Source organism: Euleptes europaea, chromosome 2 (genome assembly GCF_029931775.1).
Source record: "Euleptes europaea isolate rEulEur1 chromosome 2, rEulEur1.hap1, whole genome shotgun sequence".
Taxonomy (NCBI): Eukaryota; Metazoa; Chordata; class Lepidosauria; order Squamata; family Sphaerodactylidae; genus Euleptes; species Euleptes europaea.
Genome location: NC_079313.1, coordinates 47,294,789 through 47,438,967, shown reverse-complemented (window position 1 = coordinate 47,438,967; position 144,179 = coordinate 47,294,789). Strand labels below are relative to the sequence as shown.

General features: G+C 43.1%; 1 protein-coding gene across 1 annotated transcript; it reads left to right on the top strand.

Annotated features, from left to right (window-relative positions):
• The first annotated feature begins 36,059 nt into the window (after positions 1-36,059).
• Positions 36,060-128,666, top strand: PLPPR5 (phospholipid phosphatase related 5). Its single transcript, XM_056844977.1, has 6 exons — positions 36,060-36,323; positions 76,305-76,437; positions 86,496-86,746; positions 108,693-108,869; positions 110,390-110,509; positions 128,478-128,666. Exons 1-6 carry the CDS (start codon positions 36,060-36,062, stop codon positions 128,508-128,510), a joined length of 978 nt encoding a protein of 325 aa, XP_056700955.1. The 3' UTR covers positions 128,511-128,666.
• Positions 128,667-144,179: the final 15,513 nt, after the last annotated feature.

Below are 144,179 nucleotides of genomic sequence, written 5' to 3'. Positions count from 1 at the left end.
AGTGACAACCGACTTATGGCAACACCTGCAAGGGGCTTTGAAGGCAAGTGAGAAGTAAAAGTGAGAAGTAGCAGTGGTTTGCCATTGCCTTCCTCTGATATTTCATGTTTACAGGCTCTAAAATGCTGCTAAAGGCATTTTACTTGGTTTTTAAGCAATAAATCCATAGGCTAAAATGTACACTGGCTATTGGTAAGTTAATGCTGGCAACCTCTGTGATGCATATGCACATGTATATATTGATTTTTAAGCGAAATTTTAGATCTAGAGTCTCAGACTATCTGTGTAATTATTTTAATTATCTGGATTTAATATTGTACTTGGGCATTTCAGGAAAGTAGCTTCTGCACTTCTGGTATTCATGCTACTAGGCTTATTTTTTCTGTTTTAGAGTCCCGTCCCCCCACCCCCGAAGGGCTTGAATCAAAGATACTTTTGGTCAGAGTATACGTTATTGCTCACGTATGGTAATTTGATTTGGATATGTATTTATAACTGTACTAAGATATGACTACTGCAGAAGTACATCTAGGACTATCTAACTGTATTACTTCACCACTGGCTAGTTTCTGTATGTGCAATGCCTGTGGAAACTACTCTGCCAGTCTTTGGTGCACAGCAAGATTCTATACAGGTTTATATGTGCAGAAAGCACAGTTCATAGAATCATAGAACCACAGAGTTGGAAGGGACCACCAGGGATATCTAGTCCAACCCTCTGCACAATGCAGAAAATTCACAACTACCTCCCCCACAGATCCCCAGTGACCTGTGAAGATGGCCAAGATCTTGTGAAGACCTGTGAAGATGGCCCAGAAGATGGCCAAGATGCATCACACTGCTGACTCGTGTTAAGTGTTTGGTCTACTAAGACCCCAAGATCCTTTTCACACACACTACTGCTAAGACAAGTCTCCCCCATTCTATAATTATGCATTTTATTTTTCCTACCTAAATGCAGAACTTTATATCTCTGTTGAAATGCATTTTATTGAGTAAAAAAATTCTCCAGCCTGTCAAGATCATCCTCTATTCTGGTTTACAATGTTCTACCTGCTCTGGCTGAGCTTATACTCCACTTGAAGGATCAGGTTTGCAGCTTGTGCTGCTCCTGGACTTGGTGCCTCTCTTTGTCCCTAAATAAACAGCTGATGGAAGTGGCTAGCACTGGGTATTTTCCCCAGGTTAGGTTGGTTCACTTGCTGGGGCCTAGAAAAAACTGAGTTGGCTATTCTGAAACATGCTATGAGTAGGGGTGTCAACCTCCAAGTACTAGCTAAGGATCTTCTGCTATTACAACTGATCTCCAGCTGATAGACATCAGTTCACCTGAGAAAATGGCCGCTTTGGCAATTGGACTCTATGGCAGTGAAGTCCCTCCCCTCCCCAAACCCCACCCTTCTCAGGCTCCGCCCCTAAAACCACCCACCAATGGCAAAGAGGGACCTGGCAACCCTAGCTATGAGGCTCCTCCCCCCGGGACTCCCCTCCTGCCTCTCCACTCTGTCCAAGTTGTGATCTTGAAGTGCCTCACTGGCCTCAGGATGGGTGGGAGTTGCTAGCAGAGAGCTACTCCCTTCCCTGGCTGCAAGGTTCCACATGCTAAGGACCCTCCCAGCCTGCTTTCTCCTTGGCCTTGCCTCAGGTTAAGTTGTTAAAGAAAAGTTGCTTCACTCCCCTTGTGCCCTCCACCCAATGAGCCCCCAATGGCCTTCATTTAGCTCCTTCCATAGGGGGATTTACCCCTTACATTCGCTTTCTGGGTCCTCCTGGTTAGCCCCTTTACCTTCCCATTTCCTGGTTTCTGGCCCCAGCAGATTTCCTTCTGACATTTCCCCGGCTTTTCTGGCCTCAAAGTGGAAGGTGGTAAGGTTTTCAACCGGCCACCGTTGAGATATCCAAAATGGAACCTTCAATTCATATGAAAAGCAGTGACCATCACAACGAACATTTAAAGTATATATTGTACTAGCTACATTAGTTTCTAATTTCTTTCCAGGCCTAGTTCAAAGTGCTGGTGCTTTGACCTTTAAATCCATAAATGTTTTCGGCTCAGTGTTCTTGAAGGACTGCCTTGATCTGAACGTCCTGAGATCACCTGAAGGGGTTCAGACCTCGCAGCAGGAACCTGCTCTTTCAAAGGTTGTTAGCAACCAGGGACACTTCTTGGTTGTCACCCCATGATTGTAGAATTCCTTTCTTCAGGAGGTACATCTGTCTCCTTCCTTGTAGGCCTTCCAGAAGAGCATAGAAACTGATATATTTCAGAAGGCCTCTGATAATGGTTCTGTCTGAGGATCTAATCTGTCACTGTTTTATAGTTTTAAGGACTTTGTTGATGGATGATTTTAATCTATTGTGCTTCTGTGTTTTATTGTAAGCTGCTTAGTATATTTGGTTTGAAAAAGCAGGGTACACATTTTCTAAATCAAACAGAAACAGTAAGTTCCAGTAAGACCACACAGAAGAGATGTTCTCCACACACAATATACTTAGTGAATGCAGAAGATGATAGCTAGGTCAAAGTCTGTTTTTTAAAATGTTCTTCAGGAAAACTGACAGCTCAACTACCTATAGTTCCCTTATGCACTCTGCAAACTATTTTATACAACTATTTCCCACTGAATCTTAAGATTTTTTTTTGCTCTGCCAAGAACCAAATTAACTTGGACAACGTACAGCTGATTCAACACTATGAAAGTAATGTTGTCCTTGACTTTATTTTTTAGGTTTTCTTGGCGTTTTACTGTCATGGAAAAGTTCTTTAATGCAGTGGTCTAAATGTGCATTCTTTTTATCAGACCAGAATTAGAGATTATGGAAACTGTTGCTAAATACTCCCTACCCTGTTCTTCCCAGTTAGTTAAAAAAAAAAAAAGGTACAGGTCCCCTGTGCAAGCACCGGGTCATTCCTGACCCATGGGGTGACGTCACATCCCGACGTTTATGAGGCAGACTGTGTTTATAAGGTGGTTTGCCATTGCCTTCCCCAGTCATCTTCCCTTTACCCCCAGTAAGCTGGGTACTCATTTTACCAACCTCGGAAGGATGAGTCAACCTTGAGCCGGCTACCTGAAACCAACTTCCGTGGGGATCGAACTCAGGTTGTGAGCAGAGCTTTTGACTGCAGTACTGCAGCTTACCACTCTGCGCCACGGTTAGTACTACAATAGTAATGATAGAATTTACAATTTAGAGACATTCCTTTATATTATACAGTGTTAAGATAGTGGAAATGTATAGACTTACCCTAAGATCACCTTAGTTTTGTTCTAGAGCAAGGCTTAGAAACTGCTGTGCAAAATACTTTGGTTGCTGTTCATATTAAAGTTGGTTTTAGACTGAAGAAATAACCCAAAAAAAACTTCATGAATGAATTTGTATATATAATTGTAAATAGAAAAGTATATATAATTGTAAATAGAAATAGTAACGTTAGAATGAATTTAAGGTCTTTATATATATATATTAGAAAGAAGAGTTGGTTTTTATATGAGGACTTTCTCTACCACTTAAAAAAGAATCAAACCTACTTACAATCACCTTCCCGCCCCCTCCCCACAACAGACACCCCGTGAGGTAGGTGAGGCTGAGAGAGCTCTAAGAGAGGTGTGACTAGCCCAAAGCTGAATAGTCATGCAGATTCAGGGTTTGTAAAGCTAACCAATTAGAGAAGAAGGAGGGGAAATAATGCTGATGTATTGGTCCCTTAGCCTGGTAAGAAAAGAACGAATCAGTCAGCAGGGAGAATATAGCAATCCATTGGCCTCTTTAGCAAATTTTGCTAGGAGCCAATTAGATGTTTCAATCCTCCCCTTCAACATATAAGTAGAACTAGCTTGGTCAGCCAACTAGACAGAGCTCTGAATGACTTTCAGAAAGCAGGGATAGAGCTGAAATGGAAATACCTGCAGCAAAGAATTTGCTCAGTAAGTGGAAGGTACCTGAGAGAGCTATAGACCAGGGTGGGCTGAATAGTTGTGGAGAGAACTAGGTCCCAGCAGCCTCACAACACCCACTCTCAAGGCAGTCCATGAAGGGAGCTGCTACATTAAAGTCCAGGGAATAGGAGAGTCCCCTTCCCATGAGAACTCTGGCAGAAAAGGCTTCAGGAGACTGTAAGTTGAATTAATATAGAATATGAACAAAGACAATTCTCCTGTACTCAGTTCTGCCTTTTTCTATTGTTCTTATTCCATTGGTGTTAAATATTAAAGAAAACAGTTTGTTTAGATCTGAAAAGAAACAAGTTGTTATTTTACTTGGGAAGCAAGTACCTAAGGCCTAATCACCAACAATAACCAACCCTAAGTAACCTAACATAGACATTACTCATTACGTTAGTCTTTTATCTGCGGATCCAAAAATATTCCAACAATATTGCTGTCCAACTGAAGATCCTAGATGTCCAGATGGGACTACAAAGGGCCAAAATGACTTGGGCCTTCCCTGAGCCATCTTTGACCACTTCTGTGTGGTCCTTTGGCATCTGAAGGAACCTCTGGGCATCTTGAATTTATCAGTGTGGTTTAGACATAACCTCTAAAAGAGCAGATTTCTGCTGCAAATTACATCCTGTCCAGATTATCTCAGGATTTAAATTGGTCATTCAATGTGGATTAGACATTCACTACTGACATTTTCCCTAAAGTAATCAGAGATAAGATGGCAATGAAGAAGATCTGTTTTGCACTGGTAAGGATACCAAGTGTGGAAATTGTAATCGAATACAGCAGCCATCCTCTTAATTTATCAAAGTCTTTTAAAAAATCTATTTCAATTAAACCAGGAGTGCTGACCAATCAGAACTAAAATACTTTTTATAAAATTCAGGCCAAAATAGTTTTTTACCTCACCACACTAGAGTTAGGTATTTACAATACAATCCTAAACAGAGTCTCCCATTAAAGGATTTAGAAGGGTGTAACTATATTTAGGATTCCACTTGTTCTCTTAGGTGAACATGACAACACTCATCTTTGCCGGACTGGGCAGTCCTTTTACATTCAACCATTAAACCTAGAATTTCAGAAAGTAATAGCAGGGACCTTACTAGCATATCCAAAAGAGACTTTGGATATGGTTATAATCTGAGTATACTCAAGGAGGGCTGAGAGAAGAATATAGTTTAAGAAATTACTTGTCTTCTCTTTGTGGCTCTTTCTCCAGCTTTTGATAGAGCCTCAGGCTTTTCTGTGTAGCACTGCTATGTGCTGATGTTGCACTAATTATCCAGACTGCCTAGTGGGCTGTATTATTTCCAATTTATGGCTGGATGAATTTAAGGAGGAGGAAAATCTTCTGGATGAATCACTCTGACTTCACGTTCATTTTAATGCAGTTTACGTTTTAAAAGTTATATATGGCAGCAGTTATTCTAGTTAGTCAATGTTGGACAGAGCAAGATGTTATTAGAAGATGCTAAGCTGTATTCAACTCGACCAGTTATTTTAACTTCAATAATGACGGGAAATTGGCAATGAACTGAAGAATTAAGTGGAGCACACATAATACAGCAATACATATTTCAGAGAACAATATCAGTGCTGATTATTGAAGGCAGAGCTTTTTAAGGCTTAAAAGAACTGATTAAAAGAACAAATTAATTTTAAAAGAACAAATTAAAAGAACAAATTCGGGCAATTTTTTTTAAAAAAAGTTCTACTAGGAAGGCCAGCAGTGGAAGAGGACTGCTACTTTCAAAATGGGGACAGACAGTAAACTCACATAATTACTGGGTGTTATACAATTCTCGCTCTGTAAACTTTTAATGTTTTTCAACCCTGGTAGCTAATAGAGATGATTGAATCTGATGGCTTGAATGTTCCAGAAAAGCAATTCCCCCTTGACATTTGAGAACCTGTTATGGAAAGGGGTCCAAGTTCTGCTTCAGTAGCAGCTGAGAGAATTTTGAAAAGAAGAAAAAACAGATTGGATTTCCCTCTGTTGAGAAAGACCTGTTGTTGCTTAGGAACTAGCCACCATCTCTACTTCCTGCAGCACTCCTATAAAATATCTGCTTCTTCCGTTCATTCCTAAATGAGATATTACAAAGTCACCTGGAATCTCCAATGCTCACTGTTATACAAGGAAAATGGGCGTGCAAAAGTTACCATGAACTCATCATGCTCTCAAAAGCATTGTCAGCATTGGATTGTAGATGTAGAGCACGTGGGAACCAAAGGACAAATCAAAGCAGGACCAATAGCAGAGCCAGCTAGGTCAACAGTGCAGGACTGCAAGAAGGTCAAAAAGGAGACAGAGGCAGTTGCAGCCCAGGGTCTAAAACCTATCAACAGTCCAATGAGGGTAATAAGAACTATGGAGAACAGAAATGAAGGGTAGGAACAGGCACAGTTGCTGTCAAATAAACAGTTCAGCTGCACCAGGGAGTGCAAGAGCCGGAGCGAAGGAGATCTGAGGAATTGTGATAAAAGTGCTGAAAGTGAGCTGGGAAACTGGAACCAGAGCAAGCACTGAGTGCCCAAGTCCCCCTGTCCCCCATATGGGCAGTAGACAGACATAGTCTGAGAATTCTGTGCTTGAAACTTAATTCCCGGGCATGTGCAAGCCTGATTCAGTTCAGAATGAGGAGAAGGTGAACTGGCTATATCAAGTGGGCCATGCTGGTAACTGAGACAGCAAAATGGCCATTTCTTTCACCAAAAGTGTACCTTGAGTGGTTCTCTACAAGGGAGCTCAGTGTGCACCCCTTGGGGCTATCAGTCTACATCCGGTTTGATCCTGCCTGTGTCAATGTAAGTGATAACTAAGTAGAGTTAGGAAAACAGATAAAGAATAACGGAGTAGCAACAGCGATGGAAGACACAGATTGAGGGAACAACAACCAGGAAGTAACTCACAACAATAGCAAAAAGGGACGCAAAGTAGATGACGAATAGTTTGTTTAGTACAAGAATGTGTTTTATATATGAAGACAGACTGACTTTTAATGGTAGGAAACAGTTCTTGTGACACTGACAAGAATAATATTAATAATCACCCACACACTGTGAAGTGACCAATTTAATACATACACAAATCAGCAGAACACCAGGTGTCCGTATGTGCAAAGAAGTTGGAGAACTTTGAGAACTCCATCCCTACATCATCCATATTAGAAAGCAACATGTAGGCAGGAATGATTCAACGTAAAATTGGTCATAAACAATACGTGTGTGTGTGAGAGAGAGACCTTGCTGTTCTAAATTATTCTGTTTGAATTGGCACAATGCCTTTGGCTGACAGGAGGCTGCAGAGAAGCATCTGCAGGAGACAGACTACACTGTTTTGCTTCTACTCTGTGGCCAATCTCAGTACATTACTTTCTTCCATAGGAGTGCCTGGCAGTGACTAATTTCTGTGGGGAAAAGCAAACACCGTTAATGGTGTTCAGTGACACAGCTGGGTAGTGGGCTGTAAACATAGTCCACTCCCAAGTAAGGTGGTGGGCTGTAAACATAGTCCACTCCAAAGTAAGGTGACTCAAATCTAGCCAACTGTACCACTGCCTATTTAGTATGACTTATTGAACTGAAAGAAGCCTTTGATAATCAAGCCTCTAGGATTGCCAATCTCCAGGTGGGGCCTGGAGTCCTCCTAGAATAACAACTGATCTCCAGACTATAGAGATCAGTTCTGCTGGAAGAAATGCCTGCTTTTGAGGGAAAACTCGATGGCATCACATCTCTGCTTTTCTCCCTCCCCAAACTCTGCCTTCCCCAAGTTTCACTCCAAATCTCTAGGAATCTCCCAAACCAGCAGTGATCTACGTAGCTCCCCCATGGATTCTATTTCTTAGGTGTGCATGACTTTGATGCTGGATTATAAAAAGGGATGGAACCTACAGCTGGCTTTTGCATATATTGTGCCAGGGTTCATGAACCTTTTGTGACCACAGGCCAATCATAACACTAATCCTATCATACAAGAAGCTGGAAATTAAATTGCTATTCGTTTTTGAAAAGAGCATAGGCAGGAAAGACAGGTAAAACAGATTATCTCTCTTAGATTTCTAATTTGTCTAACAAGAGGTACTGAATTGTATGAGTCGGCTATTAGACTTAGTGGCCCATCACTGGCCTGGAAAGTGATGCATAATAGGTGCAGTAAAAGCATCAACAAGTTGTCTGGAAAAGCTTGATCAAAGAGAAGGAAACGGATTACTGAGCCAGATTTCTGCTCATCTCTCAGATGACACAGATCCGCTAGAACAAAGGAATGGCTTTGGAGACAGATAAATGGCTTTACTATTTGATACAAATAGCAATAAAAGAGCAATCTTAAATCACATTTTTTTTTCAACACAGTGCTTGTAATGGAAGGAAGACAGACAGAGATAGAGACAAAAGTATAGGTAGAACGATGGCTGGACATAGTGACACAGAACAAAGGCTTCACTTTAGACCTGGACTCAAATTGACTCATAGGAATCATACTTCTTCAGTGAGATACATACTATATTTGAAAAGCACTGGAAATGGAACAATGAAACAATACCAATGGTGACAAATAATAGAACATGGAATGTGCTTTCTTGTGTGATCTTCAATAGGAAATTGTATGGAAAACGGCTGACCTGGTCGCACCACAGAATAAGAAGTATCTCGTCCAGCGCCTGGAGCTTGGCACTCCAAACCCTTTTTGAGCAGTGACAACAGAATTCTTAATGTCCACAAGATTACATCTTTATTATTTCTTCACACAAATGCATAAGGATTAATCTCTCAACTCATGCATCACTGAGAGGTAGATGCAGAACATGTCTAGAGTCTGTGAAAACACAGATGAATTGGGAGCCTCCTTTCTCTTCTGCCTCGGTCACGGCAGAACAAAGGATTTCATTTTTCCCGGGCCAGAGGGAATTGTGGGAAGAAGAAGCTCTGATAGCCAATTAGGGTTCAGTTCAGACACATCTGACCTAGTGTTGGTCTGGACTACATTTCCCACGAGTCTTGAAGGGCTAACTACTACAAACATTTCTCTTTTTGCTGGGGCAGCACACTCCCCGCCTGGAATTCCTATGAATTCCACTAACTGCATGCATACTATGGTTAATATAACAAGTCTAACTGGGATTATACAATACTACACACAACTAGGTTGCATATCCGAAGAACATGCACACGGTCTAACAGGATTCACCGGAATTAATCTTTGGTGCACAAAAGCACCACTTCAGTGATTGGTCTGGGAAGAGTCTTGGCGTCATCTGGCTTGATGACGCATACTTCGACCTTGCGAACTCACCCGTCTGCACTTGGCATGGCCTTCTCCACAAGTCCCATAGGCCATGCATTCCGAGGAGCTTCCTTCTTTCAGCAGGACCACATCTCCCTCGTGTAGATCAGGTGTAGAGGTTTTCCACTTGTGGCGTCCTTGCAGAAGTGGGAGGTATTCTTGTCGCCATCGCTTCCAGAAGGTGTCAGCTAGCACCTGAACCTGTCACCATTGCTGCTTGTGCAAGTCCTTGGCAACAAAGTCTCCTGGGGTGCTGGCCAGTCTCCAGTCTTCTGCGTCAGCAAGGTGTCTGGTGTCAGTACCGTCGGGTGGTCAGGATCTGAGGAAACCGGAACCAAGGGTCTGGCGTTGATGATAGCGGCAACTTCCGCCAGAAGGGTATTAGGACTTCGTGGGTGAGTGACTGAGTTCCCATCAGCATGGAATCTAGGATGCGACATGCTTCTCCTATCATGTGTTCCCACACACCTCCCAGACACATCTGACCTAGTGTTGGTCTGGACTACATTTCCCACGATTCTAAGTCTTAAAGGGCTAACTACTACAAACATTTTCTATGTAACACCTCGCTTTCTGCTGGGGCAGCACAAGAAGTATGCAAAGATTATACTAGCAATTGGGGAGAAAGGTGGGGTAGATGAAGTAGAAGAGTTGGTTTTTGTAACCCAATTTTCTCTATCTTTAAGGAGACTCAAACTGGCTTACAATCACCTTCCCTTCCTCTCCCTACAACAGACACCTTGTGAGGTAGGTGGGGTCAGAGAGTTTGGAGAGAACTGTGACTAGACAAAGGTCACTCAACAGGCTTTATGTGTAGGAGTGGGGAAACCAATCTGGTTCACCAGATTACAGTCCACCACTCAGGTGGAGTGGGGAATCAAACCCGGTTCTCCAGATTCAAGTTCTCCACTCTTAACCACTACACCACTATACCTATCCTCCTCAACACTGGAGATAGGGTTGTTATTAGGAGGAGATTCCCCACCCCCCAAAAAATCACTTTTTAAATATAGCCCTTGATTTTTTTTCTTTAAAGACAGGGACATTGGCAGAATACAAGGCTGGAAAGTGAGCAGAGCTGGTAATGGGACCAGCCAATGGACTGAATAGTGTTTGCAAGAAAGCTTCACAGAATTCCTTGTACACTCTCCCCTTCATCTTCTCTCAAAGATGATAATCCATTTTCTTCCTCCAGGTGGGAGTTTTGGATTAGCAAGAGCATTTAATTGTGTGATTCATTTAGCTTAACACCTTCAAAATAGGTGCTTCTATATGGGCCAGTCCTATCTGCCACCACCTAGCTAGCATAGAAGATACCAGAGTCACATGTACCTGTTATGTTTGTAGATAGAACAACTTATGCAGGTTTGAATTTGGCCAGAGGCACACTTATAGGTCTTAGATCTGGGCAGAAAAGATTGCTAGCAGCCCTTCCTCATGCAGAGCTAAGTCTGTGGTGGTGGAAAGTTTCATCAAGTCACAGCCAATTTATGACAACCCTGTAGGGTTTTGAAGGCAAGAGACCTTCAGAGGTGGTTTGCCACTGCCTGCAGTCTGCATAGCAATCCTGGACTTCCTTGATGGTCTCCCATAACCAGGGCTAACTCCGCTTAGCTTCCAAGATCTGACAAGATTGGGCTAGCCTGGACCATCCAGATCAGGGCTAGGTTCTTCTAGGTCCATCAAAATCAACAGACTTGACTCTAAGGGCCAAATGATATGTTGGGATCCATAACTGTTTTCCTCACAATGTTAACTGTAGCCTTTAAAAGCAGACACAGCAGGTAAGGGGACAGCTGAATTGGGATCAAAGTGCTGGGGAAGGAATTCAACCTTTTGTCCTCGGTAGTTTTCCCCATCATCCCTTCTGGCCTTGGCAGAGAAAATAGATAGGATTGTCTTTTTTCCTACTGTGGTTAATCAAGGACTCAACAATGGATGAGGGAGTTAAAGCCCTCCCTTCCAAAGAGCAGTGATCCACGGTGGAGTCAGTGACCCTGACCCAAGTTATTTTTAAAGTTCAGCTACATATCAGGAATTTAATCACAGATTTCCAACATAATTTAGTCCTAATATATTTTTGGGTTGACTTTTTAGGACCCTACTGTGCTGGTCTGGTCCTTCTTTGGGGTTAGGATCCCCTGTTGACATGATTACCTGCTTCTTACTTGCTCAACCTGCACATTTGTAATTGAAAAGGTATTACAAAATGGCACGAGTCTCTATACAAAACTGACCATGTAAAAAAGTCTGCTTTTGAAACTTCCTGGTATTTGGGATTGTAGGGAGCAGAAAGTAATACATATCACAACCAAGAGCAGCTTCTGCACACTTTCATTGCTTGATATAATTGGACTTCCACAGCTATTGTATTTTGTGCAGAGTTTTGTCCATTCCATTATTTGTTTCCGCTGAATAAGTTTAAAAATTGAATGGATCTGTTTAACTTCAGTATTTCAGCATCAAACCTTTCACTATTCATTACAAACTGCCTTTCTAGAAGACCAAAGACATTAAGACAAAGCATAGGAATTTTATATAAAGCAGTATTTTTAAGCAGAAGTGCTTACTACTATGCTAAAAGCAAGTCATGCTGGGCCTATCTAATATGGACAGAAAAAAGCCATCAATTTTATGTTCTGAAATTGTAAGGATTCTACATGGTATAGAGCTGCCTGACCAGAAATATTTTATTGGCCACAGAATATCCATTTGCAGAATAGCTTTATGTCTGCTTTTTAGGTGACTGCACAGTAAAACAAACTTGCAATCTGATTTACTGCTGCCCTCAAAATTTATCACTCAGCACATTTCTTACCATAATATTTAGTCAGCAAAACTCAGGGCTTTTGTTCTACCCTTGGCAATATTAGAATTCTGTTAGAAAACTGCAAAACTAGCCTGGCCCCCAGTTCAGTAGGTCAATGTCTACAATGACGCGGCAAATGTCTTACTGCTGCATTGCCTGTCTGTAAATGTTGCCCCTGAAGATTCTGCCAGTTTGTGAAGCTTTTCACAGACCCAGCACATACTACTGTGTATCTCTGTTATCTTGTTTCATAGGAAAAATCAGTCCCTGCCCATCGACATGGTCTCAAAAAATCTCAACTGTTCCCATTTATCTGGAACACCCCCTATTTTCCAGTCATTCTCTCTAGGATATTTTTCATTATTGGGATGCCTTTTTAAAAACTTCAATTTTGACTTGCTATAGTAGTTCTTCAATGTTCAACTCCCTTCCCTTTTGTCTAGCAGTTGAGTCTCTGAGCTTCGGGGCAGTGGGGGAATACATCTTGTTGCTGGACATTAAAATGCCATGCCACACCTATCATTTAATACACTGGGATATTACTTTTAATTGTTGAGAATGCATTGTTGGACAATTATGTTTTTGGGAATAGATTATTTACCAAAAAAATCAAAGACCCTCCTAGCTTTTAGAGGGTAGAGAGCTATAAGGTAAATGAAGACTCCCAACATTAAGCATTTTGTAATGATGGAGGTCTCAAGCAGTGATGCTTGATAAAGAAGAGACAATACTTACAAGAGTGTCCCTATTTTTTTAACTGATGAAATGTTGAAGGGTATGTTTACTGCTCTGTCTCTGCTTCTTTCCAATCAGCCTCTGTTGAGAGTAGGTCATTCTACCACATTTTTGCACTTGGTCATGATTAGATCGATCAACTACTCCTGAACTGATGCACCAAATTAGCCACCTTCAGAGCAGGCTGCTGATTCTCTGCATGAATCACTACTCAGGAAATCTTTGACTCTGTTCTCTGCCACCCCTTACAGCAAATCTCCTCAGAGTGAAAGGTTCTCAGGGCTATATCCGACATCTCCAGAGTGACTTAACACCTTGTCCAGACAGCAGTCAGCATGGGCCTTGCCTGTCTGCCCTCCATACTTGCTCTTGTTCCACTGCTTTCTAATTCTCCCCAGGACCCCATCTTAGGGAGTGGCATCCACTGTTCTCCATTCTACTAACTTCCTAGGCAGCCTATGATCCAGCAACACCACAACATGCTTAGAACAGGGCCTTGTGCAAAAACTCATGGAGTGGCCTCTTCTGAGGCAAGCGATACGACCTGGGGTGAGACTAAAATGCTTATCCAATTTTAATTTAGGAAAAAAGTGGGCTTTTGTTATCATGTTTTGGCAAAACACTGTCAGATCATTAATGTGTTTTACTGCCATTACATTACCAGTGCTCACTTTCATTACCTTCCCAGGATGTGGTTTTATTTTGGTTTTGTTTGCATTTCGTTTGATTAATTGCTCTTTATTTAAATTAAGTATTTTTGTAAGCCACTTTGGTTTCCTATCAGGAAGAAAAGGGGGATAATAAGTTGCCTCAATAAACAATGCAAATTCTGTCAGAACTAAAGCAATTACGAAGCACTTAGGGGGAAGGGGCCTTCCAAACAACTTTATTGCAACTCAGTTGAGCCTGCCTAAACATCAGGAGAATTTGAAAAGCTAGTCAGTTATCAAACATGGCAGCTATTTCTTAAGGCTATGTTAGCACTCTGGACAAGAGGCCACATTTAGAACAGAATATGGGGAAGTGGAATGGTTTCCAATTGGCAAAGGCGTTAGACAAGGATGTATTTTATCACCCTATCTCTTCAATCTGTATGCAGAATATATCATTAGGAAATCTGTATCTCTTCAATCTATATGCAGAACATATAATCAGGAAAGCTGGATTAGATATAGATTAAGATGGAGTGAAAACTGGAGGGAGGAACATTAACAATTTGAGATATGCCAATGATACTACACTACTGGCAGAAAACAGCGAAGACTTGAAACGACTACTGCTGAAAGTTAAAAGGGAAAGTGCCAAAGCAGGACTACAGCTGAACATCAAGAAGACAAAAGTAATGACTACAGGAGAATTACACAACTTTAAGGAAGAGAATGAGGAAGTTGAAATTGTTGAAGACTTTCTATTCCTTGGCTCCATCATCAACCAAAAGGGAGACTGCAGCCAAGAAATCAGATTGAGACTGGGAAGGGCAGGCATGAAGGAGCTAGAAAAGATTCTGAAGTGTAAGCATGTGTCACTGGCCATCAAGATTAAGTTAATTTACGCCACCGTATTCCCTATTACTATGTATGGGTGTGAAAGCTGGACTTTGAAGAAAGCTGATAGGAAGAAAGTAGATTCCTTTGAAATGTGTTGTTGGAGGATAGTGTTACGGATACCGTGGACTGCCAAAAAAACAAATCAGTGGGTTATAGATCAAATCAAGCCTGAACTGACCCTAGAAGTTAAAATGACTAAACTGAGGCTGTCGTATTTTGGTCACTTTATGAGAAGACAAGAGTCACTGGTAAAGACAGTCATGCTAGGAAACGTTGAGGGCAGCAGGAAAAGAGGAAGAACCAACAAGAGATGGATTGACTCAATAAAGGAAGCCACAGCCCTCACTTTGCAAGATCCGAGCAAGGCTGTCAAAGATAGGACATTTTGGAGGACTTTGATTCATAGGGTTGCCATGAGTTGGAAGTGACTTGATGGAACTTAACACACTTAACATGTTAGCATTGGCATTTTACATTCATTTTAAGGCAGTATTTACTATGGTAGCATCCACAATTTGCAGTGGCAAATACTATGCTAAGTGCTGATTTTACTTAATGCTGTAAATAATGAGGATAGTTGTAGCTCCCTCTTTTATAGTTACATTGTGGAACTTCCTGCCCCAGGATGTGGTGATGGCTGCCAACTTGGAAGGCTTTAAGAGGGGAGTAGACATTTTCATGGAGGATATGGCTATCCATGGCTACCAATCAAAATGAATACTAGTCATGATGCATACCTATTCTCTACAGTCTCAGAGGAGAATGCCTATTATATTAGGTGTTGTGGAACACAGGTAGGATAATGCTGCTGCAGTCGTCTTGCTTGTGGGCTTCCTAGAGGCACCTGGTTGACAGACTACTGGTGTGACAGACTACTGGACTTTATGGGCCTTTGTCTGATCCAGCATGGCTTTTCTTATGTTCTTATACTGATATAAAATGAATGGATTATCCTCAGAATCGGGTTTTTCACTGCTTTAGACAAATGATTGGCAACATCGCCCTGCCATTTTTCTTCTCTCTATTAGGCTGTTACTGGTGGTGACCATCCAGATTCCCCTTGATCATCTGGGGATCCACCTTCTATGGCTTTGGATCCATTTGAATGCTGGGAGACCATGGTGTGTCCCCTTTGCTGGTATGGTGCTCTGTCTGCCTGGTATACATCGAAGCAGATAATTGGCATTTTCTTCCTGGTAAATGGAAAAGATTTAATTTGAATATTATCTCTGGGTAAAGTAGCAAAAGTCACCTTAAGTGGCCTCATGTTTTGACACCGTTAGCCAAATCCTGAAAATCACAGTGGGCCGAGAAGTGATGAGGTTTTCTTTTGAACATATTATAGAATTAAAATGACTGTTTGTGAAGTGTCTTCTGATCCCTAGGACTCAATCCTGTCACATTTTTCAAGAAATCTTTTACAAACACAATGGGTCCAATGCTTAAAATTTTATAATAAAGCTGAATAGGTTTAAAATAATGGTGATATTAACATGTTTTTTAATAAGAGTGGAAGGGGTTCTAGGCAGGCTTGTGTTTCCTGCCTGCCTTTGTAAGTTCAAACCCTACTGTTGAGAGGGTATTAAGTCAGTACAGACTTGTATCAATAAAAACTAGAAAGGTTTCTGTGAAGGGATAGAAAATGGTGTTTGAACATCTTCTTCCCAGAAATAATGAAACCTGTCTCCTTAGTTACAGTTAGCTGGGCCTCAGAAATTTATCTTCATTTTATTAATAATTGGCTAGGTCTCAATATCAATCTTCAGGCAAAGGGCTTAAGACCTCTGCTGTAGTGTTGGGAATTGAACATTACCATGTATCCATGGATGGCTAAATACTGAGAAAGGACGTAAATCTTCAGACAACAAGGTGACTACTGGGGACAAATTATTTCTTGGATAGGAAATGCAGAAATTTTTGAAGTTCATGAGGTACTCTTTTCTCTAACAGATAGAATGGCACATACAGGCCCATTTATGTTCCTATAAAATTTACTTAAATTATAGGCATTGTAGTGCAATCCTAAACCGGGTTATTTTTCTTTTCCCATCTAACACTTCATCTGCCTGAGAATTCACTAAAGCAGAAGGTGCATGCTGAACTTGAAAGTCCAACCACTGAATAGTTGAGATGTAGCTCCTGCCCAGAGGAAAGGCACTTTAAAAAGTTTGCAGGAACCACCAATATGGGAAGGATACAGAGGCCTTGGCAGCAAAGTTCAGAATCCCTGGCCAAGCTTGCCCTATCTCACTTTGCCCTGTTGCAGAGACTGGCTCAGATCAGGCTGTTCAAGAACAAGTGGAGCGGCTCTCTCAGTTATCAAGTATTGAAGCAGATATTCATGGTGAATGATGATGCTTTGGCCTTCTTCCTTCTAAGGAACACTGGCTTTAAGGGAGATTATTTGGGAACAGAGCAAAATCCATATAACCCATATAACCCAAGGTGTTGAGAAGGAAGAGAGATGTCCTTCTTTCAAAAACTGACCTTATAATACAGGCCCATCATCTATAATTGACTCATTACTTTTGAGTTATGAGATTGTTTCTGAGCTTTTCCATGATTACTGACTCAGGAACATGTTCCATTCGGTCTCTAATGAAATGCGGTGAATGTAATTCGATGGTCCCCCAGGTTAGCTTGATTAATTTGTCTGAAAACTCCTTAGACTCTGTCTAAATGCAGGTGGATATTTACCTGTGAGTAATAACACTTCATGTATGCTTACGTATTTGCTTACGGCTTTGTTAATGAGCAATAAACCAAAACACTTCTTGTAACTGCTTGGTCAACTGGTTGTATATATTGCTTTGCCAAGTGGTGAGGAAAATCTTATCACCACTTGTCTGTACTTGCCCAGAAATCTAGAGGAATGCAGAAGTGGCAAAAATGGTGCTTACCACTTGGCAGGGAGATAGGCGCTCCTCTAACCAGGTCATTCCATGCATGGTATGATAGGTTACCTTTTGATAAATAGGCATCTGAAAAAAATCTGAACTTTTCTGTGGTAAAAAACACACACTACTAAATAGCAGTGGCACCGCATATACAGACTGAGCCATATAGCGTGTTCCTGCAGAGCAGTTGATATCCTTTCAGTTACACATTTTGCTACTGCATAAAGCAAGCAGTCTGCTTATGTCAGCTTAGTTGCCAGCCTGCTGTCTCATCACCCTGGGATAATGCTATCGTCCCCAAGCTATTTCTTGCACCCCCCATGGTGGACATAATTTAAGAGAAATGACTTTGCATTTATTTAAGGTTGATGAGATTAGGACACTTGTTCTTAATTATTCCAACTGAAAATTCAATTTTTATTCTAACCAGCAGTGCCAACAAGGAAGCCAGACTTTGACAAATGCAATGCAATTTACAGCCTTACATCCCGTGCCAATTTGTAAATGTGGTTCAATATTATATTCCACATCCTTGGCAATAATTGTACAGTGGTTGTAATGATTTTCTAATTAGTTTTCTAATGTACACTTCTTAAATAAGCTGGAATAACTGCTGCTTAAAATAAGAATGGGACCAAGACAGACAGCAGTCCTAGGGTGCTTTCACACATGCAGAATAATGCACTTTCAATCCACTGTCAATGCACTTTGCAGCTGGATTTTATTGTGTGAAATGGCAAGATCCACTTGGCAAATGATCACTAAAGTGCATTGAAAGTGGATTGAAAATGCATTATTCAGCATGTGTGAAAGTGCCCCTACTTCTATCTGGCGGACCACTTGGTGCATGCTAGTTGCTGGGATATGTGCAAAAGCAACTGCTGGTCCCATGCACTGCATCACTCTCCCAACCATGCACTGATCTTGGTTTAATTTAGAGGAGGGACTAGTGGCAGCCAGTGAGATGGTTTTTGCTGGCAGGAACTGCCCGATGCCACTGTAAGCAATCTATGGGGGGAGAAGGGAAAGCCTGGCCTTACCAGTAAATATCAGATGGTTGTAATGGAAGCAGTGGAATCTCAGTCAACATAATGCAAGCATTTGGCTACTGACTGGTTAGCAGGTCCTGGTACATGCTACTGATGCCAGCAAGAGATGCTAGTCAATCAGCAATGAGCATGTTGCTGACTGAGATCCCCCCCTCCCCACCTACTCTGCCATCAGCAGATGGTTATTGTTAAGGATGTGCTTTCTCCTCCCTCTTTGATTACCTCAAGGTGGTGCCTGCCAGAGAACTACCTTAACTGTTGCTGTTGTGTGGGATAATTGTCTCGCTAGAAAGATTTGTGAGCAAGCAGCTTCTGCCACTATGCTGATTACCATTTGAGAAGCAGAAGGGAGAAGGAATTGGCAACAAATGGAAATGTCCTGGTCATGCCTTCTGAAAGGAAGGGTGGGAGAGAAGTGTTAGACAAGTTCAACAATAAAAAGTCAATCAAGAACCATCATTTCCCAAATGAAGAGATGTAGGACTTTCAGGAATGTTGAACCATGGGTTTTTTTGGTAGGGCGATTTTAAATAAGTGTAACACTCTATTATCAATCCTTTACTACTTCAAAAAACATGAAATATGTTGTGTATAACTTTGCTGTCAGATACAATTGTATTGTTTGATATATTCATGACACTTAAAGGTGTAAATATCTTTATTCAATCAATCATTACAAATCCAACCAGTGATGGAGATGGAGCTGCAACCTGCTGCACTATAAAGCATCTCCTAGAAGTTCGTTTTTGCAATTTGAAGACTTAGGAATAAGAAAACCATCAACACTAACCTAAACTAAAGGGAAGCTTTATTATCTGTGCCAAGAAAGAGAAACTTTGATCCAAAGAATCAGGCAGTGGTCTTAGAAGGGTGCAATTCTGTTTAAGGTTGCACTGTAAAGGATTGTCACGTTTGGTGGCAGGCAGACTTCTCTGGGGAGGGAGTTCCACAGCTTTGAGGTCACTACAGGGAAGGCCCTCTCCCTAGTGAACCCATACTTCACAATTGTGAGCATAGCACTGTATTCTGCTACACGGCAAGGTTGTATGTTGGTAAATAATTTACAAATAAGTTGCATCTTGCAGCTGCTTTTGCAAACTATCTCATTTGCCAGAGAAGATGTAAACGTTCCTTGGGGTCATGATCTGGTCATTCAATTGACCTACTTTTAAATTATGGAATTAAAAGTTTGATCCCTCTTGAACCTGTACAGCTTGACCTGTCCCTAAAGTTGGATATGCCTTTTGTACCTGTGTTGTCATCAGCATCTATAAAATGAAGTGACAGCAAGAAGTTATTGCAAGATTAGAAGAGACGTCAGGCACACAGAGACACAATAGTAATAAGTCTTAACACCCAAATCTCAAACTCCCCCCCCCCCCCCGCTTATAACTATGTGCATTTCAAATACTGGAGGTGGCAGTGGATGATCCTAAGATTTCCCTTATCAAATGCCTGGACAATAAGGTTTCCATCTAACAAACTAAACATTGTATAGCAAAGCTTTGATCAGTTATCAGCTCAGCCGCCCTGAGCCTGTCTGTAGTCAGGAAAGGGCTGGATATAAATCTAATAAAATAAAGTAAGTCTTTTACCCAGGTATGGTTATTGACAGCTTGGGGGATAGCATTTTGATCATGGAAATGGTGCATGTAGGTGGAAGTGTTACCTCTGCCCTCAGTACTGCAGCCCCAACCCAATTTGACCTCTCCATTGCTTTAAAGCATAAAAAAGTGTGCAGAGTTTCTTTATTCCCCCCTAAGAAACATTTAAAGATCTGATCTTATTCTCTGAAAGAGTGACAGTCTCAACTCGCAGCTCTTTCTCTGATTCCGTGCAAAATATATGTGTTATCTTGCTGAACACTTGTCGACAACATTACTCTCTGCTTCTGTGTCTGAGAACCTCCAGGAGCTTTGAAAGCATTAATTACTGTAGTCATTTAATCACTTGCTAAACAGCCTATGGGCTGAGATTGCAACTCAATATACCAGCCTCAATTTAGTTCACTGCTACCTCACCCTCTCCTTTCTCATCTTTTATCTGCCTTTCTTATCCTGTGCTTAGACTGTATACAAGGTTTTTAAGCTCTGGAGGGTAGGGAGAAATAAAGGCTGGCAGTGTTAAAAATACAGTATTGCAGACAGAAGCTTAAAAATGAGCAGTAAGCTTTAATGTAACTGAAATGTTAAAATTCAGCACTATGTTTGGTCTTGACAGCTCATCCCACCAACAGCATACACATGCATGAGAGGAGTATTCCCATATGTCTCTGCTTTAGTTTCCCCAAAGATGGGGACAAGGAAGCTAAGGGACTCAAAATCTGTTTCCTTTATGCAGCCCTTCCAAAGAGCATGTTGTTTTAATATGCCCCTAAACCCTGTGCAAGGGGAGGCAGCATGGTATAGCCCAATCTCATCAATCTCAGAAGCTAAGTAGGGTTGGTACTTGGAAGGAAGACCTCCAAGGAAGACTCCACAGAGGCAGGCAATGGCAAACCACCTCTGCTTAATCGCTTGCCTTGAAAACCCTACCAGGGGTCACTAGAAGTTGGCTGCAACTTGACAGCACTTTACACACATAAACCCTGGGCGAAAACGCATGGTCGTTTTAGCCTCCTGTATTCCCTGTTTCAGCGAGGATTCAGCCAGGATCAAACGCACGTTCGGAGAAATGCATGCATTCGATCCTGGCTGAATCCTGGCTGAAACAAGGAATAAAGGAAGCTAAAGCGACCGTACATTTTCAACCCCTGTGTGAGGCTTCTATCCTTGAGCTCTCTATGATATCACAGCACTTCAGCCAGGAGATGGGAAAACTTCCAGTCCTGTTTTCCTTCCAGCCTCCTCTTTCAACAGCTCCCTATCTTCTGTAGTTATCCCTTTCTTGGTTTCCTGCTTGATTCTCACCACGAATGTATCCTCTACTCACAACTGTAGTATCTGGTTTCTCTGTGGATGTAGACAACAGGGGTTGTATTATGTGAAACCTGTGGTGGCTTGCTAGTCAAATACAGAGTTATTCAGTTTGTAGTATTAAATGTTTCCAGCCTTTATGGTTCTGAGAAATAACTTTGACAACATCACATACAATTTAGCTAATGCACCTATTTGCTGGTATGTACATTTCTAAACCAGATCTTATTAAGTAGCCTGGTACCCATGACAGCCCCATGCATTCACTGAATGCACGGGGAGGGAGAGTGGGCAGGAATGACCTGGTTTTCCGTCCAACCTCCATGCGACTGCCTGCTTGTCTGCAGGATGCAACTGCATAGAGAAAGTTGCCATGCATATATCCCCCTCCCCATGATCAGTGATGCTGCTTTCCAGAAGTTGCTGATGACAGAGAGGGAGAGTTTGTGTGGCTGCTTCCTCCATGCGGTCACCCCTGCAGATGACCAGGTGTTCACAACAAGCCCACTGCCCTCCTACCTCCTCTCTTCCCTGCCCCTTCAGTAAACATGTGGGGCTGTTGCATCTATTTTTTTTTTATTTTTTTTTTATAAATTTTTTATTATTTTCATAATAAACACACAAAAATAAAAAAAAATAAAAAACAAAAAATAAAATAAAAATTACATGTACATAAAAAAAAAAAAATTACATAATCAGGACACAATTTATCCATTATTACAATATTCAAATCATTTTATAAAACGTGTGCCCCGAATACAAAACCCCTCCGCCCACCAGTGCCCTCCACCATTGGACTTCCGATGAAGTGTTATGGCATATAAAAAGAAAAAGCTATTATTATATCATATTGAAAATCATCTTATACTATAATTCGTTAACTATACTTTTAAAATCCGTTTTTGCCACTTTATCCCAATATGCGGTGGCCTTTGCCCACGTAGCTTTAAATTCCTCCATATCTTTATCATATAGAAATGCTGTAATTTTGGCCATCCGCATATACATCCATAATTTCTCTCGCCACTCTTTAATTGAAGGTTTATTTGACTGCTTCCATTTTTTAGCAATTATAATTCTTGCTGCAGCAAAACTATATTGGCATATGACTCTGTCACCTTTATCCAAATCTTTTTTTGGTATTCCCAATAAACAAAAAGCGGGGTCTTTCTTAACTTTTAATTTAATCAAATCATTCGTTTCGATCAAAACTAATCTCCAAAACCTCCTTATTTTTTTGCAAAACCACCAAACATGCATAAATGTACCTATTTCTGTACCACATTTCCAACATATATTTTCCTCATCTTTCTTCATTTTACTTAATAATACAGGAGTTATATGCCATCTGTAAAACATTTTATACAAATTCTCTCTTATTTCATTTGAAATTGTAAACTTAAATTCTTTTTTCCATAACTTTTCCCAAATTTCCAAATCTATATTATAACCTAAATCTCTCATCCATTTCAGCATCACTAACTTAATCCTTTCTTGTTCTAAATTTGTCTCTATAAGTAATTTATAAATCCTACCTATCAATCCTTTATTACCCTTAAATAGTATAACCTCAAATTTTGATTTGGTTTGATTAAAACCTAACCTATTATCTTTATTAAAAACATCTCTTAATTTATAATACATAAACCAATCTTTAATCAAAATTTCTTCTTTTGATTTCAGTTCCCATATACCATCTTTATATTCTATTATTTCTCTATAATTATCACAATCCAAATTTAAATGTGCACCTCTTCTCATAAATGCTTCTATAGGATTAATCCAACCAGGTGTTTTACTTTCAAAAACTTCTTTATATTTATTCCAGATTTGCAATAAATTTTTCCTAATAATATGAGAGTTAAATTCTTTATTTACTTTCTCTTTATCATACCACAAGTAAGCATGCCACCCGAATCTCAATTTAAAACCTTCTAATTCTAATAATTTCGGATTCTCTAAGAGAATCCAGTTTCTAATCCAGGTGAAACATGCTGCTTGATAATACAATTTCAAATCTGGTAATCCAAATCCACCCGTATCTTTTTGCTCAATTAGGTTATTGTATGCAATTCTATGTCTTTCTTTACTCCAGAGAAAACTCATAATATCTTTTTTCCAAACATCAAATATCTGTACACCCTTAATTATTGGGAGATTTTGAAACAAAAAGAGCATTTTAGGTAATAGCATCATTTTTACTACTGAAATTCTTCCCCATAACGATAATGGCAGTTTTTCCCAACTTATCAAATCCTTTTTTATCTGTTGCCATTGGTTCACATAATTATCTTGAAATAAATTAAGGTTATTATTTGATAACCATATACCTAAATATTTAACTTTATTTTCAATATTAAACCCCGTCTTTTTTACTAATATTTGTTGTTGTGAGAGAGTCATATTCTTAGTTATAATCTTAGTTTTAATTTTGTTAACTTTAAACCCCGAAAGCTTTCCATAAACCTCCAAAATTTTATTCCATCTGTCAATTTGTTCAATCGGATCAGTCAAAAAACATACTACATCGTCCGCATATGCTTTAAACATATAATGATTTCTACCTATTCGTACACCAACTACATCACTATTTCTAAAATTATGCAATAATAATTCTAATACTAAAATAAACAGTAAAGGGGAAAGAGGACATCCCTGTCTCGTTCCCCTTTGAATTTCTATTTTGGGTGATAATGACCCATTTATAATCAGATTAGCAGATTGTTGTGTATATATACCTTTTATAGCTGTTTTAAAATTCTCACCAAAATCCATAGAATCTAATACCTTAAACATAAACTGCCAATTAACATTATCAAAGGCTTTTTCAGCGTCCAAAAATATCAAAGCTAATGGTGTTGTATCCTGCTCTGCATATTCTAAAAGATCAATTACTACCCTCACATTCTGACTCATCAACCTTCCTGGTAAAAAACCAGCTTGATCCTCATGTATTACTTGATTTAATACTCTTTTTAATCTTGTAGCTAAGACTGTTACAAATAGTTTATAATCAGTATTTAATAATGATATTGGTCTAAAATTTTTAACTTCCGATGTATCCGAATTTGCCTTTGGTATTAATACTATATTTGCCTGTTTCCAAGTTTGAGGGATAATCCCTTCTGTCAATCCTAAATTCATTACTTCCAACAGATAAGGGGTTAATTGGTCTTTAAATATTTTGTAATAGGATGCATTAAATCCGTCTGGCCCGGGAGATTTGTTTAATTTACTTTTCTTTATTGCCTCTTCCAACTCTTCTTTAGTTATTGGCAAATCCAGAAAATCTTTATTTTCTTGTGTTATTTTCCCCCAGTCTCCTTTAGTAAAATACATCTCCATTTCTACCTCTGAAGGTGTCTTTTTGCTATATAAATTTGTATAAAATTCTACAAATGTTTCTAGTATCTCCTCTTTTATTCTTGTGATTTTACCCTTCCTTTTAATTTGAGTTATTGGTATTTTTTTCTCCTTCTGCTTAAGTTGCCATGCTAACATTTTTCCCGGTTTATTTGCATGTTCAAAAAATCTTTGTTTATTAAACATAAGTTTTCTTTCAATTTCTTCTGCAATTAAAAACTCATATTGCTGTTGCAAATTTCTAATCTTCACCTGTTGTTCATATCTACTTGCTTTATCTTGCAGCCTACTTAAATGTCTTTCTCCTTGTTTTATTTCATCTAAAATATGTTTTCTCTTATTCTCTCTTTCCCTATACCATCTTGTATTTTGTTGAATTAATAATCCTCTAATTACTGCCTTACCGGCATCCCAAACTATATCTTGACGAGTACCCTTATCTGTATTTTCTTTAAAATAATTCTGTATTTCTATCTTCAATTTAGCAACTATTTTAGAATTTTTTAAAAGTAAATCATTAATTCTCCAGGGTTTATACCCTCTATTTCCCACTTGAATTTTAACTGAGACAGCATTGTGATCGGACAGAACTCTGGGTAAAATTTCTGGGTTTTCTGATTTCTCTATTAGGCCTTGCGAAAGCCACAACATGTCTATTCTGGAACATGTTAGGTGTCTTTGTGAAAAGAAAGTATAACCTTTTTTATTTCCATGTGCCAATCTCCAAACATCAAACATGTTCCATTGATCAATAAGAGTGTCAAAAACCCCTGGTAACTTTCCTTCATTAAGCGCTTTTTTCTTTTTCCCAGATCTATCTACCTTAGGTAATATAACACCATTAAAATCCCCCATCCAAATCATCTTTTCTGTGGCATATTCAGCTAATAAAATTGCTAATTTATCATAAAACATTTTTTGATTTATATTAGGAGCATATATTCCCACAAGCATTATCTTCTGAAATCCAGATGTTATTTCAATCATCAAAACTCTTCCCTCCATATCTTGATAAACAACTCTTGGTTCGAATGAGACAGGTATATACATAGCTATTCCATTAGTCTTTTTAACCCTATTACAAGCCGTGAAGAGTGTACCTAATCTTACATGTTCCAGTCTGAATATATCCTTTGGGAGTATATGCGTTTCCTGTAAACAAATAATGTTAGCATTACTTTTGAGTAGATGGTGAAATATTTTTCTTCTTTTATTAGGAGAATTCAGTCCGTTAACATTCCAAGATAGGACCTGTAACATATCAAAGATCAATTAATTCCCATAATTTTCCCCATTCAACATAAACAACCATGTCAGATATTGCCCCCCCTCCCCCAATTCTGCAGTCTTCAGTCGTCAGTTGTGGAGTCCTCAGAGGAGTCTGTTGGTAAGTCTCCACCTCCAGCTGCTTCAGATGCCTTTTCTTCTTCTGTAGATTCTCTAGTTGGAACTTGCTTGGCTGATTTAGTAGGTTTTACCAGGTCTGCCTCATATCTTCTCAGAAACTGCTCCGCCTTATCCACTTCTGTATACTTGAACCTTTTTGCCTTGAAAGTAAAGGAAATACCCTGTGGGAATTCCCATCTGAATTGGATTCCACTAAGTCTTAAACATTGAACAATCTCCGTAAAATCTTTCCTTTTCTTCAATAGTCTTGCCGGTATTTCTTTCATCAATCTCAAAGGTTCATCTTCAATTTTTAATGGAGTCTTGTAGTGTGTATTTAGTATCAAATCCCGATGACTCCTTGAAAATAGTTGAAGCAGGCAATCCCTAGGTACCTTATTTCTGGTTGCATATGCAGAGTTGATTCTATAGGCTGTCACAATCATCCCAGCAGTTACTTCTTCAGTTTCCTGTAAAAAGTCAGCCAGCAGAGTTGATAGGTATCCACGTAAATCCTTATTTTCCACTTTTTCTTTCAAACCACGTATGCGCAGCGAAGATTCTTTTATCTTAAGTTCGATCATAGCCATCTGGTCTTGTTGTCTGTCGTCCCTGTCAGATGAGGATGCTATTGCCATCTCAAGAGTGTCCACCTTCTTCTTAGTTTCTTTAATTTCCTGTGTATTTTTCTTAAGCTTGGTTTCCACTCTATCTTGCCTGATAGTCAGGGATGAAATTGTGTCTTGCAAGGTAGCTATTGCAGCAGAATTTTGAGATGTTGTTACTGTATTCTGGGATAACTCCTGCTTCATTTCTATAACATCCTGATGGGTCTTAGTTAAAAGTTCAAAGACAGAAGTCAGTGTTACTTCAGGTTTCACTTTAGGAGGCATCTTGGCACTGACAGATGTTGAAGTAACTGGAGATGTTGTCTGTTTGGCTGGAATTTGAGTTATTGAAGGTCTTCTGGGAGGCAGTGGTACAGCCAACTTTACATCTTTGAGAATGTCTTTAGTATGTTTCTCTTTTTCTCCCATTGGTAAACTGTAAAGGCTGAAGGCTGAAGACAAAACAGCTGGTATTTGTAATCCAAAGGAATAGAGGAGGATGGGGGGGGGCAGAAATTTTCTTTTATCTCATTGCAGAAAAATTATTTCAGATGGAAGAATCCATATTAGAGAAAACAATCACCATGACATCTCACTTGATATTATTCCATGTCACTTGATTGCTCTCCAACTCTTGGTTTTTACTTCCAAGTTCTTAGTTTGATGAGAAACTTTTTAAAGTACGTCACACAACTGGCAAAAAGCCAAAAGTCTCAAAGCCAAGCGTAACTGAACTATAGATTGTTCTAGTTAAAGTCTTTGAAAAAAAAATACTGCCACACACCCCAAATTAATTCTTTAAATGTGAAAATTTATTTTAAAAAAAATTTAGAAGAAAGTCGGATCCCACCTCGCTTGCTTCTTGCTACTCCTGAAGATGGCGCCGGCCATTCAGCAGAGCCCCGTCAGAGCGACTGCCGCCGATTTCAAGGCGGCTATCGCTCGAATGACGGGTCCGCCACCGGCACCCGAGTCTGCACCCCCTCTTTCACCGAGGGGTGCCGTGCCGGATCTTTTAAGGGGCGATTACATGCCCCGCGGCAACGAGGCAGCAAGAGGCAGCTTCGCGCTTGCGGCGGGGCAGCTTCGCGCTTGCGGCGGGGGGGCCGTCCGACCCGGAAGTCGGGGCTGTTGCATCTATCAAGGTCATGTCACTTCAGATTTCAATGAACTGATGGTCCGCTCCAGATATGCTATAAACTGCCTCTTTCAGTCTCATCCTTAAAAATGTACACCTGGCATTGCAGAAGCAGCTCTACACACCTGCCAGCTAAATGCTTTAAAAGGAAAATAAATGTTTGTATTATAGATGATTGGCTGTCCAGCAACTGAAAATAAATACTTCTTTCTAAACTGATGTTGAATTTATTAAAAGGTCCTGAATATGTAAACTGTTAGAAGGAAATACCCAGAGTACAGCACTAATATTAGATACACAATGATACAGAGAATGTGATAATGGTTGTTTTCTACCAGTAGAAAGCCACTTATTGGTGGACAAGGGCTCACAGTTTTTTACCAGTTCCTCCCTACTACTGCATATTTCTAGTTGGCCCTTCATGTTATTTATGAGAACCCCCTGAGGCCCAGAAGCAGAATTATAGGGGGGCACAGTGGGTTGCAGCAGAGTGAGGAAGAGGGGAAGTCCTATTCTTCAAGCTTTGACCTGCTTGGGGTTTGAATACCACCAGTTATGTGTTTTGATTCTTAATTTCCATCTTCATTTATATTTTGCATGAGAGCACAATGTTTTCTTGAAGGATATCTTTTATTGATGTCTTCTTCATTGTCAGCAGGGAGGAACATTTTCTCACCTTAAGGTTAGTTACAGCAGTGAGCATTGTAGTATAGAGCAGTGCATGGCCTCAGAACGTGTTTGATGGGTACCTGACATGGCAACTTTCCCAAAACTCAGCAAGTCTGAGTCAATAATAAGGGGAGAAGAAGATATTGTTGAGTCAGATGTGGATTCCAGATTGTCTACTGATGAAGAACGTTGTTTCATCCTGCAGTTGTCTTCCCAAGCAAAGCTTGAGAGAATTCATTCTAGGTAAAAATTAATTAATAATAATAAAGTTTAAATGCCATCGAGTTGCAATTGACTTACGGTGACCTCTCCAGGGGTTTTCAAGACCAGAGACTAACAGAGTTGGTTTACCATTGCCTTCTGAATGGCAACCCTTATCTTGCTTGGTGGTCTCCCATCCAGGTATTAACCATTACCAACCGTGCTTAGCTTCCAAGCTGTGACAAGTCTGGGCTATTCAGGCTGCTAGGTTAAAAAAAAAAAGGCCATGCTAAAAAGTGATCTTGTGAAGTCCCTTCCTACATCTTTACCTGAATGGATCCTTCACAAGCGAAGAGTAACTCTCCAAACTCTTGCTAAATTCCAGATGATTCTGGGGTACACTTTGTCTATGTTGGGAACAGGCTGTGAAGGAAAAAACTTGGTTTCTTGCATTGCTTCAGGTATGGGGAATAGTCCTTGAATTGTGCCATCCCAAGTTACTGCCTTGTATACCTGTATGAAAATGATGGATAAAATGGCTGGGCTTGTGGCTAAACATTTGCAGACATGGATCTGGTTTTATCTTGGGCCTACAAGAGTACAAATCTTCTGTTGTGAAAGAAGAACTTCCTCTAAGTATAAGTGAACTGAAGACATGTCTATGTTGAAAATTGTTTGCTATACCTGTTGAGTTGATTTTTTTTCAATACAAAAATGTATTGCTTTTCCAGTGTGCTGTTTTCCTTAAGTAAGGTGCACACAACAGCTGCTTATCAGCATCTGATTTTTCTGCACTCTCTTTAAGAACAACTTCACGATCACATAGCTGACCTGAATATATTTAGATTTGCTCTTTATATTCAGCAACTATGGTTGAAGGCTGCCAGGTGATCCTCACTCAACTTGAAACTCTGCTTCCCTGCATTGTTGAAACTCTAGCTACTAAGAAAATGACCTGTGGGTTCATTATTTTTTTATTCTCACTATGAACTCATTCCACTTCAAAATGCAAAATACATTTCGATGATGAATTCAGCACATTAGGATGCAAACTTACCTAGCTTATTCACAGCACATTATAACATTGCTTATCTGAATGGCCTATGGGATATAAAAGCCCCTTCAAATAATTGGATAAACACAAGTTTTTTTTTTTAAAACAAAACTAACAGAGCTATATGGAGTCATATAGAAATGAGGCATCTCAGAAAGCCATGAGGCCAATTCTGAGATTTTATATTCATTATGTAAACTATTTCTCCTCTGATGTTTTGTTGGGGTTTACCACCAATTAAAATAATTGTTTAATAAAGCAGCACTTTATTTTGAGTAGTGCAGAATCAGGTCTCCAAACCCATTAAAGTTATTCTCTTGGTCACATTACTGCTTTATTTGGATGGAGACAGTAGTCTATTCTTCCACAACAATTAATGAGGCTTCGTTTTTTTCCTTTTGCCCTGAGGTAATTCTAGTGGATTGTAACAATATACAGCAGGAGTCAATTCATTTCTTCCATAAGGAAGAAAAGAAATAGAACATAATAGGAGGTAGGGGTACACTGATACATTCCTTGTTTAAAACTCATGTTAATCAAGAATGTACTAAATGGCTTTAGGCAAGGAGCTCTCTCAGCCCTATTTTCAGTCAGCAGTCATGCATGTTAAGGCTGGGGCCAAATGTACTATTTGAATGCCAGTGCAGCATTGAGGGAAGAAGGTTCAATCCTAACCCAGGCCACTGTTTGGCAGAGAGAAGGGTGACCTAGGGTGCACTGTGCATCCTCCACACATGGGAGTTGGTCAGTATCCAGCATGCCCAAGCCTGAGCCCAGACAGTGATTCAGGGTGGTATTTGGGGTGAGTAAAGAAAGCCCAGGCTTAAAATCTCTCAGTTGCCTTGAACCTGACCTGGAGTTGAACTCCACACCACAAAGCCCAGCATCCAATCCAATCCCAAACAAGGAGAAAAATAGAACTGATGGCAGGTGTAAATGCATTGGTTTTATGAAAATAAGAAACAATGTGCGATTTAGCACCATGTTTAGCAGAAACACAATATCATCTTACAATCAGGCATGCAGGTAAAGATGCATTTTGCTGACCCTTCTGCCTTATCTGTGAGAATTTTTTCTCTTTTCCTGTAGGTCTTGACTAGATGAACTGCTGAAGATCTACTAAAGCAGCTACGGGTGGGGGATTTGGATTTAGAAGTATGTCACTAGTGTAGGGGTGTTAATTGTCTACCCTGCTCCATTTTCCAGATGCAATTGACCCTCCTTACTGGGGCTACTAGCTGATTGGGTGATGGGGCACTTATTCTATCCAGGAAACAGGGTGTGGGATGTAAGAGTTAACCACCCATTTTAGTGGCATGACTCTAGTAGCTGCCTTAGACCTGTTGTAGGGCCATCTGAGGCAGTCTCGTATTGTCTTATGGGAGGAACATTTGGATGAGGCAGAACCCCACAGTTCCCTTGCTGTATTTCCTCTGCTACCATAAGACGTTTTCCCTGCTGGGAAATGGGAAATGAGCCAAGGTCATGGGCCTTGGCAAGTACCTCCACCAGGTCCGTCTGTGACACAAACCCAGCAGGCATCTCACTAAGTACATCTAGTTCATGAAAGATTATGCCACAATTAATCTGTTGGTGTTTACAGTGTTGCAAGGGTCTTCATTATTTTTATTATAGTAACTATGGACTTGCATCATAAAATGTTTTGTGGCATCACAAACATGAACAGATTTATTGTAGCACAGATAATTGATGAATTAGGATTCAAGCAATGGATTTAATTGTAGAAAACAGGGTTTAAACAAACCCCATTACGGTTGTTGTAGATGGTCACTGTGCTGATCTTGCACTTTTTGTACTGTACTTATCTTGAACTTTTAGAAATGTTACAAATTATACCTCTTGCCTTCAATGGCCTTTTAACCCCAATATTCACAATGTTTCCATGTGAGTATATAAATCAACCTTTAATGGCATAGGAATTACAGTTGCAATCATTAATAATAGTTGTATCCAGATAAAATACAGTTTATATGATAATGAAATCAATCAATCATAACAACAATCAAATAGGTTTACACTTGGTTCCTTGAATCCTCATAGTGGCTAAAAAAACCTCTGCTACCTCCTCTGTAATACAGGGGTGCTCATCAGCCAGGAGGAAAGCCACTTTGCGGATAGACAATATCCTGCATCAGCGGATCAATGTAGGTTACCCGTAAGGGCAGGTAGAAAGCACAATGAAGCAATACATGAGCCACTGTTTCTGGTTGGTCCTGCGAGCATGGGCAGGTACGATTACAGACAGGGATGCTCTTAAATCTGCCCCAAAGAATTTCAGTCAGGAGGATGTTCAGGCGAGCTAACATAAAAACTCGATGAAGTTGTGGAAATGTTAAGCAAGAAAAATAAGTTGGTAATGCTCCAAAAGTAGGGTAAATACCCAGTTCCAGTGGGGAGCAGACCCTGCGAGCTAATGAGAATATGGTTTGCCTCTGTATGTCTAGTATTCTTTGTTTCAATAGCCTGTAGGCTTGCTGTTCGTCAGACGTGAAGAGAGCATCTAATGGGACTCTTATTGCTCTGAGTTTGAGAGTGATCTGTTTGGACCATTGTAAGTTAACATTAACCAAACCAGGCTGGAGGGGTTGGATCTGAAGAATATGTGGAGCCAAAATTTGATTTTTATAAGCCAACTGCTTGTAACCAGAGAATTTAGCCCTGATTCGAGGCACAGCGTTGCGTATGCTACCCAGTTTGGCACTCCTAGCAGGTGGTGTAGAAAAAAAGATTGGATTTGTTCTAGACTGGAGTTACTGGAGTTTATTCAGATTGGGATCCCATAAAATAACTGAGAAAGCATTTTGGCTTTATAAACGTGTATAGCAGCTGGTACGAACTGGCTGCCTTTAGTATCAAAAAAACCAGGAAACAGCTGCTGATTTTAGTTTTGCCTGGTTTGTGGCCTGTTTCTGCTGTATAGTCCATTTTAAATTATATTGGGGGGAAAACTCCTAGGTACCTAAAGTGCTTTACATGCTTTGTCCTATTTCCCTTAATTGTTCAATTCTGTGGCTTCCAGGATTTTGAAAAAACAAAAAAAGCACCTTAGATTTATCAAAATTGATGGTTAGGGAATTCATTTCACAATATGTCACGAAAGCCTGCAGAAGGCGATCAAGGCCCTTTTGATAAAGCAGGACTGCATCATCCGCATAAAGGAGGAGGGGAACTGCATGGGTAGCTAACTGAGGAAAGTGGATGTCTACTCCGAGCAAGTTGGGGGCAAGGTCATTTAAAAATAACATAAAAATATGGGGAGCTAAAATGCAACCTTGTTTAACCCCTTTATTTGGCAGGATTTTGGGGGTTAGAAGGCCGTTGTTGTTGCAGCAAATTTGGCAAGTAGAGGAAGAGTATAATTTACGTATAAGGAAAAGTAGGAGAGGATCTTTTCCCATTTTTGCCAATTTTTCCCAAAGAAGTCCTCTGGGTATTAAGTCCAAGGCGCTTTTCTGATCTAAGAAGGCAGAACAAAGTTTCCTCCCCTGTAGATCGCTATATTTTCCAGCCAGGCATGTCAAAACTAAACAATGATCAAGGGTGGATTCACCCCTAGAAAATCCTATCTTCCCCGGGGCAATGATGTGTTGCGACCAGTTGGTTAGCTTAGTTAAAAGGTGGCCAGCATATAACTTGCCCACAACCAAAAGCAAACTGATGGGGCGATAATTTGCTGGGACACTAGGGTTGCCTTTTTTAAAGATAGGAACCACCGTGGCAAAGGTCCACGATTCGGGAAGGGAACCATATTTATCAGTTGTGGAGAACAAAGCTACTAATAGTGGAACCCACCAAACTGGGTACTTTAGGAATAATTCTGGGTGCAGACCACCAGGACCAGGGGCCTTCCCAGGTTTAAGGTGGGCTATTAGGCCCTCGGGGCTAACCTGAGGTCACTCGGGCAACCATGCGAGTAGTGATATCTGCTGACTGAAGATTTGCTTCATGCATCTGATGCATCTGAGGTTTTAGTAGGGTTATGCATATTGATATACCCGAACCAAAAATAAGCCCAAAATTAGCCGTTTATTGTAAGAGAACATACTAGATGATAAGGGAGAGTAAAGGCTTCTAGCTGTCTATCTAAGCTGGGATGGAGAGAGATTGTAGAAAGTATGTCCAGCTCTCATGGTGGACAAAGAGAGAGACAGAGAGAAGAGAGGTTACCAGAAGGAAGGCACCCCTGAGAGTAGCATTCTGGGTAACAAAGGGACAGAAGCAGGAACGGACAAAGGAAAAGTCAGAGAGCCCCCTTTCTACTCCTATACTAACTCCCTACTGCTTTTCCCTGAGGCTCCAAAGTCTGTGCTAGCATGAAGTGACTGCGCACTCCATTCCTTCCAACAGGATTGGTTTCAGTGTAGGAATTCAATCTTGTTTGAAGTATCTCTGTCATAAGCTCCAACCACACATCCTTGGATATTGTACTACTGTTGGCACCATAACGTGGACAATCAAATTTAGAATGGTGGCTATTCTACAATTACAGCGTAATATCCCACAATGTGTGGATGTGGATTTACACAAAGCTAGGCATACATATGTGCCAGCATCTGGCAAGGCTCTGTTTGTGTTCCTCTTACCAAGAACACCAGTGCCCAGATTAGAAATGCTCCCAAAATTTCTCCACAAATCAAGATTTCTGCAGAAATTACTGAGTTTCTTTTCCAAAGTGGAACTGATGGACTTAGGGATCCTCCATGGATCTCTTTGTCAAATGCATGTGCGCTTTATGTTCCCCATGCGCAGTAACAAACACTGTGAAAAAGCAATCTTGATGTGATCTGATATGGATGGAAAGTGCCATCAAGTCACCGCTGTCTCATGGCAACCCTGCAGGGTTTTCAAGGCAAGAGACGTTCAGAAGTGGTTCGCCATTGCCTGGCAATGATCTGATATACAGGGCTAAAAATTCTTTTTGTGGTTTTACCAGTGCCCAGGAGCAAAGGTAGACCCGGAGTAAAACACCACACAGAACTAATCTTGATGAAATCACATCAACAATCCTATCAACATTGCTTTTGGGATGTGTGAGTTTTTATCAACATGCAAATCAGTAACCCAGGGGAAAATTAACAGAAGGAATAGAAAACTGATGAAATTTGCAGATGATCTAATCCTGTAAGTTATTTTAGTTCAAGTGGAGTTAAGGAAGCCTGGAATGCTGCAGTGAAAAAGGCGAGGGCAATAAACGCACAAAATGAAGGAAATCTGCTCATCCCTTGCCGACGCCAGCAGTATATAAACGGAGGCTGGAGTGATCCCAGAGGGCTTGCCACGCTGGGAGCCGTAGCAGAGCAGGCCAACTGCTGCGGTCCCGCTTTCGCGGGAACCCCTCCTCCCCCCCCCCTTTCACACCAGTCGGAGTGAAACCGGTCGGCGCTGATAGATTCCCCGATAAGCCCCTCTTTTATGCTGCTCCCGGTGACGCTGGGCGCGAGCCGCAACGGCAGCGCTTGCAAGCAGCTAGTGACAAGAGGGGGTGGAGAAGGGGCTATATATATATTGCACGCGGAAGGCTGTGCGGCTGACGAGCATGGGGGAGTCGCTGCTTCCGCTGCTAGTATGCTATATATATATAGCATACTAGCAGCGGAATATATATATATATTCCAAAAAAGAAACTCAAATTCGTAACAGGGGAGGGGGACAGGAAGAGGGGGAGAGAGAAGGCATCGTTCTCCGCGATCCGCCCCCCTTCCTGCCCCCCCCTCTCCAGCTCCCAGGCGCCTTGGAAACGGCGTTTGCGCCGCCCGCAGGGGGGCTGCTTCAAATCAAGGCGAGGGGAGTCCAGCTCGGCCGGGGAGCGGCGGCGGCGATCGCGGCGCTGCCGGCCGTCCTACCGCCGGACCGTCCTGGGCAGGCCGGCAGGGAAGAGAAGAGGAGTGGGAGCGGGCGGAGCCGGCTCCGCTGGGCGTCCAGGGCAGCTGCCCAGGGAGGGGTCGCTCCGGGGTCCTCGCAAGGCGGTTGCATCTGGAGACTTTTATGCCTTTGGGACGGAGGAAATCTCGGTTCGCCGGCGCGGGATCTCGGTTCTGGGGCTGGATCGGCCAGTTGCCCGCGCCCCTGAGCCTTGGCAGCTGGGGGTCCTCCTCCTCCCCGCCGCCCTAGCGTGGGCACGGGCTTGGCCGGACTCGGGGAGGGGAGGGGAGGGGGGCAGCTGCCCGCCGGCCGCGGCTCCCTCCCTGCCCACGTGCGAGCCCCGGCGCCAGGGGCTGGGCAGCCTCCTCCCCTTCCCCACGCGCCGGATCGCGCGCCCCGGCGCCTGCCCGCCGCCGCCGCCGCCTCCTCCTCCTCCTGCAGCTCCCGCCGCATCTGCCTGCTCCTCGCCGCCGCCGCCGCCGCCGCCTCCTTCCTCGGTGGATGCCGCCGGGCAGCGGGCGGAGCGCGCAGCCGGGGAGGAGGGCTGCCGCGGCCGCCGGAGTACATGCCAGTGCCCTCTCCTCCTCCTCTTCTTCGCCGCCGCCTCCTCCTCCTCCTCACCAGAATGCTTTACTTCCAGATGGTGATCATGGCAGGGACGGTGATGCTGGCTTACTACTTCGAGTACACCGACACCTTCGCGGTCAACGTGCAGGGCTTCTTCTGCCACGAGAGCGCCTACCGCAAGCCTTACCCGGGCCCGGAGGAGAGCAGCGCCGTGCCCCCCGTGCTCCTGTACTCCTTGGCGGCGGGGGTGCCCGTGTTGGTGGTAAGCCTCGCCCAGCCCCGCCGGCTGCCCTCCTTCCACTCTCCCTCTCTCTCTCTCCCCCCCATCGCGTGGCTGACTGCCTCCTGCCCCCCCCCCCGCGGGGGATCTCAGCTCAGAGCATGGTTTTTGGTTTTGTTAAATTAAAAAAAAAAAACCCCCTTTGGGGTTCAACTTGTTGACCCGGTGTCATGGAGAGGGCCTGCGATACAAAGGAGCGATTCTTACACGGCTGTGTGGATTTCCCCCCCTTCTTTCTTGCCACTCCCCATTTGCGGGGACTTCTTCGTTGTCTGATCGCTCCTGATTTCCTTAACACAGTGGGTAGCCCTGTTAGTCTGATCTGCAGTAGTAGAAAAGGGCAAGAGTCCAGTAGCCCCTTAAAGACTAACAAGAATATTTTCTGGCAGGGTATGAGCTTTCGTGAGTCTTTAAGGGGCTACTGGATTCTTGCCCTTTTCTACGATTTCCTTGTCTACGATTTCCAGGAAGCTTAGTCCAGGCTACCCATCACCACTGGGAACCTCATCAAGTGGGGGGGACCCAATTCGGTCCTCGGAAGCCGGTTTTAAGACTGATGTTGGGAGTGTGTCCCCTTTTTCTTTTTTGGCCAAGGCACTATAAAATCGCCACTTCTTAAAAAAAAAAAACCCAACACATCCCCCAGCCTGATTACCCCCCCCATCTTGTGTTAGTCACATAGTGGTGGGCAGCATTCTGTTACTGCTGATGGCCGCATGATAATGTTTCAGCTAGTAGAAATGGCAAGCTTTGGCACTTCTGACAGTGGGTTCCTCTTTAAAATGGAGCAGGCGTTGTTCTGGATTTTTGCATCGGTGTATTTTTGGGGTGTGTGAGTGGCAACACTTAATGGGGCGTGTACCTTTCGTGTTGGTGTGCCAGCTCAATCAGGTATGCTATTTGGTCTCCTGCAAGTAGTGTGTTCGTGTGCGCGCACTTGTAGAGAGGTGTTTTAGTACAGTTCAGCTGGCTTCTTCTATGTGGGGTGGGAATACCAACAGAAAAGCAATGAAACATCTGCCTTTAAACCGCTCAGGATACAAGTTGTAATGTCCGCTGATGAAAACATTGTGTGTGTGTGAAGTGCCGTCAAGTCACTGCCGAATAATGGTGACCCCTTTTTGGGGTTTTCAAGGCAAGAGACTAACAGAGGTGGTTTGCCAGTGCCTCTGCATAGCAACCCTGGTATTCCTTGGTGGTCTCCCATCCAAATACGAACCAGGGCTGACCCTGCTTAGCTTCTGAGATCTGATGAGATCAGGCTAGCCTGGACCATCCAGGTCAGGGCGATGAAAACATTAGCATCATTTAATAATCCCTGACCATATTAAACAGAAGAACAGAAAGGGGAGCGTGTGGTCATCTAGCTTATCTATAGATTCACACATACACACACTTATAAAAGCAAGATGCTGCATAGAGTTATTCTTGTACTCAGTTCATTGGGATTCCCCGCCCCCTTTCTCATGAAGGTGCTACTGATGACAGTGTTTCAGCACTGAAAGTGCTTTTTAATGGGGAAAAATAGGGAAATTTTGGGAACCACTGCAAAGCTCCTGTCAAATATGTTTCTCTGTTGGAATGAGTGAATTGTCCTAAGATAAAACAGTCTGCAACAGTTTGCAGCTCTGCTTTGCTTTTGCATTGAGTGTCTTTGCTATTTGGCTGGTAGCAAAACAGCATTTATACTGGTATAGTATATAAATATGCCAGTTAGTACAATTTAATATGCTAAGTTATACATGATTAATTTTATATTGTGAAAGCAGCAAAAGAGAGATTTAGGTTTGACCGGAAAGTATTGCATATATTTCAATCCCCGCCCCCCAAATTTTAGTTTTTCATCAGAGAAAAAAGCCGAGAGAAAATGGGGTTTTTTGCCCCATGGCTTCAAGATTTTTCAAAACTTTGTAGTATAGATTTCTTTCAGCCATTGTGGTGTTTTTTCTGATGCTGGTACTTTGAACTCAAGCATTCTAGACAGTAGAGAAGGAAGAAAACACGTGGGAAAAAACCTAGTTCTTAATTATCATGTCATGTGATTAAATCACTGAATCCAAAGAATTCTGGCTGGCAGACTGTTTTCCCCAAGATATTAATTTTTTAGATGCTCTGTTTCTAAGTTACATATTAACAATATGCTTTTACTAGGCAATGTTGTTTAAAAGTGGCCATCCAGTACATCTTCTTCCCTTATGTATCCCACTGAACACAGCATTACAAATTGCAAGTAGCATTATTCATTATAAAATTCACCTCACTGAGTTGAAACTGAACCTTCTTGGTAAAGAAACAAAAAAATCTTCCGGGCCTAGGGTATCTTAGCCTGCAGATGTTGTGCAGATAAAATGCAAATAGTTGTTGTACAGATAAAATGCAAATAGTAATAGTAGACATAGGGGTTGGGATGGGTGTAGTATATATGAAACAGATTGCTATTTGGGCTGCAGGTGTTAGTCAATTAATTGGTTAGATTAATCTAAAATGTTCAATGGACTCAAAATGTGCCCCTGATTAATCAGGCAACAAATTTAAAAATATTTATAATATTTTAGAAACATGTTCTTCCATTCATACAGGAGGAATGCCTCTTCTAAGAGAATACCTGCCACAACATATTTCATTGATACCCAAAATAAAGTACAGCATTAATCAATCAATGCATTGCTTAAAAACGTAAGAGTAGTCAGCCCAGGTATCTTTAATTGAATGATGGCTCTAATTGTGATGCAAAGTAGCAACCAGTCCAGGGAGAGCAGGTTGGAAGAACTTGCATCATTAATTTGATCAAAAGGTCAGAGTAATTTGAGATACAATCGATTGCCTAATTTGATATTTTTTCTCTTTCCCTCTCCTTTCAGTGCCTGGTGAGAATTATATATCTATCAGTTAAAAGTCTGTTGAATTTGGTGGGCAGGAATGGAAACGGGTTTGTGACGTACTCTGTAACCAATCAAGGTCCTAGGATGTTGTGGAGTTGTTTAAGAGCTCACCAAGCTTGGTGCTGAGAGTTGCATGAAGGAAACTCCCACTGTTTCTTGTTCTCTAAAAATCAGAGATCCAGGTTGGGAAACTCCTGGAGATTTGGGGAAGGAACTTGGGGGGGGGGCAAGGACCTCAGTGGGGTACAATGCCATAGAATCCCCCCTCCAAAGTGTCCATTTTATCCAGGAGAACTGATCTCTATAATCTGAATATAGACTCTTAATTCTGGGGGTCCCACCTGGAGGTTGGCATCCCTAAGATAACCCCCCTCCCCATGCTGCAGTCCTAATCTGAATTAGATTTCCCCAAAATATATACTTAATTTTTTTAAGAAAAAGGAACATGGACTCCAAATATTACATCTACTTCTTTCCCTTCCTGCCGAAGAGCCTTTATCCTCACCTGTTTAAATGCTGCACCCTCAGCAGTATTAAACGGAAGATATAGAAATCTACCATATTCTGACAGACTTTGCTCATGCAATTCAAAGAAAATTGACACATTATCTCATGAGATGATGGAATCCCCCCTCTTTAAACACCACCGAGATAAATGGTTTACCCCCATATTGGCGAGAATTCCTGCCCCCATAACAAGAGACTATATAGTCCCCTTGTTATGGGGGCAGGAATTCTTGCCAATATGGGGGTAATCCATTTATCTCGGATGGATAGAGATCCAAATATAACATTAGCCGTGGCTAAATATCTCTCCATCATATTTTCCACTAAGAAATAACTGCTCAGGACCTATGGGTCATAGCAGCAAAGAAGGAAAAGGAAAAAGGACATCTACTTCAGCCCTAAGGTTTTTAATAGATGTTAACCAAGTGCCCCTTTCTTTCGGTTTTGCAAGATGTGTCTGCTACACACCACTTTAAAGGTTATCTGTTGGTGGAGGTTGGACTACTTATTGGCAGGGGCAGTTTTACTCCAATCACAATATGGTTCCAAGTTCACATTTATCCAAAGAAATGAATTCATGGGGTACTCTAAAGGAGGTATATTGATTGCTGTGCAGGCTAAGAATAAAAATTGCTACAGTTTGCATAATCCCATCTTGGGTTGAGTTTATTGGTCATGCTAGAGTGTTGGGATTAAAAAAAAATTACTCTAATTATGAATCATAGAGTTGGAAGGGACCATACAGGCCATCTAGCCCAAATCCTGCTTAATGCAGGATCAGCATAGAGCATCGTCCAGCTGCTGCTTGAGGACTGCCGGAGAGCGGGAGCTCACCACCTCCCTAATAACAAAGTGGGGAGCCCTGTGGTGATCAACAAGACAGTAGAACCCTGGGTTCCTGTTGGAGAAAGAGGTGTCCATGACCACAAAAAAATGCTTCCCTCCCCACTACATCTGGTTAGGAAGTTAACTTCTTATTGGACACATCTGATCTGGCCCGATATCCACGCTTTGGTAACCTCGAGGCTAGATTACTGTAACACTCTCTACCAGGGGCTGTCTTTGAAGATGATCCAGAAACTGCAGCTGGTTAGCTGAAGCTAGCTGACAGGACCATGGCAATCCTATTCTAAGATCCCTTCACTGGCTGACCATTAGTTTCTGGGTCCAATTCAAAGTTTTGGTGCTCACCTTTAAAGGTCTCCATGACCTCGGGCCCATATCCTTGAAAGACTGTCCCTGGCAATGTGAACATGTGTGGCAGCTCTGCTCTTCTAAGCAATATCTGTTATCAGAACCTTCATTGTCAAGGCATGCTCTTTCAGAGTCCATGCTTTAACTTCCTTGGTGGCTGCCACATGCCTGTGGAACAGCCTGCTGGAAGAGGTTGCGGGGAGGGGGTGTCCTATCCTCCTAGCTTTCCTGCAAGGATACAAACAGAGAGCTTGTCTGGAAAACCTTTGGGGCAGAGTGAGCCTGAGCAAGGGGAAAATAAGCTACTGGTTGGGATATAAGTTGTTTTCGGTCTTGTTTTTAATCTGTTTGAATTATTTTTTTTACTGAATTGTTTTGGATTGCTTTTACTTTATTACCTGCCTTGGGTCCTGGGATGCCTGGGATAAAGGAGCGCATATAAATACTTTAAATATATAGAGGCCACCCACTGAGTGGGGAGGGGAGAGTGGCTTTCTGCATGTTCAAAGGAACGAAACAAAGTCTGGGACTTTGGGACATCTATTTGTACTTTGAATTCGGGATGCTAAATTAAGACAATTTAAATAATTAAGTGAACATTTCTCAACATAGCCCTGAAAAATCATTGAAAAAGAATTACTTTATGATGATTTCTGTAATTTTTTAAAATAATTATAGCTCACCAAAATATTTCTAGATGTGGTTTAATGCATATCTTGCCCTGGCCTATGGAATCAAGTTGGGCCATAGCATATTTGAGAAGAAAGAAGTTGTGTTACCCATAAGGAGACAGGTGTGAATTAGTGGAGGAGACACTAAAAATGACACTCTCGCTCACCCTTCTTTCTTGCCTGCCTTCTTGGCTTGCGCTTTTATCTATAGGGAAGCATTGTCAAAAGAGTGCTGTTAGCCAGTTTTAGAGATGGTGGCAAAATGTTAGCTAGAGAAGCCCATTTCCTAGTGATGTGATGTCCACTCCTTTTAGGGTTTTTCAGGCCCAAAATGTGCACTGTGAATTGTACCCAGAATGTCAGAAAAAAGCAATGCAGGCTACGCAGAGTAAAGATCTGAGAATTTTCTTTACTTTAAGTGATTGAAGTACTTAATCTCCAAAGGTCACAATATGTCAGGATGTTTTTTAGAACTTCTACTATGTCTTGAAATCTCTATAAGAGAAAATAAATGTGTTCATGCTGGATTCATATCTGAACTAGAGAAATATAGAAAGGGAAGTTTTTGGTTCAGCGTTGTTTATGATGTTTTGCACAGGGTTTTTTCCTCTGCTCAGTGGGGATGGTTGCTTTTTTAGCTAAGCTACAACATCTAGGAAATATTCATCAGCTCAATCTTTTTGCCTCTAGTTAAAATGATTTGTAGGGTTCCTCCCTCCCCCTTCCTCTGGTTTCAAGATAAAAACAAATTCATTTTTGGACTTCAGTGCAGCCCCACATGCTTACATGCTAAAAATTTCATAAGGGGGTGCTCCTCCCCTAGACTGCCCAGCAACAACTTCCCACCAAAGCAGTCACATGTCTAGGGGTGGAGCATCCCCTCCTTCCCTCAGTTCCTTTGTTGCCACTGCTTCGTCTGGTTCGTCTGAAGTGTGCTTAGGAAAAGAAGGAGTTTTTGATGGTTATTTGTGAGTAGGGTTGAGGCGAGTCTGTTCGGCCTAGCCAAGAGATAGATAATTTTCACCCTGATTTACCTTTTTGGAGCAGTCAGGGATCACTGGAGCCATTGCTTCCAAGGCTCTGTTTAAAAAAATGCCAAAAGTGCTCTACAAAGATGCCCCACTCGGACGAGCACCATCTGTGCCTCCTGTGCTTAGGGGAGACACATAATGTACAAAGTTGTAAAATTTGCATGAAGTTTACAAAGCTAGAGCTAGAGGGGACAGAGCGGCCAGACTAAAAGCTGCACTTTGGCAGAGCGCTATGACAGCCCAGCCTTCCTACGAGGCCATCTTCGGCTCAGTCTGTCCCTATGGGTGTGACCGAGCATTCAGATATTGAGATGGCTTTGGTGAGATCGCTAGCATCTCTAAAGTTGGTTCCGGGCTTGATTCTGTCCTTGGAACCGAAATCTCAAGCTATGCAACCACTGAAGTCAGCTCTTAAGCGGAAGGAGCATAAACATCGGTCCTCGTCAGAACCGACAACAAAGAAACACCGAGACAAGTCTAAAATCAGAGAGAAAGGCGAGTGCAAGGACAAGTCTCCTAGTGCCTCCTCAGACCCCTTCGCTGCGCTCCACCTCCCCGGTACCATCTTTTTCTGATGTGGTCCCAGAGGTCTCATTTAGCGATGAGGTCAATTCGATTCCAGAAGGTGCAGAATTGAGGACGGTTCCATCCCAACCCACCTGCTCGGTTCCAATGCTTAAGCCTTTCCAACTTCAAGACTGGCTTGAATTTTGTAGATTCAGAAAAACGGAGAGGGGTATTATAGCGCATCAACCTTTGCTCCCCTTGCAGGACTCGGATGCCCAGGCTCCTTTTACTCAATTATCCAACTTTTGACCCAGATCCTTTTAATGGTGAACTCTGAGAGTTGTTCGAGTACCTCTCTGGATGAGAGGGTTGGGGACCCTAGCCCCACTTCACCATCGGAGGATGCAAGGCTTCATATTGATCAAATGCTTAGAATCGCTGAAGCACTTGAAATTGCCGTTTATACAACACAAGAGAAGGCAAAGGACAAAACACTAAGTAGGCTTCACCCTGACACCCCTTCAGTGGTGGCCTTCCCTTTATTGGAGGGATTGGAGGATCTAAAGGAGTCAAACTGGAAAAAGCCTACATCTGCTCCTCCATCGACAAAGAAGTTAGAGAATTTATATAGGATAAAACCTAATTCTGCTGAGTATCTCTCGATCCATCCCCCACCATCATCCATTGAGGCCTCCGAGAGGCAAACCAAACAAAGAACTGAGCAACATTCCACCCCATGGGATAAAGAGAGTAGGAGGGTAGATGTTCTGGGCAGGCGTTCCTATACAGCAGCTGCACTAAACCTTAAAATTGCAAATTATCAGACAATTATGGCAGGATATTGTCGAAGGCTTTCATGGTCAGAGTTCATTGGTTCTTGTAGGTTATCCGGGCTGTGTAACCCGGATACCGGATGTGTAACCCGGATACCAAGACCACGGTTACACAGCCCGGATAACCTACAAGAACCAATTATGGCAGGATACCAACTTTTTTTTTAATGGGAAAATTTGTCCCTGCACATGGCCAGTATCCCTGAAGAGACCAGGCCCTTAATTCAGGTAATCCAAAGTGAAGCTATCTCCCTCTCTAAGAAGGAAATCTCGGCTGGCAAACATTCAGCGGAGGTGGCTTTCAGGACCCTGACATCAGCTGTAACCCTCAGAAGGCACTCATGGTTATGCACCACTGTCTTGCCTATTCACACCTGGGCTCAAGTCAAGGATTTACCCTTTGAGGGTGACACCCTATTTGCTGCAAATACCACAGAATTTCTTAACGATATTAAGGAAGAAATAAAGATGGCTAGAGCCTACGGGGTTGTACCTTTTACGTCCCAGGGAAGGGATCGACCACAGTACCAACGACAACAGGGGTACTCCACCCTGTTCTATACAAGCCGAAGATTTCAACGTCCCCAACAGTTTGGGCAGTTTCCTAATAAACCATTCCAGCAGCAATATCAGCAGCCTTATCAGGCTGGAAAGAACAGGCACACAAGGACCAGCAGGGCCAAGGCCACATATTCTGACGCCATACCTTGGGCATCCATTTGAAGAGAGATTGACCCTGTTTTATCCACGTTGGGCTGAGATGTGTTCCGATTTACGGGTCCTTAGAGTTATAAGTTAGATTTTAAGAGGTTACCTGTTTGTTCTTTGCCTGAAACAGCAAGAGACAACCCGTTTCAGGAGCTGGGGCTCTAGTGCCAGGAACTGTTGGCTAAGGGAGCTGTAGAAAAGGTTCTACCTGAGCACCCTACTTGTGGATTTTATTCCAGGGTCTTTGCCACTAACAAAAAAGACGGTGGACGTAGACCCATTCTTGATTTAAGGAGACTCAATAAATGTTTGCATATTTCCAAGTTCAGAATGGTTTCTCTCTCTGATGTGTTACAGTTGTTAACCAGGGAGGCCTGTTTTGCTGTGTTGGATCTCAAAGACGCTTATTTCCATATAAGTGTCCATCCTGCACATAGACATTTCCTCAGATTTCGTTTTGAGGAGCACACTTACCAATACACTGTCCTTCCGTTTGGTTTAGCCACTGCTCCCTGGGTTTTCACAAAGTGTATGGTATGGCAGTGGTAATAGCCTACCTTAAACAGCAAGGCTGCTGCATTTTTCCATATTTAGATGACTGGCTATTAGTAGCTGAGTCTCGAGAGGTGCTTCAGATACACACTGAGCTAGTCATAGACACTTGCATCAGTCTAGGATCAGTCTGGGAGAAGTCCAAGTTAATTCCAAATTGGATAATCCAGTTTGTGTGAGCGGTACTGGATTCTGAGGTGGGAAGAGAGTTCCTCCCTAGGGATAGAGCCCAGACAATCATTAAACTTGTACTAACATTTGTAAGAGTTAGGTGACAATTGGCCAAGTCAATTCAACGCTATTAGGCCTCATGGCCTCGACTACAGTGATAATTGAGTGTGACAGACCGCAGATGAGAGACTTGCAGAGCTGGTTTATCAGAAAGCATGATGCCCTAGTGGCCCCACATTATAGACAGTATTCAATTCCAAGATATGTGGTGAGAGCTCTAGAGTGGTGGTTAAATGAGGATAACCTGCTAGCTGGTGTCCCATTTGGAGTTTGGTTGCCTGATAAGGTGGTAACCACAGGTGCTTCACTTGCGGGTTGGGAGTGCATTTGGATGACAGATTGACTCAAGCCCTGTGGGATGGGCAATCTTTGGGATTGCATATAAATGTATTGGAAATGCGTGCTGTTAGATTTGCCATAACTTCTTTTGTAGACATGTGAGGTTCCAAGGTGCTGATTCAGACGGACAACATCTCCTTGGTGAACTGTGTGAACAAGCAGGGAGGTACAGGCTCCCTAACGCTCTGCAGAGAAGCCCAACGAACATGGCAGATTGCACTGCTGCACAGAATGCAGTTAAGGGCAAAACACATCACAGGAGTATGCAACTGGGTAGACAGCTTCAGTAGCTGTATCCAAGCGAACTACGAATGGTCACTCAGAGGAGTATATTACCCCAATTTGCAATTTATGGGGTTTCTTGGGAGTGGACTTGTTCGCAAACAGATTCCACAGAAAGGTGGACAAGTTTTGTTCACTAGTGGGTCATGACCCATACTCCCTGGGAGATGCGTTTCAGTTGACTTGGAAAGGAGACCTGTTTTACGCTTTTCTCCCTTGCCCTTTGTTACCAAGGTTGTTAACGAAGGTGGTCCAAGATCACATAACATGTATATTGATTGCCTCCTTTTGGCCAAGGCAGATTTGGTTTCTTCTCTTCAGCAGGTTGGCTGGTCAGGACCGACTTCATCTGCCCAAGAGTTGGGACCTGCTGGGGAGGGGATGGGGCATCATGAGGTCAGCAGTCTACACTTGACAGCTTGGCTAATAAAGCCAAGGACCTAGACATTCCACAAGCTGTACAGAATATTCTTTTACAATCTAGGAAGCCTTCTACCAGAAGGTCCTATGGTAAAAAATGGGAGTTTTTTGAAGGTTGGGCACACACTCATGGTTACTCTTCTTTTACCTGTCCAGTGGGTCAGGTGTTAGAATATCTACTTTCCTTAGCTCAGAGGGGCTTATCTGTTTCGTCAGTGAGAGTGTATTTAGTAGCAATCTCTGTGTTCCATGAGGAAGTTAATGGAAAATTTATATTTGTACATAATTTAGTTAAGAGATTTTTAAAAGGCCTTTTGAATGTTTTTCCTCCAGACCAAGATTGGTGCCTCAGTGGTCGCTATCGCTAGTCCTATCCAAGCTCATGGCCCCTCCTTTTGAGACTTTAGCTTCCTGTTCCTTGAGTCACCACTTCATGAAGGTGGTGTTTTTAGTCACTGTAACCTCAACCAGAAGAGTAAGCGAATTAGCTGCCTTATGTATGGACCACACTTTACTGAAGGTTTTTCAGGATAAGATTACTTTACACCCCAGTTTAGAGTTTCTACCCAAGGTGGTATCTAAGTTCCGTTTGCCCCAAGATGTTTCATTACATTGTCGAAGGCTTTCACGGTCAGAGTTCATTGGTTCTTGTAGGTTTTCCGGGCTGTGTGACCGTGGTCTTGGTATTTTCTTTCCTGACGTTTCGCCAGCAGCTGTGGCAGGCATCTTCAGAGGAGTAACACTGAAGGACAGTGTCTCTCAGTGTCAAGTGTGTAGGAAGAGTAATATATAGTCAGAAAGGGGTTGGGTTGAGCAGGACAATGATTCAGCTCAACCCAACCCCCTTTCTGACTATATATTACTCTTCCTACACACGTGACACTGAGAGACACTGTCCTTCAGTGTTACTCCTCTGAAGATGCCTGCCACAGCTGCTGGCGAAACGTCAGGAAAGAAAATACCAAGACCATGGTTACACAGCCCGGATAACCTACAAGAACCGATGTTTCATTACCTTCCTTTTTTCCAAACCCCACTTCGGCAGCTGAAAAGACTTTACACACGTTAGATGTGAAAAGGGCTGTTCTTTATTATCTTGATAGAACTAAATCATTTAAAAAACAAAGTTCTTAATTTATTTGTTATTGGGGCCCAAAGAAGGGAAGGGCATCATCATCACAGACTATCTCCCGGTGGGTGGTGTCTGCTATCCTGGAGGCATAAGGGTCAGCGGGTAACTCCTGTCCTTTGGGTGTTAAGGCTCATTCCACTAGATCATGGAGAATTTCCGCAGCATTCCATCGTAGAGTGCCACTTGTCGTTATTCGCAAGTCAGCCACCTAGTTGGTAGAAGAGACGTTTGTGAAGCACTACGCTTTGGATGTTGAAGCAAGGAAGGATGCTGAGGTGGCCAGGGCCATGCTACACACACTGTTTCAGTAAGAGAGTGCCCTCCTCTACAGGGTAAACTTGCTATAATCCCCATGTGGGGCTGCACTGAAGACCAAAAATGAAAATAAAGTTGCGCTTACCTGTAACTGCTGTTCATTGAGGTCTTCTGTGCAGACACACATCCCTCCCTCTTACCCTGCTGCTAGCTCTCTTACAGATCAGTTTATTTTTAGTCAGTTTGGGAGCATCGTCGTCAGGTGGGAACTGAGGGAAGGAGGGGATGCGCCACCCATAGACATGTGACTGCTTGGGTGGGAAGCTGTTGCTGAGCTTTCTAGGGGAGGAGCGCCCCCTTGTGGAATATTTAGCATGTTAAGAAGAATCAGTTCGGTGGCAGGCCTGCGCAGGTGCAGCCCCCCATGTGTGTCTGCACAGAAGACCTCAATGAACAGCAGTTACAGGTAAGTTCAACTCTGTTTTCCATCTTTTTATCAGACTTATAACATTGCTTTACTAATCTTGGAAAGAATTATGTGAATTAAAATGTCTTGAAGCAATGAACTATTTGTGGCATATCTAATGTGACAAAATTATTCAAGCAGTCATAAACTTCAGGAATAGTTTTTTTTTTAATTTAGAATTTATCTTTGTAATTGGCTACTTTCTTGAGGCAAGTAGAAGGGGGTAAACTTGGCTAGCTATTGTCTTGTGTTAGTGCAATCTTAAACAGAATTACATCCTTCTAAGGTTTAGAAGGATGTGACTCTGTTTAGGATTGTGCTGTCAGAGGGTTATTAGTCCTTGGTGTAATACTCGGAGTGCTTGGGACCAGAGAAACACAGGTGCATGTGTCCATGAAGCTCACCTTGGTCCAGTTGCTCTCACTCAGCCTAACCAGCCTCACAGGGCTGTTGTTGGGATCAAATGGAGGAGGGAAGAACCATGTACTTACTGAACTCTTAAAAGGTTTAAAAGCATAATGGACAACCAGACAAGGCTGCAGAAAAATAAGCCCAAACTAGCCTCTATGCGTTCACATTCTGTAGACTTAAGGCTACTCACAATTCACATTTCACACTCTTAAGATCAAGCTGCACATGTTGCTGGAGACCCATGTGTGGTTCCCTACTGGTGTATTTTAGCTCCAGAAAGAAGTCATTGTGTGTGTGTGTGTGTGTGTGTGTGTGTGTGTGTTATTAACCCCCCCATTGTTTCCTACTTTAAGCCCCATGATGGCAAAAAGGCAAGGATCTGTATTATACCAGTTTTTTCTTCTACCCAGAGTTGAAGGCTGCTGATGAATAGGGTTGCCAACTGCCAGAGATCTGCTAATTCAACTGATCTCCAGCCGACAGAGATCAGTTCACCTGGAGAAAAATGGCCGCTTTGGCAATTGAACTCTATGGCATTGAAGTCCCTTCCCTCCCCAAACCCCACCCTCCTCAGGCTCCACCCCAAAAATCTCCTGCCGGGGGGGAAGAGGGACCTGGCAACCCTACATGAATAGGATTTCTGATTTGGGGAATGATACAGGTGAAGCACTATCTTTTCCCAGTGCCATGCTTGTGTCACATAATCACTGCACGGACCGCTGTTTTTGAACCCAAAATAGATATCTTGGGATCCAATTCCAGACACCCCCCCCATAATCACATGATTAGCTTAGCATTGGTTGCTACCAATGGCAAGGAAGTATAATCTTCAGTAAATAGTTATAAGGCTGTTATCACGCAACTTCAGTCTTATGAAGAAAAGAACCATGACAATTTAATTATGCTGGTTTTCATTTTAATTATTGTCTTTTAAAAATTCTACTTCTATTTGCTATATTCTACAGATTGAGCGCTGCGGCCTTGAAAACGTTTGTTATGGGGTGGGGTATAAATATTTCAGCTAAATAAATAAACAATTGCTTCCTCACAGAACAGTAACAGTGCCATCTTATAATGTATGTTTTGCATTCAGAGATTTCAAGCAAGGTATAATGGGCAGGTAACATAAGATATAAGAACAACTATTTCAGCATCAAGTGATTACTCACATATGTGAAGCAGTGATCATGGATTAAATGTCAGTCAGATCTTCCATATTACCCTCATATTGCTTGACACAGTTCCTTTTAATGGAGGCTGTTTGTGTGAGCTAAGAGTCGATAAATGTGTTATCAAAAGATATACAAGTATGTGTCAATCAGCCATTGTTTTCATGCACTGCAATGTGCCTTTTTCATGGCATGTCAAGTTTCAGCTGGACTGAATATTTTCATTAATGTGTTTAGGATCAGGATGCCAATCATTATTATCTCTGCCAAATGGGCACCAGAGATTATAATGACTGGCAAATTGATTCTTTTTATAGCTTATTTTAGATTTTTATGCCAGCCTGTATGCTGAGGGTGGAGTTTGCCAACACTGATAATATTCTAGTGTTGTGGATGCATAAGTCAATGTCTGTCTATTTATGGTAAGGCTTATTAGTGTTATGTACATGTGAAGTGTGTGGTAAATATCCATGGTATGAGCTGAGGGACCCATACAGCACGTTTTGAAATGAATGGGTACCATAAAATACAGTGTATTTCTGTAGAATAGATTGTCCGTGTATACCAAATGAAGGAACTGGGGACCCCATTGGGAAGAAAGGCAGGTTATAAATGAAGCAAGTAAATAAATGAGAACATTTAGTTGGCTCCATATTGTAGTCATGTATTTCCCTTGTCTCACATAGCCTTGTCTCTCATACAGTTGGAATGTGATACCCAACTTCTTAAACCTTTAGCAATTCAGCAGCCAGTCTATTCATGCACTTCTCAAGGGAGTATTGGAATGGCCAAGATGTTGTCCTAAGTGCTGAAGCTGGGAGGGCAAAGGCTGGTTGTCCATGCTCAAGAAAGGGATTGCTCCACTAGGAGAGGAATTTGCTTCTCAAATATGTTATAGGCATTTTACCATCTATAATTACATTCTGGTTAAAAACAGACACCATTATCTTGCATGGCTGCCATTGCCCAGGGTTCATTGTCCCTGAGATAAACTAAAGAGATTTTGATGACTCAGAGGTAGAGGTAGGTCATGAGAAGGGGAGCTATCAGGTGTTCCAAATCCAATGAAATCCTTGTGAGTGCAAAGATGTATCAGATGCAGCTTCATTTGGAAATCCATCCACATCATTCTTGTCTCTAACACTTATTCTTGTCTGTTATCCACTTATACTAAGGAAAAGATATTTGGGTGATGTGTGCTTACCTGAAATTTGCATGTTAATTGAGTTTTAGCTCAAGTTAATTAGTTTTAATATCCACCTCAACTCTCACAAGGAATCAGTGCTTAGATTGCTTCAATTGGTTGAGGAAAGTATGTGGGTCATGAGGTCACCAGAACAACCTCTGTGTGTCTTGCCTTTATAAACAGAACATATACCTTGCATTATTGTCTTGGTTGAGCACTGAGAGACCTCTGACTATGTATGTTTCAATGGAAACTGAAAATCTCCTTTGTTTAGCATAGTGATCAACATCTAGCTAGGTTATGATTTACAAGTGAATCTAATTTGTATTTTCTCTAAATCGGAATACTTAAAACATTAAATCTGTTTTACAAAGTTACTGTGCTTGCATCTGAAAATTCTGATAGCATTCTCCAAAGTCTTGCTTAACTACCATCTTTTGAGTTATTGTGCAATTCTGCCATAGAAAGGCGTGGAGGTAGAAGGACCCTCCTGTGTCACAAAGAGGGTACCTAAACTCCTCCTGCCCTGACCTGGATAGGCCAGGCTAGCCTGATCTCAGAAGCTAAGCAGGGTTGGCCCTGGTTAGTAGTTGGATGAGAGACCACCAAGGAAGTCCAGGGTCACTACGTAGAGGCAGGCAATGGGAAACTACCTCTGAACATCTCTTGCCTTGAAAACCCTATGGGACTGCCATAGGTCAGCTGTGTCTTGGTGAGGAAAAAATATCCTAGAGGATCTTCTCCTCTTTACAGACCCCTGACCAGCCTGTATGTCAAAATAATTGGCAAGCAAGGATTAAGGTCTGACTCAGCCTCAGATTACTAAGGGCTTCTTCATGCGCAACATTGACGCTGGTGTTTATCGTATACCCTTGACCGAAGAACGGTATACTCCTTCTATCTGGGTTGGTCGTCCTCTTCCACTGAGCACGCAGCCCCGGGAGGGATGCACATGGAGCGGTGAGGGAGGCAGGGGACACCCGCCTAGCCAGCCAGATCAGCCAAATCAACCCTGGCGATCAATGGGGTGACAGATGTCGCAGCCAGGTCGCCTTCACGTGACTAACTTTTGGAGACATCTGCCAATAATAATAATAATCTTTTATTTTATTATAATAATAATAATAAAAAATAAACTTTTATTTATATCTCGGCCTGCCCTGGCAAAGCCAGGCTCAGGGCGGCTCACATCATAAATTAAATACAATACATAAAACAAAATACAATAAAATATATAGTACAATATAATAAAATCAATTTTAAAGGTAAAGGTCCCCTGTGCAAGCACCGGGTCATTCCTGACCCATGGGGTGACATCACATCCCGACGTTTCCTAGGCAGACTTTGTTTACGGGGTGGTTTGCCAGTGCCTTCCCCAGTCATCTTCCCTTTACCCCCAGCAAGCTGGGTACTCCTTTTACTGACCTCGAAAGGATGGAAGGCTGAGTCAACCTTGAGCAGGCTACCTGAAACCAACTTCCGTTGGGGTCGAACTCAGGTCGTGAGCAGAGCTTGCACTTCAGTACTGCAGCTTACCACTCTGCGCCATGGGGCTCTTTTGAACCAATTTTACAATGCTGAAATCTGTTCAAATTGTCTATTCATGGTGGCAAAATAATCCCCAGCATGAAGAGATGTTTTTACAAGGAGCCCTAGTTAGCCTGAGTTCCACAGCACATGACCACTATGTGTTGGCAGAGCACTTGTGCCCTTGGCATTGCGTTTAGTGCAGGAATTTCTATAGTACAATAAACACAATGATCTCCTTTATGGCACTTACCTTGTAGAGGTAAACTTGAGCTAGGGTGGTTAAAAGACAAGACACACACAGCCCTTAGTGCCTTCTTTTTTTTGTCACAACTGATTTTTTACTTTATTTAAAGCATTTTATGTCACCTTTCCAACCAGATAGGGTCCCCAAGGCAGAGAACATGAAAACGTTTCAACATTAAAACAGCATTTAACATAATATATAACATAATTAAATAAAAACTTAAAAATCACCAAAACCAGGCAAGAGGGCCAATAACAGTTTTGGGGGTATGCCAAACAAAACAAAAAATCTTCCCTTGCAGGTGGAAGACAACAATAGAGGGAGACAGACTAATCGTCCTCGGGAGTGAGTTCCAAAGTTTTGGTGCCATGACCGAGAAGGACCTTTCTTGGGTTGCCAGTTTTATTTTAAACTGACTTTAGAGCTAATGTATGAATACAGGAAATAAATCATTAAACGAGTAGGCACTCTACTCCAATAGGGTTGCCAGGTCCCTCTTTGCCACCAGCGGGAGGTTTTTGGGGCAGAGCCTGGGGAGGGCTGGGTTTGGGGAGGGACTTCAATGCTATAGACTCCAATTGCCGAAGAGGCCATTTTCTCCAGGTGAACTGATCTCTATCAGCTGGAGATCAGTTGTAATAGCAGGAGATCTCTAGCTAGTACCTGGGCATATGAACAGGGGTTGCTCATTGTGTTAACCAGTTCTGTTCCTGTAATCAATAAACGCGGTTGTTGTTTGAACTCCGTCTCCAACCTCGTGAATCCTTCCCACGCGGACTTAACACAGTGCATATTTCCCTACTTATTTGGATCTCATAAAGTAGCTTATAGTCCCTTAGCCAAAAATAAAAATAAAAATCAGAGTTCCATAACAACAGAGGGATACATGCACATCAATCCTAAAATCTTTGGTCATGTATGATGTACACCAAAACTTTTGGTCTGGTTAAGTAGTTTTCATATTTTGTTTCAGATTAAAAGCAATAAGGCATTGGATCTGGTACTTTTACATATAAAAGCAATAAGGCATTGGATCTGGTACTTTATACATAGGTATGAACTGACAATGTCCCACTCCTCAATGCCTGCACACTGCAGGAGAAAACCAATAGTTGTAGACACCTGTCTTTCAGAGAAACTTGTTCTCCCCTACTGACCTTTTCATTGGTGAATCCCTGATAAATATTCTGAGGAATCTCAACAGACGCCTGTGCTGTAGATTACTAGGTATAAGGTACAACAGTATGTTTTCTGCCATGTATGGCCCTCAGGATCCCATCCTAAATGATTTATGACAGCATAGATTTTTGAGGCAACAACATATGAAGTTTATACCACAATAAACCAGCTAGTCTCTAAAATGCTGGAGTACTTTTAAGATTTACTGTAAGTCGAAATGCTGCCTGCTTTGTGAATAATATTGATATTTTGTTAGGCATTTGGTAAAATTTTATCCTTTAGGTTTATGAACGCTGGGTGGAAGTTCTGATTCAGCTCTTGTTATACACATTCTTCACTCCCCAGTTTGGTGAAATAAATAGAGCACAAACTTGAGAGTGATATCCTTTCTATTAAAAGATATAAAATACTTGTAATCTGTCCAACATTTTCCACAGCTGGATTTACTCATGTGTGTTACCCTGTGGAGAAAGTGATGTGGACCTGAGGCTTCCCCTCTCCCAAGTCCTTGTGCAGGAAAATCTGTAAATTAGTCTTAAAACTGTATATATTAAGGGTTTACCACGGAAACATCTGGCCTGTGGGACCCACACTGCTCCATGTTTCTTTATGCCTGTGATGAAATCAGAGTGCTTAAGCAGGGATTATTTGTCGTGCTTCAGTGTTTTCCATTCCTGATGAAGCAGGGATGTGATGGTGGTGCAGACACAGCCAGATATAAATTCAGAAGGTCAGCTGCTCTAAATCTGTGTCAGCAAAATGCCAAGTCCATGGATTGAAAATAGAGTTACATTAAAGATAAAGATAACCATAACACATCCTCAGGGCTGGAACTCTAAATACGTGAATGCAGAATGTAATTTCCATTTTACTTACCTTTTGTAGTGAGTGAATCATTCCTTGCCAAGACCCTGAAAATTGCTGTCAGAATGAGTTCCAGACTCAGATTTTCCTATTTTAGAATCCCATTGTTCTTTGAAATTCTTGGCCAAAGTCCTTTTTTTTCAGCCTCATTGGCTTTAGTGGGGGGGGGGACCCTCTAAATACCTAAACAACTTCTCTTTTGAAATTTGACTGTCACCCAGTTCATCTTTTCTATCCATTTCCTCTTTGTATGGCAGATATTTACTGTCCCTCTGGATCTCCACTTTTTTTCTCTGAGACCTTCTTCTCTTGAGACCTTGCTCTCTTTCTCTATTCATTTTGATTTTTATCCCACCCTCAAGACTGAGCTCAGGGCAGCTAACAACATAATACTTAATACATAAAATGCAATAAAATACACTAAAATAACAATATAAAAATAAAATAATATAAAAATAAAACAATAAAAATCACCATATTGAAATAATAAACAGACGGCGCTAATTTTTGAGGCATAGGGACCACTGTAGGGTCTGAAAAAACAGTGAGGATCCCCACATTTTAGTAGAAACCATTTACTGCAACTGGGAGTGGGGAGGTAGGGAGGACAACCCTGATGGAAAATGGTAGCTGTCTTCAATTTAGGCCTGGTGGAATAACTCTGTTTTACAGGGCCTGTGGAATTCATTGAAATCTCATTAGAAAGGGAATTCCACCAGGCTGGGGCCAGGTCCTAGTCGAGGACAGTCGGACACTCTTTGGGCTGGGGATCATCAGGAGGTTCTTATTAGCTGAACACAATGCTTTCTGGGGGGCATACCAGGAGAGGCAGTCCTGCAAATAGAAAGGTCCCAGACTTCTTTTTCCTCTTCCACTATTTTAGACAGTTTTAATATCCACTTTGATTTAGTTTATCTTACTTAGTGTTTGCCTTCTTAGTTCCTATAATCTCTGTGTTTCTAGCACTCTTCCAATCTATAAATGTGAAGGCCCAGAAAAAAAATGTTCTGGAATAATTTGAACCCCCCCCCCCGGTTTTCCAGTGGAAAAATTAGAAATTTGGGGGAGCATTGGAAAAATCTATGAAATATTTTCTCTTTTGGAATGAGTGAAATGCTTTCTAACACAAGGTTTTACTCAACCAGAATGTATAGTATGTCAGACAACCTACAACATTAGAGAATACATATGCTGTAGACATACAACATATTTTCATGCATATATGTATCATTTCAATGTGACTACTTTTGTTGACAATATGCTATAATGGTTATGTGATAATACACTATTGAGGCGTTCAGTGTTCTCCTCTGAGACGAGGACATTTTGAGCTGTGGGTTGTTTTCCTTGCTCTATCTGGGGAGGCAGGACCAAAAACCTCTACTTCCTGTCTCCCTTGGCGGGAAAACAGCCTGCAGGAACTCAGTTCTTCATCCTGCCTAGAGGGGAGAGCAGTGTTTTGTACAGCTCTGTGCTGTAGAATTAGGTTAGGGCTAGGAAATTCTTGTAGTTCTTGTCCCTTTGTGAGTCTCTGTTCTTGTCTTTATTATCTTTCTGCATTCTTATCCTGCTTGCCCATTTCCCCCCTTCCTTTTGTCTACTTATCCTCCAGTAGTATTAGAGCTTGCAAACATGGCAGTCGCCATTTCTGCTAGGGAAAAGGACTTACTTTCGATGAAGGATTATCAAACTGGGCTGGTCCATCCGCCCAAAGGACATTGCTTCTCCCAACGGCCGCAAATGCAGACCCTTAGGGAACAAAAGCCAGCCAGGATCGCTGACGAGTACTGAGGAGCTAGCTCCGTTGCGGCCGAAAGTTAAAAAGCCGCGAAAAGCCGCACCGCTGAAATCGGGGCATAGAAAGAGGAGCAAGGCAGTAAAAACATCGCAGCTTCAAAGGTCGGAGGGAAGAAGCCCAATCCTCCCTCACAAGCTTCAAGCTTGTCCCCAGGCTGTTTAAAAAACCCCGTGGTGGAGTTGGTAACGTATTCCCCCCTCCCCCCCTTACTGAAGTGGCGGCAGGGCGGTTTCTCTCCAGGGAAGAGGCTGATGACCCTGTTAATACCACTCTGGAGAAACAATGGCAGGCTTTTCAAGCCTTTCAAATGCGATTAGCCCCTTCTTCTGGCCGAGTCATTGCCAATGTCCCACCACCTCTTCCACTCACTCCCTTAACAGCAGGGAGGAGGAGGAAAATTTTAACAACCCTGAGGGCCCCTCTTCTACACAATGGCCAACTAAAGCGGCCATGAAGGCCACTTCTGCAGCCTCTGCTCCTGCTGGCCAGTCCAATTCCCCTTCCTCTTCCTCGACTCAGGGGAGGAAGACCAGGAAGAAGGTGAATTTGATTTTGAAGAGGGGGCATCTCACTCAGAAGAGTAGCAGCCCAGGCTGTTTTCGGATTTTCAGGGTTTGCTTGCCAAAGCCCTCATAGCTCTGGATCTAAATGAGGATCAGGAGACCTTGGAGGAGTCCTAACCAAATTTAAACAAGGAGATAAGGCTGTTTTCCAAGGAAACAAGTGCAGAAAAACCTGGTGCCCTTTTCAGAATTCTTCTTAAGGGCAGTCAGAGACGAGTGGGAAAAGTCCCTCCTCAGGCAAACAGGTTCCACCAAAAAAAATAAAAAAAGTTAAATAAAACATTCTCTGGCTCCCTATGCCATGAATATGTTAAAGGTACCATTGGTGGATGCTCTAGTAGTGGACCTCCAGGCCCAAGGTCTAGTTCCAGAGGATGGGGTGGGTTCACTCCGGGACCAACTGGATAGAAAATTGGATTCCTTAGCCAGGAAAGCACAGGAAATCCACAGCCATGGCTATTCAGTCTAGCGCTACCCTCTAACTTTGCCAGGGCTTCCTTCTTTGGGTGAAGAAGCTTATCCAGCTCATTCCTGTGGATAACCGTAGCGTGGTAGGAGGCCTGGAGAGAGTTCTGAGTGCGGTCACGCTAACGGGAGATGCCTTTTTAGACACTATGTTGTTTACCGCAAGATCCATAGCCTCGGTCCCTTCTATCAGAGGGGCCCTCTGGCTCAGAGCCTGGCCAGCAGATTTTAGATCCAAGACCACCCTTATGCCCTATCCCATTCAAGAGGGTAGGCTGTTTAGGGAGAAACTGGATAAAATCCTGGTTGAAACTAAGGATTAAAAGCACGTGCTCCCGAGACAAATAATTGACCTTCTGCCTACCCCTCCTTCCACTCCTCCAGGGTTGCCCCCAGGTACAGGGCAGACCACAGGAAAGACCCCTGGAATGCCAATAGATCCTTTTGCAAAGGAGGAAAATATCAGAGGCAAGGGCAACATTCCAGATCTGAGAAAGGGGACAAGCTCCCCAAAAATCATCTCCCAGTGACTCCAGGTCATTAGGGGTAAGGAGGAGGTTACAGGAATTCAGCGCCAGGTGGGCCCCGTTGAACCTGGACAACTGGGTTCCCGCATAATGTCACAGGAATACCTTCTAGAGTTCTCCTCCAGGACCTGAGATCATTCCCCAAGTTCCCCTGTATCCCACAGAAGGTCAAAACACAACAGAACTATCAAGGCCATTCAACATCCATTACAGATAAAGGCCATAGAACAGGTCCCCTCTGCCGATGGGCACCTAAAAATCTATTCAATCTTCCAAGGAGGACGGGGATGGGAGGGCCATCCTCGATTTAGAGTACATAAACAGGAGGATGGAGAGCAAGCATTTCCGAATGGAAATGTGATGCTTCGTTGGGAATCCCTCCGACCCGGCACCTTCATGATGGCAGGGGACCTCACGGAGGACTATCTCCACATACCCATTCACCCCATACACAGAAGGTATCTCTGGTTTGTTTACAACCATAACCATTATTACTTCAGGGCTCTTCTGTTCAGGTTGGCCTCCGCCCCTCCAGTCTTATAAAGGCCCTGGTCACAGTCATAGCCTCCCTCATCAGGTACGCATCCAGGTACATCCGTACCTGGACAACATATTGATCTGTGCCCAGTCCAGGAAACAGTCAACCTTACACACGTCCAGGGTGATACAGGTCCTTCAAGATTACGGGTACCTGGTCAACTTTGGCAAGAGTTCCCTGTGCCTATCCCAGGTCATAGTACACCTGGGGGTCCTTATTAATTCCCAGGAGAGGGTGCAGAAGCTAGTCTCTCTCGCCTTTTCCATCTTCAAATCCAAATTGGCTCGGCTTATGTCTCTGGCAAGGCTCTTGGGCCACATGATTTCCTGTATACAGTCGTACCCTGGACTCTCCTTACTCCAGACCGTTAACAGTGGCTTCTCCGGCCTTTTCAAAAGACATCACCCAGAAGATGGACAGAGTCATATTCCTTCCCCTCAAGGTCAGACAGAGCCTCCTTTGGTGGTCTCGCCTGGCAAATCTCCGGGAAAGTATTCAATACATTCACGAAGAGCTGGTCCAGCTCTTCTCGCATGCCAGCCCAGAGAGCTGGGGGGGGGCACCCTCAACGGTCATATAACCCAGAGTCCCTGGACATCAGAGGAAAAACCACTACATATCAATCTTCTGGAGCTGAGGGCAGTAAGGCTTGCGCTATTCAAATTTTCCCCAATGCTTCAAAACAGCATGTCCTAGTTAGGACAAACACCACCACCAACAAAGCCCTAGCAGGGGGACACCAGTTCATCCATCCTTCACTGGGAGTCAGTGCTGATCTTCAGGTGGGCCCAACTAAACATCTAATGCATCTGGGCAGAGCACATCAATGGAGCCCTCAATGTGCAAGCTGATTGGCTAAGCCGGCAGTGCGTGGATGAAGGGGAGTGGTCCTTGGATCAGGATACCTTCAATTCATTGTAAGAAGGTATGGGGCCTCAGCGGTAGACCTGTTCGCTTCGGCCGACAACCGCAGGTTACCCAGATTCTTCACAGGATACTGCCATCCGAGGGCAAAAAGAACAGATGCTCTGCTAAACCCATAGTCTCGAGAGCTACTCTATGCATTTCCACCTCTGCCCATAACACCCAGTGTTCTCTGCAAGATCCAGCAGGAGAAGGCATACATTCTCCTACTGGCTCCCTTCTGGCCTCTCAGGACATTGTTCACCATGTTGCATCAGATGTCTTCCCAGGATCTATGGCAGATTCCATCAACATGGGGAGTCCTCCGACAGGTCTCTCTAGTTCACCCAGGCCTTCAATGGTTCTTCTTGACCGTATGACACTTGAAAGGAGGAGTCTTATAGATCTTGGCTACTCTAAGGAGTTATCACTACCATCCTGGAACCACGCAGACTGGCTACTTGCCACATTTACTACGCATCTTGAAAGGCGTTTGTCAGATGGGCCCCCAGGTAGAGAGTCATTCAAGATCCTAGAGTCCCTTCAAGAAGGTGTGCAACTAGGTCTCAGCCTCTACATTGAGATGGCGTTGCAGCTATAGCCACGGTAATTCCCAAGCCACCTCTAAACATAGACACATTGTCGTCCCTTTGAAGGGGGTCGCTCAGACCCGACCCCCCATGATTCATCAGTTTCCTACCTGGAACCTCAACCTGGGGCTTACAGCTCTCACCGAGGACCCGTTCGAGCCATTGTGGTCAGTTCACTTAAAGTTTCTTCGGATGAAGGACTTGTACCTGGGCGCCATAACCTTAGCACAGCGCATCTCAGAAATTAGAGCTTTGTCCATCTGAAAGAGCCCTTGAGTATTCCACTAATAAAGGTGGTACTGAGACCTGATCCCACCTTTCTTCCAAAGGTGGATTCTTCATCGATCTCAGGAGACAATTTTACTTTCATTTTGCTCAAGGACCTCCTCACCAAGGATCAGCCTGGCATTCCTTGGTTCTACGCAGGGCGTTTCACATTCTGATTAACAGGACAGCTGACCTTAGGAAATCGGTCTATATGTTCATAAACATTTCCAATCCCAACAAGGGTCAGAGGATGTTGACGGCGGCTATTACTTATACCTTAATGCAAGGCATAGTGGAAGCTTACAAAGCAAGCAAAATCCGTGTCCCGGATGACATCACAGTTTATTCCCTGCGTGGCCTCTACCACAGCGGCCTTTGAAAGACAAACTCCAGTCAATGAAATGCAACCACCTGGTCGACAATATAACCTTAATCATACACTACAAAATCACTCCTGGTCCTTGGCACAAGCAGCCTTCAGTCAAAGAGTTTTGCCACATGTAGTCGAAGAAGGATCTTAACCCACCCTCTTGGGAGCTCTTGTAGGTCCCACAGCTCAAGATGCCCTTGCCTCAGAGGAGAACGGAGCCTTGGCTACTTACCTTGAGGGCTCCTTCTCTTCTGAGGTGAAGGGCATCTTGCCTGCCCGGGTGAAGACAGATACTCAACAGACAAATTAATCTAAAGATACAAAACCTTCTTACCGACTACACTTCAGAATCTAGGCCTCCTTAGGTCTCACCTAGTTTCTCAGCCACAATCTCTCCTGTCGGTGTGCCCTTGGGTTCTCTGTTCCACTGTTGTTATTGTTATTGTTACAAGTTATAGTTTTTATTCACTCCTGTCTATTTAGCTAGGCAAGCCTGTAACTGAGTTCCTGCAGGTTGTTTTTCCGCCAAGGGAGACAGGAAGTAGAAGTTTTTGGTCCTGCCTCCCCAGATAGAGCAAGGAAAACAACCCACAGCTCAAGATGCCCTTTGCCTCAGAAGAGAAGGAGCCCTCACACTAAGTAGCCAAGGCTCCATTTTCAATTTGTCACTCAATATCCAGATATGACTCTAGTCCTACTGTAATTGTACCTAGACCCTTTCTGTCCAACTGTGCAATTGTTGTGTACCCTTCTAAGCCCATTGACTGCAGTGCACTTGGAAGAATGTAAGCTGGTTTAGAATTGCACTGCAGACCAAACACTTTCTTTTTTGTAATACAAAATTAACTCTCCCCCCCCCCATTTTCATCCTTATGTACATGAAAAATACACTCACTGCCTGCTTAGATAATACGGCAACTGCACATATCCGGGGCATTGTGAGTAGCAAGTGTTCTGGATATGTGTAGTTGCTAGGCTCCCCATATGCATAGATGCAGTGTTTGAAAAGGATTTCTGTAAAATGACTTTCATGTCAGACAAGGGCTTGCTGTATTCATAATGCACTATGTATTGAGAGGATAGTGAGACAACATATATTACACTCAATGAATTGGTGCATGTTATAAAAATTTAGGATCTCTTTTATTATGAACCTTTAAGATTATAATTTGGGTTTGTGTGTTTGGAATCTGAAAGGACAACAAAATGACTGGTTATGTACAGGCAGCCTTGCAGAAATTAACGTGCTGATGGGTCTTTTCTGTTTTTCTTTTTCACATAGCATTTTGAAACTCAGTTATGAAGCTTTTTGAAGTCACTCTGGCACTCAATAAAACATGACTCATGATTCTATTGTCCCTCAACAATTCATGATTCTATTGTCCCTCAACAATTCAAAATAAATTTCTGTATCCTTCCCTTAGTAAATCAATACTTCATCTTTTCTAAATTAAGAATTGAACAGAGGAATCCAAAAGTAGCACTCAAATGCTACATAGGATTATCTTGCACAACAAAAATTTGTTCCACTTCACTCAGAAGCAGATATCTTCCTTGGCTTGTCAGCAAGCAGTGGGACAACTTCCAGCTGGTACGTTTATCCACATGCAGACCTTTATATATTTTGGGTAAGAAATTAATGGATGTGTGTGTCAGGGTAAGAAATTAAATTGAGCGATAAATTAATTGAAGGACACTTAATTTACATAGGGGAATCTAACAGAAGTGTTTTTCCCCTAACTATATTTACATTTGGAATTTTTATTTATGCATCTAATAATGAGAATAAGGAAGGTAGCATGGTATAGCCTGATCTTGTCAGATCTCGGAAGCTAAGCAGGATCAGCCCTGGTTCGTATTTGGATGGGAGACCACCAAGGAATACCAGGGTTGTTGTGCAGAGGAAGGAACTGGCAAACCACTTCTGTTAGTCTCTTGTCTTGAAAACCCCATAAGGGGTCGCCATAAGTTGGCTGCAACTTGATGGCACTTTACACACACACACACACACACACACACACACACACACACACACACACAATAATGAGAATAGGATCAATAGTTTGGGATCTGTAGGGAACAGCTTGAATGCCTTACTTCATGGTTGCTGATGGCTCAATGCTGCTGATTCTTGCAATTTTTTTCTTTTGTCTGTAGAAAAGCTGCTCGCATCCGTGGCAGTACTAGGTGTACCTGTGGTGTGTGGAATTCTAGCTTAGCATCCAAGAGTCTGCCTGTGAATCTGATTGGGTTAGTAGACGCTTGTGATCTTATTTCACTTCGAAGTTCCTGCTGAAAATAGCAGAAGAAATGGTACTAGAAAACAGAATAGGACTTTCTACTTTTTTTCTAGTGTTTTAAGTACTATTTGCCAAATGATTCTCTCCCACTATAAATAAGAACGTAAGAAAAGCCATGGTGGATTAGACCAAGTCCCCTCAAGTTCAGCAGTCTGTTCACATAGTGGCCAACCAGGTGCCTCTAGGAAGCCCACAAATAAGATGATTGCAGCTGTATCCTGCCTGTGTTTCTTTCACAGCACCTAATATAATGGGCATGCTCCTCTGATACTGTATAAGAATATAAGTGATTTGATTCCCCTGAAAAGGGGAAGGGGCGACAATGACTTCAGAGCTAGGAATTCCCACATCCTGTGAGCAGCAAATATTCTGCTTCATGAGGGTATGGATTTGTTTCTGCTGGCCCCCTATGAAGGCCAAACTCCATGGCTTTCTCTCGCTCTGTCCCTTAAGTGTGTGTGTGTTAAGTGCCATCAAGTCGCTTCTGACTCATGGCAATCGTATGAATCAATGTCCTCCAAAATGTCCTATCTTTGACAGCCTTGCTCAGATCTTCCAAATTGAGGGCTGTGGCTTCCTTTATTGAGTCAATCCATCTTTTGTTGGGTCTTCCTCTTTTCCTGCTGCCCTCAACTTTCCTTAGCATGACTGTCTTTTCCAGTGACTCTTGTCTTCTCATAATGTGACCAAAGCCTCAGTTTAGTCATTTAGTCCCTTAATTAGCATACCCAAATGGAAAAAGGTTGCTGGGATCCACTCAGCCCTTCCAGACCTCTGTAGAGCAAGACACCCCCCCCCCGAAATTCACCAAAGTTGTTTGTAAGTGCCAAAAGACAGGCTTCCTATGCAAAAGGAGCTGCGAGCCATTTCTGCCTCTCTGTTCCACCTGCCCCAACCCCACACAAATGGAACAGGGACTTTAAGATCCAACCAAGCTCCATGGACCCATAGAGTTCCTTCCCAGTGTCCCCTGAATCAATTGGATTCGATGTCAGCCAACCTTCAGTCTGAGCTGCCACACTCTGCACTGAACGCATGAAGCTGCCTTATACTGAATCAGACCCTTGGTCCATCAAAGCCAGTATCATGTACTCAGACTGGCAGTGGCTCTCCAGGGTCTCAGGTTGAAGTCTTCTGCATCACCTACTTGCCTAATCCCTTTGACTGGCGATGCCCCGGGGACTGAACCACTGTGGCCCCAGCCTCAAGAATCCAGATATTTCTCAGCAGATTACACTCCACTCCCTGCAGTCATTGTTTGTGCTTTCAGCTGAGGGTCTACAGTTCAGGGGCAGAGGGCTTAGCACCCCAAGGTCTACCCATGCAGATGTTTCACCATCATTAGCAGGAAGAGCTCCATCTGCTCTGTGGTAAGATTGTAGCATCTGTAGGGCAAATCAGCCTCTGTACCCACCCTCCAATAATCTCCAGACACACTCAAACACAGTTGTGGCCAATGAAGACACTTTATTGTAGGGCTATAGGGCAATGGAGTTGAGAATACCAAACTCCACCTCAGTGTCATTTTTGGGGAAATGGGTATGACTCTTCTGGGATGGCTTCCAAATGGGGTGGAGGACCAAGAGGGGCCTTCAGCTGCATACAATCAATGCCTTCCAAGGCAAGCTTGTTCTTAAGCCAGGGCTCAGTGTGGCATGGTGAGTACACTCAGACGCCCTTGGGGCAGAACTCTGCCATGTGCGCTGCCAATCATAAGCCAGCCCCACCCCCAGCAAAAGGCTCTCTCCATCCAAAACACCTTCACTTGTCTAGCACTTATCCATGCTAACAGCACATGAGGGGTCCTCCTTGGCATCCACTCCATGGGAATCTGCTCCTGCAAGGGAATGAGTTCAGGGATGGTGTGGCTACCCACTCCACTCAGCATGGAGGGAATCCAACTTCCCCTTGTGCCCTGTCTGAAGGGAAGCCTGGCAACTACCTGAGCTGCCAGTCCAGGGCAGCACTGACAGCTAGGGTCCCCTTCCCCAGTAGCTGTTCTGGTCCAGTCTCCATGCACCATAGCCCAGTGTGTGTGGGGGGATGGTGATGGGAGACTGGGGCTCCTGCTGGCTGCCAGGATTGGGTCCAGGAGGCAGCAGTGCCGGGGCATCTCCCAGCCATGAGGGAAGGGAGGAGGTTTGGGGAACAGTTCCCTGCTTACTTGTCAGTGTGCAGCTGCCCTTTTGCATCCTGGCTGAGGAGATGGTGTACCTGTTAAGTTCAGAAGTGGGAGAGATCAGCCACACGGTGGGGACTTTGCTCTCCCTGTTGGTTGTTTGTGCAAAGTGCTCTCCCAGTAGTGCTAAGAGCCCTGTCTGTTTTTACCTGCAACCGAGGTGCCTCAGTGCTTGCTCTAAGTCTGCATAGCTGCATGTAAGACAGCATCTCATGCTGTGTGCCCTGTTTACTGAGTTGTGGGGCGTCCTGATTGGGTTTTTTTGTAGGACGGGGGGGGGCTGCCATTGGTTGCTGGGGAAGGGGTTTGGCCATTGCAGGGAAGAGAGATGATTGGTTGTGCCCTTAGTGAGCATCCTGAGCTGCTTGGGGCTTCGTGGGTGTGGCTGCAGCAGTGGGGGGGGGACTTGACTTTTCAGTGTAACTGGCCCTTAGGCCAGCGTATCTCCAAGGTCAGTCTGCTCCCTGTGCTCATTTACACCCCCCCCAGATTGCGCTGTTAGTTTCTTACGAAGAAAATAGCATAATAAAATCTGAAGGGGAACCTTGTACTGGAAATTCAAAACTTTTCAGACCTGAGTATTCTCCTACATGAGGGGTGGCTTCATTTTAAGTTCTAACTCTGTTCAGCAGTTGAGGTTTTCCACGGACCATTTAATGTACCAAATCACATCTCTTTTATAGGTAAAATATAAGGGCTATGTTCCTTGAAAATGGAGTGCCACATGTGTATTATTTTTATGAGCTGGAATGATAGGTAAGCAAATGCCATGGGAAAAATGAAGTAACGAGCTTCCATCTGTTCTACTTGGCATGGAGCACTGCAGAATTTAATGGCAATTTTGCTGTTTAAGGAGAACTGATGAATGTTCCAGTTTGTTCACAATGACATGCACTCTTCCTTAGTACCTCTTAGGTTTTTCCAGTGGAAAGAAAGATCTATGAAATTGTTCACTTTTCTCTATTGCCAGTTTGGTTGTACTAGTGTCAGTACTAACAATGAATAATGCACCAAAATTGTGGTGTTCAAAGAGCTGTTTTTTAAACTGTGGCATTGGATTAGCACGGTCTATAATGTAGAATCATAGAGTTGGAAGGGACCACCAGGGTCATCTAGTCCAACCCCCTGCACAATGCAGGAATGTGCTTTCTTATAATCAGTGATGAATACAGGATGAGGCTTAGTGCAGTGAAAACCATAAATACATGCTGTAAGTTCTTTTATGCTTTGCAGTTGCTGAGGAAATGCTATTGATGATCAGCATATTATACATAGTATTTATTTTTTATAGAACAGTTATACTACAGATGTAAATACAGTAGCCACATTGGTCTCTTGAAACAAAAGCTCACAGGACCAGTAAAACAAAACTTTTATTAGGACCAACCAGGCATTATGCAGGCTTTCTAGTTTCACAGAATGTTTCTATGATTGTAATTTCTGTTTTTTTAAAGCCAAAAATTGCAGGAAGATATTTTTGGGCAGAGTGATAAGTGGTCTGTTCAATTTATTTCATTCTTAAGATTGTAATGGACAGAGTGCTCACATTTACTAACTGGGCTAGAACTGTGCCCTGGTGCAAATAATCTTAGGCTATACAGAGTTGTAGTGGCCCATTTTTCCAATCTGATGGATCCCCAAGGAAGGCAGGCTAAATTATATATTAAACAGTATAAAGCCACAATAAATAATACAACATGAAATACAACACAAGCAGACTATAATTTATTGCACATTAAAATGTGAACTGGCATAAGCCAATTATTATGAGAAGCAATTCCACACTTCAGCAACTAGACGAATGTCAAAGAGCTTACAAACTGAAATTGCTCTCCAAGAGAAGGATCGGTCTTCAGCCTACTGGTTAAATGTCTGTAATGCTAAAGCCAAGCAGACTTCCTTGAGAAGGTTTTCCTGAGTCCAGCGACTGGGAAGGCCTTCTCTTGCGCGGCCCTCCTGACTTCAGATTGTTCCTTCTGGCGCTACAAAACTCCTCAACATAGGGTTGCCAGCTCTGGGTTGGGAAATACCTGAAGAGTTTGGGGGTGGAGCCTGAGGAGAGCGGGGTTTGGGGAGGGGAGGGACTTCAATGCTGTAGAGTCCAGTTGACAAAATGGCCATTTTCTCCATGTGAACTGATCTCTGTTGGCTAGAGATCAGTTGTAATGGCAGGAGATATCCAGCTAGTACCTGGAGGTTGGCAATCCTACCTCAACAGGTATATTACTAACTCTGTTGAAAGATATGTAGGGAACAGCTGTTGAACCGTTGTAGATTATTTCGGGTCTTTATTGTTGCAGTGTACCTTTTTCCTACTTATTTTTATTAGTTTGCAGATGTTGCTTTCATAATTTGTGTGGTTAGCATTTTCTTTGTTTTCTTTGTTTTCATTCTGATTTTGTCATATAATTATCCCACTATGCCAATAAAGGTATTTGAAATTTGAAATTTGAATAATTATCTACATATTACATTTGGAATTTCATAAATCATGCCCACAGTGTGAAACTGCAAACAAGGAAGTATTTAACAAGAGTTTTCTCACCATTGAAAAGAATAGGATTTTTTTTGCACAGCTCCTGGGGGGGGGGCATTTTTTGAGGTAGAGGTCCCAAACTTCCAAGGTGTCTTGAAGGGACTCTCCTTGCAAGAACCCTCACGTTTGGTGAAGATTGGGTCAGGGGGTCCGGAGTTATGGGGTCTGAAGGGGGCACCCAATCTTCACCAAACTTGGGGGTTCTTGCAACTACCATTGCCTCAAACTTTCCTAGCCCATTTTCTTCTTCCCTACCCTAACAACACAACCACCAAACAACATCACAAACAAGCTACCTTACTAGAAGCAGAACAACCGATAAGCATGACAAACTGCACTGAGAAGTCTATGGCGCTGACTCTTAAAACCCCCTAAACACAAAATCAAAAGTGGGGGCCCTTTTGCCCTCCCCTACCAAACCTACATCATGTGCTTGAGGCTGGACACAGACGCTCTGGCAGCACACGCCCCGCAAAACCCACGTCCAGCCACACAACGCCAGGTAGCTGGAGGTCCCCCCCCCCAAAGTTAACCACTAGCAAACAAAACAATCAAAGCAGCTGTGTGAGTTGGTAATCCAAACTCAGCCTTGCTTGAAGCCAGCCAAGCCAGCCAACCACAGCAGAAGCCCCCCCCATCAGTAGCCTGATTTCACTACAAACACTCACTGCCACGAGGCAAGTGAACTGGATCCCCCACAGGCAGAAATCACACTGGTAAGGCAAAGGCTAGATTTCAATAGGAAGCAAGCCTATCTAATTCTGCGCTCCAAATGGATCCTTCAGGAACCAGGAGGAGTTTTCTCTGTAAGGACTTGCTCGCTTCCCTCACCGTTGAACTGTAAATCTAATGGCAGCTGTCCCTGGCAACAAGACAGGCCAGGTCCAGGAGGCTTTTCGACAACTGTGTGACCTATTGATCTATTTAGAATTCAATAATATCCCTCGCTCTTTTAAAGGCCTAGCTGAGGCTACTTGGTCAGAAGCTGAGGCCCTACTGCTAGAGTTTAAACGTGACCAAAATACTAGCCCAGACACTCCCTAACAGATCTTATTAATTCTGGTCAGTGAAGTCACCTCCCCCAGCCAGAAACCAGGAAGAATCCCACCAATCTTATAATTAAAAATAAATAAATACAAAGCACAGAGACCCCAGGCCAGGGCAAACTCTGGGCTATGCCAACTCCAGCCCACAGCAGGGATTAGAAAGCCAGAAGTCTTCTTCAGAGCCCAGTGCCCACCCCGCACACAGAGCCCAGAACCAAACAGCGACTTTTAAATCAAGAGACCCCAGGCCAGGCAGGCAGAAGAAGGCTGGGGCTTGTCCCAAATCAATACAGCAGAATCTGCTTCCCCCCCACCCCCAAGTTATAAAGAGAAAAGCCTCAAATAAAGTGAAATGATTAATTGGGTCAAACTGTGGATGTCTTCTCTTCTCTTCCACAGGAATCAGGCAGGCAGAGATTTATAATCCAGTTGGATAGATCCGATTCCAGCAGAGCAGGTCAGTTTAGAATTGAAGCAGCATCAAAATGGAAGGAACACAGAGCCAGGCAGGAGTTTATGTTCTTTAGACTGGCCAGTTCAGAAGTTGAAGAATCCCTTCTCTGATTGGCCAGAAGAACCAGCTGGCCACCTCTGGTTGGTTCTCCTCGAGAAATGCCCCTGGGCCTCGAGGAAAGCTTTCTTTGTTTCAAATTGAAACAAATTGAAACAAAGAATGCAGGTGCCACGGCTGCATTCCCTGAACCCAAACTTGCCGAATTCACATCGGCGATTCCGCCGAAGCTGGTAAGTTCGGATTCGAGAATCCCCACTGTTTTTGCCTTCGGTTCGTCCTGAACTAGGAAGCCCCGAATCAAGCTTGAAATTTCCAGTTCGAGACGAACCGAATCGACAGCCCTACTTGAGACCAAACTCTGCAGGTAACCTGGCTTTGACTTCAGATTTCTCTTGACCCTGAATGGGTTCAGGGCCTCATGGGTATCACCTTCTCAACAGACCAACCAGTAGATAAGGCTTCCCTAAAAGTAGGATACTGTGAAAACCAGAGACAAACAACAGCAGAAATGGTAGCCTCCAGATACTTTTTACCTTCGTTCTTTGAATCTATCTAAACAATTACAATGAAAGCTTTGTTTGTTATCTGGTACTCATGGGGAATGGGGGTTGCCAGTTAATCAAAAGTGCCAGGTATTCAAGCTTATTTCTCTGCCCCAACTCTTACTCATAAGAATCTGCAGTGACTAAACCACACCCTATTGGAAGCACAATGGTGACAGCCCCATACTTAGTGAGACCCTTTCCGTTTACCCCAACCTATCTTGCACAGCAGGTAGATAAATAGGGCAGCTGCCTGGGAACCCTCTAGCAATCTGGCTCCTGACAGCTTGAGGAAGGCTGAAGGGGGTTAGAGGCACCTGAGGATGATGTCAGCTGACTACATCAGCTGTCCAGCAGAGGCTGGAGACATCAAGCAACTATCTGGAGAGACTGAGAGGGGTGCCCAAAGATGCAAGTGTCTGGTGGCTGAGCAGGAGGAGCTTGCCCTCTGAGTGATGCTAGGTAAGTGAGTAGGGCTATTGAAAAAAAAATTCGGTATAGTTCGGCTTCGGCAAAATTTGGCCCGTTTTTATTCGGGCTGTGCCGAAGTCCTAACTCCCCCACTTCGAATCCCCGGAAATTCAGGGGGATCTGGAGTTCAGGGGAAAATTTGGCCCCTGCGCGCCTTCAGGGGGCTTCCCAGAAGGCGTGCGGGGGGCCCTTTAAACAAGACCCTCTGCGCTGTCTGCGCAGGCAGTGCAGAGGGTTTCCAGACCCCCCCAACCCTGCTGGGACTCCCGGGGGGGGGGGGCTTTAAATTGATCTGCGCCTCCCGCAGATCTATTTAAAAGGCCCGCCGCGCTCGGCAGGTCTTCAAACAGATCTATTTAAAGCCCCCCCCCAGCCCTGCCGGGACTCCCGGCAGGGCTGGCGGGGGGCTGGCAAGACCCTCTGCGCTGTCTGCGCAGACAGCGCAGAGGGTTTCCAGAGGGAGTCCTGGCAGGGCTGGGGGGGGGGGCTTTAAATAGATCTGTGCCTCCCGGCTGGGAGGCACAGATCTATTTAAAGGGCCCGCCGCGCGCCTCCAGGGAAGCTCCCTGGAGGCCCGCGAGGGGGGGGAACAGATCTGCGTCTTCCAGCTGGAAGGCGCAGATCTGTTTAAAGGGGCCGAATTCACCGAATTTATTTGGGAACACCCCGAACTCGGCAAATTCGGCTCCCCGGTTTCCCCCCTTTTTGAGTTCGGTTCGTCCGAACTGAAAAACTGCCGAATTGCAGGAAATTCGGCTGTTTTTCGGTTCGGACCGAACCGAATCAACAGCCCTATAAGTGAGCATTCTGGTTAACCAAGCACTGGGTAACAAGAGTTTTTACTGTCCTGACCAAAAAATGACTCATAGGATTGGCGGTAATCTGATGTGGAAGTAGATGAGAGAATGCTTGGGTTTTGTTTGATGGTACTGCATAATGGGTCACAAAATGTGTCACAAAAGTTTGCTTCTTGTCTCTCTCGCTCAGCCGAAAATCAGATGAAGCATTTTGGCCTAAAGGTCTGTACAGTCCTCTTCATTCTTTCTCTTCCTTAAGCTGAAAGATAGTGAGCTAATTTTTCTGGAGACTGAGTTATTGGGTGGAGGAACCCTAAACAAAACACCTTACTAGAAAAAACATGTATATAAGAAGAAATTTTGACTTGAAGGACCTAGACCTACAGTGGAGACGTCACGTGGATGGAGATGGTTGTTGCAGGTTCTGAAGAGAATAAAAGTTTTCTGAGAGAATTAAGAGCTTTGAATAAAATATAGTAGTTGGCTAAACCAATCAAATAATGTTCTTTTCAGGGAGCACCATGAGCAAAATTGTAAACGGAGGAGACAAAGAGCTATTCCCAGATTCAAACAATATGTAGAGTTCTACAATCTTCTACAATATATATTTTTTAAAACACACCAAACTCAAAGCAGCCTAATTAACTGAAAAATTGAGTAAAGATGCAAGGTGAGATGACAGGTCATTTAATCCTTTTCCTAATCATCCTTTTCCAGCATAAAATAAATCCCCATAGATTAGGGCCACTGAGCGGGGGGAACAAGGGGACAAAATTCTGAGGACTCAAGTCAGCTTGAGGGCCCATGAAGCTGGAATTGTGATGCATTCAGCCACAAGCAAAATCAAGCATTTTAAAGGAGTGGGGAAAACCCTGCCCCTCACTGCGCTGCTTTTACAAGTAGCATTTTCCTGTATTCCTTAGGGAGAGAAGCTTTGGGCTTTCGTGATTGACTGCAAGTTGTAGCTAGTAGAATTGCTTACATATGTGAGGTATTACAATCCTGAAGGATACAGGCTGGGACTTTGAAGCTGATGTTTCAGTGACTGTTGCTCTTTGTATATGTGTGAGTATGAGTGTTTGGGGCTTATTTATTCAAGCTGTCTGTTACTGTCTGGAATCTTCCCTATCAATTCTCCCATAGACTTTAAAGCTACACCTGGGTGCCTTTCATTGCTTCTCCCTGAAATTTGGCAGTGTGGATGTAATGGGGAGTATTGCAGTCCTGAGGTTTGTCCAGTTTGGATGCAAAACCTGAGTGGGAGTGTCTTCCACTGAAACCAGTAGGGAATAAAAATGAAATAGAATTATGAAAATGAAACAACTATAATGAAAGAAACAATAATGAAGCATAGCCATGTGAAACAATCCAATAACTAAATAGACCTTTTTGTAATTAATAATGAAGATGAAGGAATAATGAAGATGAAGGAAAGAAAACAAACTCCCATGCACAAATCTATTTTACTGTTCTCAGTGGTCAGTATGCATGCATGTTTACTCAGAAGTGTGCTTCATTTTATTCAGTAGGGTTTCCTCCCAGGTGACCCAGTGGCCCTGATTAAGCCGAGTCACTTTTCAGGTTTGAGCGCCTTGGTGGCAGAAGGCATAGCCTGCCCAAAAACTCAGCTTTGACAGTGTTATTGAACTGTTCGCTAGCCAAAAAGCTTGCTACTCACTATGAGGTAGATTTTTTTCAAATCTGCCTCTTCTCATTTAAAGCTAACCTGGACTAGTTGGTTGTTATTTGAAAGTGAATTTTTGCACTATATCCTATTGCAAAGTGCACTGTGTAAATCATAGGTTAAATAAAATATGTTCTTTAATAATCCCGTCCCTTTTCCTTCAATGTTTCTTACCTAATGAATGCTTATATTTCTTTTCATGGCAACAGCAAGCCAAGTGATTTGTTTTGCTATGATATTTGGTTTGAATCAGGGTTAAAGGGAGGGGTCCAAGTGGAATCTTGGTCTGGGGGGGGGGCCTATTGTGTCCTGATGTAAAGTCTGCTTGGATTTCCCTTGAGGTTTGCCAAAAGGTCCCAACTACCAGTGGCCTATCATTCTTCAGCTGATCGTAAAGATGAATAACTCTGACCTCAGCTTGAAGAGGAAAACCTATGTAATGCCAATCTCTTTCACCCCTTCTTGAGAAGTATATTCCTAAAACAACCATTGCCAATCATGGTTGTCTTTATCAGCCAATGTGCAACACACCAGAGAGGAGGTATCTGTCTTGTGCTGCATATAAACAGAGTTTTGTTTTTGAAGGTTGCTAGGAAGGAGACTAGTTTACCTCTGAAATATATTATGCAGTCATAAACACTCAGATCTTCACATAATTAGTCATACTTAGAAGTGTTTTTGATGAGAAAACCGTAGAAATAGATACACTGAGCTCTTTTTACTATTTTTTCATCATTCTGACTAATTCACATTCCAAGTTAAGATAAATGTTATCCTTATGTGTTCTGCTTGACTCATGTTCCACAAAAGGATTTCAAGCAGCAAACGTGCATGTCTCTGAAGTCCAAGTCATCAGACAGGAGTCAAGTTAGTCAATCACTGACCCTTACTATGATTATAGATATACGTAGTAAATCTTATCTTTTTAAGAAAAAAGTCATTTACTAAAAGACATTGATAATTTTGTGCTACGACTTGGGTTGTGCAATCATAATACTCAAAATCTGTGTGCCAGAGTTATCATGATATGATTTGAGAAATTTGAACTTCATTGTTTCTTTTGATCTCACTTGCTGGCTTGCTTTGGTGCAAGAGGAAGCCTGAAAATGTTTGGCTTACAGGCTCACAAATCAGAAATCTCTTGATTTCTAGACAGTTTATAGTGTAGTACAGTAAATGTTCAGATTCATACTGATTTGATTTTGGGGTGGGGTCTGTATCATCCAAATATTGTCTTTTGAGATATCACTTCTGTTGTGGGAATACTGCATATTCACAATACTCAATTTGCAGGTCCTTTGGTTGGTTCTGAGAGGCACCCTTTCCACATTCTCCCAGGTGTTTGGGAGCTGCTTAACTATGAATGGCTCCCATGCATTTAGGAGAATGTTTAAATGATCCAATGTTAGAAATACATGGACAGCCCAATCATAACGAGGGTGAAGGTGTTAAACCGGCTTAGGAGCCAGCATGACCCCAGCGCTGGCGCTAGTGCCATTTGTGCTGGCTAAACTGACACTATCACTGGCTCCAGGGAGCAGCATGGCAGCACAAGCCATGGGCGCTGGCGCAGCAGCGTTTTCCTGGCACAAGGGCTTGCACCAGCATCACAAGGGGCATTCCCAGGGGCGGAGCTGGCTTTATTCAACTCCCACAGCCCCTTTGACCCAGGAACACCCCCTTTTGATGACAAAAAGGCAGGCATAGCCTTGTGAAACCCTCTGGAGGAGTTTCACAAGGGAAGGTATTAATGACTAAATTCTGAAAGACCATTCTACAGTTTTTATAGATTAAAAGAGGATGTAAACCAGAGATAATCAGAAATTACACTTCAGTTGAAAAAGCAGAATGTGGCATAATTTGCTTGTAGAAAATATGCTACATTGAATTATACATTGTCTTTTACCTAAAAGTCATTTCCTTTATAAATCTACAGGCTGGATTAGATTTTTTTAATGCTTTCACATTTTGTACTGTATCACAGATTATTCTTGTTGATAACATATTGGTAACATTGTATTGGCAAAGCTAGATTCAAGTCGAGTAACACCTTAGAGACCAACAAGATTTTTGGGATAAAAGCTTTAGAGAGTCAAAGCTCCTTTTGTCAGTACAAGACTTTGATGCAACTATCTGGCGAAGGGAGCTTTGTCTCTCGAAAGCTCTTACTTCAAAAATGTTGTTGGTCTCTAATGTGCTACTGGACTTGAATGTAGCTCTTCTACTGTAGACCAACATGGCTACCCTCTAAAACTGTATTGGCATATTCTCAAAATTTTAATCTTGTTTGGTTTTTTTTTTTTTTTTTTTGTCTTATAGCTGAACTACCCATGAGCTGTAAAAGTCTTAAATGGCTACTTTTAACCATAGTTCTCAGATTGCGCTATAAAAGACTGAAAGTTTTTTTTTAGTTCATCCAAATTGCAAATTAGCAAATGAGAAATGGTAAAAGGCTGCTTCAGGGTCACTCACCAAGTGTGCAACATCAAAGATGCAAGTTGATCTCTGGTCTTCAGTTGTATTCTTGTAGGCCAGAACACTCTCATCCACTGAGGCTCATTAAAGCCACATGAATGTGTGTGTATGATAAGTAGAAATTGTTAATGCTTTATTCCCATTTAGTTGTGGAGTAGCTTTGGATGTTCAACAAGCAGGGAAACAGAGTCCTTGATTCAGGCTTTCCCAGTTGGCACTTTTCAACTCCTGTGGGTTGCTGCCCATGCAGTTATTTCAGCTAGCTCAGAATAGCATGCCTGATCCTGCAATAACTTTCTTCTTGAGTGCTTTTTGGAAAGAAGCCCATGAATGCTCTCAGAGGAGACACATGCAGTTATTGGTTCACACCTTATAGCAATGGTGCATTCTTTAAAATGTTTATATTCTTGTCAAACAAATGTGTGCTGTTAAGGATGCCATTTCCAGTAGAATTATCCACAGTGTTCTTCGAGCAGGATGAACAAAACTACCAGTTTTGTCTAATCTGAGTTTTAACATATATAATGTATTGGTAATTGGTGAAGTCCGGCCCAAATCTTGAGATGCATGTTATATTTTCACTTCTTACTGTCACGTCAAGAGATAACCATTACTTTCACATAGCTACAGGCCTCAGGCCCATCCCTGAGCAGTAGATAGTAGTAATTTGTTAGAATGTTGATAAATTCTATTGAATTACAACTAAGGGTAGTTACTGCTTGTGTAGCATGGGGATGCTTGGCAATCAGCTGTCTTATTTACTTGAAATCTGATGCGCCTTTTTCTTCTTTATTTTCCCATCAAGATAATTGTTGGAGAAACTGCTGTATTTTGCCTACAAATGGCCACGCGGGATTTTGAAAACCAAGAAAAAACCATCTTAACCGGAGACTGTTGCTATATAAATCCACTGGTGCGCAGAACTGTCAGATTCCTTGGTAAGAATGTTGGGTATTACTTTTAATTCTTCATTAATTATATGACGTATGAATGAAGACAGGATACAATCTTTTTTATTTGAATCTCAGTTATCCAAATTTCTTGTTTATTTGAATTCATGATGTACCACTATGCATCCTATAACATTGTTAGATGACATGACCTGCACTCTTGCTTGTCCATACTTGTGTTTTTTTCCATGATAGTCAAAAGATGAATAGTTAAACAATGCATCAATTGTGCAGGTTTTCCAAGAACAGAAACTAAACACAGTAGTCTACTCTAATGGAAAAGTACTTTATGAATTTCTGTATTTGTATTGTGTTGAATCCAACCAGCATATTTGCTAGTGCAAAATGGAGAAGGGGTGACGTTGCCCAATTCTGCTCATCTCAGCAGCCATCCTGTGTAGCTTTTCATCCAAGCAGGTCTCACTATTTATAGTGTAGTCTTTTTAGGGATCCAAAGGGCTTCTCCTTCCTCTTGCGCCAGCAGACAGCTGATGGGATCTACTCCATTGTCACTTCCGTGATAATTACATTACTGTTTATCCTTGCCTTATCTCATCTGAGAAAAAAAGCAATGGTTGTGGACCCAGGGGCGAGGAGGGGAGCAAGACAAGGGGAGGAAGAACCAGACACACTCCATGTTGAGGAAAATTAGGACAGCTTTTATGGACTACAACTGTGGGAGCACTGGTGCAGCAGAGGGATGGATGCCGCATCGGGCGACCTACCTGCCACCCCCCCCAGTCCACCTGCCAGGGGGAGAACCATGGAGTGGCAAGTCTGGGATCCACTTGGGCATCAGCTGCTGCATGGTTCCCTTGCCACCTGGTGGTGAGAGCCAGCTGACAGCCCCCAAGCTGGGCATGCTGCTGAAAGGCTCCACCCCAAGACCTCTTATCAGGGTCCCCAAACAGGAGATGGGCCTCCCCCTAAATGGATCCATCCCAATGCCCAAATCACCACAAGAGCAGGGAGACCTGCCCAGCTCTCGCCAATGCTCCTACAACTGCAGCCAACAATACAGATCAAATTGATTCTATGAAGCCAGGTGTCCAAGCCCCACTCCAAAAGACTTTAGTTATTATTTGTGTGCACCAAATGCAAACACATGGCCTGTCTTCTTTGAAGACTTGTTCAATTCTTGGAGATTTCCATAGGCCATAGGTACTCACTGTGGGCCTCCATCAGCCAAAAGAGCCACATGTACTTCCATCACTGGCATGAGGCCTGTACTTCAGGGAGACTCATAGCTTACCTCTTTTTCCAGTGGCAGGTATTTCAAGGTGGAAACCACCTGTCAACCTCAGGTTGTACCAGGCGAGGGCCTTGTTAACTTTTCTGAGACATGGGGCCTCACCCGTCCGAGGTGGCATTTAAGGAACAGTGCTCATAAGAGCCATGTGGCATTTCAAAGAGCCATATGTGGCTGCCAGATCATTGAGTATCATTACCATAGGCCAGTGATGGCTAACCTTTTAGAGACCGAGTGTCAGCGAGGGCATGCAGTCGAGCCCCGGATAGCAAGCTCCGTGCACCGAGTGTCCAAATTGCAACCCAAAACCCACTTGTTTATCGCCAAGTGCCAACACGGCAATTTAACCTGAATACTGAGGTTTTCGTTTAGAAAAAACAACTCATACAGTCACATATTTTGCCACTCACACTGAAGTAATTGAAGAGAAGCTCTCTAGATATCTACACTCTGCAGTGGCGAAGGAAGGACTGAGGGTTGGACGACGCCCCTCCCCCTCGTCTCGTTACCATTTCAGCGGGAAGAGCTGTTGCCAGGCAAGAAATGGGCGAGGGGGGGGGAAGAAGTTGTCCTCTTTAGAAGCTTTCTACTAGAAATTTCTCCGTGGCTGGCCTGCGCCGATCCCATTTGGGACTGCACAGAGGCCATGAAGATGCACATACACATTCACTGCAACTTGTGAACAGAGCTATTGTCTCTAGCAGGGCCGGATCTTTGAGGGGTCTGATGGGGGCACTTGCTTCGGGTGCAAGGAGAGGGAGGGCACCAGCGTGGGCATGGGGAGAAGGAGCACCGCCCTCAGCACCCTCACCGCAGCAACACTGCACAGCCCGAGAGACGACGACGATGGGAACCGCGCCGTGACAAGGCGCTCGGCCACAGCCTCACCCATCCGAGGTGGAGACGGGCGGGGCAGAGCTAGAGAGGCAAGCGGCGCCGAAAAACAGCTGAGCTGCGGCCGTCAGCTGGGAGAGAGGGAGGGGCTTGCCCCGGGTGCAAGGAGAGGGAGGGCGCCAGCGCAGGCATGGGGAGCATGGGCATGGGGAGAACGAGCACCGCCCTCAGCGCCCTCACCACAGCAACATGGCACAGCCCCTCGTGTGCCCGCAGAGAGAGCTCCGGCACGTGTGCCATAGGTTCGCCAACACGGCCATAGGCTGTACTGGAATGACAAAGGGAGAACAGTTCCACTCTTTGTCCCAGATGTAGTATTTATTTAATATCAGAATTGGAAGGAACCACTAGGGCAGGGGTGTCAAAGATACGGCCTGTGGGCCAGATCAGGCCCACCAAGGGCTTTTATCCGGCCCGTGGAGCTGAGGCAGCAACCCCTGCTCCCTCCCCCACTCCTATTGCGTACTCGCCAGCCAACAGGGCTGTTCTTGGTGGGGGGTTAGATATGTGATCACAAGCCAGAAGCTCCCATCACACTTGCTTTCCATTTCTCTTCCAGCCGCCCCTTTCCCCTCCCCTCTCTTGCTGTAGCTCACCTTCTCTTTAGCTCGTCTTTCTTTCCCTCTCAAAGCTGCCTTTGCACTTGCTTTCCATTTCTCCTTCCAGCCTCCCCTCCTCCCATTTTTTGCTGCAGCTCGCCTTCTCTTTAGCCCTCCTTTCTTTCCCCTCTCAACGCTGCTTTTGCACTTGCTTTCCATTTCTCCTTCTAGCTACCCCTCCCCTACTGTAACTCGCCTTCTGTTTAGCCTGCCTTTCTTTCCCTCTTGAAGCTGCCTTTGCACTTGCTTTCCATCTCTCCTTCCAGCTGCCCTTTCCCCCTCTCTTGCTGCCTGCTCTTTCACTCGCTCTGAGGGGCTTCTCTCCGTTTGCTTTTCATTTTCACACAAGAACACACTGAAAGAGAGCCAAGGATTGGAAAGGTACTGGGAAGGAGGAGAAGTAGGTAAAGTATGGGAGAGACTCAGGCTGGCCACCTCCGTGACTGACAAGGGTTTTGCTACTGGCCCTCGCTCCCCTAGCCAAGGGGCAAGTGAGGTGGAAACATCACCATGTCCTGCCATTTGTGTGGTTAGAAAGCTGGCACTGCTATTGTTCAGATTTCCTGCCGTCTGTATTTATAGGGCACCCCCTTACCTTATAGGGCACCCCTTACCTAATTTTTAAAAAAGAATTACCTATAAATGCCTCATAAGGAGATGGCTTTATAAAGCAAGCTTTTGCTTGTGTGTTAAAAACTTTAATACAGGTATGCACAAACAACTCACCTGAGAGAAATTGCAGTTATTGCTTTATGGAAGCAAAAATGACTGGAATGCTGTGTGTATTACAGAGTTAAATACACACACCAATGGGGTTTTCTAGGAGGCATGGTAAAGAATACATTTTACAAATGACCTTAATGGGATATGGTAGGTTGGAGCTAGTATTGATCTTTCAAAATAAGGCTTGTTTTGGGGAGAAGTTTTTCAGCTTTTTCTCCATTTTTGGTTAACCAGCCACCTGCAATAAAAGTGCTTCTTCAAGTGGCACAGAGCACCAGCCTACAGGAGCAAGACTCTGATCTCAGCCTAGAGCCTCTCGGATAATATAAAAGTGTAATTATTCATTAAAAGTTCATGGAATTCAGCACAATTTATTCTATTGCTTAAAAGAGTTGGTGATTATATATGTATATTATATATGTATATATAAAGAAAAATATGTTTATAATATATAGGGACATTATGTTGTACTTTTGCCCCACTTCAAAAAATATGTAGAGCCAGCTCTGCCAGCTAAGGCAGTCACTCTCCAGTCCAGATCAAATTTAATGCCAAGAACCAGAGATATAGAAGACACAGGGAAAGCCAATTAATGATATTATTTTTTACTTTTATTTTTTATTTAAATATCATTAATTGACTTTGCCTGTGTCCTCTGTTAAGTTCATTTCTCCGGTACCTGGCGTTACATTTTATGGTGTTTATTTATTTGTTTCTTTGCTTATTTGATTTGGTGCACATGGCCTGACCCGACCAAGTGACATTTATGTCATATCCTCTTAACAAATGAGTTCGACATCCCTGCACTTAGTGTCATCTAGTTCAACCCCCTGCTAACGCAGGAATCACAACTATAATATCCCTGATAAGTAGATATTAAATCGATACTTAAAAAACTCCAATGGTGAAGAATCCACCACCTCACTGGGAAGCCTCTCCCAATGTCAAACACACCTTACCATCAGGAAGTTCCTCCTCAAAGAAGAGGGCCAGTGTGGTGTAGTGATTAAGAGTGGTGAACTCTAATCTGGAGAACCGGGTTCGATTCCCCACTCCTCCACATGAAGTCTGCTGGGTGACCTTGGGTCAGTCACAGCTCTCCCAGAACTCTCTTAGCCCCACCTACTTAACAAGGTGCCTGTTATTGGGGGTGGGAGGGAAGGCGATTGGAAGCCACTCTGAGACTCCTGAAGGTAGAGAAAAGTGGGGTATAAAAAAACCAACGTTTTCTTCTTCAAATGTAGAGGAAACCACCTTTGCTGTAGTTTATGTCCATTAGTTCAAGTCCTGTCATCCAAAATGACTGAAAACATGTCCGCCCCATCTTCCACATGGCATCTCTTTAGGTACTGGAAGGTGGCAATCATATTCATATCACAAGTGTCATTTCTCCAATGTAGATATTTCCAGCTCCTGGGGTTCTTTTTGTTCATCTTGATCGTCACCAAAAATATTTAGATATAATGCATTGAAATCTTACGAATCTGAGATTTTCAAAAAAAGAAAAAATAGGCATCAGTGAAAATTATTTCTGCAGTGTAGCTTTGAGGCATTTCAGAAAACATGTATTTGTTCTTGTAAAAAGTTTTCAAAGTATCTTAAAGTAGATGTGATGCTTCTCTACTTCAGTTGAAGTGTGATGGAATTCTAAGGATCTCGATAATGCTCCTCCCTGCTCGCGTAATAGTACATCTGCTTTTTCATTTCAGTAATCAGATGAACACATTCCTTCTTGATGAACAATGAAAACCCAAGGCCTAATGATGCAGTTTTCATAATAAACTATTTGGAATAAATATCTCCTCAGTTCTGTTAGTATTTTGTTGACTATGCAATGTGGAGAAGTTTATTCAGAAGCAGAGAAATTATGAGAGTGTGCATCTAGCAATATGACAGATTCAGCACTTCATCTAACTTTATTTGGTTGGGGAATAAAGTTGAAAGGAGGTCATCCAGTCCCCCAAATACTGTTTTAGGTTGGCAGTTCTTGGGGCAGGGCTGATGAAATAAGAGACTTTCTTGCCTGTAAAATTATACTTCCAGAATTATAATATCTGATCTCAAAGTTGTCTTTGAGAACAGATTTAGGGCTAGCTTTAAATTTTCGAAAAGATTTTCTGGGATGAATACACAAAGCTGAATTACACTCTTCTAAGCATATTGATCTTAGTGGACTTAGGGCCCATTCCTGAAAATTGGGACCAAAGCCCTTAGGAGGCCAACTACAGCCTCCGCCGGCGCAAGGGCCCACATCGACGGTGCCGGCATTCAGGGCCAGGTGCCGCTCCCCGACTGCTGCCGCCGGCTGCCGGCACAGGTTGCTGCGGTGAGCCGGGAGGCGTTCCGGCGCCCTGGGAGGTGTTCCGCACTGCAAAGGTACAGTGCGGACACGACCCAGGAGGAACATGGAGGAACAATGTGACCTGAGAGAAGAAGCTCTGGGAGGGTTGATGGCAAATTTGTGTTAGCTTATACATGTGAAGAGGCCATGAAATGCATTGAGTTGCTCAATAAATGCTACCTATTGACAAATGTTAAACATGGAAAACTAAAATATGAACTTGTTCAGTGTTAAATTGATGTGAGATTCATTCTGTGTTTTATGTCCAATATAAGGAAAGCAATGGTTTACTTTGCAAGTGAGTTGCAAAAAGTACCGTAATCCCACTTCCAAAAGCCTGAGAACCAACTATGTAGGGACATAGAATTATGTAGCAGTGCTGGAATCCTATGTTAACCTTTTAAAGCATTTATAGCCTGCCTTAATAGCTCAAAACTGTGGTATTATGTTCCTTTAATAGGAGCAGTCTCCCAGTACAGGCGTAAAGTACTTATTACCCTAGTGTTTTCTGGGCAGCCAGCTGTCGGGTGCTCCCTGATTCTGTGTGTAGCCTTCTTCAAGGAGGCTTCTTGAGATGCTAAATAAACTAAACTGTTTGCTGTGTGGGACACCTGAATATTTCATGAATATCCTCTACACCCTCATCTGATATAAAGATATTAATTACATGGTGTCAGAAATTATGGATATGGATTTTTTTTTTTACCTCCACCTCCACTTGTGTTGCAAGGCAATTTGGCTGAAAAGTGGAAGTGTTAGGACCAAGCTTTTTCACTATATCTTGCTGGAGCTGATAATGTATCTAAGAAACGGCAAGTAGCTATTTTGTTGAACTGTGGGACAGGAAGCCTTGTTGCTCTACAATACTTTTTGTTTTTCCTGATGGAGAGCCAAAAAGATATTGATGAAATCCTTGAACAGTTTAAGAAATACTGCACTCCTCAAAATAATGTGACATTTGAACTTTTTTTCTTTTTGGAATCACTTATGGAGACATGGCGATACCATCAAACAGTTTGTTACTGAACATAAAGCTAGCAGCTGTGAATTTGGTTCTGCAACTAATGAGATAATCAGAGACAAAATTGTTTTTAGTGCAAAGGAGAAGTTAAAAAAGACTTTCGAAGGAATCTGATCTTAATCTTGAGAAAGCAGTTGAGATATGTCAATGAGCTGAAGTAACAACTCAGCTGCAAACCATGGCAACTTTTTCTAAGTAGCCGTATGAAGTGTCTGTGATAGATAAGGATTGTGAGGGGATTACTGTCCAGCTACTTGGACATAAAAAGTCGCATTCTGAATGTAGACATGATTATGTTAGAGGCAAAGAATGCTTTCAGTATGGTATTGTGAATAAGTGTCAAAAATGCCCAGCATTTGGAAATGTGGCAGAAAAAAAACACTATACCAAATTCTGTAATGAAGCATCAATAAGTTGTAATGAAAGTCAACAAAGATACCATATTCACGACGTGGATTTACATAGCCTGTGTATAGGAATACTGTCTCATAATGCTGTTGGTTCTGTTGTAACTCAAGCCCCTGGGTGGTATGCTGATATAACTTTAAGAGGAATCTCAGTAAAGTTTAAGTTGGATACAGGGGCTGAGGCAAATGTTTTGCCACTTAAAATATTCAATGATTTCCCCAGCCAGAAATCATTAATTAAAAATGATACAGCACTTGTAGCTTATGGTGGAACATGAATAAAGCCTTTGGGAACTATTGTCCTTGAAGATTGTACTTCCAAGGGAGAAGCTAGACTATTGTTTTACGTAACAGGTACATCATGGATTTGGTTCGTTGAGTTGATATTATATGTTCAGCTGAACTTTTGTCTGCAATGTATTCTGATGTTTTTGAAGGTCTTGGGGAATTTGAAGGTTCTTAGCATATACATGTTGATTTATCAGTTCCCCCAGTTATTCGTGGTTGTAGGAAGGTAACTTTTGTACTACTGGATAGGCTAAAGGAGACTTTATGTCAAAGGGAAAGTGCAGGAGTGATATCTAACGTTGTGGGGCCTACGGATTGGGTGAACAGTTTGGTTATTACAGAAAAAAAGAATGGGAAGTTACGCATATATCTTGATCCACATGACTTGAATAAGGCAATCTGTAGGCAGCATTATACTATTCCTACAGTGGACAATGTTTTGAGTCGATTAGCTGGAATGATTTTTTTTTACTATTATAGATGAGAAGGATAGGTATTGGCAGGTGAAACTGGATGAAGCTTCATTGCATTTGAGTACATTCAGTACGCCATGGGGAAGATATTGTTTTCATTGGTTACCATTTAAACTTAAATCCTCCAGTGAAGTATTTCAGCAAAAAAATGAGGAAGCTTTTGGGCATATAAAAGGAGTGTATATGGTAGGTGATGATGATGATATGATCATAGCACAAAAACCTCTGAAGGGTATGATCAGATTTTACATCAAGTCATGGAAACAGCAAGGGCTAAGAACATCAAATGTAATAAGGAAAAGATTCAATTTAAGGTTGACTCTGTAAAGTGTATGGGTCATATAGTGACTGCCATTGTTCCATAAAACAGCTTGTGAAAAAGGCAGAAGATGCACAGAAGGACCCACATTTGGCATTGCTGGAATATTGTAATAAACCAGTTACTGGAATGCTGTATTCATCAGCTCAGATACGGATGGGCAGAATGTTAGGAAGCAAACTGCCAGTAACAACTGGTTTATTGCACCCTAAAATACCCATTGGGGTGTGAGAAGGTCTTCAGAGAGTTCAGGATAGGCAAAAATATTTTTTATGATCATATAGCAAAACCCCTTAAGCCTTTACAAGAAGGAGATTCAGTATGGATACAGTGCAATGAAGGTTGGCTTCCTGTGGCTGTAACAGAAAAGTGTGACCAGTCCCACACATATAGAGACTCCAGATGGATGTACTTATCGTACAATAGACACATGTTTTTTTAGTCAATTTTTGTTGTTTTGAAAGAGTCATATTTTTAACCAATATCTTAGTTTTATTTTTATTAATTTTAAAACCTGAAAGCTGTCCATAAACCTCCATAATCTTATTCCATCTATCAATTTGCTCAACCGGATCAATAGACACATGTTAAAGTGTCAATGTAGGGTGTCTGGAAATAATGATTTTATGGGCTTAGAGCAGGATGCATCTACTGTTAAAGAACCTGATATGCAATGTGGTGAGCCTTATAATATGTCTAGTGGGAATATGGAAGACATTAATCAGGATAACAGTGAACCTTGTGAGACATGCGTTCTGCAGGCTGAAGAAAGGTATCCCAGATATGTAACATCCCACGGCAGACTTGTCTTTTCACCAGAGTGATATGCACCTTGATGATTACATTATTTGTATAATGTATGTTTTTATCTATTTTTATATGTATTTTTTTTTGTGAACGGAGGATGTGGTGTAATGTCTCTTTAACAGGAGCAGTCTCCCAGCACAGGTGTAAAATATTTATTACCCTAGTGTTTTCTGGGCAGCCAGCTGTTGGGTGCTCCCTGATTCTGTGTGTAGCCTTCTTCAAGGAGGCTTCTCCAGATAAACTAAACTGTTTGCTGTGTGGAACACCTGAATATTTCATGAATATCCTCTATACCCTCATCCAATATATTGATATTACAAAAGCAGTTATTGCATATAATTAGTAAATAAATAGGTAATATCTTTGAGATTCAGGGGCACATGATGTTTTCATACTTTAAAAATGCAGTAAAGGAACTTAGTAAGTAATATATGGGGGGAATAAACTTGCCTTACTCGCATACATCCCTGGAAAGCAGACATATGGGACAATCATTCAACATTTTCTTTTGCACCTTCTGTCTCCATGTTGCCACAGTCAGTGAGATCTGTTGTTGCTGATCCAATCAGCTAATGGAAAAGGGGGAAAGAGGTCTTTTACTTGATTCCCTCTCATCATTGAGCCTCCCTGCCTGGTGGCACATTCTGCTTCAGAAGTTCTTCTAATCCTTCAGGATAAACTGCTGGCTGCTTGGGGGAGGTGGAAGGAAGAGAAAGATCAGCTCCAGCAACATCTTGTGTGAACTTTTCCGGTGGATCCAACCCAGAATTCGCAGCAATATCCAAGAGTCCCTATTTGTTTGGTTTTTGAATCACTTGACTAATGTAAGATGGTATGCTGTATTTACTTTGATATTGTATTCCCCTTACACATGAAATTTCACCCAATTGCAGAAATTTACCTCTTATTCTTTTTCTTTCTCTAGGTATTTACACATTTGGACTTTTTGCAACAGATATATTTGTAAATGCAGGACAAGTAGTAACTGGGAATCTTGCACCACATTTTCTTGCACTTTGCAAACCCAACTACACTGCTCTTGGATGCCAGCAGTTCACACAGTTCATCAGCAGTGCAGAAGCATGCTCTGGAAATCCAGATCTTATAATGAAAGCCAGAAAAACATTTCCATCCAAAGATGCAGCTCTGAGCATATATGCAGCGACATATCTGGCCGTAAGTAAATCAGAATACTTAATTTTGGGATGTTTTATGTAATGAGCTTTCTGATTAAGTTAAATGTTATGGCAGCACAGACATGCAACATATGACAGGTTTGCATTTGATACAATTGTGTATGAAATACCTTTCCCCTATGTGTACATATGAGGCTAGGTGTGATAAGGAGACCTGTATTGTGTGTTCATGCAGACCACCCTCCAACATCTGCACACTGGACCATCGTATTTGCACAGGGGCCTGTATTATGAATGCTTGAATTCCTGCCAATTTGGCTCACTTCCCATTCACCAGAGGTGATTAGGCAGCCAATTAATCAGTGGCTGTTTGGAGCATTGTTGTGTTATTCACAGAAACAGACTATTTGCAATTATCAGAATCAGACTGCCAGCTGATAGATTAAAAGCATTGCATCTTTTCTGCCAAGCTTAAGGGCGGATAAGAGAAAGGAGCCCTTTCTACCCTGTATTTTGCAATGCAGACATTAAAAGTATTGCTTCTGTCCCTGCCCAACTTGGAAGGGTGGGGAAAATGAGCTCTTTCTTTCCTGTTTGCAATGCTGAGTTCACAAGTATTGTTTCTGACTCTACCCAGCTTGGAAGGAGGGTGAGGGAAGAGAAAGAAGCTCTTTCCCTTTTGCATTGCTTCTGGCCCAACCCGGCCCAGAGGAGGGAGGAGAAAAGAGTTTCTCCTCCTTTACCTTTTGCAACTTCACTGTGTAGCTATCTTGCTGAGGGGGCGGGATGGATACCAACCAACTCCCAGCTGATCCCCCTGATCAGAAGTGAGATGGCTTCTGACCAGTAGGCAGCTGCAAACTTGTTTGGTAGCTGTTCGAGTTGCTTAAAGAGCTCTTAGTGTTTAAGAGTGTTGAACTAGTACCTGGAAGACCCAGGTTTGAATCCCCACTCATGCCATGGAAGTTCGCTGGGTGACCTTGGGCCAGTCACACTCTCTAAGCCTAACCTACCTCACAGGGTTGTTGCGAAGATAAAATGGAGGAGAGGAGAATGATGTAAGCCGCTTTAGGTCCCCACTGGGTAGAAAGGCGGGGTTTAAATAAATTTAATAAATTAATTAATGCAATCCAAACACATCATTGGTGTTGAACAAGGTAAGTTTATCTACCAAACAGTTTTGCTGAGACATTTGTAGCATCCCCAGGCCTAATAACAGAATGTGTAGAATTTTGGTCAGCATGACAGAATGTATGGATATTAGGATGAAGGGTATGTGTGCATTAGTGCCATTCTAAACCTATTACAACATGCTCACTGTTTTCCAGTGAACCATGAGTAGAGTTCAACTCACAGAATAGAATTTTCCCACCTATCCTGTCTTGCTGCAACCTACCCTGCCTCATGAACTGCTGTCCCCTCATTTCCCGGAACTACACAGAGTGCAATGTGGGAATCTGTGATGGGATGGGGAAATTGATTAAAGTTTCATCCTTAGCTGATGGAAGTATTCTTCCACCAGCAGAAAGGAAGCATTGGACAGAATCTTCAAGCAGTCACAAGCCGCTTGCTTCACATAGAAATAATAATGCTTAGTGTTTGGTTGAGGATTCAGAGCATATTGCATTACTTCAGTAATCCTTACAGCTGTCCTGTAAGGTAGGTCAGTATTACTATCCCTGTGATAGAGAAGTAACTGAGATAGTATCTTGCGAATTCATGGCTGAGGTAAAATATGAACCAAAGATTTTGCTGCTCACATCTCTTAAGCCCTATGTAATACTGCCTCTGTGGCGCACAGTGGTAAGCTGCAGTACTGCAGTCAAAAGCTCTGCTCACGACCTGAGTTCGATCCCAACGGAAATTGGTTTCAGGTAGCCGGCACGAGGTTGACTCAGCCTTCCATCCTTCCGAGGTCGGTAAAATGAGTACCCAGCTTGCTGGGGGTAAAGGGAAGATGACTGGGGAAGGCACTGGCAAGCCACCCCGTAAACAAAGTCTGCTAGTAAACGTCGGGATGTGACGTCACCCCATGGGTCAGGAATGACCGGTGCTTGCATAGGGGACCTTTACCTTTTTAATACTGCCCCTAAGTATCAAAACAGTAGCAAAACCTTTGGAGTAAATTCTAAGACTACAAGGTAAATGCTGTCTTATGTTCCTGACATGGTTGTACATATGTCCTCCACTTTGGTCACTTTGACCATTGCATTCTACAAGATGAAAAATATACAGTGGTCATTCCTGCAGATCCATTCTGCTGACGATTCATTCCGCTGACAGTAGAACTTTTCTCCAGTGCAGAGAACCTTCTACCAGTGGAAGTTCCTTCTTTGTGGTCCCTGTGCAGGCACCCAGGTAGGTTCTACACAAGTGCAGTGCATCCCTTTTCTCAATAAACTGTGTGGGCATGCCTCTTAGAGGAAGAAGCACCTTGAAGACTGCTCTAGAGCTGTCCTTTGCAGGTCCCTAGACCCCAGGGAGCTTCTCTGTTGTCTCTTCAAGAACTGTAGAGTGCCAACAGCTGCTACTGTTTTTAGTTATGTATGTAGGCATACTGTGTCAGGGACCTCTTTTCTGACAACAACTGTTTACATTTTTCACTTCTCTCATTGCACAAAATTTAACTCTTGTGCCTTTCTCAGGAGATGTGCAACGTTTCTCCATCAATTTCTTTGATGCCTCCTTTTACTTTTCTTTCTAAGAGGAGAAGGGATGATTGCATGACTTAAATCAGGTTTGATTAGTAACAGCACACACACACACACACCATGCTTAATTTACTTATCTTCGCCTGTGTGTCTGTGGGTGGATTGGTTATTCAGATGGACTGGAATTGTCAACAGCAAGACCTAAAGAGAAGTCTGTGGGAGTTGTTTGATGTCAGCTTGCATTTGTCCCACAATAAGCAAATGCACGTTTTATCCCATCAAAGAGAATTTTCCTTCTGGCTGCCCCAGTAATAGCTTCTGGAGGGCAACACAACTGATTTCATGTCACTGTGGCTAGTTTCTGCTAGCCTGGTTATATGTGGCATCTCAGCCATAAAAGTCTTCTGCATGAGTGGGGGAGAAAAGCCTTGGGAAGGTGACCTAACATTGACATTAGCAGGTCATACAAACAGGCAGGAAAGCATGATCAGAATGTCTGGACTCTGGAATATACTTCATTGAGGTTTTAGGTTGAAAGTTGTACATCTAAATTACCCACAAGATAATTGATAAAAGGCAAGTAATAGTAACTTAAATTTCAGACAAATCTGCATTCCTGGATTTTGAATTACCACATGCTTTCCATTCATTTTCTCAAAATTATGACAATACATGCATGCATTATCTATCTACATATAATGTGAAACTTATTCTAGTATGGTAGCTTTGTTTTATTTTTATCTTTTAATTTAAAGCTTGCACTGTGAGAATGTAGAGTGCAGATAACACAGTGGAATCTGGGTGCTGTTTACGAGACGACGTTCACACAGAGCCTTTTATTTTTGTAAACTAATACAAATCCTTTATTGAAAGGAACTCCATTCTAGACAGGGTAGAGTAGAGATAGCATTCTAAACTAACTAGCTAAACTAGGATAGATGGAGATGCAGGAAGCATGTCTTGCTCTAATGGTTGCAAGACGGAGGAGAGGGAGGGGGGAAGGAGAGAGAGAAGGTGTTAGCCAGAAGGAATTAAGTCTCTCTGAGAGTAGCAGTCTACACAAAGGGACAGCAGCGGAGCAGTAGAAAAGAAAGGATACATAGGGCCTGACCTATTTGTCTCGCTGTCTCTCTGAAGTCAGAGGCTAAGAGACAGCGCAGAGTCCTTCACTTCCAACATGCCCGACCCTGAAGGCTCAGAGCAGAAAACTACAAAGTCGAAGTAACTATCTCCTGTCGAAGGCTTTCACGGTCAGAGTTCATTGGTTCTTGTAGGTTATCCGGGCTGTGTAACCGTGGTCTTGGAATTTTCTTTCCTGACGTTTCGCCAGCAACTGTGGCAGGCATCTTCAGAGTAGTAACACTGCAGGACAATACTCAGCTCAAACCCAACCCCTTTCTGACTATATATTACTCTTCCTACACCCTTGACACTGAGAGACACTGTCCTTCAGTGTTACTACTCTGAAGATGCCTGCCACAGTTGCTGGCGAAACGTCAGGAAAGAAAATTCCAAGACCACGGTTACACAGCCCGGATAACCTACAAGAACCAATAACTATCTCCTGTTTCACTAAACTTTAGTTAAAGTTAAACATCAATTAAAAACATAGCAAAGGCTATATAAGAACATCAGAGTAGCCTTGCTGGATCAGACCAGTGGCTCACTTAGTTCAGCATCCTGTTTCCATCATTAGCTACTCAGATGCTACAAGCAGGGTCCAGAGACAACAGCCCTCATTTGCTAGTTGCTTCCCAACACTTCACCAGCAGAGACATTCTGCCTCTGATCCTGGATTTCCCATTCCTCTAATGACTAATGGCCCATTCCTCTAATGACTAATGGCCCATGACAGCCAAGAGAATCCAAACCATTTCAGATTACTTACTATTGGTCTGATTCAGAGAAAGCTGCACGACCCTTCATGCTAGAGAAAGAATCAGGCTTAGCCAGCCCAGATAATGGAGCAGGATATGTATTCCTATCTAGCAGGATATGTATTCCTATCTAGCTTACAAGTCAGGTGGGAAGGTGTGTCTTCATCTGAGGTGTGTTGTGCTGATTGCTTGTGGTGCAGGCGCTTTCTCACGTGCACCCAGTCCTTGCAGATCTTTCACTGTGTTTGCAGGCAATATATGTGGAGGCTGCCTGGATCACTGGTCTCTCCTTGGGTTTTGTGGGATCCTGTATAGGATAGTGTACATGAAACAGCTCTTCCTTAGACACCAGCATCCTGCTGAATCAGAGACCCCATCTCTATCCAATATGCCAAGACTCTGTCCCCCAAAATGTTTTTCTCACTCTTCAACTTTAGAAGCAATATAATGTGAGTAAGGCGCCACAGGTACAAGCCATGGCAGACGAAATAAGATCCTAACATTTCTTATGTCTAGTAGAGACTGTATAACTGGCCAACTGGTGGGCCATGGTCTGCATGCACCCCTCTTCCATCACCAAAGCAACTTTGTGTTAACCTCCCCGCCCCCCCCTCGCCCCCGCTACCTGCCGACTTCCTGGCAACTTTTAATCAAGGTGTGGTGAAAGTTATTACTTACAGTTTCACTGAGGAAAAAATGCATTTCCTGAAAGTTCCCCCAAGAGTCAGATAGGTCTTTCTGGAATTTCCCCAGGAGAGCAAAACATCTTGTCTGTCTGTCTGTCTGTCTGTCTGTCTGTCTTTGACTTGTTCATATATATATGTATATATATATATATAACACACACACACACACAGTGAGGGGAAAAAGTATTTGATCCCCTGCTGAATTTGCCCGTTTGCCCTCTGACGAAGAAATGACCAGTCCATAATTTTAATGGTAGGTTTATTGTAGCTGTGAGAGACAGAATAACAACAGGAAAAACCCCAGAAACCCAGAAGACAAAAGTCAGAGATTGATGTGCATTATAATGAGTGAAATAAGTATTTGATCCCCTATCAACCAGCCAGATTAGGGTTAGGGTTAGGGTTCTGCTGTCGACAGAAGCAATCAGTCCAACAGATTCCAAACTAGCCACCATGACCAAGACCAAAGAGCTGTCCAAGGATGTCAGGGACAAGATTGTAGACCTGCACAAGGCTGGACTGGGCTACAAGACTATTGCCAAGCAGCTTGGTGAGAAGGTGACAACCCTAACCCTAACCCTAATTGTCAACCTCCCTCGGTCTGGGGCTCCATGCAAGATCTCATCTCGTGGAGTTGCAATGATCATGAGAATGGTGATGAAGCAGCCCAGAACTACACGGGGGGAACTTGTCACCATGAAAACAGTTGGTAACACACTACGCCGTGAAGGACTGAGATCTTGCAGAGCCCGCAAGGTCCCCTTGCTCAAGATAGCACATGTACAGGCCCGTCTGCAGTTTGCCAATGCACATCTGAATGACCCAGAGGAGAACTGGGTAAAAATGTTGTGTTCAGATGAGACCAAAATCGAGCTCTTTGGCATCAACTCAACTCGCCGTGTTTGGAGGAGGAGGAATGCTGCCTACGACCCCAAAAACACCATTCCCACCGTCAAACATGGAGGGGGACATATTATGCTTTGGGGGTGTTTTTCTGCTAAGGGGACAGGACACGTTCACCGCATCGAAGGGACGATGGACGGACCATGTATTGTCAAATCATGGGTGAGCACCTCCTTCCCTCAGCCAGGGCATTGAAAATGGGTCGAGGATGGGTATTCCAGCATGACAATGACCCAAAACACACGGCCAAGGCAACAAAGGAGTGGCTCAAGAAGAAACACATCAAGGTCCTGGAGTGGTCTAGCCAGTCTCCAGACCTTTATCCCATCGAAAATCTGTGGAGGGAGCTGAAGGTTCGAGTAGCTACACATCAGCCTCGAAATCTTACTGACTTGGAGAGGATCTGCAAAGAGGAGTGGGACAAAATACCTCCTGAGATGTGTGCAAACCTGGTGGCCACCTACAAGAAACGCCTGACCTCTGTAATTGCCAACAAGGGTTTTGCCACCAAGTACTAAGTCATCTTTTGCAAAGGGATCAAATACTTATTTCACTCATTATAATGCACATCAATCTCTGACTTTTGTCTTCTGGGTTTCTGGGGTTTTTTCCTGTTGTTGTTCTGTCTCTCACATCTGCAATAAACCTACCATTAAAATTATAGACTGGTCATTTCTTCGTCAGAGGGCAAACTGGCAAATTCAGCAGGGGATCAAATACTTTTTCCCCTCACTGTATATATATATACACTTGTATAATTATTTCCCCTTAAAATAAAAAACTAAGCAATCATTTTTGTACTGTGCCTTGATCCTGTATCTACAGCTGAAGAGTGGCTTGGATCATGTAAATATGAAGTAGGCTGCATTTGCCTTTTCCTCAAAATACAGTCCACCGATCAAACTGCTTTTAATCTTGTCAAGCCATTTTCCTCACAGTCAACAGCTTTTCGCTGCTGCTTACCGTATATACTTGTGTATAAGCCGACCCGCGTATAAGCCAAGGTGTGTAATTTTTCCCCAAAAATGGGGAAAAATTAGGCACCCGCGCATAAGCCAAGGGTCGGCTTATAACACCTCCCCCCCGCAGACTTACCTTCTGGGCTCCTGGCAGCGGGAAGCGGCGGATCCGGCGGGGGCGGCCTTCCTGCAGCTGCAGGAGGCCCCCCCAGGCCGCTCCTGGCGGCGGGAAGTGGTGCGGGCCCGGCGGGGGCGACGGAGCATCCTCCCTGCAGCTGCAGGGGGCCTCTGGAGGCCGCTCCCAGCCGAGAAAAGGCGGCGGGGGCGGCTGAGCGGCCTCCCCGCGGCTGCAGGGGGCCTCTGGAGGCCGCTCCCGGCCTGGAAAAGGTGGCGGCAGAAGGAGAACTGAGGAAAGGATGCTCTCCACCCCTCTGTCACCTGTCCAAAAGGGCGGGAAGGACCATTGCCGCAGGGGAGGGGGAGCAATCCTTGTTGCTGGGCTAAAAAGAAGCTTTCTAAGCGTTCCGCGGCAGGCCTGCGTGAGCGCAGTTCCCATGTGTGCCTGCAAAGAGGACCACTCAGTGAACAACAGTTACGGGTAAGCAACCTTGTTTTCTTGCAGTTGACTTGCTATTTCTCACCGTACTTTTTGTTTCTTGTCAGGACACAATAGTCTTGTCAGGCTTTTGGTAAGCCACTCTGAGGACAGGCGGGATGTAAATAAATACACTGCCAGTGTAACTGTGCCCCTTCTCTCCAGACTGCAAGGGGCAACTAATAATAGGTTTTATGGAGAACTGTTCCTGCTAATTGTCTCCAGGGTCTCTTCAAGTTTTTAAATATCTCAGCATATTGTTTTTATTAACACGAAGTTCTCTCGTTTTGCCGCTCATTGGTGTGGGTGGCTGCTGCTATGGCAACTTTAACTCTCTCCCCTGCTGGATGTGCAGGCTTCTACTAACAGCTGTTCTGTTGCCTATAGGAAGCAGCATTTTATGGTTATGTTAACCAGTTGCTTTTTTTAACCAACAATTTTTACCAGAAAGGTGGAAGTGTTGAGAGTTTTATAATGCTGCTTCCCGACCCTGTCCCGTATTGAAGCCATTCGGTGTGTTCCAAAGCAGTTTCTCTCCCAGAGTTTATTTTTTTTTATTTATTCATTTATGTATGTGATTTATTGTCCATCTTTTTCACTTGGACTCCGGGTGGATTACAGAGTGAGTCAATACAACCAACAGGAGAGCGTATATAATAAACGATACAATAAGATTAGAGTTATAGAACCAATCAGAAATCAAAAAACAAATCTGAAGCAAAGCATAAGTATTAACTTTGACACATTAAATGATGCAAAAATTACATAGTAGGACCCTAGTTGCAGCAAGCTAAACATAGTAGTATAGACCACAGTTCCTAATAATTTGTCTGGCTATCTTTGTGAAACATTTAGTACAGTGCAACTCTATTGCCTGTGTAGAAAAGCCCTCTTGAATAATTCAGTTTTGCATAGTTTGGGGAAAGCCAGGAGAGTGGAAGCCTTCATGACCTCCTCAGGCAGGCCATTCCACAAGGTGGGGACACACTGTCAAGAGAAAATCAAAATATTTAAAAAAGGAATTGAGATGAAGTTAAACATCTAACTGTATTATGTTGGTTTCTTCCTCTTTTTCTTTGCATGTGGCATATGTCAGTATCAGTGGAGGTGATCAGGCTCTACTTTTAGAGTTGTGGGTTTGAAAAATGTAGAAATTACCGAGATCCTTGAGATTCACTTGCTACTAAACATTTCTGTGACACTCTGGGAGGAACTGCACATTACAAAGAACTATTTTGAGGGGTTAAACAGTGCCGTATTCCTTTGGATAACACTCACCCTTGAGCCACTTCCTCCTTCCAATAGAAATATATGGCTATGTTACTTCACATGAAATGGCTGTGGTTGGGAAAACAACCCTCTTTCATAATGATTGTGGAAGGTAACATTTTGTATGCAGTTCCACGCTGTGAACCCAACTTCTTCCTTTTTTCAACTGGAAATCAAACGCTGATTTCATTTCCTTCCTTCTTTCACTTGCTTCTCCCATAAGACCCAGCTGGTATCCTAGCTAGTATTCATGTGAGGATACTTGGGAACAAGCCAGATTGTCCATATGTGTACATCACACAAAACCAGTCTAACTCTGATCATAAGCAGAATTGCACCCTTTTAAGACCACTGACTTCAGTGGACTTAGAAATGTGGTATTCTGCATAGGATGGCACCATAACTTTTATAAATCATCTTCAAACCATAGTTTCAAACCCCACTATCTATAGTTGCCCACATTCCGATGAATTCACACTAGCCAAACCATGTCTGATCCTAGTTTGGTCCTAATTTGGTCATTGTATGGGTATACATACAATGGATATACATCAACTGTGTGTGTGTTATATGTATTTATCTACTGGGAATAGTTAGCCTATACTATAGGCTCTATGTTTTTAACTGGCTTGCTAAATCCCATATGCAGAGGACATATACAAGGAGAGGCCAGCAGGATCTGCTTTATACCTTGCAAATGCCTTTCTGTGGTTTAACTAAAAGATCTAATGAGACAGGACTGCCTCATATTTTCCTCCAAGTGTGGGAGTTCTGCTTGTTGTTGAAACTTCTTGGCAAACAGTGAGGCTCCTTGACGTACTAGCAGCTTCTCTAGCTATTAAGTATTATTGGGAGCTGTGATTCTGGAGAAGAGCAGGAGGTATGGCCCTAATTGGGTAACACTGTTGAGTAATTGATCTTTTGCCCTCTGAGGCTGGTTGTGTAAGGACTGGTGCATCCCCTTCTTCATATTACTTATGTGTGAAGTCACTGCAGGGCAGTTTCGATGGCAGTTCCACCAGTACGATGATGGTACTCTCCTCCCCCTCAGTTCCATATGGCACAGTCTTTCAGCTCTCCTCCCCAACTACTCGGTATGCAGCTGGGTGATGAATGGCTGTTGGCTGAATATCAATGCAAACAAGAGGGAGGTGGTCCCATAGGAAACCTTTAGAGGAAATGCCATCATGAGTTCTGCTTAGAAACAGGACTGTACATGTCTTATTTAATTAGGGGTTCCCCCCTTAATTCTTTGCTGTTTTCAGCTACATCAAGTAGCAGCAGAAAGGAGTGCAGTTTTAATACAACATGCAATTATGAAACTATATTTTTACTCCAGTGCAGTTAACCCCAAGGAGGACGTCTAGCAGTCCTCATGAGTTACCACATGGGTTATCTACGAGGCTGAAAGTTCGTGTGTGCCTCAACCAAGGATATATCTCTTAGATTTACAATTTATGTAATAGATCTGTGTTTTCTGTTTTGCAGCCTGTGTACCTAAAGTGTGAGACATTCTTTAAATTCTTTAAATTTTCTGAATTCTCTAAATTCTCAGGAGTGCACAGTAGACATAATGGCATGAGCATGTGTATGTGTGTGTGTTGACTATGAGGCTGGTATTTGTCTACTGCATGTCCAAAGACTCAAGTCCTCCCCTTGTGGTTTATCAGTATAGATGGTAAAATAATACTGCAAAGTGTGAATCAGCTCTCAGAGGGTGTGTAAAAAATAATAAGCAACTGCCCCTTAAGATGCATGGCTTTGATTTAGGCCAGTGGTTTTCATACCATTTCCTTGGAACCCTGGAGTTCTTCAGAAATTTATTTGTTGTTCTGGGATTAAAACACCTGTAACGATAAACAAGTTTATCTCAAAGGTTGCTTGTTTGCCATGACTGACCTTCTGCAATGTGGAGTTGTGGGAGAATTGTGCATACATTCTAGGACACACATTCTATATGGGGAAACAGGTCCAATAAGCCTAAACACCACCTTGTGAAAAATGGATAATTTCTAATTTGCAATTTACAGGGGTTCCTCAGCATGCAAATTGATTTAGAAGGAGTTCCCCAAGGACAGGAAGTTTGAAAGACACTTGTTTAGACAAAACCCATACCCAGATGGAGATTTCATGAGAATGGCAATCAAAGGTGCATAGTTGGTATAGAATTAGTGGCCCCCAAAGGTGAGTTGGAGCTTTATGGTCTCTCTGAACTAGCAGCTATTTTTAGTGGAAACAATATAACAGAGATATCCCATTGTCCTTTAGATGATCCTTAGTGAGGAATTTTTCTTTATTTTTTTTCTTGAACCAGGAGACCCACACCCTTACTATTTTTTAATGGAGCTTTCAAGGGTAAGAATGGTTTAGCAACATGCCTATGTATTCTCTCCGACACACATTCTGTTAGTGTTCTGCATCACAGCTACCCACTCTTTGTACAATTCCGTAAGCTATGCAGATAAATTTCTAATTAACAATGTATATTTGTAGAAAAGTATTCGAAACAGAACTATTGAATTGTTTACTCTATGACTACGAAGTCTGATGTTTTTTTTTTATAAATTTTTATTGGTTTTTTAAAACTATAAATTCTTCATAATTTTAACAACAATGTAAAAATAATATCACAATCACAATTACATTAATTGTTGTCTTGATTACCATTAAACATAAAAAATAAACCGACTTCCCCGTCACCTCCATCTACCTCTTAATGAAGTGTTATTATCCTTCGTTAACATATTCTGATCCTAGTATTAATCTCATTCTAAAGTTTCATGTTATATAAAATTTTACATTCTGGATCAGAGTAAAAAGTAACCTTCCCTTTTTCCCAGATCTTATACATTATCACAATGATTCCTTCAATTCTCCCCTTTTCCCTAGTTTCTCCAACTCCACCAGTTCTAGCATTTAAATGATTTAATCCCTTTATTCTGAAACCTTTGTCCCTTTCCATTTGGCTGCATAAGATTGCAGCCAGTATAATATAAATTTAATCATATTAAACAACATCTTCTCCAATATTTTAGGGATATTTCCTGTTTAATCGATCTTATTTCAGTGTAAATCATATCCCAAATCCATATCACAAGTCCACCCCTTATTAAAAAAAAAGAGAAAAAACCAATATCCTTAGTACATTACAACATTTTCCTTAAAGTAATAATCACATATTCCAGTATACTTTTATATCAATTGATAGTCTATATAAGGAGGACTTGTTTACATAATCCCAAAATGATGTCTAAATCTTAATTCCACTACATCATTAATAGCCATGCCACCCATCCACGCTGTCAAAGCCTTCCAATCCAGCAATCATATTTAAATCAGTCCTTTAACCATGGTCTAGTAGTTCCTTCTGCAACTGAAATAAGTCAGTCAGGTATGGGAACAGGATTTCTTTATGCTCTCTCATTTCCTCAGACAGGGTGCGTGTCCAAAAATAATTCTTTCTGGGCTTCATTTCCATCATGGCTTCAATCTGTGTTCCTTGACCTGCTCTCTTCTTCCTTATATCCACACGTCCTTCCATGACTTTTTTAGATGAAAAGTCCATTTCTTGTATGTCTGATCTTTTTGTCACCAGCTGGTTACCTTCTTGGACTTCTGTCTTCTTCTTTGTATCCTAGTATTCTTCCATGACTTTTTGGACAGAAGAATCCATTACTTGTATGTCTGTATTTGTGGCCATCATTTGAATTTTCATGACTTTTATGTCTTCTGTAACCAGATCCAACTTCTGATTACATACCTGTGATGATTGGTCAAGAGTCATCATCATTGAAATCAGTTGAGCCATCTGTGTTGATATCTGTTTTACTTGTTTAATTGTCGCCTCAGAATGTTTAGCAAGCATGTCCTGTACTTTTTTTCCATGGTTAAATTCTGTAAAGTTTCCTTTAATTTCATAAGGCAGGGCTATGAATTTAGCCAGATCAGGGAGAGGTTCCAGACATTTACATATGTAACTTAGTTAAAAAATTGATGGTCATCTAGCAGGAGTCCATTACATGTAGTTGATAGAGAATATTTCATTGACCAGCTTAATATCTTTTTCGGGTTGAAGAAGTGAGTATTTAAGCTTAAAATAACTTTTTAAAGTTGAAAATACCAACGAGTTTTACCAGACGCTCTAGATCGGCAGAACCAGGAAGTATTCCAGGAGTTGCCTCATCGCGGACCTTCTATCGTCTCTTCTCTATGGTTGTTGCCTTCAGGAATGGTTTTGGTGTAACACGAGTAAGACGAATTTCCGGTCCTACGACCTTCTTCCTGTTGATTTGCTTGTAGAACAATAGAGAGGGATATTGAATGAAGCACAGAGTCTTCCGGTCAAGAAATCCTCTTTGTTGTAAAACGTGGCTGGAGGACCTTTTTTACCCCAAGCAAATTCTCAAAGGTTTCTCCCTCCCCTTCCTTTAAGAATGCGTCGGATTGGCAGATCTTACGTCAATCATTCAAGCTCGTTGTTTTAGTTTAAGTTGATCAGTTTGATAAGGCTCCTGCTGCTTTGTCTGATGGATCTCATGCAGCAAAATCATCCAGTTCAATTAAGGGAGGGAGACGGTTACCAGGAATGTTTTCTTCAACCCCCTGTTATTCGATAACGCCAGTGAAAAGCGAAGGATTCTTATCTACTCACTTGGGCGTCTGGAGGTGAGGTTTTAATCTTGATGTAGTCCTTATGATGTTTATAAGGTGCTGGAGGGTAGATTCTAAAGCCGAAGTTGCGCGCTGGCGATTTCAATCCCTTCGTGCCCACGGGATCAAACGTCTGAAACTCCGGGGGACTTAATAAAGCTTCCTCGGAGTATTCAGGAGATCAAACCGCATATATGGCTGCAGGGAATTCCTGCTTCTCAGCCCACTTGCAAGGGCTGGATTGGGGTGCGGTAAAACACCCCAAATTACACACAAACTTGGATTCTCCCCAGGAGCCCCTGGGAGGACGTGGCAATCAGCCCAGCGTCAGCACCGGAAGTCGACTACGAAGTCTGATGTTGTGACTGTTTGAATAATACTCTGCCACTGGGATTGTAACCGGAAGAAGAAGAGCAATATTTCTGGATTTGCCCACTGGTCTCCTTACCATGCAGTGCAGTCAACAAATAAGATGGAAGATGCTCAGCTTTACAGTCAAGGTTCCTCCCAGTTCATTTGTTCATTCTTCATTCCTCCTGTAAAAGCTGTCCTTTGGTTTTCAGGTTCAGAAGTTCATCATTGCTGAAAACTGGCAGAAAGAGCTGATTGGCAGGCTGGCGCCTCAAAGTCTGGGGCTCCCTTTGTATTTGGAGTGCATAGCATGATGTCCATGCTGAGGAAAAAGACTTACATTCCAAGGCTTAGGAAAATGGCTTAAATGCAAGAAAAACAAGGCACAGAAAACACTTCTTTTGGCGGCAAATGGCGTCCTGTGAACAGTCCTTTATTATAGTAATCAAAAATCTTATTTCAAGAGATGGTCATGGTGTGGGGAAACGAAGCCTCTACTCAGGGCCACCTTCATTTTGAGAGCAGGTTTTTTTTAGGGGGTGGGTGATAACTTAGCCAGCCAGAGTCTCGACCATGGGGGCTATTCTGAAGGAGACTGCTCATCTGAGCAGGTGAGGAAGTCTCCTTCGGAAGCCTGGTGGTGTGAGTAGCTGTTAAAGCCGGTTCTTTTTAGTTGGAGGATATATACCTCTGGACGGGACTGGGTGAGCCTGTCTTTTAACTAACTCTTATGTTTGATCCGGATTAACCCACTGAAAGGTGATGGTTGGTCAGACCAAGTTGGCTCCGATTACACAACTCCTACCTCAAAAGGGTCCCAACTATTTAAAAAATGGAAGAAAGCACAGAGCCGTGCATCTGAACAAAGGCGAATATCCATTCTGCATTTTTGGGAATCGTCAATTTGGCTTTGGGCATATTCCCAGGTTTGGGTATTCAGTCTACCCAAAACCTAAATATTGCCAAAATGGCTAATTTCGGGTTTATTTTTGGTCCGGGTATATCGATATGCACAACCCTACTGGAAATTCTTGAGGGGAGGTGAAGTTGGGGATGGGGAGTTGCAGTGGAAAAGGAATAATTAAGCACACAATGTTGTAGTGAGCAAAGGAAGCATTAAGAACACACACATTCCAGAGCACCTCCCACAAAACAGCTTTTATCTAGCAGCAAGACCATTGGGGTGTAGTTACATGGTTTTCCAAGTAATATCTGGACTACATCTTCTAACTGTTAAGACTGAGCTCAAGCTAAGGCAGCTAACTTGCAGTCCACCAAGCTGACTCTCCTTGTGTGTCAACCCACTAGAGGCTCCATAAACCCAATACCATACATGGCACTATACTTTACTTGAATGAGACTGCTCATACAGCCAATTCGACTCTGAACAGTGACGCACTAAGATTTGTTTTTAAAATTTGTTAATCCAAAATTAACAAATTTTAATCTTAATCTTGGCAACTTAATCTTGGTAATCTTGGAAAACTTGGCAACTGCCAAAATAATATTAAAATCCACCCCTGCTAAAAGGAACTTCAAATTATCAAATTCACACCTAAAGTCCCCAATGAAAGGTTTTATCCATCTATCTCTTGCCACATTAAGCAGGCCACAGCTGAATAGCGATTCTTGAAGGGTGTCTATTTGACCAAACCATATTTACACACTCAGAATACGGCACCTTATTTAATAGACCCAATATCTCCCCTGACAGAATCGCATTCAATCTAGCCAACATAAGTAATAGTCTAATGTGGGACTGTCGAAGTATGTTAGAATAGATTGTGGTAGCATTAAACCTAGGTGTAAAGGTGAACATACTCTATGTGCTCTTATCATGGTGCTTCTAAAATCCAGTTTTGGCAAACAGCTGAAGATTAAAGAAAAGGCTGCTGACATGGTGCTGTACATCAGATACATAAGGTGGGAAGGACAGGTGTTTGTTCTTAAACATGGGGAGCTGTAGCTTACACATCTTTCACTGGGGAGCTATAGCTAATACATCTATCCTTCACACTTCTATATTTTTTCTGCAGGAAACAGCTTCAGCAGACATGACTTGCCTCTAAAGTGGCTCCCTACTGTTTATCCAAAGTTACTGGAGTTCTGAAATCTTGCAGTGGCTTTTAAAGTTACCTATAGCTCTCCCCTGAAAGAGAGGTTAATTTGGTCTGGGAGCCGAGGTCTCTTGAAACTCATCCATTTGACACTGCTGCTGATTGTTGTTTTGTGATGTTTTATGATGTTTCAGTGGCTGCTTATTCATTTTAGTTTACCATTTTTATTACTTTAATGTTTTGATTTTAAACTATGAACAACTTTGAAAACTTGGTTGAAAGGATGCCTAGACATTTGGCATAAATAAACAAACTAGAGTGCATAAAGGAGAACTTAAGAGTGATAAAACAACCATCAAACTAACGACTTACAGCTCATTTCTGAGGGGTGGGGAGCTGCACTGGGGCTGAAAGCGGCACAGCAAAGGCGCAGCGGAAGTAGCTCCTAGGCAGTGTGGTGTGCAGTGGCCTGCCAAGAAATGCCAACAAAATGCAGAAAATACACAAGGGGCACTCGATGGCATGGCCGTGCTGGGATGCAGGGGGCCAGGCCTGACCTTCCCCAACCCCTTCCTGCCCAACCTGGAAGACATCGATTCGAGACCCTGAGACAGAAAGGATTTATTACCGGGGGGGGGGGGGGGACGACGACTGATGACTCCAGGCCTGTGGAGCCGGGCACGGAGCCAGCTGAATGGGTAGGATGGAGCTCCGAAGGTGGGGGGCCGTTGTGGCCTTGTAGCCAGTCTGACACCACATCATCCAGTACACTGATGGCATGCCCTTAGGGTTGCCTTGATGGCTGGCTGTGTGGGTTAACTGGCTATTAGCCTTGACCGAGGTGGTCAGAGAGGTGGTCTTCAGAGAGATGTGCAGATTAGTCGGCTCTCAGTGATGATGGTTCGACCCCTCACATTCCTGGTTATGGCCTCCGCATGGGATGGTGGTGCTCCCACAACCCCTCGGGACTTGTCCTCCGGCCATAGGTGGCCTCGAGGCCAGTCCCCTTGGGGCCCAGCTCCGCTCCTCTAGAGGCCAGGATGTTCTCACCTTCTCTGCATTCCTGGTGGCACAAACGTTGAGGCATAGTGGCTGTCCCCTCCAAGGTGAGAACGGTGACCTGAAAACAGAGCAGAGGGTCCATTCATGGGGCCAGAGAGGAGTGGCTCCTGTTGGTGGGGGCCCCGGGGCCCCACCCTCCATGTTTCTGCATTGGGGATTGACCAGTCTGGGAAGTGTATTGAGGAGGAACGGTTAATGGAGAGTGGTCCTGCAGCTCAGGGAGGTCCTGGCCTCCTGTGGGGCTCGAAGTTGGACCAGTTTTGGAAGGCATGACTGCTGGGTAAGAGAGGGTTGGGGCCAGCTTCTTACCTGCAATAGGGAGCCTGGGACCCCGGGGTTCCAGAGAGGCACCTCAGTATAACTTGCAAGAGAATCTGCCCGGGAGAGCTCATCCACACATTATGTGGCGTGAGTCTCCTGGCTGGGTGTTAGTTCAAAATGAGAGCCCAGGTAGGGAGGGGGACAGCCCTGGTCCCTTGACCCCAACGTGAGAGCAGCCAGCCTCATACCAAGTCCCACAGGAGGACTCGGGTGTGGCACAGGGAACCCGTCCCTGCAAGGGGGTGCCTTCTATCAGTAAGCCGTTGTGGCCTTGTAGCATGCCATCAGTGTACTGGATGTCGTGGTGGCTACAAGGCCACAACAGCTTACTGCTTGGGGCGGAGAGGCACGAAAGTCCACACCTCGGGGAGCTTTCCAATAGCATCTTGAGCTGCGCAAGCCTTTCCTTTCAGGAGTGGTGCTTGAGCGAAGTGGTGCTTATGGGGGATTACCCATCAAACCAGGGGCCTCCTCTGAGGAGGCGCAGCCACTTCCGTCTCTGGCTCATTGGCCAGGCACTTGGTTGGATTCCACAGCCGCCAGGCGGAGCCACGGCAAAGCGAGCAGTCTGCTTGGGAGGGTGATTGCATGAGGCTCTGTGGGCTGTCCAAGGAATATACCTGGTGTAATGGTACACCTTCAAAGATGGGGATTCCTTCTCCGAAAGCCCTTTGCAACTGAACTAGTGCTGAGAATGCCCCCGGGGATGCCCCTTGGGCATTGGCATGTGCTCCTGCATCATTCTTGCACTGGCTAGGGGTTTCACCACCGTTCCCATGACAGTGCTCACTGCCACCCCTTCGTGCTGGCCTAACTCCTCTTATGCTGGTGCCCATGCCAGTTTAGACCGCACACATGGCCCCCAACCTCAGGAATAAGCTGTTAATAGCCAGCAGCTGCAACCTGGAATCATGGGTGGCTGCTATTTCTTATGTTGGTTTGCTGGTGATAGCCTTTCGCTTAAAGAACCACTGAGTATCATTGACTCATTTACTGGGTTTGCCACATTGATGTTATGCCTGTTCCCAAGTTACAGTCAATGCATGTAAAATCCGTTTACATTGTACACTTAATTATTCTTTAAACATGTGTTTAGTAATTCTCAATATTACATTCAATGCATTTACAGCTGATTTAAATTCCACATTTATCCAGGCACTGGTTCTTGGCTTCACTGGTAAATTGAACGCATGTTGGCTCATTTGAACAAACAGATATATGTTCGTACATGGAGGAAGTATGTGTGTTCACTGTAACATGCGAACAGGGCTCTTGTGTTCCCCAAAGGAGGGCTAATACACAATGTTAGGGCATCCGTAAGTGCATGTGTCTGGCCTGACTGGGGTTTCTACAGGCCTTTACCCTGGGGTTTGAGCCATGGAAGTCATAAAGTGTGTTTTAAGCACAGGCATTGGGAGTGTGAGTCCCTAAGCAGATGAGGATACATTAAGCAGCTCAAGACAGATGTTGGGGGGAGGGGGGATGAGTTCCTTATTGGCTCATCAGTATTCCATTACAATGTGGCAACTCCCAGTACAGAAAAGAGAATCTGCTGCATATCAAAGGAGAGCAGTAAAGTGAAAATCATGTTGCTTCTCAAATGAATGGAAAAGGGGATTGATTTTTGGAATGTACTCAGAAGCTTTTTTTAAAGATTGATTTATTCGGTGGTGTGTGCATTTGGTTGTTATCTTGCTGTTCATAAGAGAATTTTATGCCACAAGCAGGTGATGAGCTTGAAGATTTTGCCATAAAGATAAGCCTAATTATCTTTCACCTTTTCCCTCTTTCTTATGGAAATTTAGGTTAAAAGCATGACTGATAAGTGTCAAATTGGGCATGGGATTGGAATTGTAACATTCACTGTGGATTCCAGTGTTTAGGATGCCCAGATGCTTGTGTGCACAGGTGCATACTGCAGTGGTTTATAACAGCCTTGCACACAGCATGGGTTTCTCAAGAACAAGTCATGTCAGACTAACCTTATCTCCTTTTTTGAGAAAGTTACTACCTTGCTGGATCAGGGGAACACTGTAGACATAGTTTATCTTGATTTCAGTAAGGCTTTTGATAAGGTTCCACATAATATTCTTATTGATAAATTGGAAAAATGGTGTTTAGATCCTATTTCTGTTAGCTGGATTTGTAACTGGTTGACATATTGCACCCAAAGAGTGCTTGTTAATGGTTCCTCATCCACTTGGAGAGGAGTGACTAGTGGAGTGCTTCAGGGATCTGTCCTGGACCCTGTGTTGTTCAAGATCTTTATAAATGATTTGGATGAAGGAATAGAGGGGATGCTTATTAAATTTGCAGATGATACTAAATTGGGAGGTGTAGCAAATACAGTAGAAGACAGAGCCAGGATACAGGATGATCTTGACAGGCTGGAGAATTGGGCTAAATGCACTTCAACAAAGACAAATGTAAAGTTCTGCATTTAGGTAGGAAAAATCAAATGCATAATTATAGGATGGGGGACACTTGTCTCAGCAGTTGTGTGTGTGAAAAGGATCTTGGGGTCTTAGTAGACCAAACACTGAATATGAGTCAGCAGTGTGATGCGGTAGCTAACAAGGCAAATGCGATCTTGGGCTGTATCAACAGAAGTATAGTGTCCAGATCATGCGAAGTGATGGTATCGTTTTACTCTGCGCTGGTTAGACCTCACCTAGAGTATTGTGTTCCATTTTGGACACCACAATTCAAAAAAGATGTAGACAAGCTGGAACGTGTCCAGAGGAGGGCAACAAAGATGGAGAGGGGTCTGGAGACCAAGTCCTATGAGGAAAGGTTGAAGGAGCTGGGTATGTTTAGCCTGAAGAGGAGAAGACTGAGAGGTGATATGATAACCATCTTCAAGTACTTGAAGGGCAGTCATATAGAGGATGGTACTGAGTTGTTTTCTGTTGCTCCAGAAGGTCGGACCAGAACCAGTGGGTTTTAATTAAATCAAAAGAGTTTCCATCTAGACATTAGGAAGAATTTGTTAACAGTTAGAGCAGTTCCTCAGTGGAACAGGCTTCCTTGGGAGGTGGTAAGCTCTCCTTCCCTGGAGGTTTTTAAGCAGAGGTTAGATGGCCATCTGTCAGCAATGCTGATTCTGTGACCTTAGGCAGATCATGAGAGGGAGGGCACATTGGCCATCTTCTGGGCATGGAGTAGGGGTCACTGGGTGTGTGTGTGGGAGGTAGTTGTGAATTTCCTGCATTGTGCAGGGGGTTGGACTAGATGACCCTGGTGGTCCCTTCCAACTCTATGATTCTGTTAAAAGTGAACAGCCAACAAGCAGGGGTTGGTGGTTGTATCACATGACAAGCTGTGTTAAATTACTGTGTAAACTGGCTTCAACCATGTAATTTCTTCCAAAGATGTCACCAACATTATTTGGTGACAACACAGAGAGCAACCAATTATTTAGTGGGGTGTATGATGAGGCTCTTGAATATGGCTTGTAACAGCAATTTCAAGGAACATCAACCTTATTATAGATTGTGGTCTTTTGATAGGAACTTAGGAGGTCTGAATTCAAGTTCCAGTTCATACTTGAGTAACAGTGCAGTCTTATGTAGAGTTACTGCAATCTATACTATTAATTTCTTTATATCTTTTAGCCCACTGTGGTCTCTTATCAAATGGATTTTTCAGATTACTTTAGACTCTGTGCAATCCTAGATACCTGGCAGTTGCAGGCTGGGAACAGAGAGAATAGATTTTGTGGTGTTTTCATTCTTGAGTCTGGACTATACATTCCAGGGGACAGCAAAGAAAGACATCTGACAAATTAGCACACAATTGTGTGCATCAATCTCATTGATTTCAGTGTGTTGCAAAGTATTGCCATGTTGGACAGCAGCCACAGAATGAGACTGCTGAATGCTTGCTTGTCTGTGGCTTGCTGGGAGTTTAGATAGCAAGGATTTTTTTTAATGGAGTTAAATGGAGTAGCAGTTGTCTAGAAAAGCTTCAGTTTTTTGTCTTTGCACACAATGAGGTTAATTAGCGTTAATTGCCCTCAGCTAATATATGTGAAAATGCAAGCAGTAGAAGTCGGCTAGCTGTCCCTCCAATACTGCTAAAAGTGCCATATATATTTTTAGAACTAATAATGATGGTATAATTTCTCCTGTTCTCAGGCCCCTTTGTCATTTTATTCAGAAGAAAACTTCAGGACATTTCATGCTTCATGCATGGCATCATTAATGTGGCTTTAAAAACTTCTTCAGATCATGGCTTGCGTTTGTACATTCATTTTTTATTGTTACTCTTCACTACAGTATCTATTTATTTCATTTATATCCCACTCTTCTAGCCAATGGGGACCCAAAGCCTTCTCTTCTCCATTTTATCTTCCCAACAATCCTCTGAAGTAGTTTAGGCCAAGAGAGAGTGATTGGCCTAAGATCACTTAGTAAGCTTCAATGGCAGAGGGAGGATTCAAACCCAGGTCTCTCAGATCCTAGTCCAACACTTTACACCACATTGGCTCTCATCTGTAGGGATTTCCTATTTTTATCTGAATGATAATGTTCTCTTCCCCACCCCTTGAGGACAAATGTGATACTGCTGTCAATTTGTGTATGTGTGTGTTTTTTTCTCCTTCAGATGTATATCACCAACACAATAAAATCCAGAGGAACAAGGCTAGCAAAACCAGTCCTTTGTTTGAGCTTAATGTGTATGGCCTTTCTTACTGGTATCAACAGAGTAGCAGAATATCGAAATCATTGGTCGGATGTGATAGCGGGATTTCTAGTTGGCATTTCTATAGCAGCGTTTTTGGTAAGTATAGTTACAGCCTGCTTAAAATAACACAACAGCAAAAGGGAGGGGGCTGGGAGAAGACAAAATGGGCAGGAGGGAGTTTTAAGAGACCAGGACAGCCAACAGAACATCATAGATGAAAAAAATGTTGCTGTCCTCAACCACAGGCCTGGCAGAACATCTCTCTCTTGTAGGCCCTATGGAACTGAGAAAGGTCCATTAGGGCCCAGGTCTCCTTACACAGAGAGCTCCCCCAGGCAGGGATCACAGCTAAAAAAGGAAGTGGCCCTGGTCGAGAACAGCCGGATAACCTTTGGGCCAGGGGTCACCAGGTGTTTATCCAAGGAAGAGTGCAAGGCTCTCTGGGGGGTGGGGGTGGGGTAGAATGGGAAAGGTGGTCCTGCAAATATGAGGTTCCCAGACCACTTAGGGTTTTGAAAGTAATCATCAGCACCTTGAAACTGATCCATAATTCGATTTGAAGCCAGTGCAGCTAGCGGAGCACAGGTTGACTATGTGCCCTCCAAGGAGTTCCCGCTAGGGTCCATGCAGCTGCGTTCTGGACCAATTGTAATCTCCGGAGCAGCTTCAAGGGTAGCCCCGCATAGAACGAGTTACAGTAGTTCAATCTGGAGGTGGCCATTGCATGGATCACTGTGGCTAGGTCCTGGTGGGACTGATAGGGCTTAAGCTGCCAGACCCAGCAAAGGTGGAATAAAGCCAACCTGGCAACAATGGTGACCTGGGTCTCCACAGAAAGAGAATCCTCCAGGATCACCCCCAGACTTCAGACAGAGGCTGATGGTATTAACTGTTCTCAATCAAGGGTCAGCAATAAATTCACCCAAACTGATCCACCTCGGCCCAGCCACAGGACCTCCATCCTTTTTGCTCCTTGGCTTTCCCCATGAACATGGTACATGTAAATGTGTGCACACATGTGTACTGGTTTGGCTGAAAATGAATCCAAGCTCTCCACCCCTGCCCCAAAGCATTTAAGCATCAGTTTAAATACTACAGGTGGTAACTGTATACAACAAAGAGCTAATTAAAAACACACCAGCCACGAGCAGTGGCACCCTGAGCAAAGTCACATCTTTCTACTGATTTCAATGGACTTAGACTGGAGTTACTCTGCATAGGACTGCAGTGTTAGAACTGTATTAAGTTATTTTTTAGAGATGTTTTGAAGATCTCATTCAGTACAGAAGAGTACATTAATAATAATTATTTATATCTTAAGCACATGGAGTTGGATCCAGTGGTAATTTTCTGCCAACAGGAAGCATTGCATCAGAGGAAAGAAATTGCCTCCCTGTGTTCTCACGTTGCAGCCCACTAAAGTCTCCCAAATGCTGCTTCTGGAGATAGGGGACCCCTTGGAAGAACATGAGGGGTGAATTAGGGGTCCTCAGTGGGTAAGAAGAATCTCTGAAAATCACTCTCCCCTAACCCACCCACCCACACCTAGTGGCAGAAAATTACTGCTGGATCCCATCAGTACAATTCTTCCATAACATTTAATTTTCTCTTTCTAGGTTGTGTGTGTGGTAAATAATTTTAGAGGTAGACAACCAGAAAATGGACATTCTCACATGGACAATCTGGTCCAGATGCCTATGATCAGCATTCCACGGGTAGAAAGTCCTTTAGAAAAGGTAATGTTCTTCCGGATGGGTTTCTTGTTGAGTCTGTACAATTTGTACAAATTCTACTGCCTCGAGTATTTAAATCTTCTGATTTATAGTCTCAGCTGTCACTAATAGAAGGCTAGTGCTGCCCCCTTTAAGTTCTCCAAGATTGTGTGATACCATGTAGAAAATCAACTGTGGTCTCCAGGAGCCTGGAAACAGCAAATTATGACACATTTAAAAGAATCTGAGAGCTTAATCATTGTTTTCCAAATGTGCCCGTCCCATGTATATGCAATGAGGAGAAACTTCCTGTGATGCTCAAGCCATGTTTAGTTAAGAGATCCTTGTGCAGGTCAAAAGAATATTCAGACATTGAACAGTATTTCTTAGGTCCACTATCCCCATTCCTGGTGAACAAAAGTTCAGTGTGTGATAGATTGAGACAATCATGATAGCAGGACCGTTTACTGCTTAAAATTTATATTGCAGAGATGATTTGCCATTGCCTTTCCCTGCAGTCTTCCTTGGAGGTCTCCCTTCCAAGTACTGACCCTGCTTAGCTTCTGACAACATCGGGCTGTACCATGCTTTGTTCCCTCTTATTTCATCCAGTGTGTGTGTGTGTTTAGTGCCGTCAAGTCGCTTCCGACTCATGGCAACCCTATGAATGAAAGTCCTCCAAAATGTCCTATCTTTGACAGCCTTGCTCAGATCTTGCAAATTGAAGGCTGTGGCTTCCTTTATTGAGTCAATCCATCTCTTGTTCGGTCTTCCTCTTTTCCTGCTGCCCTCAACTTTTCCTATCATGACTGTCTTTTCCAGTGACTCTTGTCTCATGACGTGACCAAAATACGATATCCTCAGTTTAGTCATTTTAGCTTCTAGGGTCAGTTCAGCCTTGATTTGATCTAGAACCCACTGATTTGTTTTTTTGGCAGTCCACGGAATCCGTAACCCTCTCCTCCAACACCACATTTCAAAGGAATCTATTTTCTTCCTATCAGCTTTCTTCACTGTCCAGCTTTCACACCCATACATAGTAATAGGGAATTTCATCCATTACACAGAGGCAAACTAGACTTTCTGCAAAGCATGCAGTTAATGTATTATATGATATCTATGCTTCTAAACCCATGTTTTTGGCATCCACACTTTACATTTTTAGGTGTGTCCTTAAAACATTCTAGGTGTACATCTAAAAATATGCCCCAGTCTACAGTTACAGACTATTCAAACCTAACAGACTATTCAAACCTAACAGTTACAGACTATTCAAATCTAACACACAGTTGCCAAAATGCAGATATGTATCCCCATTCTTATAAAAAATAATGTACCCACCAAGCATGATAAGGATGAGCAACACAATGTGAATGTGGAGCAACTCCCTTGCCAGTGCTTCTGTGTCTTGCTGGATTGGTGCAATAATGCATGAAGTGGCCCCCATAGAAAGTGATGTTCCTTGGGGGTGTTTTTGTTTTACTTCACTTCATAAACTGCCAGCTCTTGGGAATGAACCTGTCCATTTAAAAGACATTTGCGTGTAGGGACTGTAGTACAAGCCTTTTATGTGTTTCATTCAGTTCCAGCTGCAGGAAGAAAAGTACCAGATTTCTTTTCAGCATTCTCCAACAGGCCTGTTAAACTAAACATGTCTAAGTAAGCTTTTTTGACACTTTGTCAGAAAGAGGACACCATCTCATTTGCTCGAGCAAGCATTTAGTTGATGAATGTGTGTCTTTGGTGTAATTCATTCTGTTAGCTCTTTGCAAGGCATCAAAATAAAGCAAAATATTGGCTGCCCTGGGAAGGGCTGTTGTAAGGGCCAAATTAGATGCAAGAAGGGGCAACTTCATTTGTTTTCCCCCTTTCTGGTCCATTCATTTATGAATGCAAACCAAAGAGGTTTATCTGGAAAATGTTAAAATTACAAATATATAAATTTTAATAAGGTGCACATGTAGATTAAAAGCATAAAACTCCTAGTAAAGGCAAAAACTTACACATTCAGTATATACAAACATAAACAACTGCGATGTACGATCTTTCCATGACCAATATGAGATCCAAAAAGGACCAGATGCGTTTCGGCCTGGATAGGCCTTCCTCAGTGGTCAGTATAAAATTATAACTTATCACACATCCTAATATTATAATCATAACATAATGAGCAGTAAGAAATATCTAAAAGCCCTTCAGGTACAGTGAAGCTCCCTGTGAATTTCTTTATTTCTTATACGTTAAAACCTGGCTTCACTGTCTCACCTTCTGTTGTATGCTGGGTTCTTAAGGATTTGGATACATCAAGCAGTGTATTAGATCAAATGGATTCTGAGCTAATGTAGGGTACAGCCATTCCTAGCCCTAACAGACAGTTAAATATGCATGTGACACAAACTGGGATGCACAAGTGGGAAGCTGAGGGTGGCAGAGGTAATTTTCACCCTATTTCTCAAAATCTCCCCTTTCAGGGATCTGAGTAAGCAGGTTTCTCCTGTAACTGACTCTCAGCTGTTTTCAACATTCTGGATCATATTCTGTCCTCATCAGGCCGTTTTTAGGGCTTTTTATTTTAAAATTAATTTACAGAGTCATATTTTTACAGCATACCTGGTATTTTTGCAGTCATATTTTTACAGCATATTTTACAGCATACAGCCTAAGAATGTTGTGACTCCTACCTTGTCTGTGGTGCCCCCTTTGTGCTGATTTCATCATCCATACAGGGGCTGAGGCTGACCACTTTACAGTTGGGCATGTTATGAAACTTCTTTCATTTACTATATCCTTATCTACTCTTAAGGTAACAAAAAGAAATAACAAACAGCCTTCCGGTCTGATTTAGAAACGAGGTAGAGTTTAATTGGAAATGTTATGCAGTATAGAGAATATATCCTAATGGCAAATAACGGCAATTAATTATACGCTAATTCCATGTAATTGGCATGCAGTCACATAATCACATTTAACATAAGAACATAAGAAAGGCCATGCTGGATCAGACCCAAGTCCCATCACATCCAGCAGTCTGTTCACACAGTGGCCAACCAGGTGCCTCTAGGAAGTCCACAAACAAAGACGACTGCAGCAGCACCATCCTGCCTGTGTTCCACAGCACCTAAAATAATACGCATGCTCCTCTGATACTAGAGAGAATAGGTATGCAGCATGACTAGTATCCATTTTGACTAGTAGCCATGAATACCCCTCTCCTCCATGAACATGCCCACTCCCCTCTTAAAGCCTTTCAAGTTGGCAGCCATCACCACATCCTGGGGCAGGGAGTTATACAATTTAACTATGCGTTGTGTGAAGAAATACTTCCTTTTATCTGTTTAGAATCTCTCACCCTTCAGCTTCAGCAGATGACCCCGCATTCTAGTATTATGAGAGAGGGAGAAAAGCTTCTCCCTGTCTACTCTTTCCATACCATGCATAATTTTATAGACCTCTATCATGTCTCCCCATAACCATCTTCTTTCCAAGCTAAACAGCCCTAAGCGTTTTAACCACTCTTCATAGGGCAGTTTCTCTAGTCCCCTGATCATTTTGGTTGCTCTTTTCTGCACCTTCTCAAGCTCTGCAATATCCTTTTTAAGTGTGGTGACCAGAACTGTACACAGTATTCTAAGTATGGTCACACCATAGATTTGTACAAGGGCAGTACGATAGCAGCAGTTTTATTCTCTGTTCCTCATTTAATTATGGCCAGCATGGAATTTGCCTTTTTTACAGCAGCCGCACACTGGGTTGACATCTTCATTGAGCTATCCACTACCACCCCAAGATCCCTTTCTTGGTCTGTCGCTGCCAGCACAGATCCCATCAGTGTATATGTGAAGTTGGGATTTTTTGTCCCAATATGCATCACTTTACACTTACTCACATTGAATCTCATTTGCCATTTTAATGCCCATTCTTCCAGTATGCAGAGATTCTTCTGGAGCTCTTCACAGTCCGATTTTGTTTTAACCACCCTAAATAATTTGGTGTCATCTGCAAGCTTGGCTACTTCACTGTTTAACCCCAACTCCAGGTCATTGATGAACAGGTGGAAAAGCACCGGTCCCAACACAGATCCTTGAGGGGCCCCACTGCTCACATTCCTCCATTGTGAGAACTGACCATTGATTCCTACTCTCTGCTGCCTATTTTTCAGCCAGCTCTCAGTCCATAAGAGGACTTGTCCTCTTATCCCATGACTATGAAGTTTGCTTAGCAGTCCTTGGTGGGGGACTTTGTCAAAAGCCTTTTGGAAATCCAAATACACAATGTCCACAGGCTCATTCCTGTCCACATGCTTATTGACACTTTCAAAAAACTCTAAAAGGTTAGAGAGACAGGACCTACCTTTACAGAAGCCATGTTGGGTTTTGCTCAGCAGGGCTTGCCCTTCTATAAGAACGATTATTCTATCTTTAATAATGCTTTCCATTAATTTACCTGGAATAGAAGTTAAGCTAACTGGTCTGTAATTTCCTAGGTTCCCCTGGAACCTTTTTTATAAATGGGTGTTACATTGGCCATTCTCCAGTCCTCTGGTACATAGGCTGATCTAAGGGACATGTTACATATCATTGTTAGGAGTTCAGCCATTTCTCATTTGAGTTCTTGAATAACTCTAGGATGAATACCGTCTGGTCCCTGTGACTTGTTAGTTTGCAGTTTGTCTAGACCAGGGATGGGGAATGTCAGGCGTGGGGGCCATTTAAGGCTTTCAAAATCATTTGGTCTGGCCCTTCGTGGGTCCTGGCAGATCTGTAGCTCAGAAGGATCTAGGACTGGTGATCCTCCCCCTCCCGCAGACAGGAATAGCCTCTATTCAAGGCAGATGTGAGTTTGTTTTGTCGAGAAAATGAACCTTTTCCCCCCCTTGCAGAAGAGTCGTTAGCTTTGGAGCTGCTAGGACCTCCCAAGAAACTGTGTTAACCCTTTCCCACCCAGGCCATGGAGAAATGTATTCCCTCTGTACTACAAGAGGGCTGGGGGCAGAAGTGGCGACAATGGAGGGGTTAAAGGAGGCAAGGCCAGAATGCGCAGGGGCAAGTTCTTAGCCAGTGTGTCCTCATTTCATTCCTGCAGGCAGAGGTAGCAGGAGCTTGCTGTAGAATCCGGCCCTGACCATGGGGAGCAGGAGCAACTCCGGCGTGCAGCTGGATGGCTACGCCCGGCTGGTGCAACAGACCATCCTGTGCCACCAGTTGGATGCCTGTCTGCTTGCCCGTGCCGGGGGGGGGGGTTGTCATCTGGGGCAGCTGCCTGCTTGGGGCTTGGTCAGCTAATTTTTAAGTTGATAATTTTGAATGGCCCGCGAATGATATTATAAATATCCAAATGGCCCTTGGAAGAAAAAAGGTTCCCCACCCCTGGTCTAGACGTTCTAGGACTTTCTGCCATGTTACCACTATTTGCTTCAGTTCCTCATTCTCCCCTCCCCAAAATCTCTGATCAGGAGAATGCATCTGCCCTATATCTTCAACAGTGAAGACAGATGAGAAGAATTCATTTAGTTTCTCAGCAGTTGCTTTATCCTCCCTTAATGTTCCTTTATTCCCATTGTCATCCAACGGTCCAACTGCTTCCCTACTCCAAATGTACTTAAATAATTTCTTATTGTTGGTCTTGATATGTTTAGCAATATCAAAAAAATTTTTTGCATCTCTAATTGTTTGCTTGCCCTGACTTGGATGGCCCAGGCTAGCCTGATCTCGTCAGATCTCAGAAGCTAAGCAGGGTGAGCCCTGGTTAGTATTTGGATGGGGGACCACCAAGGAATGCCAGGGTTGTTGTGCAGAGGAAGGCACTGGCAAATCACCTCTGTAGTCTCTTGCCATGAAAATCCCCCCAAAAAAGGGATCACCATAAGTTGGCTGCGACTTGAAGGCACTTTACACACACACAATTGTTTGCTTGCATTTCCTTTGTGCAAGTTTGTTTTTGCTTTTGTTTGCCTTGTTTGGGCAAGCCTTCCATTTTCTGAAGGAAGCCTTTTTCTCTCTAATAACTTCTTTCACCTTACCCGTTAGCCATGGTGGTGACCTCTTGGTCTTATTACCACCTTTCCCAACCTGCGGTGTACAATCTAGCTGAGCTTCTAGTATTGTGGACTTGAGTAACCCTCCAAGCCTTTTCCAGAGATTTAACCCTCCTAATTGTTCTTTTCAACTTCCTCTTTACCAGGTTTCTCATTTTAGAGAAGTTCCCTCTTTTAAAGTCAAAGGTAATTGTGTGAGATTTCACAGGCACTTTCCCACATTCATATAAATTAAATTTGATGCCATTGTGATCACTATTGCCAACTGGCTCAGCTACATCCACATCCCTCACTAAGTCTCTGGCAGCACCACAGAGTCCAGGATCGCCTCCCCTCTTGTTGGGTCTGTGACCAGCTATTTAAGGGCACAGTCATTGAAGATGTCTAAATTTTTTTATCTCTTTGGCTTGACTGCAGCATGCATTTATCCAGTCAATATGAGGGTAGTTAAAGTCTCCCATTTTTACTACATCATTTTTGCATGCTTCCCTGATTTCATTCTCCATCTCTAGATCACCCTGAGCCTTTTGGTCAGAGGGCCGACAGAACGTCCCCAGCACTAAATTACCTTTGAGGCCCGGAATTGTCACCCACAAGGATTCTGTAGACAAGTCTGCCCTTTTTATTGTTTTATTGTTTATTAGATACTATGCCTTTCTTGATATACATATCAACACCCCCTCCAATACGCCCTTCCCTGTCATTTCTATAGAGTTTGTAATCAGGGATGACTGTATCCCACTGGATCTCTCCCCTCCACCAGGTTTCTGTAATGCTCACTATATCTATGTTTTCCTTTAAAACCATGCACTCTTAACTCCCCCAATTTCGCTTGGAGGCTTCTAGCTTTAGCGCAGAAATACCTCCACATGGTCTTTCTCTTTCGACTTGCCTGGCATGTGCCCTTGGGCATCCTTAAGTGGCTATCCCACTTTATTTTACCATCCCCTTTTATGGCCGTTAACGCATGGGTGCAGCGAATTGGCAAGGTCCCCACGCATGTGCTTTCCACAAGCGTGCGTTGACCCCTCTGCCTTTCGCTACATTCCTGGGAGAACTAATTCCTCTGTTATTGCGACTTAAATGAAAGTCGCCCAACAGAGGAAGGAGCTCGCCCGTGCATGCCGGGCGCCCGGATCGACTCCCCACCGGGAGACTTCTGGGCCCTGGCAGCAGCGGCAGCAGCTCCTTTCCCTGCTGGGAGGAAGACACTACCCAGCCCCGGCAGGGAGAGCAGCAGCGGCGGCACCTGTTCCTCCCCTAACCCCCCACTCCCGCCTCTCTCTCCCCTCTCCCCACGCCGCCCCCCCACTGGCGTTTGAAGCTCATCTCCGAGCAGCCTGCCCGGTGAAGGTTTGTGGCGATGGGAAGTGCGCAGACCTGGCGCGCCGGAAGGGGCTGCCGCCGCTTCCCCTCTGACAGCGGGGATCCAGGCAGCAGGCTGCTTGGAGGTGAGCTTCAAATGCCGGCCAGGGGGGGAGAGGGTAGGGTGGGGTGGGGGAGGAAAAGGTGCCGCTGCTGCTTTCCTGGCCAGGGCCGGGCAGTGACTTCTACCTGGCGGGGAAAGCAGCCGAATTTGTTTGTCCCTGTTTTATGTCCCCGTGCGTTCAATTTTTTGAATGCGGGAACATAAAACGTGAGATAGACCAGGGACAAATAAATTCGATTATGGCCATGCGTTAATGGCCTATGTCTACATCTGTTCCTTTTTGATGATTTATTTTTTAATTATTTTTTTAAAAAGGAAAGAGGTATCTGTTTCTGATGCATAAAAGCTGAAGGTAACTACATCTTCAATGATGATTTATTAGAAGGACTTTAACCCCATCCAAGAATATATTAGTCTTTAGGATTTTAAGTAGGAGGATGGAAGCCAAGAAACCTGAGTAATATTTTCTGCACTCCTTTTCTCTACCATCACTGTTTTCTTGACTCAACCCCAAATGTATTCTATTTCTCTAATCCTCCTCCTACTAGCCCGTGAAGGCAGGAGAAAAGAAATCTACTTACCTACTTAAGACGGACTGGCATCTGGAATGTGTATGTGGGCCACATATTAGAAATTCAAGTTAGGCTGTATCCTGGTAAAGGAAAATCCAGCCTGGTGGGGTTCCTTGCCTGCCCAAGGAACTGTAAAATGGAGTTTCCAATGTGAGGGTCACATGAGATACATGGCAAAAAGATGCTCACAATATTGCTGCTTCCTCCTCCTGTTGAGAAAGAACACACCTACCACCAGCAACTGAAAACAGCCCAGCTTCCTCCCAGTCATGGGTGATATTAACCTCAATAGCAATACTTTCATTTGCCTAAGCATCCGTGAGGCTGAAGCTCTCAGGATTTCTGGTGGGGGGGATGCTGAAAGGATCACCAGGCCACATCAGAAATGGCAGGAACTACCTCTGCTCATCACAGATCAATCAGCTGTAAAATATACTAACTCTGCCTCAAAAAATGCAGCAGTTCACATATTTTGGATACTACATTGGCACTCTTGTGGAAGTGTGTATGAAAACATTAATCTTTAACTACATTTACCTCTTCCCTAAGAACTACAGAATAAAAGAATGCACAGACCCAGAGCTGTAAACATTCCCTTTGCAAGTGTGTGGTATAAAAATTAAAATGTCAAACAAGGTCCAAAGAGATCAAGGTTCAAACACCAGCTCTCCCAGTGGGAGACCTTGGATGATTCTCTTTTTCTGTCAGTCCAACTCACTTCACAGGGTTGTTATGATAAAATGGGGCGGGGGAGGCATATACACTTGAATTCCTTGGAGGGTAAAATTAAAATGTAATAAATGTGGGACCAGCATTTTCTTTACCACCAGCAGTTTCACAGGTTTTGGTTCATTTGTTCTTTAAATGAAGACAAATGTGCATCACATACTCCCATGGGAGGTGTATCTTTTTTTAAAAAAAAAATCTAGCTAATCATAGAGCTGCAGCTAAAGTTAATACAGGAACTATCCATAAGCCATAAATATGCTGTCAGAAAAGATAAGATTAGATGTCTCAAGACAAAAATAGATACAAAACATATATCTTTGTTGTAGGTGTTTCATTATGAACAGGTCATATAGGATTGTTCTGGCAGTTTCAGTTATGGGCTCTTATTAAACGTTACCAAACCTAATCTTATTAAATCTTATTCTCTTATTAAACTGTCATTCAAATAGCAACTGACATAAAACCAGTTTGTATGCATATTGTGTGTATGCAAACACAGACTTTTTTTGCTGTTTTATATAGTACTATCAATTTTCATGTTGCTTTATAGACTATAACAAGACAGTTTCTTGCCCCAATAATCATAGAGTCTGAAATCATAGAGACATAATGGAAGCAAAAGGGAGGAAAGAAAGGCAGGGCAGAATGAGTGAGCTTTTCAATTAAATGTACAAATAGGTTTTATATCCACACAAATAAGAACGTAAGAAGAGCCCTGCTGGATCAGACCTGTGGTCCATCTAGTGCAGCATCCTGTCTCACACAGTGGCCAAACAGTACTCTGGAGGTCCAACAATCAGAGGCTAAGGCCCCCTGATATTGTCTCCTGACACTGGTATTCAGAGGTTTACTGCCTCTGAATGTGGAGGTTCCTTTTAGTCATCATGGCTAGTAGCCACTAGTGTTGTGCATGGATGGAAACTCAGAGACACCACAAATTAGTTTTGATATACTGTATAAATTTTAGGAACTATTTCTTATCCAGCTTTTCCCAGCAAAGTATACATCCCTAAAGCAAATTATATCCAGGTATGATTGAAGAATCAGATAGTGTTCTGTAAACAGCTTTCTGGCAAATGTATTGGTTCATCTAGAACTAGAACAATTTACTGGGAAACCTCTCGGATTTCTCTTCCCCTCATGTATTTCCCTCCTTTTCATTTTCACCCTCAAAGAGAAATCAGCTATCACAGATAAAAGTCAAGTGGACTCCTTTGATTTTCAGTTGGATCCAGCCAGCTCTTTTGTGGAATGATCTCATCTAATTCCTCTACTTACTACAACCCACCCATCCCATGTGCCTTTTGTCCATACAGGTGCCACGATACCCAGTATAGACTATTTGGCGGTCAAAGGGGATCCTTTCCTTCCTGTTGCATGACCATAAAAGGTGGTTGGATTCAAGTCTTTTTTTCTTTTTAGCTTTATTCCATCTTACATAACAATACATTTCAATATAGTATCTATCTTGCATCCAGGTTTCTTGAGTATATTAACTCTAAAATTTAACTCTAAAATTAAATACAAAAGGTGAAAGGATACAAGGGTGTGGAAAAAACTCTAGAGAACAGTTTCATGGGGGAAGGGAGAGGGGAAAGTTTATTTCCAATCATTTTTTTCTTTAGAGATGCCAATCCAGGCCTAAAAACAGTGCATTATATACACAGTGTTGCAGAGGTAAACAAGGGGGGGGCACTAGAGTGGAGAAAACCACAGCCATAACAAGGGGAAGGAAGATTTTGATAGATAGACATAGGAAAGAAGTTTGACAGAACAATTTTATTATTGAAAAACTGTTTTAAGGTTTTCTTTCTGTCAGAATTTTCTTTCCTTCGCATTTTCAAAAAATGTTAAATATATAGAGGGCTATCTGTTGTTCCCCTTTCTTCCACACCCCTGAATCAAACGTACAACAAAATCTGGGAAGGGATTCCAATAGGCAACTGAGCCCCTATCTACAAAATAAACCCTAACAATCACCACACTGCAGACACAAACATCCACAGTCAACACTGTTCAACCATACCAAATATTCTCTAAACTGATGACCAACATGAAACCAGGCATCCTGCACACCAAAAGTAACACGACCACCACCACTACAACCATCAGAAAAAAAGTACTGTTTCAACTCCACACCATACCCCCAAGCCCAAAACCGCCCCTGTGGTCCCAGTGGATGACCAAAGGGAAGCATGGCTCCGACTCACCCGACGAGCCCAGTTTGCCGGTCCGGGCTGGGTGGAGCATGGATGAGCTGGATGTGGGCGTGCCAGAGCAGGCGGCATGAGAAGGAACTGAGGCCGCCGCCCGCAGCACGCCCGGGCCGCCTGGTGGCCTCTGGAGGACAGGGAGGAGGCAGCTGGCTGGGAGGGAGGCAAGGCGGTGAATGGAAGCGCCGCGTGCTTCCCCTTTTTCTTGTGGGAGGCGGCTTCCAGGGGCTGCTGGGCCTCAGTTTGAACAGGCCAATCAGGCCCAGGTATGCAGTCAGGGGGCAGGCCTCCTAGAAGCTGGACCGAGTGCTTTCACTCAGGGGCGCCTTGCCTGCATAAAAGGAAGGCCTGCATAAAAGGAAGCAGCTCACAGTTGGCTTCAGGTTGTCCCACCCACCACCACTGTAACAAATGGTTTTGTTGTTTGTAAATATTCTTTGTCACAACCTTGGTGGTTGGCATCGGGGCCAGATCCGGTTTGGGGGGAAAGCTGGCCTCCATGCTCCCTTTCCCCAATTGGAGAACTCCTTTAAAGGGGTTTTGGGGAGGCCTGAAGGGGACATGCCTAATGCAAGGACTGCCAGGGACAAACCAGCTCGGGGCTGTCAGGGAGCATGCCTTGCAAAGGGGGCTGTCTGAATGGCCTCCCACCAAGTGGCAGGAGACCACATAGCTGGCTGACGTACACATGGATCCCAGATACTGCCATCTCCAGTTGGTCCCAGAAGTCAAGCTGGGAGTTAAGGGCATCGGCCTGCAGGTGGGCAGGTCAATGGAAGGATCATGCTCCTATGCCATACCAGTATTTTGCTGTTGCATTCAATAACGTTGTGACCATTTTCATCGAGCTACAGTTTCTGTGTCTTCAATTGCATGTTTTCCCAAGGGGAAAAGGACTGTGGGTCGTTCAGGGGTAGGGAGTAGGAGGCGGCTCATCAGCGCCCCCATGCACTTCAGCACTGGACTGGCAAACACAGCACCTGGGGGAAAAAAACACATCACCCCAACAAACAGAACCCAAGGACGAAAGACCACCCCCTACAAATGCCAACATCCCTAGGGCCAGCGTTCAGTGAAGAGCCTCAAAGTTAGCTGAACTGGAAGCCTGTTTGACCTTTCTGCATTTCCTTTCTAATCTCTTGCTCAGTTATTTCTGCTAGCCGATCCCATTTCTTTTCCTTTCTTCTCTGGCATTCATCATCAGTCTCTTCTGTCTGATTCAACTCCACTTGTGAAATCTCAAGCTGTTCATTAGGGTGAACTCGATTAGGTTGAGATCTGTTTTCACACTCTTTGATTTTGGGGGGCTCAGGAAATGAGGCACTAGTTCCTGCATTTCCATCAGTTGTGGAGTGTCTCTTTGAGATTCCAGTGAAATTATCTTCACAATCTGCCTCGTTCTGGTTATTCTCCTTTGAAGATGACAAGTCAATCACTGGTTCCATCGAAACAGAGGTGGTGTTTAAAGATTTCTCACAATCAGTCTTTGTTCTCAAGGGTCTCCTACAACTGTCCAAAGGTTGTCGTCCCTCCGGAATCATGTCCACAGAGGGAAGAGTTGTATCTAACATATCCGTCATTTGAACAGACATATAATCATATTTAGCAGAGGATGTTTTAGTAGGAGTCCTTGGCTGAGACAGTTGAATCCAATTCTTGATGTGTTTGCTCTGCAGTGCTGACTAGGTAAAAGCAAGCTGAAAGCACCCCCTAACACGATTCTGTCAATATAATTGTTGTAGGTGTGGCTCAATCAAGGTGCTGATGATAGCCAAGAAGAACCATTCCAGCAGAGTTCTTTTAAAGAGCGCCTCTTTAGGGTTTTCTCCTGGATTACAAGAATGGACCAGTTTGAACATCTTCATATAAGGCAATAAACGTATGTGCGCAGAAAAAGCGCACTGGTGTGTTTAAGCGTGATTTTGCAAGTAGCAGACACATTAGCCTTCAGTGCAGGCAAACATCATTCCAAGAAATGGAATTTTAGGGAGCTGTTTTTGTATTCTGTTTAATTACTTACAGAGCAATTAGGGGGAAATTAAAGCGAAATTGCTTATTGAGGAGATGTGTATTTTCATAATTTGCATTTAGTTAGTAATCACATGTTTAATAAGCAGTTAGGAACATTTCATGCACTAAAGTGGGAATCACAATACAAAATAAGGAATCAGTATTCATAATTTACATGAAAATATTAAATATTTCATAGGGACTCCTTGTTTTTCATGAAATGACAATACATCTTAAAGACTAACAGCCCATTCCTGAGGATTCAGGCGCTGCGCTGGGGCAGGGAGAGGCGCAACAATGGCGCAGCCGGGAGGACTCCTAAGGGGGTTGGGGTCGGTGTGCGCGGCCACAGAAAATAGAAGGGAGAATGCAAGGAATGGGGTGGCAGTGAGAGCACCATTGCTGGACAGACTGGGCCCAGCCAGAGCTGTCATGTGGTCGAGGCCCACATCGGGGGAGGGGCGTTATCATGGCAGGGTGGAGCATAGACTGGTGGTGGGAGCGGCAGGGCGGGGTGCAGGATCAGCCCCTCAGTGGAGAGTGCTGGGGAAAGGTTGGGTGCATGGACCAGGAGGGAGGCAGTGGGACCAGGGCAGGAGAGAACGGCCAGGAGATCTCCCGAGGTGGGCAGGAGTGTATTCGGCAAGAGGAGCAGTTGTGACAGAGACATGGATCGCTGTCCCACCAGCTTAGTCTGCCTTGGTGGCCCCCCCAAGACTAGACATCTCCTCGGCACACAGACATCAGACCCCCGGCCAAGACCCTCACTGTCAGTTTGGCTCAAGATCACTCTCATGGGAGGGGCCAGGAGGAGGCCAGGGCCCAGTGCACAAATAAAACCATTGCAAGCTGCAGACCTGTGCCCCCATCTCTTCCCACCTCACCTTGGCACTACAGCAGATCATGGGGTCAGTTCTGGAGACCCACCCCTTCCCACCCACCTCAGACAGGGGCCGGCCACAGCAATGAGGGCCACAGGTGGGGCTACAAGGATGGGGTCACCAGCGGTCCTACAGCCGCTGCAAGCTCTGTTTTTCAACCATGGCAAAGGTGGACCTGCTGAAGAGGGGGAAGGATCCGGCAGCCATCTGAGCTTGAAGGTGTCTCGCTGGAGTAATTGCACCAAGGGGAAAGGGGCAGGGCCAACTGTTCCATCAGCCCCTACATGACGTGGGTCTGGTTAAAAGCATCCTGCCACCAGGGCAGGACATGGGAATGACTCATCTGATCAGATGGCTGTTCCCGTGCTTGTGCAGGCCCCGGGGATCCCAGCATCGACACCGTGGGATGTCCAAGCTCAGATGACAACCAGATCTCTCGAGTGGACAGGCAGAGGTGGTGGCACCTGTGTGGCATTGGATAGCTGACATGTCATGGTGGCCAGGGTGACTGGGGAACAATGGGGGTATTTGCAATGGGTTTCTGGACTGGGCGAGATGTTTGTACAGGGGGGTGGGGATCTGGCTGATGCCCAGTTGTGGGGGAGAGGCAGCCCACCTGATGTTTAGCCCTCCACTCTGACCCGGCCACTGAGAAAGGCAACCGTTGGGGCCAGCAGTCACTGTACGCCACCTCACGCCTTCTTGCCAGCAGAGTGTTGGTTCCCATTTATATTGGGATACTGGTACCTTGCGGTGTGACCCTCTGTTGGTTGGGGCCGCTGCTGTCAGGCAGGGCCGTTGCATGCAGGCACTCAGGACTACTTGCCACTGACAGCTGGCCTTTCAGTCGGGGGTTGTGCCAATCGGCAGTGGCTCTGTGGCTTCCTCCCCAAGACACCAGGCGACTGGGAAGGGGGGGTTGAGGGAGGGCTGGCCGCCGACAAGTGGTCTCTTCAATGAAAAAATAGTCTGTGGGGGGGCACCATATACCTGGCTGCCATCCAGGCCAGCCAGGGCTGGCGGCTGCAGCATGGTGATAATCCCGGCCCCAACATCGGCTCTGACTGTGACAGGCTCAGCATCAGGCTGGGCAGGGAGCCGGTGGAGGCCTGACAGTGGCCACCATGCCAACGGAGCAAATGGTGGCAGTGCATTCCAAGGAGCAGGTTGGAATCTCAAGGGGATGGCTGGAGGGAAGGTTGGGGCGAGCGTCTGCGCCCCAGCGGCAAGCCCCTCTCCTTGACAGCCAGGCCCCAGCATCTGGAAAAAACACAGTGGGATCTGAGGCTGACTCCCAGAGGGGCTTGGTAGTAACTCTCGCTATTGCGAGGGCAAGTTTGAGCGTCCACTGTTTCAGTGGAGACGGTTGGTGCGGCCCAAGCTCCCATCACCAGCGTGAGCTCGCCCACCCCCACACAAAGTCCACCAGGGAGACTCAAGCTCAAGCTTCCCCACCCCCAGTTTCCAGGGGTGGGCCAGGCAGAGATCCCCGACAGTCAGGAGTTGGAGGGGGAAATCACAAAGTCCCCACCCCATGGAGCTGACTCTGGCAGCATGCCGGCCCATGCAAGGCTTACCTTCCAAGTGAGGCCTTGCCTCGAAGTGCCGCTTATAAGTGAATTCCTCACCTTCCAGCCCCGCCCCCACGGGGGTACAGTGACTTCCTAGCATGCCCCATTGGTCAGCCTCCTAATTGGATTCCAAAGCCATCGAGGAGAGATGGGCAGGGCTTTTGGGAGGAGCAGAGTCGACAGGACGGAGAAAGTGCATGGGGCTTTATGGGCTACGCCACATAAATATCTGGCATAACTTTCTGCCACCAAAAGTGGCCGTTCCTCTGCCGAAAGGCCTTAGGAGCCCTCCTAGCCCGCCCCCGGGAACTCTCTCTTGGCCACCGTCAGCTGCTTCTGCACCTCTCGGGTGCTGGCACAGCCCTTGCATTGCTGGCCATGCTCCTTTCCTCTCCACTGCCTGTGACCGCCAGCCTAACTGCACTGACGTCCAGCCCTCTGGACAGCGCAAATGCCACTTGTGCCAGCCTAACGCCCTGCACACCTCCTAACCACATTCAGCCCCCAGCCTCAGGAATGGGCTGCCCCACATCAAAACTACCAAACAATTTATGATATGCTTATGTTTTTATAACAGAGAGACTTGCACTTAAGGTTCGCTCTTAGTATTCTGCTTACCCAATTAGGGTGATTCCCTACCTGTTTTTACTGGTTTGTCCATTTTGGCTTCCATCTTAGACTAGTATCCCTTCCAAAAAATGTATTGGTTGGAAAAATCAGTACTATGCATGCCATGTTTGAAAATTCCTCTGTTGCTGTTCCTGATACATACTTCATTCTATCAAAAAAATACAAATTCATGCACATCTCTGAACTGACTGCTGGGGTGAACTGAGAACACTGAGGGGTACAAACATTCATTTGAATCTTGAGAATATGCTCAGCTTTCTTGCATGATGTTCCATTTGTTTGCTGTGTCCCTGCTAATGAATTTATAGAATTCACAGGCAGAAAACCCTAGCAAAATAATTTCACATGGGTGGCCCCATTGCAGCATCCACACATCACTCAGTATCATACTACTGTTGTGCTACAGCACTCATTCACAACTGTGTTGGCTTGTCCACACAGGATAATCTCATTATGAATGATTGCTGTAGAGCAATAGTGGAGCAATCTCCAGTGAATGTGATGGGTGCAGCCCAAAGCCGTAGACACATACCTTTGGATTTCTGTGATGCAGCAGGATACAATGAAGGTATGGCTGCCACCCGTTCTTTCCCATGCTCTATTATGCAGTCCTACTACCATCTCCTTTGCAACATACGTAGAGTTCTGCTTATCTGAGGAGATGGCAGGTGGTAGGATGACCAGCCTGGAAGTTAAAAGAGCCACAGCTGACTTAACTTCATCCTGTACTGGGGGTGGGGGGTTAAATGCATATGTTTAGTGTTTGGGTTCCAAGGTGAGCAATTCTTTGTCTCTTTGTTTCAAGCCCTGTAAATATTGACAACAGAAAGCCTGTAACTAACAAGAATATTTCCTTTGGGAAATGTCTTACAGAATTTTAACAAATTCATAGTTTGGTAGGAAACTAAATAGTGCATAATACCTTTGAATAGTATAGTTATTGTCGAGCACTAAGTGGTAGAGAGAATACCCTTTACACATCATGGCTATGACCCTGAACTCATTTGACAAGTACAGTCAGACCTTAGGATGCTGTTCTTAAAACAGTTGGCTTGAGTTTTATATTCACCATGTATTTTTAGTGTGCTCAAAGAACAGAGATGCAGAACAAGCCAATTGAAAGAATCATCAGAAAGAGTAACACAAGTACTGGGTACATTTTATGGTCAACTAGCAAATTCCATTTTTATTTAACATTTTGCAATTTCCTCCTGTGCCATGTCTCTGGCTAGGGGTAAGCCTTCCTTTAAGAAGGGATGGAAATGCAGCATTAAAATTTTATTAACAATTAAACAAAATCAAATCTATTTTGTGGCTTTGCGTTCTTTGTTTGCAGCTCTAGAATTAGTTTGCTATGTAATAAAAAATTAATCAAACATGCAGTAATGTAGTAGGGTTGAGGGTGGAACTAATTTAATTATTAAGAGAAAATATGGGACCCCTACACCAGTTTTTTGTTGCTAAGGCAAATGCAAAAGGGGATTTCAAGGGGAGAATTGGCAAGTAGGGAGGGGCAATTTTAATTATTTGTTCCCCAGCCGTACTCTAAACTAGGAGTAAATTGAGCTGAAGGACCATCCTTCCCAAATTATGGGATTTTCAGGGGAGAATTGAGGAATGTGGGGAGTGTTAGATATTCCATCCAACAGCTGATTCTCCCCTGAAAATCCTCCCTTCGGTCTCCATTACCTTGTTAAATGGGAGTTTGGGAATCCATTTGCTAATATGTGTAATATTTTTAGATTTCTCTAGAATATATGTTTGCCTCCAAAAGAGGTACCTGGACATCTTTTATATAGCAAAATTGTAAAAGTGTGGAAGTACCCAAAGTGGGGGTGGGGGGAGGCAGGGAAAAATTGTTACAGCAGTTACAGATTTCTGACTATTTTCTTCATTTCCCCCTCCTTTCTTTAATCCATGTAGAACCACATCACGGCCTTTGCAGAAGTCACATGATGTTGAAGCTGATGTCTATTCGCTGCATTGGACGTCGTCTCTTTTCACAGTTCACTCATAATAACTGAAACATTTTTAATATAAGGGAAAATAAAACTTTGTCTGCTTTTAAGACCTGATATAGCAACATTAAAATTTACATCAGCCTGTGAAGAATCTGCCTGAAATATCAAAAAAGTATTCCCCCCCCCCCCAAAAGCATTGCACCACTTGAGGGTCAAAATGGCGGAGGGGAGATATGGGGAAAGAATACACCTGAGAAAGTTACATAAATATTCCAGTTTCCTTCTCTGGATAATTTATTATTTTTTACTTAACCACGTACATATCTGATAGTTCACTGATACATCTGAATAAGTTGGAATTCTCTTTAAAAAAATGCAGCATGATACTTGCCCCCTTCTGACAGATTTCAGCGTACACATTTTTCTAAACACACCCTGTACTAAAATGCCATTTGCACTTTGTATTATGCTGTATTTCACATACCACATTTATATCTTAAAACAGGTGCTTCTGCTTTTGAAGAAAAACAATGCCAATTTTTACTGTAATAAGTATTGTATGATAATTTTAATATATATATATATATATATTTGGATATTTTACTGACTTCATGTGTTTGAATAGTTGATTTTGTAGTTCTTTGACTGTCTTCAATGTGCCCCGTAGTTAGGATTAGAAATGACAACATTGTAGGCATTGGGATATTCTATTTTTTTTTAGTGATTAACAATCCTTACTGAAGGTTAATGGCTCCATTCTTAGGCCTGGTGTATTCATGTGGTTCCAAGTAATGTGACTGCTGTTCATTGATAGTTCTTGAAAGTGAATGTGACATAGCCAAAGACCCATTTCCAAAAGTGATCTGAAAGCCTTAGAATTTCATTCTGTGTGCTTCCCATGCCAAGGGAACAGAGCATAGACTGTACCCCTAGGCTCCCCACCACTGTAATTAAGATCTTTCCCGACCCCTTGTGTTGTGAAGAAGCATCTCTTTACTGCAGAGACTAGCAGTGCTATCCTAAGCAGAATCACACCCTTCTAAGGTGTCATTACATCCTTCTAACTTCAGTGGACTTAGGAAGGTGTAACTCTGCTTGGGATTGCACTGTGAGAGTCTGTATAGCAAGGAAATCTGTACAGGGTTCCCCCCCACTTTTCAAGGAAAGGGCTAGAAAGGAGGCTGGCCATCACAGGCTCATTGTGTTCCATCTTAAAGATGGTCAGTAGAGTGGGTCAGTACTCCTGTAATTGATATGATACAGCTATGGGAGCTGTAGAAAGCAGTCCTTGGGTTTTTCTGCATGTGTTATTTCTGTCAGTTGTGTGCCTGTAATGTGTGGTTGTTGTTTTTTCTTATTCGTGTGTGTTTTACAAGCACTTTTAAAGTGCTTGTAAAAAAAAAACACCCGGAAAAACAGCAGGGAGAGATCAAAGCGACCACCAGAGGGAGCAAAACACATGTGGAAAATGAAGGGGGAAAAAACACCCTACACAGTATGGGCACACAACCAACAAATTAACGCATGTGGAGAAAGCCCTCATCTTGTGTTTACCAGCAAGTACAGCAGAGCTGTTCTGCTGTTTCCCGCTTGCCTCACACAGGATTTCTTGATAGCTGAGGCAGTGCAAACCTCAACTTATGTTGCAGTAGGGTCAACCAGAAATAACTATCCAGTTTGTAGTAACATAGCCCTATTGACCTCTAACAATACAAAGTAAGTGCAAATACCTAGGGACAGCCAAGTATTCCTTCTAACCCAGAGGACCCCAACATGGTGCCCGTGTGTCAGGTTCAAAAAGGTTTGGGACCCTGTTCTAATCTGTAGTGAAACCATATTGTACAGCTTAATGGTGTTCAGTGTAGTGAGAACCAGGTCTTCTCTTGCACTCTGTTAGCCTGATACTTCATCTCTTTTTCAAAAATAGCCGCGGTGCCACTGGGGATATCTGCCTCTGAAGTCAAGTGGTGACCTAGTTGTAGGTCATATCAGTTTAAGATCAATATTCAAGATCACTAATTACCAGTTTTACTAAGGCAAATCTCCTGAGAGGAATCTTGGGCAGTCTTCTTAGTCTGAAAGCCACTTCCTGTATTGATTTACGGAGCATTATCCCGAGCCAAGTTTTATCTCTATGGTAGACTGACTCACAGTGTGAGCATCACTGCTCCAATGTGCTTAAACCACTCTTGCAAATGGGATTAGGGCTCTCATGTAATGTTCTTTTCACATTACCTTTCAAACATCATGGCAGCCAGAATCAAGTTGAGCCATATTGCAGTGCAACGCTGTGTATGCCAGGAGTGTGTGTGAATGTGTTTGTGTGTCCTGATTTTATTTCCTTTAGCCTTGGATGTCACCTGTAATGGTGATGGACATTTTTAAAAGATTCATGAAAGATATTCTTTAAAAGGACTAATGAAAGATATTGCTTAAAAGGGGGTAAGAAGTTTAACCAAAGTACTGTCATCCTTCCAATTATTTATTGTCTAATCTCAGGAATTTTTTCTGATATGCGAGGAAAGCATGCAACAAGAGACCAGGAGGATACACTGGAATAATAGGTCTACAATTGTCCATATGTTCACAAATGACTTAACTGCATGGATTGAGCATGGATTGAGCATCAAATTTAAGACAGCTGCATACTGTGTGACAAAAATTATTGACGGCGTAATTGCACCTGGCCGCCTGAGAGGTGACAGGCATGCTTAATTTTCATGTGAAGCTATTTTTTTTTAGTGTGCAAGATGGAATTACAGCATACTTTGGGTATTATCCAGCCAAAATTAAGCACTTTCAGATCCCCTTGATTAATTCCGCCCCCCTCCTGAAATCAGTAGGGTATGAAACTGCTTGGCTTTGTAAAACCATCTACTTTTTTCATTTATCACATGCTGAGGCTATATTGTTGAAAAGACAATCTGGTTTTCCTCTGCTGCTGAAATTAAACTTTGTAGAGCCCCAGTACAGACAGAAATATAAAAAAGAATGCCACTTGCTTGATGTGGGGTTACCTGCATGTTACCTCTTTGACAATAGGAGATAAAACTGTTGCAAGGTTAATAGAATACAAGTATACATTTCTTCCTAATGTGACTAGCAAAAGCAGTTATTCCTATGTGATGTCTTGGTTTGACTACCTTCATTCAGCTCAGCACAGCAAGATGATGTCCTGAACTACAATTTCAGTAGAATCAAATTATGTTGCTCTGATTCGACTTTACTGTTAGGCGACTACATGTGAGGAGTCACATGTTTCAGTGCTCCCTCAGAATGTCAGAAATAGTTCTACTAGTTTATATGCCAGTTAAAGGCATGTGTTGTGTGTTCTACCAGTCTGACATGTTAATCCCCTATATGTAGGGAGGGTTTTTTAAAAAAAACAAAACAACAGACAGACAGATCATTTAATTGTATGGTCTTCCACCTGTAATTATTTATTTAGACTTTAGAAGTGCAATCATGCAAGAGTGGCACCACGCAATTTCTGCTAAAGAATGGCTGTATGTACATCTCTGCATCATAGTTCTTTTAGAGATGAAATGCATTTTTGCATCTAAGCCTCACTGTTGATGGAGGTGACCCTACCGTTAAAGTGGCCAGTTTCCTTCTGTTGGTGTAAGGCTGTCCCAGGAGCAAAACACACATCTTCTCCATAGATGATACAATTTCTGCACTTCTGTTTGTGCATAACCATGCCTATCTGCAAAACATAGACAGCTATGTGGATCTGTTCCAAAGATTATATATAATGATTTTTTTAAAAATTCCCAAAGTGCTCAAGAGTTGGAAAGAATAGAGCCTTTAACTGTGATTAGTACAATGTGTACTGCAAGCGCCCTTTTTTCATGTATCAATTATGTTTCATAAATTATAGCATATCCCATATGCTCACCAAGTTTGATATGTTTATGTTTCTTGGTCTATTTAGGATGCACCCTACTTAAAATTGTTCACAATGAAGATTTCAGATAAATCTTTAGTTGGTCATTGCAGTACAGCAATCCTGCAGATTTTGTATCTGATTCATAAGTTCAGGAAGAGACTCTTTTATGTTAAAAGAAAGACTATTCTGTTTCAGCATATTGTCTTAAAGTAAATCAGCATGTAACTGAGTCTGTCTCTCAGGATTTTTAATAGCCTAGTATTTGGGTTCAATTGATCATGTTATCTTTGTGAGTCACCAGTAACAGGATGGGGGAAGAGACACACTGCTGTGTACTGTATTTTTAAAGAAAATAAAATGATTTTTTTCAAGCATATGTTACAAGTGTTCCCCCCACCCTCCCTTAGAGAAACCCTTTCAGGAATCTGGTTACACATTACATGAAATGCAACAAATAATCCTGATATATAATGGGGAAGTGATTCCATGGTATATTATAGCAAAGACTGGCTGTTTGGATTTTGTTTTGCCTACTCTGTACAATTTACATCTCACCAAGCCAAATGCAGCCCACTGATCATGCACTGTGGCTTGACAGATGCTTGATAGTCCCCCTGGTTATGCAGGTAGAAAAAACATTATTAACAGCCCACTCCTGAAACCTGCAGAGGCTGGGGACGGTGTGGCTGTGGCGCCGCCACTATGCCTCCACAGAGGTTTCACAGCTGCTGCAGGAGGGAAAGGGGGCATTCCCCCCATTTTTTTTAAAGGGGGGAAAGCCCCACAGAGAACAGTGATGCTGCACCAATAAAAAGCTGGCGCAGAACTGCTGCGTATTCCTGGGCTGAAACGGGTTAGGAAGTTGGCTACTGGTAGCTCCGCCCCCTCGAAATGCCCCGGGAATGCCTCCCAGGACGCCGGTGTGAGGACTGGAGCCGGCAGGACACCAGCGGGAGGCCAAGCCGGCCTCCGAGGGCCACGCTGCCCTGGCCGTCCAGGAAGGCCGTCCCAAGTGGCACTATGCCGACTTCCGTGCCAGTTTGCACGGCGCAAGTGGCATGGACGCCGGCATTGGGGTCATGTCACCTCCTAAGGCAATTCGGCCCCCTACCTCAGGAATGTGCTCTAAGTGCCTGCTGGATTGCCACATACAACTGGTGGGCTGTGTTCAACTTAGTTTATAAGGTTGTATACACTTATATACTGACTTTCTGAGTCACAGGTGGATTCTTTGCACCCTTCAGCTTTTCTCGTCTGAGGCGTTTTATCCCAATTTTGCTTTAATTGATTACCTTTAAATGTCAGTGGGTATTTCCCATTTGCTTTTGTACTTGGTGATCATAACCTAGAGGTATGTGGAGGGACCTGTGTAATCCAGTTTATGTCTGTTACAGTGCAATCCTAAGAAGTCTTACCCTTCTGAAGCCATTGAAATCAGTGAGCTTAGAAGGGTGTCACCCTGTTTAGGATTGCACTGGTAGTTTTCTTTGGGTAGCTTCCCCTACTGAACTCCCAGATTGCTTTTTAAAACTTGCTCCAAGTTTGAGACAAAGGCTGCTGAAGGCTGCATTATCACGTACCATTTAAACCACTGAAATGTGACTTTGCTGTGGATTTTCCTAGATGCCAAGATCAATCGTTTTAATGTTTCCAAGTGCCCGACAAAGCTAAGCGCTTTTGTCTATTGATTTTAGTGTGTGAAATGTAATCACACCTTTAACTTCATTATTTTAGTCAATGAGTAGTACTTAAATTTGACTGGGGGTGTTACCGCATTATGTATTCCCAGCGATGTATTAAGAGTTTGAAAATGTTATAAAAAATACTGTTTGCACTTTCTATGTATTCCCACCGATGTATTAAGAGTTTGAAACTGTTATTAAAAATACTGTTCACACTTTGTTTGGCCCATTTAGCTGTGAAGATGTCTTCCAACCATTTTTTAGCCGTGGCATCCAAAAACCCTTTTAAAGCGATGTTTTTTATAACATTTTCAAATTTTAATACATCACTGGGAATACATAATGTGGTAGCCCCCTGGGTCATGACGATTTGTATTACTCTGTATTATTTAGCAGTTAAGAGTGTACAGAGTGCTTTACAATTCTTGTTTCTATATTGAATAGTATTTCCCCTAACATCTAACCAATTTAACACACTAGTCATATTAAACTTGCCTTAGGTTACAGCTTATATTTTTGGAATGGAGGTCTAGTTAACAAGTTTCTTCATCCAAGTAGAAAACATCTTCAATAGCACATATGCCAGCTGGGGCTGAAGCTCATTGGTAGAGCAACTGTTTTCCATGCAGAACATCCCAAGTTCAATTCCCCAGCATCTCCAGTTAAAAGAATTGGGTATTATGTGGTGTGAAAGACCTCTGCTTGAACCACTGCCAGTCAGAGTAGACACTACTGACCCTGATAGACCAATGGCCTGACTATAAGGCAGCTTCATGTGTTTATGCTACTGTAGTTTGCTACAAAGTGTGGAGATGGATATAAATGTCATCTGTTTGAAATGGATGTGGTCATCCTGCTCCATTGAGCCTGGTTTGAGTGTAGTGCCACACCATTTTGAGTAAAAACCTGATGTGTATGTTTCATATTTTTTTCAGCTTTTCTCCCCTCAGAAAACCCTTTTAACATATGAGGAACTCCAGACTGCAAACCTTTCGTAGCATGCTAGTATGGTATGGTGATCAGTATCAGACTAGGATTGAGAGGTGCAGATTCAAATTGCCCATCAGCCGTGAAGTAGATGCCCTTGGGCCAATCACTCTCTCTTGGCTTAATATACCTCAAATGGAGGAGAAGAGAATCTTGTATGCCACTCTGAGCTTCTTGGAAAGAGGATATGTTAGGATTTTAAAAAAGTATAGAGAGACAAAATATTTCTGTGCCTTGGAGAGGATTCTGGGCAAACTATTTAACCACATGTGAATGGAGTGTGCCTTAGAATGCATTTAACCCCCTCCTGTGATTGTGCTCTTCAAGACTGATCACAAGCATATTTCATTAAAATGTGTCAGCCTTTATTGGGTTTTTCAGAAAATGCAAGTATCTGGGGGACCCAGGAACACAGTCTAGAACCTCAAGTGTCAAGTTTATTAATACAGTCGACTGACCAATCACGTGCCAAAATATCAAAATTTCCAGACACAATAGTTTTGCACCACAGAATCACAGACTGCCCGTACATATAAAGGTGTAAGGTCAATAAAAGCAACCCTGGTTAAAATTATATTAAAATTGATAAAATTGTAAAATATTCTAGCAATCATTCTCTAATAATGTTCTGCGTATTTTAATAGCAACAGCGCAAAACTTGGCAGTTTGGAGCGTAAGCTGAGGGTCTTCTCCCAATAGGAGCTTCTTGGCCAAAAGCTCAACTGACTCATCAGGGAATTTACCAAGTAGGGGGGAAATAAGCTTTGATCTAACTTCGTGGTAGAATGGCTAACATATCAGTGCATGTTCAATGGTTTCAACGTCCCCTGTTCCACACAGACATAACCTCTCTGATCTAGGAATCTTCTTATATTTCCCTTCAAAAACAGCCGATGGTAGGGCCTGGCATCTGGCAAGGGCAAAGGCCTTCCTATAATTAATAGACTCAAGATGATAAAAATAAGCTGCAGGTGAGACCAAGTACCTAGATTTATCAAGTACTAGGAAAAATGGTGATTTTCCAAGGTCTGTGTGGCGTTCAATGTCTTCTACCCTTTGCTTCAAGAAACTTGATGCTTGGTCTACGCCCATGGCTAACAGGATAGGTAGAGAAAGGCCCAGGCAGGCCATTTTGTTAAGGCCCATCTTAAACCATGTTGACTGAAACTTATCCTGTAGAAGCAGGGGTAGCAGTCCTTGAGGGATAAGATTTCATTTGAGCCAAAGAATAATGGAAGCAGTACAGACCCTTTCCTCCACCCTCACCAGTCCTGCCTCCAGTCTAGCAGTAGCATTTGATACACAACGGGGTAAATGGAGGGCTGCTCTCAAGAATTTAGATTGAACCCGCTCCAGTGGGACAAAAGTAGATGAAGGTGGCCCAAGTAAAGTCCCATATGTCAGTTGTGCCAGTGTTTTCGCTTGGTAAAGCTTAAGAGCAACTGGAAAATAATATCCTCCCTTCGTTCTTAAAAATTTAATGATGTTTAAGGCAGATTTTTGCCCTTTCTCTGCTGCGTAATTGCTGTGAGCTTTTTTAGAACCAGAGACTTGTAAGACTACTCCTAAGTATTTAAACTTGAGTACCTGGTCTATTTTGTGGCCAGTCTAGAACCCCATTTTACAAGAAGCTCAAATGCCAATATTCCTTCTGTCTTTAGTCCCTGACATGCAAAGTTATGACAAGGCATATGGGGGGTACCAGCTGGAAGCATTTCCATACTGTTATAGATGTCCTTATATATATTCTCTGGCGCACTTGCAATTATGAAACACATTGGCCATATGGAAGCAGCAGCTGAGCTAATCTCTTCAGCTCTTACAAATGTTCTTTTTAATAATATATAGTAAAGGGAGAATATAATGCCACTGTTTTTTAACTGCAAAGTTTGGGAATATTTGCATTTTCTTTTGAATTTTTTGGTGCTTTATGGCAAATGCTTCATGGCCAGTTTCTCATCAGTTTTCACAATTGTAATAATGGGGGGAGTTGTGCAGATTATTTTGCAGCATTACACTCCTGTATACTAGGCTGAATGCAGGCATAACCCCCTGAACTGGCATAACAAGTTCAGTAAAACAGGACAAAAGACTAGCATCTTTCATAGAGCAAAAATCAAAGTAAGGAAGAAAGGATAAGAAAAATCAAAGTCATTTATTAGAGATGAAAAAATGTAAATTTTCTCTGTGGTGAGATGGGCCTTGCAAGCACCCATTTCTGTACCTCAGCAATGGGGAAGCTACTCAGTTAACCAGATTTCCAGCCTCTAGATCCCTAACAAGGCTCTTCTCCCTCACTTTTCTCTCAGCAAAACAATTCTAAAACATTTTGGCTCAATCTGAGGGTTTACACTCAGGTTCCTCTCTTGGTCACTTAAAGACTGTAACACCACTTTGGGGGCTCTCTTCTTCTTCTTTTGCTTCTGGTAAGCATGGACTGAATGGGGCTTAACATGGTTCACAGAGATCAGATTGACCACATTTAAAATGAAAAAAAGAAAATGAAAAGCATACACTGCGTAGGTAAACACAACACACTGAGCAAAGAGAAATAAGAACAGTTTAACTACATCCTCCAGTCTCTTGGTCTAAAACTTATCTCTCTGATGTTGGCAAGAGATAGGCTCGTTACATGTTTACGTTGCCTTCATTTAGCCTCGCTCATTACATTGTTTCTAATATTCAGGGATCATTCTTTGACAATATCAAGTATAGTAAAATGCACCGTCTTGCTTCCTTGACGGAGTGTCAGAATTTTTGCTAGAAAAGTCTGTTGTCCCAGCAGCTCAGAATCAAGACATGAGACACTGATTCCTGGTTAAAGTAGGATACAACTTGATTAAATAGCTGATCATAACGAAAGGTTTTGCTTACTGTGTTCTCTCAGAGCCCCCTCAATGTCATTTATCTTATGCCTAGGTGAGATTTAGAGTTTAATTTTCTCCTAGAGCTTTCCACATTTTGGGCAATCCCATCATGGCTCAACTCTCAGCAGAGTAGCAGTAGCTGTATGTGGCTTGCATCACCTGCACATCGGGAGTGCATCAGGCTACTAGGTCTCAGTGCATCAGGCTACTATCCCCCAGGCTACTAGGTCTCATGGTTCAGTGATGCTACCAGGCCACAAGGGAGATCATTTTCCCTCTTGCCCATCAGCCATGAGATTTTGGTTTGACCAATCGCCTTCAGTATTCTAATACCTCAGAGTACAGTCTGTCCTCTGTCAGTCATTAGATGACTAGATCAGACTTTCTTCCCTCTGAATCAGCCCTGTTATGACACCTACTTATGGGCCAGCCAGCTATGCAAATGCCCCACTAAACCCTCACATTGCAAGCAAAAAAAAAAAAGCCATTTCTCTTGCTGATGCATAAATGAACGAGGCATTCAGAGATCTTTATAGCAAATAGCTCACTAGCTGAGCTATTGTTTGAATGTCCATAATTATGTACAAGATGAGCTACTGGTCAAAAGTCTTTAATGTTCACTGATGAAGTTTGCTGTGAACATAGTACCAGACAGAGAAGCTGTGCACCTGTACAGTAGCTGCTTGATCACTGGGGTTTGTGACTACTTTTGCCCAGTCCAAGAGGTATATCATCTCTTTTGCCAGAGAAAAAGCAGTATCTATTGGTTCTTGAAGGTTATCCGGGCTGCGTGACCGTGGTCTTGGTATTTTCTTTCCTGACGTTTCGCCAGCAGCTGTGGCCGGCAACTTCAGAGGAGTAACACTGAAGGACAGCGCCTCTCAGTGTCAAGGGTGTAGGAAGAGTAATATATAGTCAGAAGGGGGTTGGGTTTGAGCTGAGTCATTGTCCTGCAAAGTATTAAAGGTAATGTGCTAATCATTGTCCTGTAAGTATCAAGATAATGTGCTAATGAGGGTGTGGTATGTTAATGTGGAACCATTGTTTCATAGTCGTGACTTCTGTGCAGTCCCACATGGGTCTGTGCTTGAGCAGGCAAGCCAACGGAAGATTAAAAAACTTCTTGAAGAGTTTCGCTCCCTCGGAGCGCTCCCCTCCCCCCTGTCAGTGATCAAGCCTCGACGGCTTTTCCCGCCCAGAGATCACTTGGCTATTGTAGACTGTAGTCTTTGTTAGTCTGGAGGTTTTCAGGACAGGAAGCCAAGCCTTAGTCATTCTTAAACTCTCTTCTTTTCTGTTAAAGTTGTGCTGATGTTTCTGAATTTCAATGGCTTCTCTGTGCAATCTGACAAAATAGTTGGTAGAATAGTATCTATTGGGGTCATGGTCATTGGGTCGTTACATTAACTACCTTGTATAAAGCACAGAATGGCTTACCATTCTTTTGGACCTAGTACAGTTGGATGCATCCATTCAATAACTCACTCACCTCAGACAGCCCCACTAGTATGACTTGTGTTCTGTCCTTCTCAAAGCACTGGGGCAAAACTGTATCCACTAGCAATTGTGGATGGCTCAGCAAGCATATATCTCATTCAAAATGGTTTGTTTTATCCTACTCTTCTGCTTTCTAAGAGACAGCTGCTAATCTCTTCTTGGCTTCTAGAATTCAGATAATATCAGCTAACAACTTAATGATTTCAGACCCAGTGATTCTAAAAATAGGCCAGATGGAATGAAGAGTAAAATGTTGGTTTTAATATAGCAAAGCGAAGCAAAATAAAAACAGCCCACGGCGCCAGGTTTAGACAGAATGCTTGATTTCAATCAGCCCTGAAAACACTGTCAAATGCAATCTTCCAATTTGTTGGCCATTTGATACTATTAAGTAGGAAGTGAAAGATCTTACTGATGAACTGCCAATGACTATCTGAGGAATTAGAATAAATAAAGACACATAGAGTATTAGAATTGAACTGATGTAAATGGGAATGGTCTGTGTAGACCAAATAAGGTTTTCTGCCAACACTTACACATCAAATGATATAGAATCTCACCTGCTATTTGGGGTAAGAGGTGAGAATGTGTTGCCCACTTGCTGAATGGGATGATTAGATATGAGGCCTAAAAGGAACTTGGTAGTTTACTGACGGCAGATCATTTCGTTTCTATATTAATGATATTTGCATCCCATCTTTGTTTCAAGGAGCTTCAGGCATTGTATAAATAGGTTATCCTATTTTTATCCTCACAACAGATGGTAGGGTTAGTGCAAGATACAGGGAATTGCCCGAGACTACCTAATGAGCTTCACAAAAGAGAGCAATGTGGCAACTTTGTTTTTATTGTGAGCTGAGCTTTTTGAAGGTTTCAGCTGATGGTTTCAGCTTAACTGATGGTTTGACCTGTGGAATTTTTGCAGGTGATCTGGGCCCTATTCGGTTCCAGCTTATAGGAGGAGGTGGACTATTCTTCAGTATGCTGCAATCATTTTGCTGAGCACTTTCTGAATAAATTGTTTTGCATTTGTTCCAACTTGGATTCTACATTAGCAGAGACAGGAGCGGATGATCACAGGGTGCCTATTTGTCCAGTTGTGTGGGATATCTTTCAGGTTGTTCAGTATGAGGATGTGGACAGGATTCTTGGAAGTTTGAGACCTACCACCTGCTTGTACAACCCTTGCCCCTCCTGGCTGCTTAAATCTGCTGGGGGGCTGGATGGTAGAGTGGGCCCAGGGGACCAGTAAATGCCTCCCTAAGAGAACGGATAGTTGCCCTTGTCTTGAAGCAGGCAGTAGTGCATCCACTTCTAATGAAATCTGTTCTGGACCCAGGATAGTTGCATTACTACTGTCTATTCTCAAATGTACCATTCTTAAGCAAGATGACTGAATGAGCAGTGGCTGGCCAACTTCAGGGATTCCTAAATGAAGCACATTGTTTGGATCCATTCCAGTCTGGTTTCAGGCCTGGTTATGGAACTGAAACAGTCTTGGTCACCCTGGTGGATGACGTGGGCCAAGAGATGGACAGGAGGAGTGTGACCCTGTTAATTTTCTTGGACCTCTCAGCAGCTTTCAATACCAGTGATCATGGTATCCTTCTGGACCGCATCGTTCTTGGTCCTACTACCTTGAAGATGGGTTTCAGAAGGTTGTGTCGAGTGACTGCTTCTTAGATCCTTGGCCCCTGACCTACAGGGTTCCACAAGGTTCCATCTTGTCCCCCCATGCTTTTCAATATCTATATAAAGCCACTGGAAAAGGTCATCAGGAGATTCGGGCTGAGTTGCCACCAATGTGCAAATGACACTCAGCTCTATCTCAAGCTTCAAGCAGATCCCAGGAAGGGTCTGAAACCTGTGAACATGTGCCCAGAAGTAGTTTCGGAATGGATAAGGGCTAACAAGCTGAAATTTAATCCCGACAAAACAGAGGCACTACTGGTGAGCTTGGAGGTGCTGCTGGACCTAGGCCTGATGTTGGATAAGCAGGTGGCAGCAGTGGCCAGGGGTGCCTTCCAGCAGCTTTGTCTGGTGAACCAGCTGCAGTCCTTTCTGGAGGAGGGGAGATCTAGCCACTGCGGTACATGTTTTGGTAACATCTAGATTAGATTACTGCAATGTGTTCTATGTGGGGTTGCCCTTGAAGACTTGTCTGGAAGCTACAGTTGGCACACAATGCTGCAGATAGAATGTTAAATGGAGCAGGTTGTGGGGACCATATCACTCAAGTCTTGTGGCATCTGCCCTCGCTTTCTCCTCTATGAACCTACCCATCTATTCCAATCGTCTTCAGAAGCCCTGCTTTGAGTACCCCCGTCATTTGAGGCTAGATGGATGGAAAGCTGAGAAAGGGCCTTCTTGGTTGTGGTGCCAAAAATTTGGACCTCCCTCCCCAGACAGATTCTATCTGTCTCTATTGTCTTCACCCAGCAGGTGAAGAACTTTTTGTTTCATTTGGCTACCCCCTAGACCTTTTATTGGCCCTCCTCCTTGGTTTTGGTATTATGTGTGATTATATGTTTTTATTGAATTATTTTTTTGTATACTTTATTTTAAATGTTGCTTTAATGTTGAAATGTTTTTATGTTTTGATATTTTCTGCTTTGGTAGGAAGGTGGCATAGAAATGTTTTAAATAAATATTGACTTTAATTTACAGTAAGCATATCCAAGCTTTCATAGGAACTGAAATTAAAATAAAGGTTGGTAGATGCCTTGCCTTGGTGTTGGGTGTGAAAGCTGGATAGTGAAGAAAGCTGAAAGGAAGAAAATAGATTCCTTTGAAATGTAGTGTTGGAGAAGAGTGTTATGGATTCCGTGGACTGCCAAAAAAATCAGTGGGTTATAGATCAAATCAAGCCTGAACTGACCCTAGAAGCTAAAATGACTAAACTGAGGCTATCATATTTTGGTCACGTCATGAGACGACAAGAGTCACTGGAAAAGACAGTCATGATAGGAAAAGTTGAGGGTAGCAGGAAAAGAGGAAGACCCAATAAGAGATGGATTGACTCAATAAAGGAAGCCACAGCCTTCAGTTGGCAAGATCTGAGCAAGGCTGTCAAAGACAGGACATTTTGGAGGACTTTCATTCATAGGGTCGCCATGAGTCGGAAGCGACTTGACGGCACTTAACACACACACACACACACACACACACACAGAGATGCCTTGCACTGAGCAGAGTGAATTTACAACTGTGTAGCATCTCTTTTCTGCTGTGATTCAGGATCAATGCAATACATTTAACTGGGGAGTGGACTAACTGGTACCTGTTATGTGTTAGCTTGTTGGAAATCTGCATATGCTTATTTTAGTAGGAACTTATTTTCACATTAGGGTTTGGATCACTTCAGATCTGTTCCACTAGCGAAGCATTTTCCTGTGGTGGAAGGAGCCTTCCACCAACTGCTAGATACTCTTCATAGCCTTTTGTATCAGGGGGAGGCTCCTTCTGCAGGAGGAGCCTCTGCTAATGTAAGCGATTTCCGGTATCCAATTGTGGGTTACAAATGATCTGAAAGCACTTTTTATTATTTTACAGAGTAGTACAGTACTTCATGATGTCTGATGGTGTCCAAGCTCTTTTTGGTTGCTTGACAAAGTGTTGCTAATAGACTAACACTTTTTTTTTTAAAGAGTTGTGTCCCATTGCTGAAAGTCAGGAAGAGCCCTCTGTGCAGATGCTTGGGACATTATGACATTAAACCCAAAGATCTAATACAGCGGTCCCCAGCACAGTTCCTGTGGGCACCATAGCACGTGCGATGAAGTTCCCTGGCACTCATTAAATTTTTTAAGGAAGTGAGTGGGCTTTTGCCCAGCAGGGCTTTTGGTTGGCCCTTGGAGATCGGTTAGGCTGTGCAGATTTTTAAAAACATTACTTCACCATAAGCTGCCACCACAGCACAAGGATCTTCACTGTGTGACTGAAGGTAAGTTGTGTGTATGTAAGAAAATATTTTTTCAACAATGTTCATTTAAAAAGGTATCCTGTTAAAAGAGAGCTTCTGCCTGACATTGGGGGGGTTGGCCCTGCCTCCTGTGGCAACCATTTTGTGGCTGGCTTTGCCTCCTCAAGCAGCCATTTTGTGGTTGCGTCCACCACCCTGTGTCAGAATTCCAAAGACACCCACAGGCTCAAAAACTGGGGACTCCAAATGTAATATCACTGTTGGATAAGTACCAATTTGCCAGCCATGTGTTCCTGTATATCCAAGAGTATTGTACTGTAGCCTTGCACCCAGACTTAGGAAAATACAGAAATATATAGACAAGTGCATCGATAGCTAGCAATAGCCAAGAAGAAACTTTGCTGAAAGCCAAACTGGCATGGAAGCCTGGTGAAGCATAGAAGCAAGGTCAAAATCTTGTCTTCCATAATTTTTAACAGCCTGCTAAGCACTGGATCTCATTTCACAGTTCAGGGCTTGAGACTGATTCAGCAAGCACATTCAATTTGTTTAACCAGATATTATTATTAGTAAGTATCCTTGGAAGTATCACTTGGAAACATTAAACAATTGTCCATTTTCATTATCTGTTTAAAGTGAGGCATGTTTATAAGTCAGACCATACTTTCACAGCTGTTATTTCCAGTTCTTGTGCTATCTGATGGAGGCAGTTTCCATTTGCACTCTGTACCAGCTGCTTTGTCTTTTATGTTCTTGTGCCTTTTTTATGATTAATGTTTGAACTGACTTGTTCTCCTATATTAGTCTTTAATTGCTCTGA

Excerpts from the sequence above, each read along its gene's own strand:
- PLPPR5 (XM_056844977.1), top strand. The coding sequence starts at position 36,060 with ATGCCAGTGCCCTCTCCTCCTCCTCTTCTTCGCCGCCGCCTCCTCCTC. Across the intron at positions 36,324-76,304 it reads CGGGGGTGCCCGTGTTGGTG|ATAATTGTTGGAGAAACTGC; the intron begins GTAAGCCTCGCC and ends TTTCCCATCAAG. Across the intron at positions 108,870-110,389 it reads TTTCTATAGCAGCGTTTTTG|GTTGTGTGTGTGGTAAATAA; the intron begins GTAAGTATAGTT and ends TTCTCTTTCTAG.